Here is a 144,179-nt window from a genome sequence, read left to right on the forward strand (position 1 = left end):
CAATTCAATATTCTCAATTGAGATTTTAGTAAATTTCATTTTCTTCATTTTGTTTTTATTTTTTCTTTTTCATCCCATTTTATTTTACTCATTCTTCCTCTCTTTCCTATATTTTAATATTCAAGTTTATTCGATATGAAAATGTTATTGAAAGCTTTCAATTTTTAAAAATCCTTTTATTCTTTTTAATTTTTTTTTTGTTTTTTTATTCAAATGGTTTCAGGATATAAGAAAAGAAATTGATATTTTCTACGAGATAAATATTCCAATTTTTCTGCATTTAACAGCCCCGACATAAAAGTTATGTTTAGAAAAAAATTTTTTCCAAATTGTTGTTTTTTGGTCATAACACTTTTCATCTATCTGGTATGTTTATGTTTGCATGGATGTGACATAGAAAAGCGTTCATTTTGTTAAATTTTAAGAAAAAAAAAATGTTTGTGTTTCAGAGTATCAAGATTATAAGTGATTTTTTTTTAGTTGTTATTGACTTTGATCTAGTATGTATTGTGTAGCATAAGTGGTAACTAAATAGAAAAAATAATAAAAACAGAAAATGGGGAAAAAAAACTGTAATACATACATAAAACATTTTACCTTGAATAATGCATTTAGTTCCTCTGTTAAGTGAATATAGTTTACTTTTTCGGTTCAACTAACTATTTACATAAAATTTAAAATACAATTTGTATATGTACATATGTATATCGCTACCCACAAGGCAAAACATCTTAATTTTAAGTATGACGAAAATAAGGTTCAATTCAATGTCGCGTAAATTATATGAGGGTTATAGAAGTTCTGAATACAGTTTAAGAAAGCAAATTGAGGACTGCTTTTATGGTTCAATAAGCCAAAGTTCCTTCAACAAATAGAAGATTTCATAAAGTATGTTTCAAATAGAAGATTGCATCTAGCATTTTATGTAAACAATATTTGATAATCATGTGAATTAAAGTATAAAGCAATATGAAGAACAATGTGTTGACAATTTCTTCATACCTCTGTAGTTCAGTTGGTAGAGCGTGTGCCTAGAAAGCGGTAGGTCACTTGTTCGAGTTCACTTCGAAGAGAAAAATTTTTTAATTTTTCTGTTTTTAACTCGTTTTTTTTTATTTTGTCCTCCATCTGCTAGGCAGCTTTATGAAGAAATTTCCTTTAGTTATACTTATAAAAATTAGTAATAGAATTATAAAAAAAATAAACAGCTATTGATTCCCTAACTTTGTTGATTCTTGCTGAATTGAAGATTTAAAGTCTAAAATTTTAAAATTGTTTTTTTTAAATTGTTTAGATTTTGTATTCTAGACTTCAAAAATGTTCCACAAGGCAAAACGTCATAAGTCGATTTAATACGTTTTGCCATGTGGGTAGCGATATAGTAAGTGAGTGTTTGTGTCAAAAAATATTGTAAATTTTTGTTGTAATATCCTTGGAATTTTCACTTATATTGTAATTTGTATATATGTACATGCATTTAATATACAATGACATGTTTTACATGCATATAAGGTCGATTTGCTTTTCTCTAATATTTATTTTTTGTTAATTTTTTATTATTTTTTCTTGTTATTTTATTGGAATACTTATACATTTTTTATAGAGGACCTACTTATTAGATGTTAAAAAAATTAAAAATTTATCACTTTCATAGCTGTTATGCAAGGGTTATAATTCTTGTAATTTTTTTGGCAATTTCTCATAAATGGAAATTTTTTTGCAAGTTAAATGGAACAACAGGTGAAGGTGAGAGTAGTTAAAAATGTTACTGTTATTATTGTTAATTGTAACTTTTATAATATTATTTAACATAGTCATATTGTATACCTGAATTCACTACTGTCCAGATACAACTTCTTATAGTAGAAATACGTGTATGTTAAAAATGACTTGAGTTACTAAGACTATACAAATTTATTGACTACATTAAGAAATTATGAGTTTGGTTACCAATATAACAAGGTATTCAGCTGTGATATAAGTAACTTACGAGTATATTACCGTAAGTTTTACATTTCTGAGCTGATATACAATTAATTTCAGGTAAATGTAGTACATAAAATTTTTGTCAGGTTTATTTGGCTTAATCTCAAACAAATAAAATAATATAGAACCATTTACAGGCTAAAAACTTTTGAATATAACGTACTAAATTGTAGATCTTCGTTAGTAAAAACACAGGCATTTAGGTCCCTATCCCAACCGTTTTAAGAGATAGGGACTCTTAAGCAACTGTCTGACTTTTTCGAGGGTCTCTATAAGTTTGGTTGTGTCTGATATATCAGAACTTGTCTTAGGTTCCAGAATTGTGTTTTAATTAGCAGAATTGAAATTTAATTTCCTTGTACTAGAAGGTTGACTCAATAGATTATTTAACGATCATATACATATGTCTCCATTGTGTCGTATCGCAAGTAGGATGTATACTTTCGAGTATTGGATTTAGGCGCTCTACTCGTATTATGCATTACTCGTTCTCTACTCGTTCTTGCACTTATATTGTTTCAGCCAGTTTTGTTTAGAAAAAAACCCGACAAGTTTTAAGAAACAGATCTTCACGAATTTTTTACTATAGATAGTATAGAAGGAAGAAAATAAAGAAAACGAATGTAAAGTATATAATATTAATTTTAATTCTCAATATCCTGCTGCAAATATTAAAAACGACAATATGAGGAGAGAATCAATGGACTCTCTACTTATAAAATTGGGTTTTCGTGACCTGAATTTCTTTTTCCGTTATGCCCAATATCGTATCGTATTGAATATCCGACGAATAAGCAATAATGAATATGTACGAATGTGAAGAAATTAACTTGATGCATAAATAACAAAAAAAAACCTCTCAGCTATTGCTTAATTTCCAATATTAAAACAATAATTTTTATTAAATTTCATCTGGATGCTCTTTATTTTAATGTGTACATCTAACCCTTTCATGTATTTCATGTAAAATATTATTAAAAAATTGGATATGTCTACATTTAAAGTGAATTAAGAAATACTTAAATTAATATCATCGATTAAAATGTCAATTTCTGATTTATTTTCCCTTCAACTTTTTCTTAAAGAAAACCATATTATAATTTTTCTGATAAAATTTGAACACAATACATAAATATATAAGGGGATAAGAGATGATCATAAAGTGATGTTTTTTAAGAAAATATTTGTTTGCATGGAAGAGCACAGAGAGCGCACTTGCTTTATAAAAACAATATCGAAACCATGGCACTTAAAAATTCAAAGAAAAAAAGAAAAACTTCTTAAAATTACAACCAATTTTTTCGATAAAAATTTTTTTTTAAGATTAAAAATTAAGTGATCGCATAGCCGAGTGACAGAGTAAAAATTATTTTATGCTGTTTTTTTTTTTTTTTGGTATATTTTTCTTTTTCCTCTAATTCAATTTGAAAGATGAAAATTTGTATATAACACGGATAATTTATGCTGCTAATGGAGTTTTCAATTCATTTTTGGTTCAGTGTTTTTTTTTTATTTTTTTTGATGAAAGAGTAAAAAAGAAGTTTCTATTGAAAAAAAAAAAAAAGAATAATTTTTATTTTATCATCTTCATTTCAACATTATACCAAGCAACTTATTATAATTCAATGACATGAAAGAAAGCAAGCATACAACACAAGAAATCAGCAGTAACATGCAACGATAGGGTTAAAAAATTTTTGGCTCAAGTAAACTGGACACAACGGATTGATTAATATTCGGAAAAATATGGCGGTAATGAGAGTAAATGGATATAAGATTACTGTAATAAAATTTTTTTAAGAATAGTGCCATAAATTTATCAAATTAGTGAAGATTGGAGAATTAGTTTAGATTGGATTTCTTAAAATTAATTTAATTTCAAATTTCAGCTGCACATGCACGGCCGCTCGAACTTATATCTGTTTCTGTAAATGCTGAATAAATGTAAAGGTTTAAAAGAGTGCCACAAAGGGACAGTTAGAGAAATTTTCTAGACCTCGACTAAATTTAAATATGAATAGCTCTTCTTTCTTGTTATAGACGAACCTTTTGACACACAAGATTTTTATAAAAAATTTATCAGAATTTATTAGCAATAAATCAAATTATTAAATTACAAAAATTAAAGAATCGAACACAAGTAAGGGTTATTTATTTATTAAAATTTAAAATGATAAAATCAAATATTTTGTATCTCTTACCACAAAACCATTAATTAAAGTCTTCATTATTATAATCGAATAATTATAAGAAAATCTAATTCATTATAAACGGATATTGAAATTTAATTATTTATTACAAAAAAAAAAAACACCATACTTAAAAAAATATTCAATTAATTGTGTATAAAAAGGGAAAAACCAAAATTTTTCATTTTAAGTTTTGCTATACACTTATCCAATTATAAGAAAAATTTGAAAATTCAAAGAAAAAAACAAAAAAATAAAGTAAAAAAAAAAACAATATTTTTCGATATCAAGAGTTTCAAGTCAAAATTTTCTCATTCTTGCGTTTTTATAAGAAAAAATCAAAATCCAAAGTGCACAAAGTTGAACAGAAATTTTGCAGTTTATTTGAACACAAAGAATTAAGAGGAAATTGGAAATCTTAAAATGTAAAGTAAATTTAACAAAAATGGTTAGAGATGCTAAAGAAAATACGAGTATGGACCAATGTTTCATTTAAGTCTAATAAGGGAGAAATTCGATTTATGTACAAAATATATAATCATTGTGCTGTATTGACGCACTTACAAATTCTTTTTCAAAATCTAGTTTAAGGTTTTGAGTGCATTTTTTTCGCAAAATAAAATATAACGTTTCGAGGTTAGAGACAAGATTCTTGCCTTTTGTAGTACTCACTCATTTAATCAAATTCATTGTAATTTTTGTCATTTCAAACCAAATTCATTATTTCGAAAACCAGTTTCGATTAACTTAGTCATTAGGAATTAGGTAAAAACCTGCCGTAACAAAGCGGACCTGCAAATGGTGGGGCAAATATTTGCAAAATCACGTAAAATGATGCTTAAATTATTGGAAAGACACTTCAATAGATTGAAAATTAGAATTGATAAAAAATGTCTTTGAATAGCAGAGCCTTAGATATTAGAATCTCTTTTGCGTAGTACTCAAATTACACAAATTATTACATAGTAGAATACAAATTTAACAATGGCGACTTTACATTTCAAACTAAAACAAATCTTATAACAACATCTCATCAAGCCCGTCATAGATGTGCACGCACTGGGTCACTGGCTTTTATTAAAATATTCAAATTTAAGAAAATAAAAAGAAAAATTTGATACTCGTAATAAAAAAAAATCTATAGAGGAGCAATTAATTTAAATGAATTTCTCCGGTTGCCTGCAGTAAAAATAATAAAGACATAAAAATAACAAAAATATTTTTTAATATTGAAAAAAGGGTTTTCCTTAATTTTTTTTTATTTTCTCTGTTGATGGTTTTAAAAAGTTTTTCAGATTTTTCAAAAAAAAAAACCTCCCCCCTCTTTTTTTTTTGTTGAAATTAATTAATTAACTTTTTCTGTCGTCACTCATTTCATTTATATGTGGAGTTTTAAGACTGTTTTTTTTTTGTTGTTCTTTCTCTTTTATTTTGAGATGAACGATTTTCCATCTTTTCTTCTTAAGATATTTTTCAAGGATGGTGTCAAAATATAAATGAAAAATTCAAAATGGTTAATGATAATACCACTTGTCTTTTTAGATATAAAAAAAAAATTTTAATTTTTATAATCAATTATTATATAAGCGGTGTGGTGTGTAGGTGGATATAGATACGCTCAACAGGAATTATTATAATTAAGCTAAATAGCCGTTTTTTTTCGTAAAAAGAAAGGTCCCTAGAGCTGTTTATGATGATTTTAAGACAATATGTAGAAAGAAGTTGGGGTTAACCTCTTATATACGAGGTGAAAGATATACAACAATATAGGCCGTTAGTTAGAGGATCCAAAATGGTTAAAACTTTTGTTCCGGACTAAGTGCAGATTTCTTAAAATTCTACATTTTATGAAGGCTTTTAAAATCTTGACAAAGAAATGGTTTTTTTGCTATATCCCCTGTAAAAAAAAATAAAAGATTTTTTAGCGTTTGAGGACTTTAATTAAAGCTTAAGCAGCTAGGCAAAATTCTGCAAAAAAAATTCAAAAGAAAAATTCCCAATTTCATGAAAATTCCTTAAAATCCCTTCCTATAACTCGGAAATCCTTGAAATTTAGCACCTAGGTTGGAACAAAAGTTTTACCCATTTTCGATTCTATAACAAATGGTATTATGTTGTTATATATTTTTTTGAATCACAGCGTATATGCAATTTTTATAATTTTCGAGGAAAAAAAATTTAAAAATCCGTCCTTCAATCCTTCATTCAGAAGTCCTAGCCGAATTTCTGTTTGTGGTTGTTCTGTGATACCATCATTTTACAAGATATTTTTGTTCCAGGTTTTTATCAATATAAAATTAAAATTTAGGTAATACGATATTCAAAATACAAGACTTTTGATTACCATTTTAATGATTAATTTGGAAACAATATAAATAGGCTATAAAAGGGTTAAAGTAGAAATATTTAGTATTGAGATTCAGTGAAATTTTAATGTGGAAAAAATGTATCCAATACCCTAATCACACTACAACGAATTACATTTTATTCTCCAATAAAATATTTCAAAATTCTTCTATTGTGAATGGATTATTTTTGGGATCTTCGACAAGTGGAAAAAAATTTTGAAAGAAACAAAAAATTTAAAAAAAATTTTAATTCGTAATAATTTTTAGTACATAAATTGAAATCCAAAAATATTTCAAAGTACAAAAATATTTTTTATAAATTTTTTTTTTTAATGAACAAAATGTCAATCAAAAGAAGTTTACTATGTCAAATGAAACAGTATTGTTATTGTGTCAAATAATCGAGCAGTATTGTTATTGTGTTGTAGTCTGTAATTGGGTATCATTTTAAAATCGAGTTAATGTACCACAAGTAATTTGAGGTAGGAAACTAATGACTTCTACGAATGCAAATTCCCTCTAGATTTCTTATAAAAATTTAAAAAATTTCAATACAAAGTGTTTATTTTAACCATTTCCCACCTGAAGAAAGAATTGAAAAAAGTTATTTAAAAATTCATTTTAGGCATAAACTTAGTTCAGTTCCCGAAATTCAAAATTTAGGATAAAAGTAGAAATAAACATTTAGAAAGTTATTTGTTAACAAAATTTTCGAAAATCATATGCTTTGCATCATTATATGACACAAAAAGGGTTAATATTAAAAAATAACCGAAACGGTTTGGTAATTTTTGATTTTCTTTTTATAAAAAACATCTGGGGCAAAATAAGAAAAATCGTGAATATTTTTCTTACAGGAACAGTTTCTGTATTTTATTAATATTGAAATTTTGTATACAATGAAATCGAAAAACAAGAAAAACGGAAATTAAAGGGTACTGTTACGGCCACCTTTTCAAATAATTTCCTCTGAATCCTATTTCACAAATGAAAGCAAAACAATATTTTATTTTAATTTTTTTTTTTGAGATTTTTTCCTATTTTGGTTTTCTTTTTTTTGTTTTGTTTTTTGCTGCTGCTGCTGGTTTGTTAAAATATTTTTATTCTTTTGTTTTTATTGTTATTGTAATGACGCCTGCTATATTCTTATTTCAAAGAGACAAAATGGAAATTAAAATTAGATAAATTACTTTTCGCTCATTTTTCTTTCTGCTCTCTTACAATATATTCTCATATGTATATCTACTGTTGTTACACTGACAATTTTGCTGCCCTCCCTATAACATCACATTTCCTATAATAATTTACGAATACCATCTATAATATTTTGAATTTGTACGCCACCAAAAGTTTATTTCGTTCTGGTTTGTTTTTTTTTGTTTTGCTTCTTCTTTCGCTTTTAACATTACAAGAATTCGAAAATTTTGTTTTCATTCCTTGATGAGGATTATGTGGTTACCCGCATCGTTATCGTTATCGTGATATATTATTATTATTATAGATTGTGAACAGAAGTTTTGTAATGTTCTGTGGTTTTAGTACTTAGGTTAGTACCAAAAATAAAAAAATAAAAATACGAAATAATATAACATTAAAAATAGTGAAAAGTAATAACAAAACATGAGGGATCTGCCGAAAAATACAAAAATAGGAAGAATAACCGAAGTATGAGCAAAAAAAAGGAAAACTACAATAAAATTTGTGACATACGAGTATAATAAGCTGAAGGAAAAAAAAAAAGACAACATAAAGCCGAAAAGTAATGACAAACTAAACAAAAAAAAAAAAAAATTTTATGATGATTAAAAAAGTTTTTCTGTCGTCCCAATATTTTTTTTTCAACAGGAAAGTAGAGAAAATTACGCCCACACCCACGATTTAGCCTGGTATTTAACTTGTAATTTTCTATATTATTCTTACTGTTAGTAAAAAGCAAACACAATATTCAAAGAAGAAAAATCTGTTTTATTATTAACAAAGCACAATTGCAAAAGACAAGCAAAATTTCTTGTAACTTTTTTTTTGTTATTTCGCCCCATATTTGGTTTTCAAAAACTTTGAAGATTATTTTTATTTGAAATAATTTCAAGTATATCTTTAATGTGATATGAATGCGAATTTCTATAAAAGAAAGAATCCTTGAAACAATTTTTCCATACTAGATTTTTTTTTTTGTTTTTAAAATTTTTTTTGCTTGTGAAAATTCTACCACTTCGTTAATTACAAACCTAATGTTAATTATAAAAAATAAGCCGAGCAAAAAGATACACAAACGCAATATAAACATCAAGAACTATTTTCTTAGCCCTCTTATACTTTGCAAATTACTTTTGAAATAAAATGAGAACAAAATTTTAATTTATCCAAAGTTTTAATCTATCATTTTGTCATTGATAGTTTGTATATAATTATATTACGATATTTGGATGATGAAAAGGTCATCTAAATTTCCCCTTCAAAATTTCTATATAAATTATCGTAATTTAAAAAAAGAAACGAAAATAATTTTATTATAAGCACATGTGACGTTGGAGAAAAAAATTTTATCTAAAAGTTAGTTTTGAAATTATTTTTATAGAATAAAAGTTTTAATGAATTCACAAATCAGAGCACAGAAAATATTGATACAGAAGGGAGAGAGCTAAGGGACGGAGGATCAAATAATTTGATTTACGAATTTGCCTTAGGTGACTATAGAAAAAAATCAAAAAGAAGCGAAATTTATTTTAATTTTTGAAATTTTTTTAATTAAAAATTTGTTTATGTAATCTATAAATTTGTAACCATATTTACAAATTTTTTTATAGAAATTGCAACTGTTACTGTTAAGTTAGAAGAAAATGTTATGAGATAAAAAATAAATGTTTAAGTAAAAAGTACTGTGTATAATATGAATAGCTTAACCGAATGACTGCAATAATCGAAAAAAAGTGTGATGTGAGCAGCACATAACCGACCGCAAGAAGTATTTCTTAATGATAATGTAAAACTGTTGAACAAGACTATGAAAATAACATCTAAACACTTCTTCTAATCTAAATTTTAAAGACTCTAGTAAGGTTTCAGTTAACACAGCTAGAAATACGTAAATTTGGCTCTCAGTAGATATTTACCTCATGCTATCCCAAAACTCTGAAAAGTATGTTAGATACTTTCTGTAAAAAACCGAACTCAAATATTAAATTTCAATAAATTCCGTCAATTAGTTCCTCAGATATGATTAACAATGTGAAATCGATACCTAGTTCGATTTTAAAGCTCTGATCCACGCTCTGAATTTCAGTATTAAATTTCAAAGAAATTGGAAAAATATAAGTTTGACGGGTAGTGAAAGTTCGGCTGCTGACATCTGATTTATTGCAAATTTTAGGTGATTTTTGGTACAGCCAATTGTAGCTTGCATATAAAATTTCAACCTGTTGAATATAATAATAACAACTAATAGTCAACCTGTAGAACTAATAATAACAAGCCCATACTATGTATGTATATTTCCTTTACAAATTTTCACAAATCATTGTAAAATTTAAATATTTCGAACAAAATTTAAAGAAAGAATTATAATAATATTAATGAAAATATTAATCAAGCTCATTATGCATAATTACCATAGTAATTTGTAAAATTAAATTTATAGAAATTAATTAAAACTACTCATAATATGACAGATTAACATTATTACTCGTAACTATCAATTTGTGACAAGCTATATATACGATAAGCAAATTAAAATACTAGCCATTTGCTGGTAAAATTTTGCTCATACAATTTTATTAATCATTAATTAAATCAGATTTCTAGTCACTTTAATATTTTATAAATATTTTATTATTTAAAATATACAACATTTTCCTGCATTATAATATGTACACTTGTATTAATGTCTATGGAAATGAGAAGCAACTTGTATAAAATGAAAGTTTATCACATTAATTTGCATAATGATATTTTTAAATTTTGCATTTATGATTTACACTCCTTGTTTTTCTCTTAATCTTCTAGTATTAAACTGGTTTTGTTCTTTTATATTATTATAATTATAAAAAAATTCAAGTTCAAAGTGTTTTATCTAAGAATAAAGTGTAAGATCCAAAGTGTAAGAACATTAAGTAACATTTATGTATTCACAAATTTTAAAATAGTAGAAAAATTCTTGTATAAATTGAATTTTGAACACCTGCACTTGGTAATGTCAATACTTTCACTTAGAATATACCATGTTATAGATAGAGCAATTGACGTTCGTATAACATAATTTGCATTAGCAACACCGAAAAATGCATCAGCATTAGTAAGAATTAAATACCATTTCTTAAAATAATTATAATCACAAAATCTACTTATAAAATCAAAATCGATTAAACTGAACTTGAGATATACGCGTGAACATAAAAACCAACAAACCGACAGACCGGTATCTCTCTAAAAAAAATTTGTTTACGCTTCTCTACCATGGAGAAACACATTTCCGCCGAAAACTTAAAATTTGAAATTTGATGCCATCACATCGCCTCCCTTATTATATGCAATCGGTAAAATTTACAAATGTATGTTGATTGAAATTGCATACTTTTGGGCGACAAAAATTTTTTCATTTCACGTAGCTAATATTGAACATATACAGATTGACAAACACATTAAAATCGACACATTTCAGATCTTTAAAATTTCCTGTTCCTCATCAATTATTTGAAAATTAATAAATTTTTTTCTCTTCGAAATTGCTATTGACTTACATAAGTTTTATTGAACCCAGCTTATTGCTAATACATTCTATATAGACTTTCATTTGATATTTTCCAGAAAATTCAATTAAATATTTATGAATTGTGTTTTTTTGTTTATAAAGCATGTGAGATTCAATCATAATGTGAAAAATATTTTCTGATTTATTAAAAATTTATTCTTTTGATGTTGAAATTTTTCCTTTGTTTTTTTTTTTTTTTTGTTTTGAAAATTAACAATATTTAATAACAAAATGATCATAAATTTAATGAATAAAAACAGGAATTGTTTTTAAATCTTCTTTCTTTTCAAATCGTGTCATTCATTAATTTTATAAATAAAACATAAATTACCCTCTTAAAATACTTTTTTTGTTTGTTTTTTAAAAGGAGAGCATTGTATAATTTTATTTTTCACAATTTAATAAATATTAATGATTGATTAATGAACTCGAATATGTTTTGATATCTCAATTTCAAAAAAAAAAAAAGACAAAGGCAAAAAGAGAAAAATATTTGAAAAAAAAAAAAAATATCATGAAAAATAAATTTAGAAAATATCAACCCTCCTTTTATATAAACCCAGAGGACCAGAAAAAATTACATATACACATACCAGCATGAGCATCGCAAGAGAAAAACAAAGAGAAACGAAAAAAACAAATCAAAATGGTACTTTTGTATAAAATAAGGTTTTGGTAACAAGTAGTATACATGAAAATTAATGTGAAAACTCTGGGGCAACAATATTTATTACATAATTATAAAAAAATAAGAAAAATTTAGCGTTTTTGAAGCAAATTTCCCTTATATATGTGTGGTTTTGTGGTTTTGCACCGATTTTGAAATTCAGAATTCGCATGGTTCTGAAAAAGATGAACAAATCTGAAATCAAAACTAAAATACCAAAAATAAAATGAAAATAGCTTCAAGCATGCATTTACAGGATTCTTGAACTTGCATACTTCGCCATATACATTTTGAATATTTCAAAATCCTAAAAACCCCTTTTTGTACTCAGCAATTAATGAATAAATTGGTGTGAGCCAGACCATACCTTTGGAGTTGCGCTAAACATTTTTTCAACTAATTGTAAATTTAAAAATAAGTTATTGAAACAAATATAATAATTTTTTTCGGAAAATGTTTCCCCATTTTTTGTAAAACACTTTTGCTTAATTAATAATTCTATTCCTTAATAAGAGAATGCTTTGCATTTTGGTATACTGATTTGAGTAATTTTACACAAATTAAGTAATTTTTAATTCAATAAAATATTGAATGAATACAAAATTGTACTAGGAAGCATAATGAATGTCAAAAGGAATACTAAAAGATGCCTGATATTTTAATAAAATACAGGTTGCTTATAAACTACATAGTGGTTCTTCTCACTTCTCATTTAAAGAGTACAATTTATGTGCACCTCCTTATAATTCTTATAGCATTTTAAGCGAAAATCCGTTTTAGTAATGACCTCTATAAAACAAAATGTGTACAAAATTTTAAAAAGAATTGAATTTATTTCGTTCAATTTACATATATGAATATTATAGCAAATATGATATAAATGAGAATATTAATAAAAATGTACGGTTAAATAAATATATACCTATACATAATGTACAATAAAATATATAAATACAAATATATATTATTATGGAGGTGTACACGTATGTATGTTTTATGTAGAAATGCGGGATTTCTTTTGATACCATACTTATGGCACGTGCTATTCATTCAAGCCTCCTAAATCATATCCAATATAAAAAGATGTAACTCGCAGAACAAATACACATATCTGTTATATTTACCTTCACATATTTGTATATCTATAATGTAAGAGTATGTATATATAATGTATGAACATATATCTATATATTGTGTATATATATATCCGTGTGATATATATGTTCAAAATTTTTTATTTCTTTTCTTTGTTTTTTTTCGAAATGACGCACCGTAATTATTCAACCATGGCGACACATGCTGAGTTTCTGATTCCTTTTTTTTTTCTCTTTAATACATAGTTATAGGCACTCCATGTTTACATAACATTTGGATTTTTATGCTATTTAATATAATTCAAAATATCATATATTTTTTCATGTATGTATATATGTACATATATATTTTCTTATATATACAAATATATCGCTCTACAATATTGTAGATGTTTCACATATTGATATTCTGAATTATTTTCATCATATTTCTTATTTATATCCGCAAAAAAGAATAAAAATAAAGAGAAAAATTGTTTTTTAAAACAATCCCTGAAATTTCAAAAAGCGATTCATATAATTTTTCCTTCACATCGTCACGTAATATTCGCAACAACGCGGATCTCATAAGGTAAAAGTCTCAAAATACGGAGAGAGCATAATTCTTATGCTTTCGACAGGCTATGAATGCACATGAGGAGCGCCTGATTTAAACGACGTCACGAAATAAAGGTTAACATGCCTTGTTTCCTGACATTGCTACGTTAGAAAAAAAAACCTTGAAACCTGCACAAATACCAGAACGAACCACAACGCTACGGAACATTGTGAAAATAATGTTGAAAAGAAAACAACGATCAATAAAATAAGAATTTAAAGTTTTAATTTAAAGATTTCTAATTTTCTGATCAAAGGAAATCGTGAGGAGAGAAAAGAAGGTAAGGAGCAACTCCGATAGAAAAGACATGCGCAAAAGTTCTTTGAAAAACATTTTTGATGAGAAAAGAGATTTCATACAACATGTTTAATTCAACATTTTACCATTTAAGTAACTAAAACTTTTTGAAAAAATTTGACTTTAAGATGGAACTACATTTTTTGAATACGATAATATTCTTATGCAGATGAAAAAAAAAAACTAAAAAAAAATATGCATGAAAATTCGTTAAGAGATTGTTTTGTTTTTAAAAACCAAAAAAGAGAACAAAAAAAAAAATTGGCTCATTAGTTGAAAACATATTTTTTCACACTTCTTTTTTAAACTGATGACTGTGGTTGTGGAATCCTCGAATCTACTGAATAAACTATTAATTTTCGTTGACAAATTCAGAAAAACTTTTAAATTTTAAAATACAATAAAATATTGTGTACGTATGTATGTTTTATATAGATAATTGCATTTTTGTGTATAGCTTTCATTAAAATACACAAAAAATGTTTTTATTTTAATAAATGAGTTTCAGTTCTATATTTGAACAGCCGTTTTAACAAATTTTTAATTTAATTAAAAATTTTTTATGAGCAATTAATAAAATTATGGGTAAAAATGAGTTTGTTTCCTTTTTTTTTGGGAATCATTTTAAATTGAATTATCTCACGAAATAGATACGTAAAATAAAGTTGTGTGACTGCACCAAAGTACTATGTTTAAGCTCATAAACTTTCCCAGTTTTGTGTAGAACATGTAGGGGAAAAATCTAAATTTCGTACAGAATTTGAGCCTGCAATACTTTAAGAAAATAAAATGTTTAAGAAACCTTGACTTCCAAAATGCAGTAATACGGTCTTAATACACAATTCAGCTTATAAGTGTTAATTGCTGAATTGCGCATTAATGTTGTATTATCGCATTTTGGAGGTCGAGCAAATTAAATATTGAAAACATTACGTCTTAGCTATTGAAGAAAAACATACAGCCTTTTGTAAGTTTTTAGAAAAAATTCCTCCTAAAGTGGAATTTCCTTTGCAAAATTTTGAACAATTTTTATAAAATACAGAGCTCGAATTTTTTTTGAGTTATGTTTGCGGATAATACTAATTTTCGGCAACACCTTATAAATAAAAAACTCGAATTATTAGCAAAAAATATTTAAAATTCTAAAAATACTACTCATATTTCATGTCAAGTTTTAACATATTGTAAAATTTGTATGTATTGTTAAAAATAATAATGTCCTAATTTGTTTTAAAGAAAATTTATGTCAGATTTTAATTATAAAAAATCTTAAAATAAAATATTTGATGTGGGTGCTTGTTAATTTAGTGTCATATCAATTTTTAGCAACTTTTTATGGAATAATAGCTTTTATATCTTAATATAGCTATATACTTTTGTATGTACATACTATTTTTGTTTATATTTAATTAATAAATTAATTGGTTTGCGAAACAAAGTTAAAGAAAAATCTTATTAGTCAAACATATAAACAAATTCATAAATAAGTATAGAAACATTGGTTTGAAAGTATAGTGAGGGAAGTGGAAAGTGGCTAAAATAGGAACCAAACTTCTACGAGTAAAAATTTTAAAATTACGCCCTCAGCAACATTTATTACTCACTTGAAATTTTTTGGCGAGTACTTGTAAAATTTTGGATCATGATTGAGGGGCTCAGACGGAAAGTGATCTAACCTTCATTACCATAATGTAAGCTGCTTTGTTAGAAATGTATACATATCGAAAATTAGGTCCCAAATTCAATTTTATAGATAAAAAAGTCAAATATTTCCTATATTCTGGGCAAAATTCAAAATTTAATTTTTTTCCAGTGCAAAAGTGTTCTAATCCGCATATTCTGACAAAAATTTTGGGAGTGAAGGTTAGACCATTTTTCTTCTGAATCCAGGAATTATTTTAGCGATCATCACATCACAAGTTAGAAAATCTTACTTTAAAATTTCTGATATTAGATCAAAGAATGCAAGAAACTGGTTATTAACGAAAATAATTACATACAAATTGTTGCATCAAACAATGTTTGATTAAACTACAAATTGACAATACTAAATTTTTATAACGATTTGCGTTTTATATTGGAGCAGTCTACTTATTATATCGCTTAAAACTCAAAAATTTTAATAAATTCCAGAATTTATTTGAAGAGCCAACAGTTGAGAACATTAAAAATTTTTGTTAAATTTAAAGAATTAAATTTTTTTGAAGTATTTTAAATCATAAAATAAAACCAGAAAACAAAAAAACAAACATTTAAAATTACAATCCGATGAAGACCCTAATGTTTATACTTATTCCCGAATCGTCACCACTGTCAAAAAACGAAACTAGTCATATATCATCATAAGGAAAATGTCAAAACAATGAAATAATATTTAATGAATCGTATAAAAAGTATAGACACGCTTAACAATGAGATGATTATTAACAAAAAAACAATTTAAAAGCAAAATTGGCATAAATCATTATTTTTATTCCTTCGGGAATTTTTGTACAGGATCTGAATTATTCAATAATTTAAAGGAAATATCGTAATAAAAAAAAATAATGAAATATTATTGTATAATTTTTTTTAAGGACCAAATAAATTTTTTTTTTTTTTGAAAATCTTATGGTTCAAATATTTTGTTTTATTTTATAGAGAATATTTAAACATAATCATTATTCGCCTTAATTTTAGGGAGTCAAAAATTATTGGAATTTAAAAATTTTGGAATATTGATTTGAGACAAAAAAAAAATTCTCATAAATATTTCAAATCAGAATTTTATCTTTTGTTTTATTGATTACTCTCGAAATGGGGGAACTTGAAAGCAAGAGGAAAAAAAAAAACTGAATTTTTTTATGTCACAATTGAACGATGATGACAATCACAGTGACATAAATAAGAAAAAGGAATTGTTTCTTTGGGAAAATTCTGTTTTTTATAATTTGTTTTTTATTTTCATATTTCAAAATGAACTCATCAGTGAAATTCTTAAGGTTTATAAGTTATGGTGAAATATTTATGTACGTACCATTGCCCGTTGCATTCATTAATTTATATAAAAAACAATTGTTTTCAGCCCGTAGTTCTTAACTTATAGATTGTATAATAAAGAAATTAATTACTTTTTGTATACATCAACTGCTTCAATTTCGAATCCAAGTAATTACATTAAATACGAAATGAATGCTGAGTTCATAAAACCAAAAATTTTCTCACGGGCTCTTTTATAAATTTAAATTTCAACTCACTAGACTTCTTAATACGTTGGCTTTTAGTTGCTCAATGTGACTTTTATTTGTGAGATTTTGATCGGTCACCTTTATTACAGCCATTCTCATACTGTTGCTTAGGGGTTAGTGGTCACAAAAACTTGAAATTAAATTGCAATGATGACTTTATTGAAAATTTTTTTTATATTCAAAGATATTTGATACAGAAGAGGCTAAAAACATGAAATATACTACCAATTAAAGATGAACTAATTAATCTTTAAGGCGATCGAAATAGGAGCCAGTTTTTTCAATTTTCCTACTTGGTTGAAATGTTGCAGACTGGAAGATAAAGCCAAGTATTCAAACCTAAACAAAATTAATAAAACTCAAATAAAACACGAACGGTTCAAAACCGATTCCCTCTATGTTAAATATACTTTCTTTTCGGTTCAACGTTCATACTGTGAAAATCGCTCTCAGCCTCAGTTTTATAATGATTTGCGATATTCAAGATTCATTGTCATCTATTCTTTCTCATCTATTATGGAAATTATACATTTTATAGGTATTACGATAAAAAGCATGTAATTTCATATTTTTTAGAAACAATTCTATAGAATGAAGTTGGATCATTTGTTAACCAATGAATAATGTTTTTTTTCCTAACAGTTTTACAAAGGATTAAGCATTTTACATGCAATACCATAAACAGAATATTACTATTAAAGAATTAACATATAAATTATAAAAGTCTATTCGAATCAAACCACAATCTATTACAAATTACGTCCCCTATATATTATATGCTTACTTAATAATGTAAATTTGAAATGAACATGGTTCACTGCTAAACTGTTAATAAATTTTTATCTTTTGCATATTTTCCATTTTACAATAATTGAATTTTAAATTTGTTGTAAGTAGATTAAAAATAATATAATAAAATATTTTACAAGTTCTAAACATTTTCTCCATAATTAAATCGTTATTTTATTAATATGCAAATGAGTTTGATTGCCATTTTCATACCATTTGTTTTAAATCTATTAAGTCGTACATATGTGCGTATTAATATTTGAGTGGGAATGAAAAAGCAAGAAAGTAATCTTGCTTATTCTAGGATATTAATAGAAAAAATTTTGAAATATAAAATTATCTCCCATTATTAATTTAAAATTTAGCTTAAACTAAGGAGTCGGGCATTAATAAGATAACGACTGCATTGTATAATTCTACTGTAACGCGAAATATTAAAACTGCAATTAAGTTGCTTAAATATTATACGGTCGATCGAATTAGGCTATCTGTATTGAAAAAAATCATCAATAAACTCTTAGTTTTAGAAGAAGAAGTGTTTAAACCGAAAATTTGCTACAAGTACAAATGTTTAAAAATTAAGTTTAATGTCATTAAAAAATTATAGGTTTTCATTCTATTATTCCATTTCTTTGGTACTAAACTGACTAAAATTTTCCAGAAAAAGCATAGAGAGTTTGCTTGTATCAAAGAGATAGGCTACAATTTGTAGTTACTTACAGCACAAACATAATATTTTTTTAAACATGTTGAAACCCTCGCATACTCAACATAAACTAACTCAATTATCAAAGTGGTTGTTTTGAGATTTCTGCCCTAAAAAAGTCCTGTAATTTAAAAATTGTTCATAAAAGGACAAAATTCAATTGAATTTATTTCAGGCATCAATTCCAATTATTGAAGCTACACAATTTTATGTATTCAAATATTTATTTTCTATAAAAAAGTAACTATTTATATTTTATTTATTTGAAAAATTAAAAATATTGAATTCTTTTGGTACACATTTCAAATCAAATTCATGACCCTTTGCGAAATTTCAAAAACACGTCCAATTATGAACGTTGCCATCATTTTTTTTTTCCTTTTTAAATTTCCTACAGGCATTACAATAACCATCATTCCAATTCTTTTTGTGCCTAACCAAATAATTTCTCTTTTTTCAATATAAACTTCATAAATATTTATACTTGTATGCACTTTCTCATTCCATGTACCCTTGGAATTGCTTTCAAAATTCTATAATGTATCTAAATAAAATAAAAAACCCCTTCCAAATAAAAAAATTTTCTCTTCCTTACAAAAATGTTTGTATATACTTGTTGGACAAGTATCGGACATTTACATCAACACAAACCGAAGAAGGAACAACCATTTTGCAAAAATAAAAATAAAAAAAAGCAATAATATTAAAAATAAATAAATATAAAAATGAGTAAACGAACCCACATTTAAAGTTAATGTTACTTGTCAAATATGTTTTTAACAACTTTAACAACCTTTGAAGTTTTAATTTTCCCAATTCTCTTCTTTTTTTTTCGAGCACAAAATAAAAATATCTTTGATAATTCCCAAAGAGAGAAAAAAGAGGGGTTATACTCGTATACACTACGTTACACGAAAATTCCACCACTCTTTTTAAAATAACATTTATATTTATTTTACAGGGTGGTTAACATTTTAGTAATGGCAGCGGTTCGAATAACATAATTATGTACCTTCACATAAAATTTATACCTAACATTTCTTTTTCTCATACTTAGATATTAGGACGTCGTAAATTTGTTCTTAATTTGCTCTACAACTATTTGAAAGTGTTTTTTGACAAAATTGTTGAAATTTCGCCGAAATTCTTGAAAATTCGTTGACTTAAATTGTAAAATTATTTCGTACATTATATTTTTGAATAATTATAGCTTGGAGTGAAATTCGAAAACGAGTTAAAAATTCGGTAATTTTGATGTCCTTAAAATTTGAACATCCATTGAATTTGGGCGACCATTTTAATTGTGATTTGACTAGAGTTGATCAAACTATAATCGCCATAAGTGTATTTCATTTGTAAGCAGAAATTTAAAATCGAATTTTGAAAATGTTTGTCTGCGGTTCATTTTCTTGATAATTTTTATGACCCCTTCATTATAAAAGGTAAAATAATAATTTGCAAAAATATTCCGTTCACCATTTTATGTATGTAGGCAAAGATGATAAAAATTTTCTTAAATTTTTAAATTGTTGTGTCCTGTGTGTATAAAAAAAATTTTGTTGGTACTTTCAAATAATTTCATTTTTTTTTTTTTGAGTTTTAGAATTTCAAATAAAAAAAATCATCAAAAAAATTATGCTCATTGCATGAAAAGGAAAAAAGATTATCAGTTAAATAAGGTAAGCGAAAAGGTTATCGAAAAATGGTTTTTAAGCTAAAAAAAAAGAAAGAAATACGAGTACCAAGGAAGCGAATTGCTATTTTTGAGAATTTTTGCCAAAAACAATTTGTTTAGTACCATTAGGTATTCTTTTTCCCAAACGAACAAAATGTATGTATAACAGTGTTGGAATTCTTATGGTATTTACAGAGCATTAAAAATTAATGAAAAGTTTATTTAATTTGGTGAGTTTATAAAAGTGAAATCTAAGGAGAATCTAATAAGTTTTTCGATTGATTTTGATTTTTAATAACATCAAAATGCATTCATTGAAAAAAAATACTTTCGCCACTTTCATTTTTGCTCACTCTTAACCTGCAGCAATTGCAGATTTTTACTTTCAGAATGGTTGCAATACAATTAAAATGGATGGATGCTATTCTTGAAATTTAAATATTTACTAGGGTTTATATAATTAATATTATTATTGCAGTACTTACCTCAGGACAAAGAGTCTAAGCGTGATTGATTTTCAGAAATTATTTATTTAAAATTATTACCTGAAACGAAATAGAAAATTATAATTAATAATTTATTTTAAATTATTCTAAATAATATTTAATTTTTAAAATGTATAATAGGGAAATTCTTAGTTTTGCAAAATTTGGATTACAAGGTCTGACAAGTTTTTTTTCTAAATTTTGAAAAGGAAACTTCTGTAATAGAAATCCTTTGAAACATAACATATTTAATGCGAAACTCTCATATTATACATAGCACTATGGTATAAAAAACAGCTCAAAAGCCAGCTCGTCTTTAACATAATGAAAAGTAACACTATATAACCTAGACTTTGTATGCAAATAGTTTAGATCTCATTTTAAAATCAGAACTAACAACAAAACAATTTTCATTTTTTACATGTTTGTAAATATGGGCTTGAAATACGGCTATAATGTTATATTATAGAGCTCGTATTATAAAGAGATTTCAATTTAAAAGACAATTTCCGAACTTAATGTTGAATTATTGTATAACAGTTTTCTTTTACCGCAAATATAATAGTAATATGTTACAGAACTGTGCTATCTTCGGAATAAAGTAAAAATTATAATAATGATAAAATGTCCTTTAGGAAGTGAAGAAAAAGGAATTTATGATTCCAAAAGACCGAAATGCTTCCGAAATATTTTGCGTGTATTGAATAGCATAATAGTTGCAAATCCTTTTCAATAGAATACTGCATAATACTATGATAATTATGGTTTCTCTTTTCTCTCATTTTAAAACATTCAATATGATTCTTTTTTAAATTGAATAAATTATTTTTTAAAACTATGAAGGAGAAATAGTTTAAATTGTACTGGTGGACTGCATTGGTTCGTAGAAGGAATCGTCGTCATATTTAACAGTTAGAATTTGTTAAATCATTTGTTCAACCATTAGTGTTTGGTTAAGTGATAAGTTGATAAAAATCAAGTGATAATTTGTGAATTTGACAGAATCGAAACTCTTATTTTGTATTTGGATTTTGAAGTCTATGGTTTTTTCAACTTTATTATATGACGCTCTCCGAATATGTATAAGTGATATTTTTCTATTTGTCTGTATCAACTTAAAGTTTTGTACAATGGCGGCTCAAAGGGGTATATTCTGTGAAGCGGACCACCAAATTTTAGCGATTTTTTTACAGTAAGAAAATTTAGATCTTATTTCAGTTAGAGTGTTGGAATAATTCATTAAAATAAATTAAGCGAATAAAGTTTTAAAAATAATTATTACTGAAATGGTATCTAAGTTAGTATTAGTCCCAATGTAAGTCTCACCCCTAAAATTTTTTTTTCTTGAATATAAATGCATTTTGCATGAACACAAAAAAAACAAATCTGATTACGCGTTTAAAAAATCTTTAATATGCTTTTTATATAATTTTAAAAACTATTCTTTGACTATGACTATTTTCAGACTGCCTAACTCCCACATCTCCTTTCCCTCTCAACTGTTGTCATATTCAAATAATTTTTGTTTATTTTTTTTTATTTTTTTTTTAACAAATATAACAATAGTTGGAATAGTATAATAGAATATTTTATAAAATGATATAAATTTAATTTGTTCATACAATACAATAATGTACAAAACACATATGCAGACATATTATGCATAATGGCAATAAAGAATTAGAAAAAAAAATGTTAATAATATTCTATAGTTATAAAAATACTAAAAAAGTTTGCTTGATCAGGCAATTTTCTTTTAATATCACTTTGCTCCAAAGAGAAGAAAATATAATTTTATTTTAACATAACCACATAATGCCATCATAGAAATATTCTAAAAACATTTTTATTGTTGAAATTTCTATTCTATTGTCAAAGAGGACGTGATTTTTAAAGTAAAAAAAAAATAAATAATAAAAAAAAAATTGAATTTATTCTAAAATGCATTAGATAGAGAGAGCGGAAAAAAAGAGTTGAATCTAAAAGGAACAGATGAAACAATAACGGTATGCTTGCGCGCATAATATAAAAATATTATTTTGCCTCTTTCCCTGTTTTTTTTAATGAGAGCCATCAGCTTAAAAATAAATAAAAAATTTAATATTAATAAAATAATTGAATCTTGTATATGTCAATGAATCAAGTCTTAATTGAGCACATTATAGAGGACTATACGGAAAAAGGAAGAATTAATTATTATTTTACCTCTGGCCCTAGCTGTAAATACCTTAGAATAGCAAATCGGGAGGATACTGCATTCTTAATTAAGAAGTATACTATTAGAAGATTTTAAGTACCTAACCGTCAACCACCATACATAGCTATAACATTGCATTTAAATCTATTCTTCGTATAAGTCAAAGAATTTTGCGAGAATCGAGCAATTCTTCTGACACAAGCTGCTTTTCTCTTGCGTAAAAATGTTCCTCATTGTCTTAGATATTCCGAATTTAATATGAATAAACTTCGTAGTCGATTTGTTTTTTTTTTTTCTTCCAGAATTCCTTAAATTTTTTATTTTAATGATATACTCATTTACTGTTCGGCCATTCAACTATGTTTTATTTATTGAAGCTTTTCTAAAATGCAGATATAGAAAACATTCTATTCTTCTTCTTGGCTAATAGTTCATTCATTTAAGGAATGAGCTTGAGATCATTGCAATTCAACTTCAAAATCTTTATTATTACACTTCAAAATTTTTACAACGCTGATAATATCAACTGGAAGTTCTAATGCTCCATATAATTAAATTAAACTTTATTTCTGTATTAACTCATATTATGTGGTATATATAATATAAGCACCCACATGCCCATATCAGGCGATGTATATTGAAAAATAAATCTATTTTGTCACATTTTAGTCTTATATGCTGTATGTAAAATTAAAAATACTTTGGTTATTTTTAGAATTTTCTTTTATAATTTAATTTACAAACAAATGCTGTAATAATAAAATTTTGTAATAAATTATAAATTTTAAAAATGATAATTTTAAAATTTTACCAAAAGGATAAATTTTATTTGGAATTTGACACTTTAACAAAATGCACAAGATAATTTTATTTTAAATGGTCATAAAACAATTTCTCAGTTGGATGTAAAAATAAAAACTTTTATAATTGAATTAAATTTGTAGTTTTTTTTCTACTTTTTCGTCAAATTTCTAATTTTTAATTTAATTTTTAAAAATATTTAAGGAACAAAATTTATATGAAAATCTCAAATTTCATATTATTTTTACACGCCTTTGAGTCATGGAATTTTGTACGGAAAACTATTCTAGTTTTAGTAATAAAAATAAAATAAAATTAATTAGAAAAAATTATTCATAATCCTCTTTAGTTGCAGATTGAGAATAAAATTAAAAAAAATAATGTCTAAAATAAAATAATAAAGCTTAAAATAGCTTCATTTAAAATAACTTAAATACCTAGACTTCAGGAAAATTTCTTCGATATTCAGTTGCCAGGGTAAAATTACAAGGGTAAAATTACAAGGTTAAAATTACACAGTTTTAATGTTGTATATTTCACGATAAGCTGGCTTCTCTTTGAATATTATGCTTTGAATTAAATAGTTGCAAAAGTAATAATTGTATTTTAACTTTCTTTGAAATTAATTTGGTATCTTCATTTTTTAACAGGCTGTAATTCAAAAACGATTATATCCGAACCACCCCACGCCCTCCCCCTCCTTCCTCATACAATTTTTTGCCAGAAATTTATGAGAAAATCATCCCTGAAATTACTTGCCACCTTATGCAAAATTTTGTGTACATATGTATATGCTATTACTCTTTAAATGGGGATTTAACAAATCCATTTAATCTGTACAAAAATTTTTTATTGAATAATTTAATCCACACTAGATCTAGGCAAACTCTATTGTTAACAGTTTTATAACTATGAAATAATAATATAATGTTCTCTTTTTAAAATAAACGAAGCTTCAACAAATAAGTTCAACAAATACTATTTATACAATAAGTACCTACTTAAATTTTGAAATTTTAATTTTTATGTTACCTCACCATACTTTTACAATAATAACTATTTAATTCAAATATTATGTGTAAGTACATTCTGGAGGCATACATAACCAAAGTCTTTCCAAAATTACTTCAGTCGTATACAATTATAATACCTTCAATTCAATGTTATATAAGTATACTTGTACATAATACTTACAACATCACGCAAAAATTGCAATTGTGGGTTGCTTTTGCGGACATAATTTTCAACTACTTTCTTTATAGTAAATTATACACATAAAAGTTGTAAACAGATGTGCTAAAATCGATTACCAAATTAAGAACGATAGAAAAACGAAATAACCAGCGTAGAAAACTTGAAGATTTATTGTGTATGATGATGTAATATTTATGGCACTACAATTGAGTGAGTGTATATATAAATGTATATGACAAAACCAAGTTCCAGTTTTTTATATAGTAAAGTTGTTAAAAATTACCTAATATGTAATTAGCAATAGCTCCCCACTCGGAAATTTTTAATAATAAAATAATATTCTTTTTACACTTTCTTTTAACACGTTTTGTCATTTTTTAACATAATTAATATGCATTTAAGGTAATATAAAAAGATGTAATAAGAATATAGACCTAGGTATTAACAAGTGGAACGAATTTAAATTAAAAATTCTATAAAACGTAGGTTAGTATAGCCAACATTTTATTAATGTTTTAGAAAACTGGTAGAAAGCAATAATTTCACATTATGTAATATTGTTAATGAATAAATGAAGAGGAAATTATTGATACTTGAGACATTTTAATAGTGTTCATTTTAGAGAAATTCTATCAGGTATAAAATACTAAATTGGAATTGCAATTAAATAACGAGAATAATGACATTAGTCTTAATATTTTATAAGGTATTTAATAAATTGCGATAAAAATAATTTTATAAGGTGTTTAATAAAAAAATTACGATAAGATAAAACATTTCGACATATACTTATGGTTTATAACCATGTTCGAAACAAGAGGTTTCACTGTTAATTCGCAACACTCACGTCAAACTCTTTCTGAGCTTATTTCACTTAAGGCTCTGCCAGACATGCAATTTTTAGTTTGAGAACTAAATTCCATAGTTTCATATTGAAGATGGCACACATGCAACTGTATGATGGTCACAGTTAAGCAATCAAACAATTTGTAATTTTTTACATACTGGTTGCAATTTAGAAAATTCAAAGAGTTTTAGTTGCTTAAGTGTGTGTGCAATTAATTTGCAATCAAACTGGAATTGCAAGACTAATAATTAAACGTCTGTCTGAGTCCTTAAACTTTTTGAACCGGTTAAAAGATAGTAACCATAACTTTGAGCCAAAACCATTAATTCATGTTTCAGGAAAAGCTATCATAATTATATACAATATGTCCTTTTATATGCATGTAGCTATAATTCTGTTGCAACATGTATTACATGCATACATAATGTTTTAAAATAGTTCACGTCCCTGCGATTTACCTCTTTGAATATACCTGTAATATTTATATTTGTTATTTGTACTGCAATATTTAAAATGCATAAATTTTTGTCTCTTTATTCATTATTCTTTTCACTTTTTATATTGTATGTACCCCTTTTTGTTATTTTTAACATCTTTATTCGAAAGCATGTACGATTATTTTGGTTTTTTTTTATTGAGGTTATGTAGGGTTACCGTAGTAGCTGATGATCCTATACATACATATGTACATAAAACAAAGTATTCAGTTTGGTTTTGAATACATTCATGTAAGACTGAAAATTCACCCGAAAATAATAAAAAAAATTCATAAAAACTAAGAGCAGAGAAGAGAAAAGAGTAAAATATAAAATGTATAATCAAAAACCTTAAAATAACAAAAAAACGAGAAAAAATTGTCATTCGTTTTGTCTGGTCTGGTGATATTTTATTTGATTGTGATATGCTTTCTCTGGAATATTATTGTTTCAGAGAGGGACGAATGACATTACATTTTGTTGCAGCAGCAGTAAAAAGAAAAAAAATTGAATCAATGGTTTCAATTGCACTTTTTCATACACGTATGGTTCTATGTACAGGAAGATGAATATATGTTGTGTGCATGAGGATATAGACATTATCCAAACGAATAATATGGCATCTAAAATGTACATTGTATGTAAAATGGAAATTGGATTTTTTTTTTTTACTTTACTTTTATTGTAATAATAAAACGACGAAATGATATATCAAGTTAACCCCGAAACACATCATTCATTGTACATTTTAAATTTGATAATCTATCTACTAATCTTAATTGTTAAAATGTAGGTATGTAAGTATGAATGTGCATGTACATATCGTGTTTTTTGAGTGCATAATATCAACGTTTATGTGTAAAATTTTATTGATAAAAACAATTTTAAAATATAAAGGTGTGCTTCGAATGCGTTTTCTTTTTTTTATTTTTATGGTTAGTTTTATATTTCATCTCAATTTCAAATGAGATTATGCATTTTTTTTTCGTTTTTGTATAGTCGAAATGAAAATTTTTTATTTTTAAACAGAGCCGTAGTTCAATTAAAATTTTTATTTTATTCTGGATATTTTGCTGGTAGGTCAAAAATTTAGTGTCTTAAAGTTTTATTGCCTAATAACGAAAGCCAGAGTGGCCAACTCAAAAAAAAAACTTGAAGGAACAAACTTAAGAAAGTAATGAGCTGAGAACGTATTTTACATTTTGAGAATATCTACTCGAATCCGAAACGTCATTACTTCGAGTTATGACGGTATACTTCACAAATATCAAAAACATGTAAAGTCTGTTTTCCAAAAATTTGAAAAAGATATGCAAAATGTTAAACTTGAAAGAATATGAGAGAAATAATTAAAACTTTCTTCGGATACTCACAGGAGAATTTAAAAAACGAAAGTTAATTTTTCTCAATTTCAGAGTTAATTATTCCCAATTTCTGTCCTTTTTAAATGACACTCAAATTATCACGTATACAACCCCTTTTTTGGCAAAGTTTATATGAATTTTTACAATGTTTTAAATTTAAAAACATTTAATTATAAGTCTCATAACAAAATATGCCGAAACATTACGTAACTTCAAAAATCCAATAATACCGTCTTGCTGCACAATTCAGCAATTGCAACTTAATAACTGAATTATCTGTTAAAACCGAATTGCTGCAATTTGGATATTCATCAATTCATCAAAAGTTATAATGCCCTTTAAAATTTTCATACCTGAGAATTTAATTACTTACTCTCATCCTCAATTACTGACTCCTACATACTATCAAGAATAAAATATCACCGTCAATTCAAAGTATAGATAAAAATTTTCTATGAAACGAACTGATAACTCAATTATTACCAGACCTACATAAATTTACTATAAAAAATTTTTTTCTTTCCAAATCATAAACTAAAATTTCATGTTCATTCAAAAATTACTGATTTTATTAGAATCGTATCTGCTAGATTATTTCCTACCTTTGAAATAAAATGCATAATATTATAAAACAAAAAAAGTGTTAAAAAAAATAAGAGCAATAAATTCTAACAGTGAAACGCTGTGTGAATTTGGTGAGTGGAAAATTTTAAACATGTTACGAGAAAGTATACGTATAGAAAAAAAAATGAAAGAAATAAAAGAGAATGAGCAGCATGTCAACAGATATTTAATCTAGATAAGCGTCCACTATGTAGAGGGAACTATTTTTTTTTTTTAGTTTTTCAATTTTTATGAATAATTCGTGAAAAATTAGAATGACTGCACTAAATTTATATATTAGGTTTTTTTATTTGAAATTTAACATTAAAAAAAATAAAAATGCAGTACTTATTAAGTTTCTTTGTAATTTTGTGTGTGCGTTTAAACTTTACATAGAATTTTTTTTTTTGTGAAATGATGTGAGAACGGGTAGAACGTATTGTAGTGTTCAATAAATACTTACTTAAAAATAAATAATTAACAGCTATCCTTTTTGTAATTTGGTCACGAAATTGTTGATTTCCTAGATAACTAGAGCTGTAAAAATGATTAAACTGCAAAATATACGTTAACTATAGTCTGAAACCAAAACTCTCACAAATATTTTCTCGATTTCAATTATACATGAATAGAACTATCCAGTAGCTTTATTTAACCACATAGGATCAGAAATATCTTCACACTATCCATTATAAGAGTCTGAGGCGCAAGGCAGAACATTTCCGAATTTTCCCTTTGAATGCTTAATTGTACAGAATTTGAATGGAACACTGGCGGTAATATTTATATTCTATCCAAATCATGACATTGTAACGCAAATAATTTTTGATTAGATAATTTTAATTTGTTATCTAGGTTTGAGAAAATTAAATTTTTATATGTAAAATATAACGTGAATACTATATTCTTATATTACCATATAAAAAATATATAAAATTGCAAATATAAAAATAAGGGTTACCAATTGCTATTAAAATAAATTAAAATTTAATATTGACATTAAATTAATTATAGAAAGTAATTTCAGATTATATAGGGAAGATTTTTATGAGAATTTAGCACTTAAATTTTGATTATGACACAAAATATTTAATTGTAAGTAAGTATGTGTATTAAAATTAAAATCACACTCAGAAAAATATTATGTGTCAATTAAACATTGTGTTTAAAATAACTGGCATTTTTGTTCTGTTCGTTTATTTTACTAATTCAATTTCAGAGTCAAAATGTTAATCTGATTTCTCTTGGTATTCATACAAATCTTTTCTCATATATACGCTCATGAACGCTTTATATAAGAAGTTATTGCAATTAACACGAAATTTGAAGGAAATATTAAAAAGTTCGCTTATAGATGTGATGCTTTATTGTAAGAATTTTTAAAATTTCAGCTAGAAAACGAACAAAAGTAGTTGTAGCATGATGGGTTAATGTTGAAGAATGTAACTTAACGTAATTGAAAAATTCTTCGGTTCAACTGCATAATTAATTGTACCCGTAAATTTAAGCTCTATAACTCATCTAATTCATTTCCACTGTTCTTAAATTGGTGAGACATCAGGAAAAATTTTCTCTTAGAATCTTAAGTTCTAAAATTTAAATTATCTTACCTAGCACTTAAGATTTCTACGGTTACCCAAAATAAAATTAATTTCATTTTACTATTATTCATCAGTTTGGTTGATTATAATTCCATTCTTATAGTAATTTTTCAATAAATTAGATAAAAGGAGTGAAAATTATATATTATCCAAGTTTTAAATATTTTTTACTACATTACATGTAAATGGAAATGGGAAGTCAAATTAATCGAAAGACACTAATTTAAAATGACTGTATTATTATTGTCATGGGTGTACGAGTACAATTGTTTAAAATTTTAATATTCATATTATTTGAAAAATAAATGTAATTTTATAACATAAAAACTGATATAAGTATACACACATGCATGTATGTAGGTATATCGTCATAAATATTATGCACTTCTTTGATATTTATATATTTATTTTGTAATAGTAATAGCAATAATAACAATAATGGCAACAAAATAATAAAAGAGAGAGAGAAGGTGGGATGTTAAATGGTATAATAATAATATTATATTGAATTCAAAGAGATGGGAACACTAATTTATGTATAGTAAAATTTTATTGTTATATACAGAGGTTTAGACTCTGTGTATATTTAAAATGAAAATGTAAGTAGGTATATATAATATTTTTGTATTGTAACATGAATGCATAATTTATTCATAGAATTTTCACGTTTTTCTTTTTATAATTTTGAATGAAAAATTATTTTTTATTTTCAATTTTATTTTTAAAATTTTTTTTTTTCTTGTTATACCCATACTACCACTCTTCTTTTCTATTCATTCATGAATAAAATTATGGATGATAATTTAATAATGACAATTTTGATATGATGCAAATGATGATGACTCATTGATCATTTTCAAATTTTCCAGTGGGTGAATTTTATATGATGTGTTTGTATATATACCTTTTTGTATTATATATTTTATTGTACTTGAAGTCTATACTTTAAAGATATAAAAATGTAATTTTGAATTGGTCATTTAGTGCCACTTTTAACTTTATTAACTAAATAATTTTAAATTTATTTTCTTCAAAAAAAATTTTCTTAAAATATATCAGAAAATCAACGATATCTGAAATATGAGACTGGATATAGACTGTATACATGTATAGGGTTAAATAACAATAAATTTTCCATTTAATGTTAATGTTGATGGTTTTATAAATGGGCGCCATTTAAATCTGCATTTTATACTTATCTATTTTCAATATCATAATCATATAATTTTATTATTTTTAGTCCATGGGTACACGAAAATCTTAAGATATTTTTGAATTAAAACAAATTTTATTTTTTTTTATTAACAAATTTATTATTGTTTGGCCATTTTTGTTTCTTTATTTTCAAGTTTTATATGGCAATAAAGCAATTTTTTTATTTCAATCATACACACAACATACAATGAAAATGTCGCCACAAATTTCCTTAAATTACACAAAATATTTTATAATTATATTTTATATATGGCCGGGTCGTGACTAGCTTGATAAAATGCTAAAAAAAATTTATTTCCGAAATAAAATTCTATTCATGCACATAATATGTACATTTTATGGATTTTAATTTGTAAAATCACTTTTAAAACGCGAGATTTTTCAAAAAAAAAAGTAAATAAAATAAAATCTTCCTATTTTTTGTAAGAAAAATGTGGGATTTGATGTTTTTGATGAGTAGAGAGAATGAAGTGTTAAAAGATTTTATCTTTCTACCACGAAATTTAATCTTTATTATAAATGAAATGATAATTGTACGGTGACGTTTTAGATGTCATGTATTTATGTGTCAGCATTTTTCAAAAATTTTTTTTTATAAGAGTAACAACAACATCTGCCCTTTTCATGTCAACGAATTTAAAAATATTAAATTTGTCTTTTTTTTTTAATTTCAACCAATCTAATAATATGCATAGATTTCGAAATTTTTAAATTAATATTTTTAATAAGGGGGTTCAACTCGTTTTACGTCAAACTGTAGTTAATTTTTTTAAATTAAAATTAATGTACAGAAAACAAAAGAAAACAAGAAGAATTTTTCGAAGGAATTTAGTCAATGCCCTCACTTTCAAATTCAATTCTAATTTTTATACCTCTCTGCTTTGTATATACCCATTTTTTCAATTATAGAAAAAGTATGTAATTTAATTGCTTACGACATATACTTTTGTGATTCTAAGTAGAAGTATACATTATGCACATATATCAGACCCAATACAATAAATAAACAAGTAAAAACGTTTCAGTCGGTATGAACCGATTGAATTATACCCTGCACCTTTCATTGTTGTATAGCAATTACTCAAACCAGTGAAACCATTCTATAGAAACTTCACCGATATGTTTGACCTATAATTGGACACACAACTGCCAAGTTTCATGAATCTAATTTTATTACTTTTCCAAATATTTAAAATAAGCTTTTGGACTTGTATGGGAGCTACTCGAACCTGTCAAGCAATTCCACCAAAACTTCAGAAATATCTTTGACCTATAATTGGACACACAACTGCCAAGTTTTATGAATCTGTCTTTATTATTTTTCCAAATATCTAAAATTAGCTTTTGGAGTTGTATGGCAGGTACCCGAACCTGCCAAGCAATTCCACTAAAACTTCGCAGGTATATCTGATCTATAATTGGACACACAACTGCCAAGTTTCATGAATCTAACTTCTTTATTTTTTTAAATATTTAAAGTAAGCTTTTGGACTTGTATGGGAGCTACTCGAACCTGTCATGCAATTCTACCAAAACTTCAGAAATATCTTTGACCTATAATTGGACACACAACTGCCAAGTTTCATGAATCTGACTTTATTATTTTTCCAAATATTTAAATTAAGCTTTTGGACTTGTATGGGAGCCACTCGAACCTGCCAAGCAATTCCACTAAAACTTCAGAAATATATTTGACCTATAATTGGACACATGACTGCCAAGTTTCATGAATCTGACTTTATTATTTTTCCGAATATAAAAAATTTGCTGTTAGGGTTGTATGGCAGCCACCCGAACCGGTGCAGCTATCCCATTATAATTTTTAGGGCATATGTAGAATATAATTGGACACACGTATACAAAATTTTAAATTTATAGCTTTATTAGTTTTTGAAATATTTAAAATAAACTCTTTGAGTTGTATGGCAGCTACCCGAACCCGTTGTCCGAATTAGTCCAATAACAATAGGGTTCGTCCTTGGCACAAAAGAAGCAACTTGTGAAAGTTTGGTGTCGATTGCATTATTCGTTTTTGAGTTATCGTGCGATCGGACGGACGGACGGACGGACGGACGGACGGACGGACGGACGGACGGACGGACGGACGGACGGACGGACGGACGGACATGTCTAAATCAACGCAGAATTTTACGCTGAGCAAGAATATATATATATGTCCATACCGCAGGTGACTCCTTCAAGTAGTTACAAACTCCATACCAAAGTTAATATACCCTTCACGAAGTGCAGGGTATAAAAAATCATGCTCCGTATCTAATTTTTATAGTCATTTGTCTGCCAAAAACCGAAAATTTTAGCGGCTTGAAACAAGGCACATAGGTACTTGTTTCATCCAGATTAATATTGGCAAAGAGCATAAAAGGGGAGGTTTGAAGGGTTTTCCTATAATATTACTACCCTCAAAAAACAAATGTTAAAAAAAATTCAGTTTATAATAGCTCAGTAAATATTGTCATGCAACATAGCTTGGTTCGAGAGTTCTTTTCAGAAGACAGCGATTTTATAAGCTTAATCTAACTCCAATACAGCCTATAGCAACAATTTACTGAAAAAACGTAGCATATATTAGTACCTTACTTAGTTTTATGTCAACAATAAATAAAATACAATACTGACCAAAAATAGCATGCCATTATACTATCAAAGAAAACATGAATAAAAAGATAAGCTACTTTAAAATTTACTACAATAAATTTTCTATAAATAAATAAAAATTCTCTTTTTCAATAATCCAAAAACGTTCTTATGTATTTATTTTTTTTTTGAAATTATGACATAAAAATCCATTAATTTTTATTACAATAACCAAATACATAATTTTTTATTTTTATTATTTTGCTTTGCATTATACTGTAGCACACACCCTGCCTATCATTATTACAAAAAATAAATAAATTTCATAAATATTCAAAAAATTATGCAAAAAGATTACAATGAAAATGAATGGTTTTGCAAAAACGATTGACCTTTGTCCTTCAAAAAAAACTTCACTTTTCATTATTACTATACAATTTTCAATAGACCAGACATTTTTAAGTTCAAAACATTTTCAAAAGACGAAAATAAGAAAAACAACGACTTTTATTTAGTTCTGGATTTGTCATCGCATACAATAATTGTGTTGCTTAAATTTAGTCAAGTCATACAAGAGCCAAAATTAAAAATATGATAAAAATTTAAATTTATTTTAATGACTTAAATTTCGGAGAGGACTGCAGGCGAGGAGGAAATAAAGTAGTCGTAGATTTTGTACACAATGGAACATTTTCCATTTTCTGTTTGCCTCAAAAAATATTTTCTTAAATAAAAAATAAAATATTTCTTTTATCCTTTGACATTTTAAGCTCTTGTATTATATTATTTATTTTTTTTGCTGTTTCAAAGTTCTTAACCTATTTTAATGAAACTCATTATTAATATTATCGTTGACAATGAATAACATTGTACTTTCGAGACTCGAAGCCAAAATAGTCTTTTAAATTTAAATTTGTATTGTTATTTTATTTCAGAAACATTTAAAATTTTTATATTTATTTTATATTCTTCGACAATACCCAATATTCTTTCAAAGATAAGCTGAATATAAAATTGTTTTAATTATTTTCTGTACATAATTATTTTTACCCACAAGCAATTTTAATTAAGAATTTATGAATAATGAACGTAGTGTGTTCATTTTAAAAAAAATTTATTAATTTATTTTTTATTACTTTATTTTTTTTATAATCCCATTTAATTGAAAAATATCAAAAATTTATTTATTTTTCATTTTTTTCAAACAATTTTCCAAAATGAGTCAACATTTTTTTTTTAATAAATAATTAATTTTCTATTTTAGTTTTGTTTTTAATTTATTGACGATTTTATGATTTTTGATGAGAAAAACAATATGTTTTTTATTCTCTGAATAATTTGAGAAGACAAACAATTTGAATTAGAGTTATAAAAATTATTTTTGTATAGATAAGAAATGTCTTTGGTACCCTATAAAAATTATTTGCGTATTAATAAAAACTTATGGAATAAATTAGAATCGGAATAAAAATGAATTCGGATCATACCAATGGTTTATAAAGAAGCCCTTTTCACTAGAACAAGAGAAAATACTGCTTCTAAAAGCAACGTACAACATTTAAGCTATTGTCATTTGTATACCAAAATATGTCTATTAAATTATTGCATACATTTAGGATCAACAAATGAAAAAATTTAAAGAACATTCAGAAAATGATTGAATTCGACGGTTAAGTGACTTAAAAAAAATTATCAAATTTTTTTATTGGCATAGAATTTACCGCTAGCCTTTTGCTATTAATATAACAAAATAAATTATTTACTAGTACCCAAAAATTTAAAAAATTTCAGACTTCTACAATTTATGGTCGAAAAGAAAAACGATATTAAAAATTTGAAAAAAAACTTGTTTTGGATTACGATAAGGGTTAATTTTAACGGTCATTTTGTCATTTCAACGTGAAACTATGCATTTCTATGGTGCAAGAAGAATGTCGAATAATTGTGAGATTCTAATTAATAAAACTGCTATTTTTCCAATTTTATTTTTGGAAAAATTTTAAGCATTATGATCGTTAGCTCTTGTTTGTAAAAATTTTTTCAATACTTTAATGTCATTTTAAAGGTCTGAAACATTTCAATTGTAATTCACATAATATGCACTCACATACATGGCATATTGATGCTATGCTAGAATAAATAATGTTAAAGAAGCGTACAGGAAACAACATTAATCCAACAAGCATTAAATTTTTAAATTGCAATCTTTCGTACAAGAACTCTCATGGTGTTGAATGAACACAAAAATTTCATAAAATTGTTTGACTTCAGATGTACTAGATTCTTAATGTTAATTTTAATAGAAAATTTTATGCATAAAGTAAGTCCGGTGTTACGCATTAATTCAACATATTAGTTTTGATTTCCCAACTTTTCAATGGGGTTTTATTATAATGCTTTAACTCAAAATATATCTATAGTTTTCCGGGAACAGAAGCTTGGCTTTACTCCAACTATTTTTTGTTCATTAAAAATTCTGAATTTAATACCAATTGCTCTAAAATTCGACAAAATCATTGTTATTTATTCTTCATTTGCTATATTGCTGAATTTAAAAATAAAATTTGCAATAGTACTTACTTCTTCAAAATATTGCTCTATGTTCTGTCTGAAATATAGACAGATTCAACTTCCATATTATCCAAATATTTAGAAAAACAAAAATCTTTTACATGAAATAAAAAATATATTTATCCATTTTTGACATTTAATCTTATTAAACAATTTCATTCAATTTATTTTAGTTTATATAAGTATACAAAAAGAATTTTACATATTTTTTAGTAAATAATAAGAAGGATCATATTAACATTAAAATAAGAGAGAATAAATATTTATATTAAATCTTGAAATCATTTTTAATATCATCATATAAAATATTTGTAATTTATCAAGTAGAAAAATATCGATCTGAAATTATTTTGCTATTTTGTTAATAAAAAGAAAAATTTTTAAAATTCATAGAGTCATTAAAATAAACATTGAAAAATTTTTTGCTATGACTTCGTAGAACAGGATGTTCCAGTCAGAATAATATATTATTAATAGACTTAAGAAATTTATTTCATTTTGCATTATTCTTCATATTGAATATTATAGATAGTAAGTGAAATTAATTATAGTCAAACTTTTCTTACTCTAAACCGAGTATAACAGTTTGAACTTCTCCTTAAATTGAACTTGATTCCATTAATTTAATTCTTAAAATTGTTATTTCATTGTGTTATTTACTTGTCCGAATCTTCTCGTAAGTAATGCAAGTGTTGTAAGTCCTATTCGCCTCTGAATTCTTTAAAGCATTTAACATCATCCGGTTCTATATTACTCCTGTTTTACATTTAAGTATATATTTTACAATTATTTTATAAACACAGTTTCTATCCAGCAGTGTCTTTTAATACTTGTTTACTATAATAATTATTATCAAATAATTAAAATGACATTTTATTATAACAAATTAAAAAACTCATACTTATAACAGTTGAACCTGGATAAGGGGAATTTCAAGGGACCGAACATATTGTTTCAATTATAGAGGATAGATAGATAAACTTATCATTTATACAGGTTTTCTTCAAAATTTTCCCGCTAAAAAAGGTCTGAAGTCCAATACAGTTTCTTGTTTTCTTGTTTTGACATTTTTTATGTTACGCGTGAGTCAAACTGGGTATTTACATGATCACCAAAACTAAAAAAAGAAAAATTTATTCTTAGTTTTGTAGTTTTTACATCTCTTTTCACCAACATTCTTTTCAAAACATCCCTCCCTTAGGGAGGGAGGTGAAAATATACTGAAAAAATTTTGTTGCGCTTGCAGAGTACTTGGAAGAATTTGTTAGAAAATTTAAGTTACCCGAAAAATAATTTCATTTTAAGAGGTTTTCCTCTTATCTAGGTTCAACTGTATATAATTATATAAATAAATAATGTATGTATGTTATTAATGTACATGTTATATAAATCTTTATTATTTGTTTAATTTTTTTTCAAAATATTTAATAAGTTTTTGATTTCTGTGTGCACATTTATTTGCATTAGATTTATTAGATAATTTTAAAATTACAAAATTTCAAGTTTAAATTACCCTTGATAATGTAAATTGTTTTAAATATTTATTATAAATAATTATTCTACAATAAAAATTTAATGGCAAGGATATAAAACACATACATATATATGTATATTGTCATAAGATCGACAGCATTTTGATTTTAAATGAATAGCAAAGAAAAATTTCTTGTAAAAATAATTACAAATGAAGAGAAATTTTGCAGATGCTACAAAATTTTTTTAATTTAATTTATGATTTTTGTGCAGATTATATAGGTGTAAGATTTTGTTATATTTTAGATTTATTTTTTAAATATTATGATTAATTACTCAATTTACAAGTGTAAATTTTATGAAATTGAAAATTAAAATCTGTCAGAAATACAAAGATGCATTGAATATGTGTGCCTGTATGGTAAAAACCGAAAAATGAGAGGTTCTTCAATTTAAATAATTTAGTGATGAGCTCTTAGTAGAGGCTCACTTAATGACACCAAAGTCCCTGAAAAGTTCGCCATAGCTAGTTGCGGTACCAAACAGAACTCAAATATTAATTTTCGTCAAATAGTTCCATAAATATGATAAAAAAATGTAAATCCAACTACTGGTTTGGTTTCCAAGCCCTGATATCCTTAAAGAATTTATAAGTTCTTTGTTTTAACATCCTGAATTCAAATATTAAATTTCGAAGCATTTTGTAGATTTTTTTTGATTTATTGACCGACCGACAGACATCTCTCTAATAATAATTTATTTACGCTTCCTTACCACAGAGAAGTTCCACCGAAAACTCGATATGCTAAATTTGGCGTAATCAGATAACCACCCTTATATAATGCGGTCGGTAAAAATGATTGCAAAAATTACTCTAAAAATAATTTTGTTAATTATATTATCATTCATATCTAAACCTACGTTATATAACATATGTATGTAGTGATATAAATGAAGTGGTATGCGTGCAATATATTGAAATTTTATGTAAATTCATTTTGGTATGCCATGTATATATGGTAAATTCATTCTTGCACAACAAAATATTATTATTAAACGCCGGATATTAACCCACTGATTTTATTCAATTTAACAAATTCAGAAGAAAAGGTTGTGGGTGTTAAAACAAATTTGTCGTACGTGATAAAACAATTATACCCCTTCAATTATGAATATTTTTAAATAGTTAAATGTGTATTGAATTGCCAAGATTTATATTAAAAAAAATACTAAGTTCAAAGATTATGAAAATATTAGTTTTTTCTAATTTTATTTGTGTTTTGCAAATTGAGTGAATAAAGTATTTCTATATGAAATAGGAAAATGTATGAGAATAAAATGGAAAATATATTATTAGATGAGTACCTACTTAAATAATTTACTTATACTATTTTTTCCGAAATCATATAATTATAGCAGGACATATATGAGTTTAAGCACGGTTTCGATTTGTTCGACGCCCTACTTGGTTGCCAAAAACTGCTCCCTCCCGCTTTCGAAGCAATGAACAATATACAATTAACATTGTACATAGCATGTAATAATTGCGCCCCTTTTTTCAGCGTCCATTGCATATGCTTACTTTACATTTATGATAGATCCGGCGCTGGATATGTTGAACTTAGATTATACTGTAAATATGTAAAATTTTGAAACCAGGAATGGCCGTAAAACATAATCTTTTGATTAATTTGCAAAATTGTTGAAGCAATTAGATTATATCTAAGAAACATATTATGTTTCTTTAGTCCTATTTACCAAATACTTTTATGGCCATAAGGCAATTTTAAACATTCAAACATTTAAAATATTTTTAACCTTAATTAAAACTTAATTCTGAGTAATATCTTCAAAATAATTGAATATTTTGTTCGACCTAGCATTTACAATATATTAAAAATTTATGTCAATTTATTATTCTTAGATTTATGGGTTATATAACTAATATGAGAATAACCTAAAATATACTCGTACTATATTATTTATAAGCAACTTTATTGTATAAAATTGTTGGGACATAATGTGCTTATAATTAATATTTATACACAAAAATAATACTTATAATTAATTACACAAAATAAAATATCAGCATTGTATTTAAACATAACGAATTGACTTTCTATACAGAATGTAGTGGATAAGTAAATTTTAACTTAAATTGAGCTCTCTAATATTTTATATAAAATCAAACCAAAACTTATTTAGCTACGTATGTACATACGTAAATTGTGATTTCATTTGGAATAATTAACATTTTTCTCAATGAATTCATTAAATGACAAGCATGTACATAATAATGTAGATTTCTGTAATTATTATAGCTATTCGCAAGTCATAATTCAAATAAGAGGCAATATTCAAAAAAAAAAATTATATGTACGTATGTATTGTATAACATACGTAAGTGCACTTAATTGTTTTCAATTGTTCTATACTCAAAATGTGTCTAACAATAATATTATTAGAACATGACATACCGTTTTAATAATTTTTATAATAGTTGAACAATAGAGATCATTCTACTGAACAACAACAATAGTACCAATTTAATATTATTGAAATGGATCGTTATTTTACTAAATTAAAGAGAAAGAAAATAGTGGATATCCCCTATATCAATTATTATGGCCAGGATAAAATAACCGTGTATACACACTTACCAACATACCGTTGTAGTGCACTTTTAAAAAAATCAAAAATATTCAAAACAATAAAAACCCGCATTTTAAACAAAACGGTAAAAAATACCTGGTTAATTATTTTGTATCCCCAACAGTTATACATGTACGTCATTATTTTGAAAGTTAAAATTTTCTTGTCAAATTGAAAAATTTTGTTTTGTTGTACTTATACTTCAATTATAAATTGAATTTCAAAATTTATGTGATTTTATTATAGCGTTGGTAAGTGTGTATATAATATTATGAACAAACATTTTGAATCTCTTAATTTTTCCCTCTATAGGTAGGTATATAAAATGTATGTTATATATACTTAAAGGTAGCCAATACAGTTGTTTAAATAATCTTAAACATTTTATAGTTAACAACCTATTAAAGGCTAACAAAAGCACAGGAAGAAAAACAACACACAAACAAGAATGTATTATTTCTTTAATTTCAAATAAACAAAATCAAATAAACAAACCCAAAACAAGCAAACTAACAAACAAAAAAATCATTTTGCTTATTTTTGAAAAAAAATATTATTGACCCAACAGTATTGTTATTCATTGTAAAAAATACTTCATTATTTTCAACATTATTTTAAGAGCAAGAAAAAACTTATAAAAAAAATCAAAAGCACAAACAAAAGAAAATTCAACAACATTTTAACGAAACAAGCTACACAAAATTCCACCGCAGAAACAACAACAACAACAAAACCACTTTGGTACTAAAAAAAAAAAAACATTTTTAGTACATTTAAGATTTCAAATGGTCGTGATGTTTATTTGGATAATATTGTAATTGCTTATACTCAAAGAAGTAATCATAATGCCAATGACCCGAACAAAGAACAGCAACAACAACTCACTGATCACATGAGCAATGAGTTTTGATTTCTTCGCTCTTATGTGCACACGAACGTATGCATGCATGCACATTATTTATACGTCATTATGTTCTGCTTATTTTTGTATACCTACCGACCTTTTTGGTAAAAATTTCAAAAAAAAAAAAAAAATAAAAAAAAATAATTATGAAAATCTTAAGTGTCCAGGTGAGTGTTATGGACTTTATTCGATTGATTTTGATTTTCAATTCTCTCTCTCTCTCTCTCTTCAACTGACACTAACTCCCTTTCCTTCTTTCTCATTAAATAACATTATTTGTTCATTAAATAAACACATTCTTTAAAGATTTATTTGTGGATCGGAGTTTGTTCTTTGTTCAACAAGTATACATTAGTACAATTAACACATGCATACATAAATATGCTATATATGTATATGTACCTGCATTGACTCATATAGAAATAGAGTTGTGAGTGCCCATATACCTACAATTGTTCAAAAACATATTAAAAGAAACAAAAAATAGAAGAAGAAGACGAAAAACAAAAGAAAAACCAAATGAAAATATTTGATTTATTTTTTGTTAGTTTTCTTTTCTCTTTTATTATTTTTCTCTTTTTTTTAAAGAAAAAGTGTTAAAACATACCATAAGCCATCAATCAAAGTACAACATTTTATATATATTTTTTGTCTCTTTCATTTTGACATTTAAAATGAGATAGGTCATGTCTAGTCTCTTACTTAACCATTATTATTATGGCTTGGCTAAAATGTTGACGAATGAAGAGAAACAAAGAAAAATAAAACAAAAACGGTTCTCCTAACTTTTATTTTGTTTTAAATTATTTTACATCCATACATACATACATACTTTCTATTTTGTACGCAAATATGGATCCTCATTACGGTTACATAATATTATTTTACTTGATGCTTGTGCAATCCATACAGTAAAAGATTTTCTACAGAAGAACTATTATAATGCACTTAACAATTTTTAAGAAGGGCATTTAATTTTATTTCAACATAAAAAATTTTTCAACTATTTTTTAATGATAGGTAGTGTTGCCAACTTTTTACTACACATATAATTAATTTTTAATACGTTTTCGTGACGAAGTATTTTGCCTCCTAGCAATCATATTTAAAATGTAATCAATAATCATTAAACAAGTAGGCATCTAGAATTTTAGAATTATGTATATAGATGTCGCACTTTTATAAAATTGTTATTAACAGCCTACTCGTGTTCCTCGCTTTTTTACTCACTTTTTATTCACTTTCAAATCTGAATTCTCTGCTTTTCTAATGGACATTTCATTTATGCTATAAGAATAATCATTTTTCTGACTGAACGTCCAACTTTCAAAAACGATGTGAATAAATTATGTATACATTTTAGATAAAAAGAAAATCGAGAATACCGAATAATTTTTCTCAATCGAAAATTACATTACATACATAAATATATGATAATTACTCACTTTCTTCTCATTTGCTGAGAAAAATAGCGAGATAGGATGATCAGGCCAATATTTTTTCGGGTTGAGGCTCACGCGAATATAAATAAAATCAAAATTTTACTCTAACTAGCCTCGATTTTTCAAATATTTTACTAATATAAAATGCGATATAGAGTATTATTTATAAATTAGTATTATTTATAATTCATAATTGTTATTAAATTGAATAAGAATTATCGGGCGTGTCTCCCTATATTCAAAGTTCTCTTAAATTTGAGTTTTAACTATATGAATTGCAATGTTTCATTGCAATAGTATTGATTTTCAAATTTTGCAACACATACTTGTCATTATTGTTTTCAAATATTTGACTTAGTTTATAATATCAGTGACATGATATACGAGATCTGAAACATTTGAAGCAACTACAGGGTTCAAAGGATTTCATAAAATCAAAAACTCAATACAATGTAGCTCAACAACAAAACTATAAATGAAAAACACTCTTGTAAAAGAAAGATTAATATTCTCTACCAATTGGCAATATCTTTCAATTTTTATAAATTTAATCTTAAATAGAAAGAATTTTTTTTTTGGGATTGAAAAAATAAAATGAGAAACAAAAAAAAAATGACCACACGAATCATTATTGGCGGCAACATTTTAATTTTCTTTTTCTTTATTAATATTGTATAGGGGGGGATAAAGAAGGTAAAAAAATTTTTAAATTATATTTAATAATAGTCTGCGGTTTTTAAATTAAACCAGTAATTTATCGCACGCTCTTGATTGAGAAATAAATTATATGTAGCCATTTGATGGCATTTATGGATTCTTACAATATTTTGGAATAAAAATATTTTTCAAAATTAAAGAAATTATCGAACAGTTAAATTCCTGTATAAAATTTAATTACCTAAGTTTCTTTGCACGTACCTAATCTGATTAAACTTTCGATTTTCAAATAAAAAGTAATTTAAGAGGAAAGTCCCACAATTTTTACGGATAACTTCAATTTTTTTAAATGTACTGTTTTAAAGTTTGGTTACAATTTCAGACTGTAAATTATTTTATAGCGGATATAGTGGTTTTGGATATTTGAAGAAATATAATTAAATTCGAATTGAAAAATGCTGTACATACATAAAAATCAAATCTCCTTTGTATCATCTGCAAGAGTACTGTAATGTCTTTGTTACCGTATAGTAATCATGTATGGTATGTAATGTAACGTAGAGAGAATAATAAAAATAAAGTCATAAAAAAAAGTAGTTAAAATACCACGATAAACTTTGGTCACCCTTATATGGTCCATCTTCTAAATCTCCTTATTACATATAAACGTTCCCTTTTATATTTTCTCTATTCTTTTTGTAATGATGTATAGACCACAGAATATAGAATATTCCAGACATATTGTAATGTGCACATATAGGTAGGTAATAATAGAATGTAAGTTTTTAAGTAAGTATATGTGAGTATTCATATACATACTGTGCTCTTATTCGTTCTTTTGTTACAAATTTAGTCAGGTTATTTGGTCATATTCTTAGAATTTATGTTAATATTATTTTAAGCTCTCTAATGCTTTTTATAAGAACAAAAATTTTGTTGAATTATGCATTCACAGTATTATTTAAGAAAGTAAGCAGAAGCGAGAAATTCTTAAAATTAAACTTTTTTACAAAAGTTTTATCATTAGACTCATCTTGTATAAAGATAAAATTATTCAAGAAATTTTCGAAAGTTTTAACGAATATGAGAATGGAAAACAATGAGTAATAGAAATTGTAAAGAATGTGAAAGAAATGCGAAAAGTGAAAGATATGAAAGAAAAATGAGAATTTTTTAAGAATTTATATTTAAGAATGACCGAATTTTGATAGAAATTCGAAACTTTAAGTAATTTTTTCGAAAAACGATCCTTACATCCCAGTCTATAGGGGTGTTCCTCACTCACAATACGAAATAACTTTAAAATCAAAATATTGAACCGCTAACATTTACATACGACATACGTACATCTCCATTAGCAGAGAAACTACTATTCCTAAAGAACAAAATTAAAACAAAATAATTGATAATTGAATTTTTAAATCTACTGTATGTGAATTTCTTAAATAATATCCAAAAAGTCTGTGTGATACCGGCTCCCTTGATATTAAAGTAAAAATATAATAATTTTCATATTTTATTTCTCAAGGTGGTTATAATGAAGGTACATACCTTAAAAGTAGATTTTAAGTTGTTCTTACGTTCCTTTTAATAATCTTCCCGTTCTCTAATATTTTATTCTCTCTCTCCCTTTTTCCCCATGTGTTTAAAAAATAAAATTGACCAAAGCACAGGCGGTCGTTTAAACAAAAAACAAACAAACATAAATGAAATATAAGAATGATTTTATAAGAATGCTATTAAAACACACAAACGCTGTTGGAAGCCAAAAATTTTTAAAATTGGTTCACAAAATCAAAACAAATCAAAAATTGGTACCTACACACTCGATTCCACTCGGTACTGCACTCTTATATGCTTATTATATGAATGGATAGGTTGGAGGATAAAGAATATAATACATATTATTAGTTAGGTAGATGCGGTATAGTGGCAGTGGATATCCATAAGATATGGTATAAATAAGTATAAGTATGTACACATGTAAATGATCCCAATTGTTTAGGGAGCGTCACTAATTTGTCTTTTTGGTTTTTATAGTTTATTGTGCCGAAGGGAATTTTATCGTTTTATGTTCTGTTTTTCTCTCTTTTTTTGTTTTTGTTCTTCTCCATTTTAATATGTACAGCGCAAGAAGTGGAGACCCATAAAATAATATAAGTATGTACATTTATGTATTAAGAGAAAAGTTATTTAAGAAAACAAAAGGAAAAAGCGCTGACTATAAATTGTGGTTTTTGTTTTTGTTTTTTTTCTTTCTTGCTCTCACTTTAATTGCCTTATTAATTAATTATTTTGATTTTGAAAATTAATTATTTTCAAATTTTTATGATACCATCCATTCGTGCCTTTTAATCATAATTGGAATTTTATTTTTAAATGATAGCGATAAAATATATAAAAAAAAAAACAAAAAAAGGATAACAAATTTACGATAAAATAATGAAGTTGAATAAAATATTATTAAATTTTTATTTGTTTAAGATTATTAATTGAATTTTTGGGGAAATTTTAAAGCGCGTTGAATAAAAAATAAAATTAGAATTGAAATTGTTGAAAATTATTAAAAAAATCATTTTAAAAATTCATCAATTAAATGTTGTTGAAAAAGATCTATGTGGCCTTGCTTCTGGCTATTACAATTTACACATTGGTCGCTTTTATCAAATACAAGAAAAGAGAGAAATCCTCCTTCGAAATCCCCTAATTTTCATTAAATTTTTATGCAGTCGAAATTTTGTAAGAAAAACCCCCTATGGTATAATTTATAAATTCGGCAAAAATGATCTACTATCTTAAAAAGCCTTATCAGTACAGTTGAATTAGGACTCTTTATATTAATTACTACCTTGAATGGGGGTTTCTTTAATTATTTTTGTATAGTAATTTCCTCTCTTCATATTAAATTGGTTAAAAGAGTCCTAAATTTTAGCAATATTTATACAACCACTCTAAAAATTTTAAAATTGTATGCTTGTGTATTATTGGTATTTTAATTAAATCAAGCGGCTTAAATGCATCCAAATTATAAGGTGCTAATGTGAATCCGTAATTTATAATCTAAATTTTATTAAAGATATTTTATTTCAACTACAGTTTTAAAAGTAAAACTATACCGTTAACAAATAAAATTTTATTATTTTAACAACATTTAAACAAACCTTTACCAATAAATTTATGGCAATAAAATTGGATTTTCCTAAAAACTATATTACTCGTCTTAAACCTATTCCATTTTAATAAATGTGTGGACGTTTTAAGAAGCAAAAACATGAGTGTTTTAAAGTTATTTCAAAATTTTATAATAAAAAAATATTATTCAAAACTACATAGAAACTTTAAACGTAGGTTTTATTGAAATTTTTAATATATGTATACAAATTTTAAAGTAATGCTGATGAATAGTCATAATAAAAGTCTCGTTTACAGTAGCAAAACAACATCTTCTCGATCATGAAATGATGAAAATATCTTTTGATTTCTATCTCATCAAAAATAACATTATCAAAAAATAATAATTTTTTATTGAAGGTGATGTGCATTTTGAAAAAATAAAAAAGTTATGATGTTGTTTTACCTATGTATGCAGGGTGTTTTCAATGGTATGGCAAATAATATCGGGAATGATTCTTTAACCAATTTCCAGTTTGAAATGTATGAACAATGCATTTTTCGCATGTTTTTAAACAAATTTAACACTTTTAATTGACAAAACTATTTTAGTTAACTTCTAGCTCTCGAAAACAAGAACGAAAAAAATTTCGAGTTTTTTTCGAAGATTTTGCAGAGCTTTATCTTGAAAATAATGTCTCAAATCAAATTAATTTTCAGATTAAAATTAAAAAGAGCAACCAATTGCCTGTAAAATAAGCTCCCGATAATAATTCTATGTTGTATAGTTTCCAAATTACAAGCAATTATTTAAATATGCAGAAAAAATCTAGTAAGTACCAGTTTTTTAATAGGCTGTAGGACGAAAACGAGTATATCTGCACCCCCTCCCACACCCATTCAATTTTTGCTATTAATTGATCAAAGAATCATTTCTGAAATTATTTGCTACCTTATGCGAAACACCCTGTATAAGTATGTATGAAATATTATGTACAACTAAAATTTATTTCAAACATGAAAGTTATACAAATATACAAGTAAAAATAAAAATTTCAAAATGAATCTTATCAATATTTTTAATCAAGTTTCAGATATTCTATCAAAACTAAATCGTGCAAGAAATAATTTAAATCGTGTAAAATTTTTGATTTTATTTATTTAAAAAACATGTTTTTAGTAAAATAGAAAACATGTATAGAAGATGTAATAAAAAATTTTAAAAATTAAAAAAACAGCATTATTGTAGGTTTGTATTGCTTATTTAGGTGACCTACTATAGATAAGAGTTTACCTGGAAGTTAATTTTTTTTTTATTTATTTATAATGTAGAGTTTTTCATCAAACTGGTAGAAATCATGCTTTAGTATCCTGCTTGTTACTTATAAATTTTAAAGAAAGTTATAGCAAATATATTGTCATAAAAAGTAAATCGTGAAAACAGTTCCTCAATAAGAGTTACACCCTTCAAAAAGGGGCACTATATTTTCAGTTTTCTTTTTGACTATCAATTGAACTTAAAATTCGTTAAATTTCAAGGTATTGAAAAGTCTTTGAGAAACTACATCCATATGAGATTAAATTTTTCATATTTCAGGTATTATAAACAAGCCCGGTTCTGCTTTGTTTGTTTCTAATAAGTATGTCGTCCCGCTTTCAAACAAATTGTAACGGTGGCGCATAATAATTGCGCCCTTGTTTACAAGCGCTCATTGCATATGCTTACTTTTCATATATGAAAGATAATTTCAAACCACACATGTACTTACAATATTATTTCGACATACAAATTTCAAATAAATTTTTATTCAAAAATAAAATTCATAAATTTACCACATTACATGTATAGGAACTACGTTTGAGCTCTTACAAATCGTATACAAGTAGTATAAAAATATAAAAAATTTAAGATGGCTACAAATGTATATATGTGCGTATGTATCATAATATAATATAGAGTTTCAATACAACCACTTTAAAACATCAATTTTATATCATTAAAAGTTCATAAAATAAAATATTCTCCTTCATCACCAGAACTTTTCCTGCAGTATTAAAAAAAAAAATCTTTTTCAAATTCTACCATAAAACCACATACTGTCACATAAATTTTTAAAAAGTTCTCGTACACCTTTTATAATTTGTTCTTGTTTCTTCGCAAAATATACCATAAGTATATAAATTATTTATATAATATGTACACATACATACATACATATATACATAGGTAACTAAAACTTTTATATATCAAAGTAATTTTTGATTTCTCTATGGATAGACCTACATATACCTCTTCTTCATGTCTTTTTACATTTTAGTACTTATATATATCTGATTAAATATCCTTGAATGTATTCAAGGATATTTCATATTTTCAAAAATAAAATATGTCAAAAAGACAAAAAAAAAGAAGGAGGAAAAACGAAGAGAAATACCACTAAAACTGCTAAAGTATAACTTTGATTTTTGTTATGTGTAAAGTGTAATATTAGAAGAGTATAACAGAATGAAGAAAAAAAAAATACAGATAAATCCCACCAGGGCATTCATTTGTTTTCAGACTCAATTTTATTACAACAGAAAACGAAAAAAAAAAAAAAAATAATCAGAAAATTTTCATAAAAATCAGTCTGGACGAAAAATTTAACTTTAGCTATGTATGTGTGCTGTTAGGTATAATTTTCTTCTTCAAACCATTAAGACTTTAATACAAAATAATAAATTTATTAAAGAAAGTTTGCTATTATAATGCCAACCTTATTGTGTTCTCACAATATATAAAAACTGAACTGAACATAAATTTAACTTTTGGGAAACAAGAGGAGACCAACACAAAAAAAAAACAAAAATGAAAAATCTCAAAGATTTTATCAGGCATGACATTGGTACAAAAGTAAAGTCTGGGTAGGCATTAGATGTCATTTTGATTTCTTTAAGTACACAAGAGTAGCATTACATAAAAGAAGCATCTTTAATCTACAGGTTTGAGTGTTGTTATATTGGTAGCCTAAATGTAATAATAAGTTTTTGGAATTTGTGGTTATAAAAATTATTGCGTTATTTTAATTTTAATATTGTTTTTCTAGCACATTTCGAAAATTATGATCTTTTGTCTGTCCATAAAAACCTTTACAAAACTACTAAATATTTTAAGATAGATGGTGCGACTTATGAGCAAACATATATGAAAACTTTAAATACACCGATCACAGGTTAATTGAAGAGGCTACACCTTTCAGCTACACTGAAAGGTGTAGCCTCTTCAATTATGTATTTTGATAATTTTCCTTTTTTTGTTGTCCCTTAAAAAATATGCAGTAAAAGTAGACATAATAAGGTGACATTAAGAGAACAAACACCTCAAAGAAACAGCGTCGTTTTTTTAAAGAATTGTTTTTATTTTTTATTAATCATAAATTATTTGAAGGAACTTTGCTGCTTTACAAATCCACTAGTTTGATCCGAAAATATTTTTAGTCTTTTTTAATATCTCCTTATTGTTATTTTAAAAAATCAGTCTCTCCTTCAATAAAATATATGTATAATAAAAGAAAAAAATTAAAACATAAAAAATAATCTATAAATTTTTTTTTGAAAATTGCTTTTATCATATTTATTAAATATTATTTCAATATTATTTTCGTTGAGTTGGTCAGTGATTTTAATGCGGAGATTAATAAAATAATGTTATCGATTCCTATATAGCTATAATAAAATATAGATATTGCAGACGACAGTAAATCATGTTGCTGAGAGTCATAATTTTGAATATAAATTTAATATAAATAGATTGAAACTCAAGAAGCAATAAATTATATTTTGATGTTCCATTCGTAATCAGTTGTTTGCTTGGCTTAAAACATTGATATCAGCCAATCTACAATAATTTTAATATATAATAGCACCATTTTCCAAAATTTTCATACACTAACAAATTTATATTAGAATAATTAGATCACTTGATGAAAAAAACCGATAGTCCTCAAAAAGGGTAGTCAGAGAACTGTCTGATATAAAAGTATGTATTGCCTCGTTATAAATTCATGAATCGACTCTTTTGTCGTAAAAGATGTTACTCTAATTACCATGAATATGATCGTATTCCATTATAATTTCCTTCTTTACTTGAACATAGTATAGTAACAATTTTTCTTTTTTTGGGGAAATAAATAATCGTCCCCGCTAGACTCATCACTAGAACAGACATCGCTTTCTGAAATGTCACTAAAAATTAAATTGAAACCAAAAAACAAAGTATTAAAATTTCTTTGCATAAGGTAAATGGTCTGTTGGTAATGATAAACTGAAAATAGAATCGTGTGTGCATTTAATAGGCAGTATATTTCAGCATGATCCAACTTCCCATCTCACACGTGTCATACGACCGCTGCAGAAAACTAATGTTATCACGTCAGAGTTAACTTACGGCTGATAAGTGATTAATTTTTCTCACCGTTCAAGTAATTAAATGGGGAAATTTCATAACGCATGCTCGAGCCCTCCATACCATAAAAAAATATATTTAATGGAATCATTGACACTGACAAAATTCTATTTTAAAAATTATTTTCATTTTAAATTCATTTAATTAATTAGTTTAATTTAAAATAGAAAAAAAAATTCTTGCTTTTTTCCATATTTTAATTTTTATTTTGCAAAATTTTTATACCGCCATCTAACAAATTTAATGCTCGTAATAATTTGACTTGCTTAATGCTTGTATGTATGTATGTGTGTATATTAAAATAATTTATAACTTTAAATTAAAAAAAATAATAATAAGAAATATTAAAATATAAATTTAAAAATTGTTTTATTAATTTTTATTAAATTTTATTATCTAGTTGACAAAATAATTTTTGTGAATAAGAAATGGATACAAAGATACTCTTATACTCTCATATATCATACAATAACTATTTAATATAATTTCATTTCATTATAGATTCGAACACATGTTGTAAGTTGTGATACATGTTGTACAAAGTGAATGTTAGATGCTAAAGAGTGTAGTTCTGTATACCTACGTACTTTACATACGAGTATATAACAATATAATTTAAATGTATATAATATACTATATGTATTACGGATAATATCATTAAATTTAATAAATCATTGTCACTATATTTTGTTAGTGAATAAGTATTTTAACTCGTAATATATTAAAACATTTAATATACCGCACCGCATATTAAATCAATACCTCCGAATAGAATTTCTGTATAAAAAAATTTTAAAATTTAAATATAAAATTATTTTCATATTTTATGAAAAATCTTTAAATTCAAGACTTGGTCTCAGTGTAAAGACCAAATTTATTTCTCTCATATACTTCATTAGTAATCAAAATATTTTCTTATACAAATGCGAATCTATATTATTAAAGTGATTTTAAGAAAAATGTTGATTGCATGTCGAATTATTCTAGAACTTCTATAATTTAATTTGCTTTTCAATTCATTAAACTCGAATGCTTATTAAAATTTAGAGACGAAACACAATTTAGAATACCAAATAGATAATTTAGAATAGAAATTCAGTTTTTAATTAAAAATATTAACGAAAAATTTAATGAAATTTCACCTTGTTTTCTAAGAATTTCGAATGAAAAATCATTGTTCCAGAATTAAATAGAATCTATTAATTAAACAAATTTGATAATAGCAAGCTATTTTTAATGAAATTATTATTTTTCTTTGTTTTTTTGTTAATTCTGATTTTAGTGCATAAAAAAAAACGTTGTTTAAAATGTGAATTCAACTGAACTAAAAATTTAATTAAATGAAATTTTTTTTTTAATTGAAATTTAATGTGGAAGATATTTTTCATTAAGATTTTTATTTCTTTTTTTTTATATTTTGGTTACGAATTGGGTAAGTAAGCCAACGAAATTTGATAAGAATGAATCGGACAAGTAAAGTGATGAGTGATTCCAGATATTCGTCCTGCTTAATTGAGTTTGAATAAAAGATTGAAATTTGCAATACAAAATATGTTTGAAAACTGAATAAAAAATTGAATATTATTTTAGAGGTACTTTGTTATTAATGTATAACTGTTATACAAACGCAATCATTGACATCTTTTAAAATACAAGTATATTACATGATATGAAAAGTCAAGAGGGAAATGGATTCCAAGTCTTTAAATTTAGCCATAAATTTGAGATTATGGTTAAACAAATTTCACAGATAAAGAAGAATTTGACAGATTCATTTTTTGCTTTTTATAAAATTTATTTTAATTTTGTTATAGCCTCAATTTCTCTTTTAATTCTGGTTTTTGTTATTTGTATTTGCTAGCAAAATTTTTAATGTTCGATTAATGAAACTTGATATGCTGAATTATTTTTGAAATATACCAATAGAAATTGTTTTCCTTAATGACAGTCTATCCTAAAATAAGTGCCTCTCTTTTATACGAAAAGAATAAATCGGCCATTCTTACTAAATACAATAGCATACGACTAGTTTCCCTTAAATTCCCGTGGGTTAATAAAATTTAATTTATTCTCTTGATTAAGAATTGTTTGTTTTGAGTTTAATGTATAACACATAATGTAACTGAGGTAACTTACATAGTAATTTACTCATTAATATTTGATCGTAAGTATAACAGTAAGCATATTTTGTTCGGCAATTCTAAAATTTCTGAAATTCTGAAAATTGGGTATAATTCTGAAAAATGCTTATATAATTCACTCCAATGAAATAAAGCAAAAATTATAATCAGAAATTATATTAGATTCCATGTAAATATGATCCTCTTTGGGGGAATCGATTTAGTATCCAATACGTACTATAAAATTTATAAACTTTCGGGTCATAGAAATCATAGAAATATATATTGTGTTCAAACTAATATAATATTTTTCTAAATTAATAAAATATATTTTTATTGCATACTATACTTTGTATTTTTAATAAATTTGAACTCAAAACAATTTTCGTTAATTCTAAGTGTACTTCCTGTTTTTAGTATCGGAGATTTTTGTTTTAATGTTCTGCCGGTTCTAAAATATTACCATGGTAGAAAAGTCAACATTTTATTTTAATTTTTTTTTTTTATTATTTTTTGTTTGAGTTCAAAATACTTACATTGAACTATTAGGGTACTCTACTCTAATATTCTTTTTTCTAAATCAGATACATAATATTGTATAAATGTATATTGTGTGATCCCAAAAATAAATTTATTACTTATTTTTTTTTCTATATTTTTTTTTTTTGTAATATTCCTTTTTTTTTTTGTTACTTATTCAGTACATTTTCAATTGAGACATTAAGCAATTTTTACTTCATATTCTAATTTAAAAAAAAAAGATGAAAAAGGAATGCAAACAGTACGAGTATAACAGTATACAGTGTGTGTTGAGTGTTGTGTACTTAAAAAAGAATGTAATGCGCTGCAATGTTGTTGCACGATTTGAAGATGTGTTAATGTTGATAAACTTTGGACGGCAATTAAAAGCCTTGGTTGTTCCTCTAAATTAAATTTTTCTTAATCTTAGCCATTCATAGAAATATAAGCAACATGTTTATACGTATGTATGTATAAGTATGTATAAGCCCACAAAAAAATGTTAATACGAAAAGTGCTGTAGAGTTTTGTATATAAAATTTTTAATTTAAGAAAAAACAATTGACAAATTAATAAAGTACATTTTCCAGAAGTACATATTGTGTATAGGACGTGGGTGAAATTCAACTGAAGTTGAAAGCAGAACAAGAAAGATTTTCTGCGGCGAATTCATGTGGAATATACATGTTTAAATGGGACTCAAGTGAAATTACTAGCAGAGGTGAAGGAGCATGAGTTCAAACTACAATATTTTATGAAGATATATGGTTTGAGAGAAAAATGAAATTGTCAATTTCTGTGATCCTAAACGATCATTGATTATACTCGTCGTGCATATCGAATTGTTCCTGGGCTTCATATCGAATTGTTTTTTTTCATCGAGATATTTGCAGTAGATTTTCACTCTGCGGTTATGTAAAGAAAAAAGAAACTTAATGTGCATTTTTATACTTATGCGTTTATAATTCTTGATGGCTATTTTTGCCAAAACTTCGAAATATTTTTATATGTTATTGAGTATTGTTCCTGGTAAATATTAAAAATCCTATAAAATTTGAAAATATTTAACAGAATGAGCAGAAAAAAAAACTATTTTGTCAAATCCTTCTAAACACTCGTTTTACAAATTAAAATCTCATGCACACTATATTACTCTCAGCCTGTATTTAAGTTCATGTTGTATTCATACTTTAATACAGACATTACATCTTGTTTTTCTCTCTTTGGTTTTTTTTTTTTGCTTTTCATTATTGTTGAAATATTTTTTAAATCGTAGAAATATCAACAACATAATGCAATATCAGATAGAGAATATTATTTTGTACATAAAAGAGATATTGTTATTATTCATACTCTATTATATTTTACTTAAACATAAATAAGTATATACTCATATAATAAGAATTATTGTAAGAATAAATGTATAATATTTGCGTATACAAATATTTTTGTACGTGAATTTTAATATCCAGAACAGAAGAATATAGGATAGGCTTTTCAACACAATAGAATTACTTTAAATTATCTTTGATCATAAATACTTTTGACTCTGGGTGATATTCTTTCTATTCTTTTCGTTATAGGCTCTTTTCTCTTTTAATATGCACAATATTTTATTTTATATTTTTGTTTATTTATTTATTTATTTTGAATACTTTTTGTATAATATTATAAGATATTCTATATTAATATTAACGTCTTGTCAGTCAAACATCAAAAATTTTCCATATTTTAAACGATGAATTAAAATGGAAATTATTAAGAAAAATTAAGAAAAAAAAATTATTGTTGAACATAATGAACGTGACGACAACAAAAGGGTAAAGAATCAAATCAAAGTCTAATATAAATTAAATGTAAATCAATTCAATTGAATAATTCGATTATATTATAATATTTATGTATAGATATAGTATAATAATTAATAATAAATCTATGTAAATTAGAAGAAAATGATTGAATTTGAACTCAACATTGACTTGTTTTTCTTTTTTCATGAAAAGTTGACTTGACACCGATGATATTCATAAAAAAAACAGAAAGGAATTAGAAGTAAATCATTTTTAAATGATCTTAGACAACATTCTTTTATTATTATATTTTTTTTTTCCTTATTTTGTTAAGAGATACAAGTCAAGGTTTATTTTAATCGATCACGATCGATTTTCTATTTTTAATTGTCTAAAATGAATAAATTACATGTTATTGATGATTTAAAATAGTGTAGATTTTTCTGGTTTTATTAATGACTAGAATATTAAATATGGTGACAATAATTATTTTTATTGAAGAATGAAGACAAATAAGACGATTATATAAAATAAATTATGAATGCGTGCGTTTTATGAATACATTGGTTTGACAATATAAAACATAATGTAAAATTTGAAAAACCGTATTGTCATGGATCATGGAAGATATATGTGAGTATAATTATTCAATATTAATTACTGTCGTTAAGTTTTTCATTCATAAAAATCCACTATTTTACACTTATCAACATGTTGAAACCCTTATATATTATTTTTCCTATAAAAATATTACATTCCTTCTATTTGAAATTATTACTCATTATTTGGCTTCTGGGTTGTTATTTTAAAAAATTCGGAATTATTAATCGTGATATTGAAAATAAGACGCGCAGCAATATCAATTTAATGTTATAAATGTGTAAAATTGGTATTTGTATAAAATAATTTGTTAGTTTTAACACAGGACGCTTGAAATTTCGTATATGGCTCGATTGTCGTTAATCGTATCTTGAATATCGTGTATAGTTAATATTAAATATTAAATATGTAAAATTGCATTTGTCATATATATCATTGCGTAATTGTAAATATGAAAATAAGAATCGAAAAGAATCTACTGTTATCCTGTAAACGGTAAAAAAAAACGTACCCATATATTGTTTTAATATTCAATATTCATATATAACTCTCATCAAATTATTATCCAGCATTACACTACAATGGATTTATAGGTAAAATTGTACAATATATTAGAAAACAAGCAGTAAGTATACCCATGCGCGTATATAAACACACCTATATACATACTTTCATATATTATTATACAAACATAATATTTTAATATTAACAACAGTAAACACAAAAAAAAAGCATAATATAGTCATAAAAAATATTTGTATATTTACACACTTGCTTATATACAAATAAACATTATTATAGAAAATTTAAAGAATGACTGCAAGTGTATTTAGAAGACAAAAAAAGATACAAAAATCATAGAGCAGCATGGATTTTTTTTTATGATCCTTCTTATAAGAGAATGAATAAGGGGGAAAACACAAAATTTTCGTTACAAGAAACACAAAAAGATGAACATGTAAAGATAACAAGACAACAAAAAAAAAAAGTCGCGTATTTAAACGTCTACAAGAATATTAAACCATAAAACAGTGGAATAAAGAACAAAAAGAACCAAAAAAAAAAACAGCAACCAAAACTCAAAGAAATATTTATGAAAGAGGCAAGGAAAACAAATACTGAATATAGAAAAATTGCATAAGCCTTCGATACAAAACAAAAACATAGAAACAAAAGAAAAAAGTATAACCATAATGTTATTTATAACAAACAAATCTGAAAATTTCAATAATATCAGGCGTATTGTACCCCAGCGATTTTGTATTGCTCACATTTTTCAATGCGAGCCCCTTCAATAGAAAGTCTTGTAACAATACGAAATGCTCATCAGGTCTTTTCTATTTATAATTTTGTAAGTTATTTTAAAAGTATTGTAAATAAGAAATTATTGTGAATAAGAAAATATGTCTATTGTGAATGAATAGAGGAACTCCCTTTTGTTTTTTTAAAAATCTTATAGGTAATATTTTTTAATTTGTTAAAATGTCTTTTCAAAGTTTTTGTTATTTGAAAATATTTGCAGTAGCATTTTAAAAAGTCAAAAAAATATTATTTTTGTGAATGTGTTATAATTTAATAATATTGTGAATTTTTAGGGGGAATTCGGTAAAATCTGTGTGAATATTTATTTTGATTTATAAATTTAGCTAAGTATAATTAAATGAAATTTTAGATATCTGCTATGTCCAGAGCTGAACCTATTAAATGAATAAGAGGTTATTGGTATACGTTCGAAAATTTCGACCCTTGTTTAGAATTATGGTGAAAATCAAAATTTGAATTGGTTCTTCTTCCTTTTGTTACATTCACAGAAGCATAACTACGTAAGGAAATGAACTTTTTACTAAATCCTATTTTTCTTAAAGAAGAAACATTATTATTTATCATTTTATAAGATCAAGCACCGTTTTGCCTTATTTTCACTTTTATGTTTTATACTCTGGTTATTTGCTTCTATATACATAGCTTCTCTAGCTGATTCTAAGATTAGGTACTTAGGTACTTATATTGTATGTTTATGAAGTTGTGTACGTGTTTTTCTTCTTGAACACTTTAACATTATAATATATTTATAGGTATTTTTATGTAATTTTTGGTTTTGCATATACACTACTTATTTGAGTCTAACAATTTTTGTGTTTTGTATGAATAATATTATTAATGTTTAAAGTTTATGTATGAAAATAATAATATACACGTCATATATTATTAAGTATTTGAGAATTGCATTAAATGAAGAAAAAAATTTTGGTATTTAATGACCTAAAAGAAAATATAAAGGAAAAAATTTACCAAATATAGAATGAAAATTCTTTGGGACAATCTCTATTTAAACTTAGTATTTTCTTCAGTATAAATAAATTCAGATAAATTCAAATAAATTTAGGACGTCTTTCGGTATTGCACTTTTTTACTCACTTGAGTATGAAGAAATGAGAATATTAATATCCTAGTAGAACTGATCAAAAAGGTTCCCGGAAAAGTGGGATAAAGAAACATTTACGAATTAGAGAGACTCTTAATTTATTATGTTATCTATTAATCTGTTAAGATTTTGAGGGATAACATAATAGAGCTTTCGATAGTGAAAAATTTTCAAAGAGGTCTCCTATCCACGGTCTTTTACAAATTTGATTATTTCTATACATTTTTCAGATTGATTGATTAAAATTGAAATAATTTTTCTTCAAAATATGGAAAACCCTTTCCTATTTAATTTGATTAGTAAATTTCATCGTAAAAATTTTTTGCCCAAATATTTCATAAATTATTTTACTGCATACCATTTATATTACAGTTTTATGCATAATTTACTATTTTTAGAATTTTCAGAATTCTAAATTTTAGCTGACAGTATAACGCAGTGGTTCTTGACAAAAAAAATTGCATTATTTTAAAATTTAATAATGCAATTAAGCGATTTATGTTAAAACTATAAAATGTGACAAGATTCATTCCTTTTTGCCAGATGCTTAATTAGATTATACATTTTCTAATAATTTATTTACTTATTTTTTATATACATACATAAATATATCGAATACCCTTTTGTGTATAACACTTTTCAAAGAATATTGCAAATTTAATGAGCTTCTGTAATAATTCTAGCACAATTGTAACGGTCGCAATAAATTTTTATTTTTATTTAACTTTCCAGAAGATTTATTTCTTGTATGCGAATTTGTTCAGGGCTATAACCATATGCTATATAGGACTGGATTTCTATACAGTGATAATCCAGCTTCCTATGACGATGCAATAACTATAGCTGACTTATACTTAAAAGGTGCGTTGGTGTGAGAAATTGCCACTGTTTTTCGAATTTTCATAGGTTATTCGGTTGTAATTTGATATTCCTCATTTAAGTAATTTAAATCGTAAATGAATCCAAAATTTAAATTTTAGAACGCTAAGATTTAAAATAAAAAAAAATTTAAAAAAAAATCTTTTAGGCCCAAGAAAATTCTATAAATGTAGGCGATTTTGATAATTTTAAAATCTAAAAGGTTAAAAAAGCATAAGAATTCCTGAGAAAACAATTTTCAATTCAAAAAAAAAAAAGCTAAAAAGTTTCTGTAATAATTTTCGTTCTTATTTTGTTATTGAGTTCATTTTTTTTATCAAAAATCTTATTGGTTAAGTTTGTTTTTGAATACCTGTGAAACAAAATAAGAACCCTGATCTTATCATTTGAAAAGGCAAAAATCCAAAGAAACCACTTAAAAAAAACACATTGGTTTCTTTAGAATAACTTAATTTTTTTGCTCTTATAATCTAGATTACAAATAAAATATGAATAAATAAATAATATACGAAATATTATACATATACAATATTTTTTTCTTGAGAACAAGATTTTGTGAGAAAAATTGAGATAACCTTTAATTTTTACTTAATTTCTGATCAGATCTCCTTTCTGATTACAGCGAAACTCCTTTAAATAAATACATGTAAAATTTTTGCTGAAATTATTTTGTGCTTATTCTGATTTTTGTTTTTTGAATCATACTAAGTAAATGAAATTGGAAAATACATTAAAATATTTCATTACGTTTGTAACACAATTTCCATAATAATAATTCAAGGTTGTTGGTTATCCTACTCTTCTAATAGAGTAAGTGTGTCTATAGATTTCGTAGAAGATTTCAGAAAAGATTTCGTAGAAGTAGAAAGTTGTCTTAGAACTCCAAAATGCATTTTTAATAATATTTTACAATTTTTCTCAGAAGATAATAAATTATTCTTAAAATTTCTCTTGGTTTTTTTGAAATTTCTCTTAATTACTTGGTATTCGCTTGTAAAGCGAATTTATTTATGTGAAGATTTCTAATAAATTAATTTGTTTACTAGTTATACTTAATATAATTATGTAGTATATAATATGTATATCTTGCGTTATTTTCAAGTACTAAACATAAGCAAGTATTATGACAGAAAATGTGATAACATTCATTAGATTCTAGTTAAATTTGGAGTGAATTTTTTGAGTAAAATCTGAATATTTTCACATAAATTAAAAATATTTTTTTGAGTTAATAACATTAATTTAAGGTATATACTCATCAGCTGACATTAGACTCTTAATGTTCATTGAATTAAAAGAGTCTCTATTTTAAGAGTAATCTAAGATTTAAACTGAGTCTGATGAAATTTTATATTCAAACACTGTTCGGCACATTGCGGTCTTTGCCTGTACGATTTACAGTCAGATTTTTTAAAAATAAAATGGTAACAGTTAATGTTTTGCTAGGGTTTGGAATAGCAACCACCTGATTTTAATTTTAATTACAATTTTCATAGCAAAATAATATTATTCAATTAAATAACAAGTAAAATTTTGTAACAAAATTATTAAAGTTTGCGCTCCATCAGATAATTCTACTCTTGCTCTTGGGTACCGTTTAGATCAGTAGCGCAAGTATATAATATGGAATGGTGAATAGATTTAAAAACAGATCTTTAAAATATATCTATTGATTATTTTATATTTTACACTCGTTTATACCTATTAAATTAAATATCCTATATACTGGCCGTCGACAAAGTGCGGCCATTTCAACTTTAAAATGCGGCTTGCATCATTCTGCTTTCAACAAAAAAATTTATTAGATTACGACTATCAAAATTTTTCAGAAAAATTTTAAGAACTCGATAACAGATAATGTGAATATAGGTATACATAAAACTTCAAACAAATTTATTATTTGTCAAAACAAGGCGATTAATTCAGTTGAAAATTACATTACTTCTTGTAAGTAGGTAATGTAAGAATATCAAGCGGTCTATACTTATTCTTATATAGCACATATTTGCCAATGATCCATAACAGCCGTAAATGTTAATTTTGTCAAATAAGCTAGCAAATATCAAATATTTTTTAATATCACTACAATATTAAATTACAAAACGGCAACACTTAATAATGCATTTTTTCACGTTTTCTATCGAATGAATGCATTTATTTGTAGAACTAATTTCCAATTTCATTGAACAACACAAAATTGTTCAATTAGCAACTTATAGTTCAAAGGAACTCTAATATTGCCAGACTATACTTTTGGTTTTTTTGGTTTTCTCTTATTTTCAACAGTAGTTTTAATATTATATAAATAAAATTAAAGTAAACTTGTTTTATTAATATCAGATTTTATATTATGCAAAAAGTATATTATACTTTATTTAAAATCCCATATAATTTAACAAGTTAATTTATCTTTTTTACGTACGGGTATACACGCCACGAATATGTATGTACATAATAATCATAGACTTACGCAGAATATATTCGCTATGTACTCAAATAAAAATCAGAAGAATGCTATATTAAATTCCATTTTCCTTTAAAATTAATATACTTTATATAAGTATGTAATGTATGTATGTACGTATAATAACATTAAGCATATGTTGAATGTATAAGCATATTTTAAAAGATAATTTAAGATAGCATAAATTATAATTAACACGATGTAAATACATAAATATTATGTATCGATAATTCATTAAAATCTTTTATCAGTATATATACAAATATAATATACTTATGGTATATAAAGTATTATAATTCGTATATAGATAATAATAATATGATAAATAATTTATTTAAGAAGAAAAAAAGAAAGAGATTTAAACTCTTAGTTATTTAAAACCAACTTTTAATTCATAAATTGAGATAAATTTTATTATTCATATAGATAGGTTTGAAGTATAACAAATAAAACAAGAGCGTGTAATATTTTAATGTATGCATGTATCTAAGTACATAGAACGCGATATAAAATCTTTTGCATTAAATTACAAAACAAAATTAATAGGTTTCCTTTTTTTTCACTTAAAATACTTTTATATACATACGCTTAGGGTATTTGCGACTCGAACACACAAATTACTTCTAATACTTGTATACGAGTATAAAATAAAAGTTGAATTTTTAATGAAACGTGAAATTTGAACTAAAATTTTATGAAGAAACGGAAAACCCACGTTCAATACATTTTATATACGCTACGTTTCTAATAAGTATGTAAGAATGAATGAATAAAGTTAGAAGAGTAAATAATTTGATAATGATTAATAGTAGGTGTTTTATTTAAATTTAGATAGAAGTTTTTTCTTGTGCTTTTTTTTTTCCCAATATATATTAATTTAATAAAAAAAAAAAATAAACACCAAATAATTAAAATACATATATTCCAATTTTATAGTCTTATACATCAATCATATTTTATTAGTTTGATTAATGTGTTATATAGGAATGTATATATGGTGTTTTATATACGCATATTTTAGATATAAAAGTAATTAAGACCTATGCCTATATATAAAAAAAATTTTAAAAAATATATACATAAGTATAATAAATTAGAATCAGGCATTGTAAGCACATAAATCAGATTTGACAATTGTACTAAAGGTCATGCAGTACATTATTAAGTCAATAAAATCCTAGAACGTCATTTACCAAATTATCACAAGCATGTTTTAGTACTATACATTCAAATAAGCATACTTATAAGCAATACGTTTAAAAGCAATGCACACTTAACAGAAACTATTGTAATCCGGTTTTTTATGCTAATAAATGCAAAGTTACATTTAAATGCAATTCGTCTACAGTTTACTTAACAATATTACTGACCTTTGAATTCTATTTAACAATATTACTGACCAAAAAAAAAAAAGCAAACCACAATGAAAGCTTGCAGTAATAAGTGTTAAAATTGAAATATATAATTATTTGAACGTGTATGTGTAGTTCATATGCGTGTACTATATAGTTGCCATTAATATTGTATAAAAAGTGGAGTAAATATGTACATTTTTATCAACGCCAAATACAATTTACGCCAAATAAATAAATAAATCAAACAATAAGTAAAAAAATAAGTCAGTATGCACTGATTACTGAAAATGCTTGAATAACTAAAAATATCAAATACTTACTTGACATATAAACAAACTCATTTTGCAGAAAATCGAACCACGGCTGAAGTTTTTTATAATAAAGACCGTTAAGTATTTGGTAAACCTCGCATTTATTCATTATTATACATGTGATTTCATACAGTATATCATATAATCAAACTTGTATGATTTGCCAAAATGTCAGAATATAATATGTATGTTATATAACGCATCAAAAACTTTTAAAATTTTTAAAGAGCCACTAAGAGTAACAAGTTCTTAAAATTTTCTCTATTTTGCTATAAAATTTACTACTAAATATTTTCAAAATTTCAAAAACAGTACTATTAATCACACAAATATTTAGTACTTTTTCCTTATTTAAAACAGTAACACTGCAATATTTTCTTACATATTCTAATTTCCGTGGGTTGTCATTTCAAAAATCATTGACTTTTTTTTTCTAATAGGTGCGTTAAATAAAAGTCAACGTACGTTATGTAATGTTATATATTTCGTAATATTTTCAAATAAGTATAAAAATAATTTATCATAAAATAATAGGGCTTGATAAATTTTCTTATTCTACACGTATATGTACATAATATTATGACAAAATTTGAATATACATAATATTCAAATTTTGTCATATCATAATAGAAGATAATATGTTGACACTTAAATGTTCAGAAATGTCAAGCTTTGAAAATTTTATACATATTATATATGGTAACTAACTTGAACGCTGTGAATAATTAATTATTAAAATAAAATATGGTATGTATGTACGTACTAAATGAAAGTTCGCCTTGCGTGTTGAATTGATTTGGTTTATTAAACTAATAATAAAGAAAAATTAATTTTTATTTAGATGCCTATATTAATATATGTAGGTTAAGTTCTTCGGATATGTTTTTAAAAGAGCTGTCAGCGACGACATTTAATAAAAGACAATATTAAAAGAAAAAAATTAGAAAATAATATTTCAGATATTTTTGATCATACATGTTTGATTGTAGATAATTGAATATCATAAATGTATGATTAAACGAATTTTTTAAGTAGGCCATAGACATAACCATAAATTTTAGTTAATTTAATTAAATTAAAGGTTATCGTTTTGGTACAAATATATTTAATAAAATCTTAACCCCAGGTGACCAAATCGATATGATGTTCAATTGGATTCCGCGGAAAGTTTTAAATATACCCAACAAGGAAAATATTAGTTTAATTTTATTCAAATGAAAATTACTACTTATGAGTTTTTGGAGCATTAAATATCTTCGAAGAAATTGATTAAAAATTTCCATGTAAAAATGTTTGAAATGATCGAAAATTGTTCGATACGCCTTAAATTAATACAGAAAATTCTAAGCTAGGACGACTGAATAAAAAAGCGAATTTATACTCATAGAACAAACAAAATGTGATGTAATGTAAGTATGTATGTATATTAATGTTATTCTAATAACATGTAGCTAATTCTTAAATATAATACGAGTATTACCTAAAAACGTAGCTATTTATGCCATTCATATTTTTTTATATCTATTTGAATGAAAATTTATGCTTAATCGAAATTCAGAATTTGCGTATACAACATCATCAAGGACAAATACCATATTTTCTGAAAAACGATAAAAGTATGAACAAAATAATTTTCTAATAAATCCATTAATGTTTTTTTCTTTTTTATTACCATCTCAGTCTGTTTTGTGTTAAAATATCTATAATGGAGGTGGAACCAATAAAATCCACCCAAAATCGTTAAGAATTTCAATTACGATTAAATTCTTTTTGTTTTTTCTTTTCTTTTACAATTTTATTGCTGTTGCTTCTTTCATTTATGCTTTCAATATTATATTTTATAGAGTAAATCAATAAAATTATGAAAAATAACACTTATTTCACATTTATAAAATGCTTAAAAATATGAAAATAGAACAATAAAATCGCGAATCAAGGGCATACTTATCAAAAAAATAAAGTGAGAGAAATGTTTTTTTTGGTTCTTTCTTTCAAGTGTAAAAACAAATCATAAGGAACAAAATTTACTATAAAAAAATATGCCACTCTACAACCAAACACCTAGCAATCTTTCATATATTTTAATAGCATCGCATAACGTTGAAAAAATCTAAAAAAAAGGGATGAAATATTGAATTGCTACAAAATATTTTCTAATGTATAAAGAAGACGCGAGAAATATAAAACCTTCTTTTTTCTAATCTTATATATTTTAAGGGAAAAAGCAACAAAAATCAAAAATGTAACAAAAAGAAAAACCAAAGTAACGCAAGTTTTTTTTTTCCTTTTGGAGCAGAGACAATATTTTTTCTTTTTTTGGAATATCTTCATTGTGGATTCAGTGAACCAAACTTCATTCATATACAAAATATGTATAACACACACAGGTATTCTGTAAAATACAAAAGAATACAAAATGAATTAAGGGACAAAAAAAAAGAGAATAAAAACCCGAAAGGAACATAAAATACATACAGAAATAATAAGGATGAAAACAATATTTTAATGTAAATACGCACCCTAAGGATATAAACGTGAGCTGAGAACAATTTTCAATTTTTTTTTTGCAGTATTGTTATACTTACTTATTTTGTGTCGATGGTGTTTTCAAACACATAATAACCATTATAAAATTGCAATACACATCGCAAACCATCTATATCAATTTATCTTTTAAATATAAAAATATATTTACGAACAAACAATCTTTTGGTTGTATAATTTTTATTTACAGAGTGTCTTAATAAATTCGGCCAGAAAAAGTTTTTCATAAATTAGAGGTTAACATTTTCAACTCGGTGAAACGTTTCCAATAACCGAATTTGTCGTCAAATTAATATAATCGACATTGAATGGAAAAACTTCTAAATGTTGCAATTCTTATAGAATGCCACAAAATATTATTATAAAGCAGAATTCCTTATCAAAAATCTTAAGACTTGTTAAGAAATTACAATTTTGAGGAAATCGAACAGATTTACATAGAATTATTTCTCAATTTCAGTCTCTTTCCTATTTTATATTCAGAATCCTGAAACATATACGGGATGAACCAGAAATTAGGGCCGTACTTAGATAATTTTCAGAACATACTTAACTATTAATATCAGAACGTTTGTTGGGAAACTAAGTATTGTCTTGGTTTATCAAACTTAGAACCGATTTAATTGTCTAATTTTCTAAATTAGACAATTTTTCGCAAAACTTCTAAAATTCATAAATTTTAGTTGATTTTTATTCTTCTCAGTTCTCAAAAAGTAGTTGTAAGCTGTAACTTAATCACTTATTTTCTTACATGCCTTGCAGACTTAATTTATGCTAATGGAGCAGCTGGTATCGTACTTTGAAACCAAACCAAAAAATTTCATATTTTGCTTAGAAAATATTAAAAAATAAGAAGAAAGAAAATTAAAGCAAAAATACCGTATGTGTACGGTGAGCATAAACAAAACGATAATAACGGTGTGAACGGAGATTTCTTTTATTGTTTTTTTCGTACTTTTTTTTTTTCATATATTTTCCTTATTTTTATTTCTTTTACCGTTATTTTCTTTTGTTTTTAAGTTCCTGTTTCCTTGTAATTTTTCAGATTTTTGTTTTGTTTCATATTGTTATCCTTTCTTAAGAATTTTATTCATTTCTCTCTTATGTATCCTAAAATGTTTTGTAAAAAGAATTAGGATATTAACGTAATATTGTATAAAAAGTACATATGTACGTGTACATTTCCGTTCCTTGTACGTATTCTTCATATATTATTCAAATACACACATCCCATTTATGTACAAAGCATATATGTATATAAAAATGGAAAGGATGCAGGCATATGGCACTAATGACCAATAAGATTTTGCAAAATATTTCTTTTAACAGATTTTCGCTTCATTTCCACATCCAAGTATTATACTAGAATATGAATTTTTTTTTTTTTATCATAAAGATTGTAAAGTTATATTGGCAATTTAATAATCAGGGAATCAAAAAACAAAAAAAAAACATAAAAAAAATTATGTAATAATAATTTTTATATTTTAGCCAAAAGTACTTGAAAAGCATAGAATGCCAATTCCAACAACATACACAATGTTTGAAAGCATATGTTGTTGTTGCACATAAATTTATACGTTTTATTGATAATCGAAAATTAGTTATAAAAAAATTTCAAAAAAATGCCAAAACACATATGTTCGCATTATATTGATTTCATGTTATATTATGTGAGGAGATCCATGTGTGGAATAAAAAAAAATGGAATCAATACTGTTAATATAGCAATCCTTGTATGAAGCAAGAATTTGTTAAGAATTTCATATGAGACATCTATGAAAATGAAATAATTTCTCGAGAAATTCATTATTATAATTATGCCTTTTTATTGAATTCCAAGATCAATATATAATTTTCATTATCATTTTGAATACAATTTAATTAATTAGATTTCTGAATTCCCAGAAGTCCGTATATATATATGATTATTACTGCATATATATTTTTATGTCCTTGAAGCTCCTTGGAAATCAGAAAATTATTTTTCTTAATAAATTCATCTTTATGAATTTCCTTTTCAAATATTTACTCAATAGTTATTGAAAATACTTCATTCGTATTCAGATTTGAATTATGGTGTTTTTGGCTTGAAATTAATTTCAATTTTTTAGAACAGGGTAACAAAGCATTGAATTCTGAGAGTAGGATAAGAATATCATTGAATTCTAAGAGTAGGATAAGAATTTATGAAATCGGGGCAATACTAAAATTTCTCAGAATTTTTAAGCTTCGATATTTTGAAATTATTAAAAAATAATAATTATTTTAATATATTATGTAATTATACCACACTAAGAGCATGTTATGGGCGCGCCACCAAAAAAACAAAGATTTCACGTCAAGTTGAATTTTTTCAAATTTCGTACAATCTGTCGAGAGTAAAATTAATTTTAAGTATTGGTTCTCAGAACAAATTTTTAGTATGTTCTTAGGCTGGAGGAACAAAATTATGTTGAATTTTCCAAAAAAAAAAATATTATGTACATACTTATGTGTATATAGAATATAAAATTTGAGGTCAGAAAAAATATTATATTTGGCCTTATATCACTAGTAATATTGTCATATTTTAAAATTGCAAAATCTTATTATTACACTGTGACTTATAATTACTGTTACTTACTTATTATTAAAGTATGTATATGGAGATACAAAGACTAATTACAATAATTATTAAAAAAATAAGGTAAAGTCTGTTTTCAATTCGCAACAAATACTGATTCCATAACAAAGCAATAAGTAATTGAATAAATTATTTCGTAGAACAAAAGGCTTTCATAATCATGCGTTTTGCAGTCAGCACTACTACATTATTTCAATTTTACAATCTATGCTATGCCATGATTATAGCAGAAATTTCTAATAAAATTGTTGAGAAATTTAAAATATTTTCAAAATTCTGATTTGATTTCGGTAGTTTTTCTTTTAAAAACTCAATATAAGACACTAAATATTACAAAGGAATGTAGAATATAGGTTCTATATAATATTATCTGAGTTTTACTTATAAATCTGCATTATTCTAATTGCTGTATACTTTCTAATTGTAATTAAGAATACTTAAAGTAAGAAAAAATTTATTAAAAACTATTACATCAATTATTGTTCTAACAGCCCATTCTTTTAATAATAAATACACGTCATTTATTTAAGAGGATATTTTAAAGGATAATTAAGGATAATTTAAAGAAAAACTTACAAAATGTACCATAATTATTATAGATTTTCTTTGCTTATAGTAAAATTACTTAAAATATGAGTAAATATGTTGCATAATGTGAAGTAAATATACTTTATACATACTTACATAAATAAGTATATTATTAAGTAAAATTAGTCAAAATTTAATTGTAAAATTTTCATTTAATCTCTTAAAATTGGTTCAATATTTTGTAAAATAAAATATTCAAATTTTTCATTTAAAATAATTGAAAATTAAATTTTTTCTTTATTTTAATAAAAATTTTTCCATTATAAGTTGCTTCTTATTTTAAAACCAAAAAAAAATATTTCTTTTTTTAATTAGCTTGTATGCAAACAGGATAATAAATAATTCATCTTGATTTAAATATGCAAATATAATTTATGCAAGAGTATGCAAATGTAATTAAAAAAAAAAAGTTGATTTAGAAATTTCAAATTTCCTATTTTTTTTGGATTTAGTCAAATTTTTTTTTTACATTTTATTACTAATACTATGAATATAAATAATCCAATATAAATATACAAGCACCTATAACTGTTATACATACGTATATGTTTACTAATTTAATTATTTTGGAAAAAAAAACATGATAACTATAGATAGCAGTAATTTAAAATGAAAAATTTAATTTTAAAGTAATAAATGTGAACACGGTTTTTTTTTATGTGTAGAAAAATAAATTGCAATTTTTTAATATTTTTAATTATATAATATAGAAAAATAGTGTTATATATACAAAAACAAAAATTATTACAATTTTAAATAAATGAAAATCTAATTAATTTAAAATTATTTGTAAGTACATAAGTGTTATATAGAAACAAACATCTATGTGTGTACATAACGAGGTAAAATTATTATAGATTAGATCGCAATTTGTTTATTTTTCTGATTCTGTGGTAACAAGTCATAATAGTTTATTTATCCGGCTTTTTTTTTCCTTTTTCCACGTGGGAGTATTAGAAGCTCCTACTTGACTTTAGAATCAAGCATCAGTTTTACAGGTCATAGCAGTTAACTAGGTGACCAGTCTACCGTAACTTTTCTTCGTACTAAATATTGAAGGTTTTTGATATTTATTGTTTACTTTTGTTGATAAACAATATCAAGTATTAGAGATGCATGAGCAATTAATTGTATATTAATATTTTATGTTATAATATTGTATATATTAAGCTTTATATTATTAACTATAACTATTATAGTAATCTGACCATGGTTTGAACCCGAGACACCATTGGCCAGATATATATCTAGCATACGTGTTTCAAGTGAATTGATTATTCAATTATTATAATTGTGATTTGGAAATCGGATTGAATTCGTGTTTACAGTTCTTTTTTTAGTTTGCTGCAAACAGTGTGTTGGTTTGCGTTTGTGTTGGTAGAACTTGAAAAGATTTTCTATCATATCGGTAGCAAAAAATTTTTTGTTGCTCTTAATACAGAATTTCATTAATGAAGGGTACTAATTAAATTTAATTTTTGACAGCGTCCAGAGTTTTTGTTTGGCAGAATTGCTCTGGTAAGTAGTTCTATTACTTTAATTACTAAGATCTCTCGCAGTAAGAACTGTAAACGTAAATTCAATCAAGGTCTGCAGTAATTTAATAAACCAGAATCATATTACAAGGAACAGGGTTTGTTAAAATAAAAATTAAGTAAAAAGCAGTTTCAAAAAGGCTGTTAAAATAAAAGTAAAAATCACCTGACATATACTACAAATTTCTTGCTAAATAATGAATTTAAATACACTTATTAAGTATACGAAATAAAAATTTTATTTTAATTGATTTGCAGCAGCATCTCTAATTTTATAAGAAAGCATCAATTAAGCACAACAATTATACAAACCACTGAATAGGAAATAATGCATGCATACGCATAATATAAAATAAGCACTAAATTTATCTATGTATTTGTTTGGGGATTCGACAATTTGGAAAAACATATACATAGATAACTTTAATAAAATTACATAAAATTATTTGTAAAATTAAATGCGTATTTTTCATTTTCGAAAATTTCATAAATGCAACATAATGTATAAATACATATTTTGTACACATAAATGTATTATGTATACTTATATACAATAAATATTAAAGTACGTGTAAATTTTCAAAATCATAAACCAAGAGTATACTTAATAATCTAATAAAACATTATTAACTAAACAAATTGAACGTTATTGTACCGCATTTTATTATAATTTGTTGAAAAATTTATAGATAAACCAAAATATAATGATTATGCATAGAAATATAGACACTATATTATGTACAGAGATCAGAACCAAAAAAAAATAAACAAATTTTAAATTATGTGAAAATTTTTGAATTTAACATTATACTTTAAAATAAATAGGTACTTGTATTGTATGTATTTGAATAATTCTTCATTATACAAACACAAAAGTGTACAATATGTAGGTACTTATGAAAATCTATTGGAAACATAAATACCATATTTCAAATATAACTTATACATATGTACATACATACATATACCCAATACAATAATACAATTAGAAATTTCCATTCCAATTTAATTTAAAAGAAGGAAAATAAAAATACAAAATAAAACAAAATAAAATTGGTTATAGAAATTTATTGGACAGAATGTTAATTTAAATGTAATTAACTTTTTGAATTAAAAGTTTATTTTTGGGAAAATTTAATCTCATATAACAAAAACACATAATATAACAAAATTATTATAGGTATTATTGGCATTTTATAATACTATATAAAATAATAATAATTTTAAGTTGAAAGGATATTATTTTCAAGGACAATTCTTTGGTTTATTTTAAATTAGAAAATATATGTATAAGTATTACAGAAATATGTGTAGCTATACAGAGATAAGTAAGTTATACAGTTAAAATTATATTTAACAACTTTTTCAAATACTTCAATTGTAATTGTAATTAAAATTTATTTGATTTAAATTTTTAATAGAATTATATAAAAATTTTAAATATTATTGAAAAATAAAATTAAATTGTTGGTTAATTATGAGTTAACAAGTTTTTTATTTTAGAAAGCCTGTTGAATCTGTATTGTGAATTGAACCATTATTATACGAAAATTATTGTGAACAAGTAAAATATTGTTAAAAATTTTATTAAAATTTGTTGCATTATTTTAAAAATTAAATAGAATTGAATTTTATTTTCCATGATTATATTCCATGAATGGGATGATTTTCATTGAGTACTTAGTCCTATGGAATAATGTTTGAATTATATTTACAAGAAAACAAGTTACAATTGAGAATAATTGAGAATAGTTATGCAATGATATTTTACTCTTTTCGGTATATGGAAAAATTTTTATTAAAGTGCTTAAAAAACTAAGCAATAAATTCAAACAGAAAGCCATCTATCGGAATAAAAATGGCTTTAATTTTTAAACCATCTATGGCTTTAATTTTTGGTAGTGTAATTCGCGTGTTATAGTATAATTTTCACAAAATATGTAAATTCAAATATTAAAATAAGAATGAAATATTAGGATTCTCTACTAAAAAGTTTGAAAATTTACATTTAGCAAATAAGCCATTGATGCTAGAAGGTAATACTTGAAAGCATTAATTTATCTTGACATTTTTATTTTATAATAATCCTGAATTTCATTATGAATTTTCTTAATTTTTATGTCTAAATTTCAGGAATGAAAATAATTACTTAAAAACTTCAATTGCATAACGTTTATAGACTAGAATTTTGCTTATATTGTTAGAATTAAAATGAGATCGTTTAATTCGAAGGGTATACTAAATTTACCTTAGCGCTTGTAACACTATGAAATAATGGTGTGAGATATAGACATAAGGTTCTGTTTTTGATCAACGTTGTTATTTTGAGTCGGTTTATCCAAATATCTGCCAGTCTGTTCGACCGTCCCTGCTATAAATCAAAAAGGAATTGAGTTTATCATTTCAAAAAGTAAATAATTTATAATAAGTAGTAAACACCTGAACCCCATTTAAATTGAATATGATTGAGGTACTGACTCGAATAGTTAAATAGCTGATTCGAAAGCTTTTTGGTTAAATCTCAGAAATTTCGCACAAGAAAATACTATTGACAAAAACACAATGTTATTGGGACTGTTTAATGTTGCAAATTCTGCACATCGTATGCCCAATAATTCAAGACTTTCATTGAAGTAATCTCGGTATAGTGTATACTAGCTCTTAAATTACTTTTCTTCGAATTAATATAAGTAGTAGTTAACAAAACTTTAATATTTTAACACTAAATCCTAAAATACTTTAATTTTTAATCTGTTTTTCAATTTTCAAATTTCTAGTTCTCAAATTTTATAAGTACACCTACTCTAAAAAAACCTTTAATTCCGTATATTTTATAATATAGGAAAAATAATTTTCTTCTAAGAGAACTTTATATTTTTTTTAATAAATTTATTTTAAGTATTTTTATGTATAATAATGAATTTAATTATCGAAATAATTTCTTACTTTTAAAACAGAATTAGTAAATTAAATCTTCCATTAAATTAAATTTACGAAAAATTAATGAACTGGAGTGTCAGATTCTAACACTTTTTCAAGTTTATATAAAAGTTATACAGGTACATAAATAATTTATAGTATAGATAATAGCAATTATTATCTACCTGTACAACAATATTGAATAGCATGAAAATTCACTTTAAATTTTTCTATCATTAAAAATATTTTTCTTAGAAAAATGAAAATACTTTGTAAATTTTTAAAAATATTTTCTCTAATTTATCAATAAATTTTATTTTTCAAGTACAAGTGCAGAAGAAAATTTAATTGAAAATTTTTTTTAAAAATTCTGTAAATGAATTAATTGTGAAAATTTGATTGTAACTGTTTTTAAAGTCTTCATATAAAATTAATTAGATTTTTTTTTTTGTATTTTCATTTTAATTGCCAAATGAAGAATTAAAGAAATTAAAATATTGGAAATTTTAAAATGAAATGAAAATTTTAAGAACGCAGGTATTTTACTACAAAAACAAAATTTTATTTTTTTTCCAAGGATACACAATTTGCATTTAAAAACTTACTGAAAACAAGTTAAAAACTGGAGTAGGAATAGAGTTGATCATGTCAACTTTGTGATACACGTACGAATGAATGATTATAAAAGTTGTATTAGAATTGCTACACTGTTTCATGGGACCTTCTTTCTTTAAATACATAGCGCTATTTTATACATATGCATATGGCAGTTGCCACATAAACTCATACAATTTAAGAGATATTTTCTGAAAATAATGGTCATATTACCTACATATATGATTTGTCTAAATTTTCAGCAACGTAATCTCTAAGATCGGGCCAAATAACTACTGAAGTTGTATGGCGGCTACCACCGGAAATCATGAAATTTCATCGACTTTTGTTACACATAACAGCCCAAGTAATATATTTTGTGCCAAATTTTGATATTAATAATGTATGTAATTTCAATCATTTCTGAGATACTCAACTGTTCCAACCATCTACAATTTAAATAGAGTCACGGAATTAATAGAAATTATAAGACAGTCGTACCAACATCGTAAAATCGACTCAAAATTCAGGGCATGTCAAAAACATACACTTATCTTTATATTTCAGGTCATTATCTTCTTTATTCTATTCTTTAGCATTAGAAACGGTAAGCCAAATTTAAAATACCTTTCAAAAATACGTTCGTACGAGTATAAAAAAAAACATTTTTTTCCCTCGTGCTGCATTCTTTTTCTTTTCAACAGCTCGAAAACAGCTCAGTTCATTATTGAAGGAAAAAAAAAACTAGCAATAAAATTAAAATATTTTCAAAAAACAAGAAAATAAGAACGGAAAAATAAATTGCTAAGGATATTATTTTGATTAATTGAGTACGCTTTTATAAAATAGAGAAGAGTAAAAAAAAAAAGAAAATTGTTAAAAAAAAAAGTAAAAAGCATAAAATAAAAAATTCTTTCTACTTTTAGTGAAAATTTTTTGTCTATCATTTTTCGATGAATTATTTACATATTTGCCTTGTTTCTCACATAACATATACAATATACCCTAATTTTATGCAATACACTTCACCTTATAGTCGAGTTTTATTAAATATAATATGATGTAGTTCAAATTAGAGCTTAGACACTATCTTCCGTTTGCGTACAAGGTACCATCATTGAGGAGTTATCCGAATTCAAATACCTGGATACGACAATAACAAAAGATTAAACAATGACATACCACAAATGATTTGCATAAGGAACGGTGTGCATTTATAGTAGATTATTAGCAATCTGGAAAGTACCAAATTAAGAATAAATTTAATAGTATGTATATTAAGTCGGTGCTGCTTTACAGAAGCAAAATATTCTTGGTGTCCAGAGCTAACATGCTCTGATACAGATACAGGTATTCGCTAAAAAATGTCTCAAAATTATATACGAAATATTCTGGCCAGATAGAATTATGAGCCGGAAGCTATGGACAAAAACGAAACAAGATCCAATAGAAATTCAAATAAGAAGAAGATGGAAAATAATTCGACACATATTAAGGCGATTGGTGAATGTACTAACCCTAGAATGGAATCCACAAGGGTAAAGAAGTGTGGGAAAATCAAAGGAGACATGGGAAAGAAGTATGCAGAAAAAGAGTTACAGCTAACTAGTAAAATATTTGCAGGAATAAAAACAAGTTTGTTTTTTCATTTGTAAGTTGAATTGAAATAAACTTTTATGTATAACGAATACAAGAAAATGAGAACATTTTTTTGGACCCTGATTAATATTTGGAAATAATATGCATATCGGTAAAGCTGTAAACTTATGAATGAGGAAAAAAAAGCAACAACAGTTGCAACTAAATCCAAATTAATGTTTAATGGTATGCAAATCTCTCAAAATATTAAAAAAGCACTTGCATATTGAAAATTTTCGACATTTATTCATGTATGTGTTTGTATATATGGTTACACTTTCATCTAAGTAAACATTGTATATTGCATAATACCTTTAAAAAAATAAATATTGTCAAAGGATTTAATATAAACTTTATGATTTTAATAATAATTTCCTTCTTGTTATTAATTTTCTTTAAATTTTTGTTATTATTATTAAAAAAAATTTATTCAAATTTTCAACTCACATACTTTCATGTGTATGGAACTTTTATTTTCATCTCATAGCTTAAAATTTTACAAAGATGCTATAATGAGCCAAAAAAAAAAATTTAAAAATAAATACAAAATACTCACGTTACACTTGCATATATGTTCGTATGTTTGTATTTGTAGGGAATTTGATTAAAATATGAAAAAAAAAACCGAAATGTAAATGAATTAAGGATAAAAGAGAAAATTATATATTTACATTAATATACATAAACAGGCACACACACACAGGTGTATAGATAATACGTACTATATAAAATGATCATATATATAGGGTGAATATATTAAAATTGAAATAAAATTAAAATTGATATTAAGTTTACAATATGAAACCTCAATTTTATTCAAATTATTTATTCAAAAATTTGATTATAAGAAAAATGATATTATATAGCAAAATGACAGGGTGACGGCAAATTTGATTATTTTTTAATTTCTCAGCTTTAATACGAAAATTTATAACTTTATAAGATTTTGTAAGTTTTAATGCCTAAAACAAAATCTAAAAGAAAATGTTTTGCCACTATAGAAATAATTTTTAAATAAAGAAAATTTTGAAGAGCTAAAAATTAAGTTTTCAAAAGAAATTCTCATATTTTAAGGAAACTTAACAAATCCTACGATTATTGCCATTAATTTTAAAACATTAAAAAAAAGTCATGCTGAAAGTAAACGAAACTTAAAAGTAAATTTTTCAAAAGAGAATTGTAAAAGAAACATAAAACCCTACTTAAGAGGCCCCGAAAGTTTATATTTATTTTTCATTGTAGATTATTGCTACCGGTTATGGCTTATTGTAGCCCTCTCATATCCAGCCTTTATGACCCGGTTTCAAGGAAATACTCGGCGATATCCTTCAGAGATTTTGATGTGAACTCCCCAACGCTGAGAAAACCCCGCCAGAACCGTCTATGCCTCCTGTCGGCCAGAGCAGCACAGTCATACCAGAATATGTATGATCATCTCCTCACCATCCCAGCAGGATATACACAAAATTCAGTCCGATTTGCCCAGTTTGTGAAGGTAATATTTCACCAGATAATGCCAAGTGAAAAAGCCAGTAATTGTTATAGCGTGAGTAGAAGAGAAAATTTTTTAATGAACAAAAATTCATTTAATTTGCTATTTTCAATGACAATATTAAATTGAAAACCAATCTATCGAAATCACCGAATATTTCGCTATTTGTAATTTAAAATGTCGAGGTTTTTCTTTTTTTTGTTGTCAAAACCAATTTTTTAAATAAAAATAAAGGGAAATTAAGCATACGGACATATATACAACCACTTATACATAACATGTATAACATAAAAGTTATGCTTTTAATTAAAATATAAAATGAAAAAATTATTTAATTATTTTCAAAATAAAAAAGAAAATTATAATTTTATTTAATTTTATGGTTTTTCTTTATATAATTTTTCCCATATAGTATTTTACTATATTAATGAACTCTAATTACCTTCATTTTATAAATATACGAGTATATAAAATTACAATAACATAAATAAAAATAATAATGTTATATACATACTTATATACGGGTTAAGTTTAATAAAGAAAAAATGCCGGTTATTTTATGGTGACATAATTAACTTTTAAAATTGAGTGAACGTGTGTAATAAGAGTAAGAATAAAGAAAACGTTATGTACACACCGTGTCACATATTATATACATATTATTTATGTTAATTATACAAAATAAATTCGATATTATATTTCTCAAATATTTTCATTTTTATTAAAAATCCTTAATCTCTATATATATGCATGATCTTATTTAAAGAAAATAAAAAATACTGAAAAAAAAAATTTCAATTAATTCACATTTCCTGAGAAAAAATATCGAAAATAATTGAAAAATATTAATTTACATTTATACATTCGAAAAAAAAAATAACAAATATTAATACGAATATTGAAATTAAATAAAAATGTTTTTATAGTGAATTTAATTATTATTAAAATGTTCTTAATAATTCATAAGCTTAAGTGTCAACAGAATACAATTATTACGGAAAAATTAAGCCCGAATGGCAACAATACCAAATACGGTCGATTTTAATGTGAAAATAACATCTGCGTTTGCCAGTGAATATTTGAAAGAAAAATACAGAGTGAAAAAGACGCCCCTCGACCTCCAAGTTTGAAATTCCATATACTTAAATGAGGGAACAGATTCTTCAATATAAATGAAAATAGATTTGTAAAATTCTGGAATGAAGAACGAATTTCGAGTTCAAGCTTTTTGTGGAAATTCTGTACTTTATTAATAGAATTTTGAAAACAAGTGAACTTCAAAAACGTTGCGAAAACAGTGGATTACGATGATAAATAACACTTTCCGTACTGAATATTGCAAATTGAACTATTTCGATCGTTCGTATTAAGATTTTTTCTTAACAAAAATAAGACGATTGAACATATTTTTTCTTTTACATACAACATATTTCTCGTTATTCTCTTACTCACTGTTAAGAAACCCTCAACAGGCATTGTTCTGACAATCTGACTTTTGTGGAAAATAAAGATTTGTTCAACTATTTTAAAATAAACTTTCAAAGTTTACTTTCTCACGGAATTTTTAAACAAAATGTTGATAACTAATAAATTTATAAATAAAACAATTTACAATTTCGACTAGAAAATTCCGAACCAGTTCTCAAAGCAGTTCTTTTAAAAACCTGTAATAATTAGTGAAAACTTCCCTTAATAATTCTGATTTGTGCAATAAGTAAAATCCACTGTACTTACGTTTTTAAAATATTGTATGTATAAGATTGCAAATTAAAGAGATTTCTTTAATAAATGCTTTCATTTCTTATTGACTTTAATGTGTCCTATAAGTTTATTCCTTTTTCCGTTATACGAGTATTAAAGTTTGGCATAATAATGGTAAAATGTTTTAAATTTTTTGACCTACTTAAATTTTAAAAATTCTTTGATTTTTTCGTGACATTTTTTAAATACTCTTGTCAAATGTTATTTTTTACTCTACTTTAATTTTTTTTTATCGTTATCTCTATCTTTTTTCTACTTGTACTATTTTGTATTTCAATAGAATAATGTACATATGTGCTTTTCTTAAAGAATGTAATAATAATCTAAACAAAAAATTGTTTCTTCTTTTTTGCTTTGTGAAAATTTTCCTCATTTTCCTCTTGTTTATTTTTTTTTTGTAAAAAAAAAAAAAAACTTTTCAAAAGCATGCATATATTTGCATTTATTAGAAGAAAATAGACAATTTTACTTGCAAACACACATAATGTGTGTGTGTTTGTACATATTAAAGCTATACAGATAATAAATATGTGTATGTATGTATGTATATCGAATTAAAGTTTATCTTTTTCAGTTCTTTATTCTTTATTATAGAAATTGTTTCATTTCCACTTTTCCTAAAAAAAAAGGAAAACTAAAAAGGAAGTTTTCCAACAGAATGTTGCAAAATGTGCTCTACTCTTGTGGTATGTACATATATACATATAATATATGTATAACGTAGTATAAAAATGTAAGGCATTTATGTGACATTCAACTATATATTTAAATAAAAACACAATTTAGGAAAATCTAAAACTTTATGACTTATAAATCCAAATGGAAAAATAAGTACATTTACACAATGTTCAAGTGCCGAATGCAATGCAGTTGTTTGTATATTACGTAATATAGTTATACATATCTAACAGTATAACAATATTTATATATATTACTTAAATAAACTTTTCTGAATTAAAAATGTTCTATATTATAACCATAAAACTGAGATTTACTTTTGAAGTTCTGTTCCAAACAGAAGATTAACTTAAACAAAATTTTTGCTTAATGATTTAGATTGTCATATTTTATTTAAAACATATTCGGAATAGCTTTTAATTTAGCAGAATCTTAGGTTGATAATGTTGAATTAAGCCTTAAATTTTAAAGAATTTAGTATTATGGAGTAAGTTTTCGACGATTACTGATACTTTTAAAGAATTTACTGTAAGTGTGAACAAAATATCAAATTTTTGCTTTGGGTTAGAAATTCTAATAGGAAACTTGTATGAAGATCTTAATATAACCCTTAAAGAAAATTTATAAATATTGACGATTACCATTACTTTCTGTATATATTTATTATTAGGTAAGCTCATGTTCTCCTGCTCTAACAAGATTTTACTAAGATTCCAAAAGAACTGCAGCTCATGGAAGCTTTAAATTTCGTTTGTTCTTTAAAAATATTGTAAGTACTTACATCTGTTTAAATATTTTTACAAGTGGACATTTGCTTAATTTTAGTTATGTAACTTACGTAACTTAATATACAAATGAAAGTCTTCTTCCCACTTCCTTTTCCAAATTATGCATAACTTATTATGCTCACATAATATATCTAAGATTGATGTGAAAATGCGCTCTTTGTCTATTTCATGGAAGAGCAAAGCTATACCGTTGTTGAATCCGATTCAGTGTTGAAGCGCTATTAACAGTTAAGAGGTTGAGCCCAATTCAAGTTCATCCCTGTTTGTAATACAATTTTAACTAAAAATTTCTGTTTTAAACTTGTAAAGCTAAACTGAAATTTGAACATTTTTCACTGAATAAAATTTCACGCTTACCCTCTTGCAACACTTGTGTAGATAAACCTTTAATTATACAATATGCACCTATCTCTTAATTTTTAGAGAGATACGTTAGCTATTTGTGTGCTATATTTTCAACAATGCTGAAATGCTTGCATGTGACAAAACTTATATAAAAGGAAAATCTTGTAAATGAAATAGAAAATTAGAAAAAGAGAAAAACTAAAGTAGTGCAATTTTTATCTTGATTTAAACATATAGAAAAACTGAAAATTGTGGTAGAAGAAAACTCGAAAAAAATCTCAAGTAATTTTTAACAATTTTGGAATTGCATAAAACCTTTGCACATACGTTATTACCAATAATTTTTGTACAGGTAGATAGAATTAGAAATGTTAGAAAGGTAAAAATAAAGTTGAAAGGTTAACCACTTTTTTTTGTATTTGTAATGGAAATGAAATTTTATCACACGAACACTTTAAGGAATTTATTACGTAATAAAAATTTTGGATAATTGGAAAATAATTGTATTTAATTTAAAATAATTATTTTTGATTTAGTTATGTAATAAATTATTCAACTTTCCTGTTTTGACAGAATTTAAGACATTTGCCAGATTGCGATAAAATTCATGCCTAAGTCAATAAGTCTTCATATGTTCTTCAATTCAGGAGTAATACATAAGAGACTTGTGATACAGACACAAAGATTTTATTTAAATAATAAAGATATTTCAATATTATTTAATTAAATTAAATAAATTGAATTTAAATAAGAAAAAATTACACTAACCTGGTGGGCACATGCATTCTTGTGAAGATTGTACAGCTGTTTGTCTTTGTTGACGTCTTGTTAACTGTAAATGTGATACATCCCTTCTTAAACGTTGTATACCTTGAACTTCAACTGATAATTTTCTAACAACATTTGCTACATTTGTAAAATCAGCTAATGGATCATCATTATCATCTGTTACAGATGATGATTGTTGTATACTATTATTTTCATCATTAACAACATCAACAATACCATTTTCAAATATATTTTTATTTTTTAATGAAGATGTTGAAGATGATGATGATGATACTAATCCACCACCAGATGATGATGAAGATGTTGATTTAGAATTTCGACGATATTTTAAAAATGGTAGAAAATTATCAATTTTTGTTTCCAATATTGTTATTCTATCATCTAGATGTCGTAAATGTCGTAGCCTATCTTCATAATGTGTTTGACGTATATTTGCATATAAGGAGAAACCAACTGAACTAATGCACATCACATAAAATATTAAATTGAATAAAGACACTGTTGGTGGTGGAACAGGAGAATGTGATGATGACGATGTATGTTGTGTTGTTGATGATGATGTTGGATGTTGTTGTGTTGTATTAACAAAAAATGATGTAGGATCAAAAAAATTTGAAAATGCTGATGTTGTTTTGCTTCCATTACAACTATTATTTGTATTTCCACCAAATAATTTATAATTTCTATTCATATTGCATTGATGTGTATTATTACCGTATCCAATACCATTAACATCATTATTACTATTAATACTACCGCCACCATCACAACTTCCACCACCACCACCTTCATCATCTCCATGATTTTCAGGACATTTTATATGTGTGTCTGTGATATGTTTTTCATTTAATTGTTGTCTACCTTCAGGCATATTGAATCCAGTTGATGTTTCTCTTGTATTTAATAAATGTTGATGCAGCTGATTCTGTTGTTGTTTCTCATTTTTTATATTATTATATTTCATTTTTGTATTATATATAGCAAAGGATATTTTTTTTTATTTCTTGTTTTTAATTAATATTTGTTTGAATTATTGTAATTTTATTTTATTTACTTTGTTTTTAATTGGTAGGCTAATTTGTACTCAGACTTTATCTGTAATGATTTCAAATTAAAATAAAGAAAATTTTTTATTAGTTAACATGTTTACTTATATGTAAAATATTTATGTTTAAGTCAGATTGATATGTGAATCTGTGAAATAATTTTTTTTAAAATATAATATAAACTGTTATACAGTCAAATTTAATGGCAATAATTAAATATGATCTTTGATAGAGCAACTTAAAATAAGTATATTTTCGTTGATAATATGCCTTTGTAAGTTTTAAGGTTATAGGAACATTTAAGCATATTTTGCAACTAATAGTTAGTAAAACAAAATATAAATTTTAGTAACTTTGACAATGACAGACCGATTTTTCAATTAAAAATTGAATTTGTACTTGCAAAATTTGTAGAAGCGGCAAATATATTGGAAATTTTTTATGGTCTAACAAAATTTTATATTAAGGCGGAAGTGGCTTAATAAAACATGTGGTATAACAGCAGTTTGGTGTAGTATAACATAAAATGTATGCATTATAACACAGATTGCAACAAAAACGACGAGAAGGCTATATAGAGACTCTCTGTTATGATATTACTCAAGAGCGATTTAGAAATTTATGAGAATTTCGGCAGGGGCACTATGCTCCAACGTTTACGGTATGATTTCTTTATAACACAATATCACACATTATTTTAGTTGTAATAAGACGAAATCAAATTTATATTCAATTAAAACTCCATTAAAAATTATACAAAAATTTCATATAACATTATATTCACATACAGCAATCATACGTTATACACGAGATAATAAACGTACAAATGCTTAAACAGGTTAATACGTTTAGGAATATAGAAGCAATTTTAAAATAAATGATGAAACGTTGCGTCACTTATCCTTCTTTACTACTCTATATTATATTTACTATTTTTTAATGAAAATTTAAATCTAAAATTTTTTGATCCTTAAACTTCCATATTATAGTTTAAGTCACAGATTTGTAAATAATTACATTATAATTATTGTAAAGAATTTTATGAAAATTTTATTTTGAAATTTTACAAAAATTTAAAATTGAAAATATTATATAAAATAATAATGATTATGTAATATCTGTATACGTAAAGAGAAAATTATGTAAATGTTCTTTATATCTATAACCTTAGGGTTATTAAAAAACCAAAAATAATTTGAATATTATGTAACTAAATATGCATATGTGCGTATACGATTATAATTAAAATTATATATATGTATATATTAATAAATGTTATATGAGTTCAAAATTGAATTGAAAATTATTTTATACAATATAAAATGGATTTTAGTCCAGATTATATTTTTAAAAAATTTTTCTTATTCAGAAATTCATATATTATGTTGTATACAATATTAACAGAGAAAAATTTTTTTAAAATAAAAGTTTAAAAAAATGTAAAAATTAGGAGCTAGATAAATTTCTAATAATTTTGAATAGAAATAAAAATTTCCCATGAATACAAGCTTTTGTAGTACACTTTTCATTATTATATTAAGCAATATAGTGTATAGTAAATTTCTAATAAATAAATACTTATAGTTGTATGAATGTGAATTTAAATTTTGTGTTTACGTTATGTGTGTGTAAATATATGGAATAGCTTTTGAAATGAAATTTAAAACCACACAATTAATCATTTATACAAAGAAAGGATTTTGGTCATGTTATTAAATACGCATATATACCTACACAATATGTATTATATATAAGCATAAATATTAATGTATGTATGTATGAATTATGTTGTTTATATTAATATAAAACTCGTAGATATGTACGTATCTACTACAATATATGTAGTACACGTGTGTACTAATATATTCTGTTATATATGAGAATGTAGAAATTTCATATTAAAAGGATATTTATTTTTTCTTAATTAATTCTGCGTATTATTGTTTCTAAAATTTTGTTCTCTTTCTATGCTCTTCGTTAAATATGTGATAACAACAAAAAAAAATAAAAACAAAAAAAAAGCAAATAAACTTTTTAATAAATTTAATTAAAAAATAGAAATTGAGAAATAAATTTTTCTACTAAATTTTCATTATATAAGAGAAAAATCTCTTATACTTATATTTAAAAATTAGTTTTCTAAATGAAATTTATTTTCCTTTTTTTTGTATTTTAAATAAGTAAGTATTATTTATTATTTTGCATATTGTTATTTAATTAAAATTTAATTACATTGAAAACTTATAAGTTTTTTTTTTATTAAAATAATATTTCCTTATTTTTTAAAATTTAAAATTTTACGTACATGTTTTAAAAAATTGCATAATTTTCGGTAACTTTTAATGATTTTTCTATTCTTTTAATTTAAAGTCAAATTATTCACAAGTTTTAGACAATTCGGCCAATAAACTGATCAAATCGATTTAAACTTATATTTATAATTCCAATAATTCAAAACGTATCAAGGATTTTTCCTATAAGAAGTTTTGAAAAAGTGCTACCTTACTTCTACTTAGAACATATTTTCAGGAAAACATCTAAGTACTTATATAACAACGAACAATGGTATAATATGACAGTGGTAAATACAAATTTTCCCACATTAATAAATTTTAAAATCCTTTCGATTTATGCAAATGGAATTTATTTTTTTACAAAGAATTCAATTTAGATTTTCATTTTGAAGCTTATTTGCAGGGCCGTAGTTTCGGCTCCTAATGTAAAAAGTTAATAACAAAAATAAAAAGCTCCGATTTGTAAATTAAAACATATTCTTAATCTTATATATACAATCTTAAGTGAATCTTTTTTTGATTTTTAGTATTTATTTTGTGTTATGAATAAAATTTAGTATAGAAAAATCAACACTTTTTGCGATATGCAGTAAAAAATTTGTAATCCAGTACATTGAAGAAGTGTAAATTCGAAAGAAAACTGAGCTGGAAAAATGTTTGTCTTTGGGTTTGCAGTGGAATGCCTACTTTGAAAGAAATTTCAAATGAATTAAGTAGCAGTATCAGAACATTAATAAGCATAGAGAATGTTTTATAGTATTAGAATGTCGGGCTCCCTTATAATCACAAAAGCTTTGTTTTTTTGCAAAAATACCTACTTTTTGAAATTTTGAAACGGCAGCCGTGCTTATTTTAAGGGTAGAAAAGGAGAGATCCGGCGGTATGATAACGGGTCCAGGTGGCCTAAGCGGCTTTTGTGTACTCTTTGGAGACCACGTTAACCTGATCTATTTGTTTTTTTTTTTTAATAAGCGAAAAAAATTTCATTCAAACTCGCCTTCTGTTTTGTATCAAATCTTGAAAAGAAATTATCCGATAGCAGTTGCTCTGAAGTTGAACGGAAGACAATTATTTTATCCATTTCTTATTATTATAATTAATTTTTATAAACTGTATAAGAAATCTTTGAATTTAACAATTTTTTTTTTCAAGATAAATTTTAAACTATTTATTCCAAATTAAGAATTTTGATATGATAAATTAATGTGTTTAGTCACAAAGTTGAAAATTTTATTAAAAGATCAATTTCAAAAGTTTTTGATAAAATTATTTTCATTAGAATATTTTTAGCTCAACAAGTCAACTTCATTAATAAAATTATTTTAAAAGTATTTAAAAAATCTAAGACTTGAAAGCAATTTTTTTTTTGTGGAAATATTTTTTAAACTTAATTTAACATTAAATTGTTATTTGGAGGAGTGATAAAGGGAGTGCAGCATGTGTTTATCAATTTTGCTGATTAAAATAGTTTAACAAACGATAAATGTGTGTAGAACTCGTCATAATACAACAAAACTACAGTGCTATGCGTTGAAAGCACAATTTTTAAATGTTATTTAAAAAAAAAAAATGTGCAACAATTTCTCTACTTATTCCTTTTGAAAATTTGGAAAATTTTCTAAATCCTATCATTAACGTATTCTGTCGAAATTGTGTTTTCTTTTTTGTTTTGACCTAATTACAAAATACAGTTTGATAACTAAAACCAAGACCTACTAAATACAAAATGTTTTTAAGTTAAAGGGGGGAAAATACGGTAGTTAAATTTTCAACTATCTACATAAGGATGTGTGTGAAAATTTTTATGTTTATATGGTCGTATGTGTGGCATATGTGTATATACATATAGTAAAAGCAATTGAATATTTTAATATCATGGAATATTTTAATCTCTGTGAATGATACGAAAACGAACTTATTTAACTTATCTATATATGTATCTATATATGAGATATATTACACCTATTCATTTACAGAATAAAATTTTGAATCTTGATGATGAACATCAATGTTACAATAACAATGAGAATACAAAGGGAAATTTTTAATGGGATTAAATTGGGTTTTTTTTATTGCTTTCAAATTTTCTAAAAGAGAAAAAGAATAAATTCGTTTTTATTCTTGCATTTTAAGCTCAGAATATTGAATGTAGTACTAAGTATAATAAATTCGAGAAGGGGACTAAATTTTCGGCTTGTAAGAAAGTGGGATCCAAATGAAGGGCTGCCATACTTACATCTAGTTATTATGTTGTAAAAAGGGGTTATATTTTTCTGCTCCTGAAGGGAGGAAATTTATTTTTTTCCTATGTAACAAGCCTCGGGAAGGCCACAAACTTCAATTCATAACTAAATTTTGCACAAAAATTTTTGATTATAATCACTTCATAGAGCCAGCCCCGGAAATAATAAACTACCTATTGAAATAATTTGCTAAATCTAAAATTGCAAAATTAAAAGTGGTTATGCAATTTTTGTGTAAGCTTAAAAAATTAGTCAAAAATAAGTACTTATATGAGAAAATGAAATATTTTAGTTGAAATCTTGACAAAAATATTGAAGGAAATATGAACTACTCATACACATATATTTTTCGACGCCTACGAAATGAAGTACTTTAAACTCTTTCCAAAATATTAAAACATTTCTTGATATCGAGAGATGGCGATTTAAAAAACTTAAATTTTGAAAGATGCTCTTCTTAGCGAGATCCTAAACGCGGAAACTTTAAATTTATAATAATAAGCATATATACCTATACGTATATATCCATATTCATCGGTTATTTGGAATTAAAAATTGAGGGTTTGTATATATACAACCACATAACAGAACATGTACAATACCAGAACTAATTCCTGTATGTAGCTCTAATTAATCTATCTGTAATCGAATCTTTTTTAATTCAAATGTAAATTTATACAAAAAATACATTCATTTACATACCTTACACACAAGTATACTCATAGTGTATGTACTTATAGTGTATGGACCTCGATATATCAGTTGAGTAAAAAATAATTTTACATTGAATAAATATTTTCTCTCTATAAATTTGATTTAATTTTAATTTTTCAAACAAAAAAAAGTTCATTAATATTTTGAACAAAATTTTAATCAACTCCGACACAATGCTAAATTCATTACAAAAATAATGATAATTTTATCCTACAGCATACAAGGTACTCGTATACATACAAATATTTCCAATATTCATATAAATTATATTTAAAATGGTAGAAAAAAAAAATCCTTGAAAAATTAAATTATAATTGATTAATTTTGTTGTTAAAACCATAAAGTTTAATAGCGATCATTTTTTAAATGATTTTATATAAGAAAAAAAATTTAAAACATAATATGCAAGTATAATTTTTGCAAAGTCGATAGGTAATCCTTTTAAAGTATTCACCTGTTTGGAATAATATTGTGGATCAGATAACCATTACACAAGACAAGGTATTTATAATTTATGGTCGTATAGGTATTAAGTATAATATTGTGTAAATTTGTATTTTGTACTCTATGAGCAATGAAACAAGCCTCATTACTGAGTATTTTGTGGAGAATTTCGAAGATTTCTCATTGATTTTTTGGCTTTGTTGCAACAAAACATTATTGCAAAAGTATTACCTCTGTTAGTTTTACTTAAAGTTAACCCAAATCTGCGACTTTTTTTAATAAAAGTTATATATTTCCTTCTTAATTCCTTAAATCAAAGAATGCTGTCCCTATGTTAAAATATTGTAAATTCTGGAAACATGTAGCTTAAAAAGGTAATTTAACATATTTTATTGAATTAATCATTGAGTTAGCATTGTTATTTGTGAGGACTGAACAAGCTATTTTCTAAATTTGCAATTATCAAGATTCGTAGCTCAACGTAAGTTTGCCACTCAATTTCCAATTATATAATTAATTATGATGTGGTAATGAATTACATTATAATAAAGAAAGCAACTGAATATGATTAAAGACTTAAAGACTAGACCCTTATCCAGCAAATATTAAAAAGGTAATTTTTCTTAACAAGCATGAAAAATTTTTAAAAAATTGATGACACCTTGTATAATCCCTATATATTTTATTTTACTTAATAAAAAATTAAAATCATTTTAAAGAACACGTACACATAAAAAAAAATTTCCATTTTCAAAAATTGCGTCTGGCATTAAAAAAATATTCAATTTTCAAGTTTCATAATTAGATTTTATCTGTTAGCATTAATTAAAACCAAAAAAATTTCCAAACTGAAAATGAGAACTCGTTGTTTAATTTCCAAGACTCATTAAAGAATATTTTTATATTTTTCTTTTTTATATTTTTTGTATTTTAATTTAAATTAATGCAACTTTTCCGAAAAAAAATAATAAAAAAATAAAAATTTGAAAATTTTAATGAAAAGCAAGAGAATCATTTTAAGAGACCATAAGCTTTTCTTCATTTAATAAAATAATACTGCTAAAAAAATTTTCATTTAAATGAATCGTGTTCATTTAAAAAAAAAAAATTTTCATCCTTCTTCATAATCTTCTTAAAATTAGTAAGTATTTCTCGCATGGCTGCAACATATTTTTTATATTTTTTGGTATATTGTATTAGAATCAAGGATTCTGTACTCTATACTTTATATTTGGAATGAGATATCAAAATATCCTTTAGAATTATAAGTTGCATAGACTATAATGTACTTATATATACTAATAAGTCAAAATGTCATAAGTTGATTGAGTGAATTCTCTTGTTTGACAAAGAAATGTGAATGCGATTAATAAAATATGAAAGAGAGGAAAATGCAAGATTTTCACGTTATTTAATGATTTTAAAATTTTTTTATTTAGTTTTCACACATTTAGTGTTTAAGTGTATTGACACATATTTAAGGATTAAGGACAAGGACAAATATTTAAGGATTTTAGACTTCAAATATGGTTCGATGAGTTTAAATTTTTTTTTTTACAATAGGTATGACGATTTCTATAAGTAAGGACTAAAGTTATATTTTAATAGAGTTTTCAATACATCCTAGATAAGCTGGAACTAAATAAAATAAACATAATTGGTATTAAATTTGTTTCCGTCAATACGTTATCTATATCGATAGAAAGCTCTGTCTACATTCGGGTCTGTAAGAAAAATGTTGCAAAAATACAATCTTAAGAAATTGGATCGGTCTCCTATAGAATACACATATTTAAGTGAGGCTGCCCAGAATCAAACGAAATTAACGCAGCGAATTTCAAAGGCGGGTTAGCAACGGGAATTGTTCGCCATTGCCGTTCACACTTTTGGATATATTTTTATAATGACGGCAGTCTACACGAGACGTTGTCCGTTGGCGGAGCATGCGGCTTCCAGGAGACAGAGCAAGTGTGAGGGTTGTTGGTCAACTACTCAAACCAAGTATTAAATAAAATACAACACATAATTTTGGCATTAAATTACGATTACACTCAAAAAAAAATTTAAAATGAATAATGTTGCTTTTTTCAAATATATTTCGATTTTATAAAACACCATTTTCGGCTTCTATTCAAGTGATCTGGTATAGCAACAGAAATAAGCGACAATTTAGTCTATATCCAACATATTATACGTGTACTTATATGTTTGTTTTAAACATTATTAAAAATTGTCTAGTAATTTTAAATTTTATTTTATATGACAGTTTAGCTGATATTGCATCAAAACATTTTAAAATTTAAATTAACTAGATATTTATGAAATAAATAAAAATGGCGTTTAAAAGAAAACAGAAATTATAAATTAAATGTCAATATAAGTAAAATTTCATTTCTCAAAAACGAATGATCCAAAAACTAAACAAAAAATTTCTCTACTAAAAATATTTTCATTTTAATGTTGAAGAAAAACGATCAATAATAATTGCATTCCAACTTTAAAATATGATGCTATTGAACTTATAATGAAGCAACAGTTGTAGCCGTAGATACCAAAAAATTTATTTTTCAATTTTTTTGTTACAATTTTTTTTTTTTTGGCTTTTGGTGAAATTATTTTGTTTTGACTCGTGGGATAATCTTGCACTAGTTTTCTTTTTCTTGTTTCTTTTTTTTTCGAAAAATTTAATATTAAAATTTTCTTTACCAACCAGATGTTATTTTGCAATTTATTTTAAAATAAAAAAAAAAAAAACAAAAAAAAATTTCTTCTATGATTTGAAATTATTTTCAATTTTCTTTTAATAAAATAAACAAAAAATTTATTTTTAAAGAAAAATAAAATTGATTTAAATTTTTTGAGAAAAAAACATTTTATTATTGGAATCATAACTAACATGCAAGAAAACGAAGATGTACAAGACATTTAAAATTTTTTTGAATAAATTTACTAATTTTCTAAATGAAAAAAATTTAAAATTTGAAAAAAATAGTCTAGGGAAATCTGGCAGTGCTTCATACATACATATTTTAATTAATACTACGCTCACTCTTAGCTCTAGTTGAGAATATGTATTTTGACAATATTCTCTAGAAATGATTCTTGTTGTACATAATTCATAGAACGATGAAAACTATATTATTTTAGTTGTCATAATTTTAAGTCAAAACCTTTAAAATTAAGTTAACGACTCCGTAGTCAGTAATATTAAATGCCAATTAACTGTTTAGAAGGTGACAATGAGATGGTGAGAAATTAATTGAACAACATTGCACACATTGTTATAAATTGTTATAATGTACATTGATGCTTTTACAATTCAAATTAATTATTTTTTTAAAAATTAGAATGATACTCACTTAAAGGCGATGCTTAAATTATGAGAGTATAATTAGATGTTTCACATTTTAATATTCTTGTTAAACTCAGGATATCGGGCTGGTTCTCAACTAAAACTGTTATATAGAAAATTGTAATTATTGCTGTAATATGTTAAATATTTGTAGAATTTTAGTGTTAACAATGAAAGTTTCCTATGATCTACAATAACCCGTGCACATATTAAGACGAACTTAATAAATTTACAATTAAACTAGTTTATTACAAATTTACTCTCACCGGACGTGCCGAATATCCGCTCTGTTCTTTCCTAGTTTCCGATAATTTTTCAGGAGAATTAAATAAACATTAATATATAAATTTAAATTGTTGAAGTTACAATACGTTGTAAGAATAACAAGCAGATAATGTAATAACTAATGGCACCAAGGAGAAATAACACAATTTGCGCAAAATAAAAAAACTAACGCAACGTAAGTACTTACCTAAAATTCAACAAAAAACGTAAATCTACGTGGCTCGTCCCAGGATGTCAGAATAAAAATATGTAAATCTACGGGTCCCTTCGGTAGGTTAGCATACAAATTCATTTCTGTTAAAATTAATTCAGAATAAACTTAAATGCTTTACTGTAACTTCAGTTTTGTAGAACACTGCGGTCAATAACCTAAATCGCCGATTCGAAATTATTTCTAAATTTTTTGTTTAGACTTTTCAAGACTTGATTTCTTTCAAAAATAGTTAACGATTTTTCTTTAAATTAACTTCACCAGATCAATAAAAGTAGATTCATATCAACATTATTTGATATACATTATGTATAACAACAATTTAAGCGTGTTTATTAATGTGAGAGTTATTTGAGAGATAAGTATATAAATCTATTTGTTTATCTACTGATCACATCAAAGTTAAACGTTCTATGTGAACGACAAATTTTTCGATCCTTCTTTATACCCGTACGAACGTATGTTCAAAGGGTATACTAAATTTGCCTTACCGTTTGTAACGCTAAGAAATAACGGTGTTAGATATAGACTCAAGTGTATGTTTTTGATCAGCGTCAAATTCTGAGTTGATTTAGCTTTGTCTGTCCGTCCGTCCGTCCCAACGATAACTCAAAAACTAATTGAGCTAAGTTCACCAAATTTTCACAAATGATTTATTGTAGTAAGTGCCAGAACCCTATTTAAATTGGACATGATCGGGGTACCGGTTCGGGTAGCTGCCATACAACTTCAAAATTTATTTGGCTATATCTCAGAAACTATAAAAGTTTGGTATTGAAATTTCACACAAACGAATATATTAGTAAGGCCAATATGTCCAATAAAAGTCGTTGAAATTACTTGGCTCCTTCTGGTACCTGCCATACAACTTTTAAAGTTATTTGACTATATTTCAGAAACTATTAAAGCTATGGTATTGAAATTTCACACAAACGAATATATTAGTAGGGCCAATGTGTCTCATAAAAGTCGTTGAAATTACTTGGCTCCTTCTGGTACCTGCCATACAACTTCAAAACTTATTTGGCTATATCTCAGAAACTATAAAAGCTGTGATATTGAGATTTCACACAAGTGAATATATTAGTAGGGCGATGTGCTTGATAAAATTCGCTAAAATTTCTTGGCTCTTTCTGGTAGCTGCCATACAACTTCAATAGTAGTTTGGCACAACCAGTATTTTGAAAAACACATAGTACTGAAATTTTGCATAAATTAATATGGTAATACGGCAACTTAAAGTCATAGTCTGCCCCATAGTTAGTTATGGCACATTAGTTATTCGCGCATAGGATAACAAATTCGTACGGGTATCACAGAGTTGACAAGGTCAACTCTATTTTTTTCTCGTTTTAGATATCATTAACTTCAATATATGAACTGTAATAACTTTAGTGTAAGCGGAAGAGCAGTTAATAATCATTAAGTAGCTGAAAAGACCGCAAACATTACCTCATTTTCAATCACATGCTTATAAATAGTGCATTTCATGAGTTCATCGCAGTTTATTACTATAAAAATTTACTAATATTTTACTCTATTTTAAGTTATAAAGTAATAAGTAGTATATTATAGTCAGACAACTTAAAAATTTTTTCAAAATAATTTTTTGGTTCAGAAAATTTCATATTATGTAGATTGTCAAACAAATTCTTTTCAAATTATTATTCATTGCATTTATATTGTATAAAAATATTTTATAAATGCTGTGTAATCTACTATACCAACTATATATAAGTACAAAAAATAACTAAAAATCAAAGCTATATATTTATTATATGTATATGTAACTAAGTGAAAAACTTCACATTAAATTAATGACGGAAAATGAATTAAGTTCATGTGTCATGTTGTGCAAAACGGAAGAGAATGAATTGGTATATATATACAAGAGTATTGAGAGTGTCTCTATTTTTATAATATATTACTAGTCAGCACGAACAGCTACGAGTAGGTACTATGTATACTTATATACAGGTCATACCAATTGAGTTGAATTTAATTTTAAAATTGTTTTTTAAAAAAAAAAATACTAAGCATCTAAGTATCGACCTACTAAATAATTGAAAATATATGCAGGTGTTGCATAAAATAATGTTTCCATGTATATCACAATAATAACAAGGAAATAGTTTTATAGTTGTATGTAAGTAATATGAAAATTATTCCAACAGTTTGTAATTTATGATGTTCACATTGGGATATAATCAGATTTTTAGGTGGAAATTTTTTTTTTTTGTTTTCTATTTCTTCTATTAAATTATAATTATATTATCTATGCAGTTAACCATATTAGAGATTAAAACTGTACATGACCTACGAAGAGCTTGAAAATTGCTCTTTGCTTTTATTACATATACATAGACCTATGACACTATCAGTACCTACATTATTTGGGGATAAATTTTAGTAATTATTTAGAGAACATATACACCTATAAATATACTTATATAATTTTCAAATTAATATTCACTTAAATTTAGAAGTGAAGGTTATAGTATAAAAACTTTAAAAAAATTTTCTGCTCTATACTTACATTACATGCAAGGACATTATTTTTAATAAAAACCCTTCATAATTTTTTGGTTTTCAATATTAATTTAAACTAAATTTCGGTGTCTAAAACTTTTTAATTTTTTTTTTTAATGAAATAAATGCTTTTTTATATAGTTTTATCCTTGTTATAAAGATGTACCGAAATATGTATATAAAATGTAGTTTGTAAATGTGTCGCAATTTAATGAAATTTGCAGAGGGACTCTGAATATTTTGTCAAGTAAAAATGTAGAGTTATTTTAAAAAGAAATTGCCATGAATGTTATTGCATTCTGCATATAATAGTCTCGATTCTTGTTAAGTTGAATAAAAATAGGTAAGTAATATCTGTGTATAATCTGTTAATGCATAAGTACATATAGAGTATAGCATAAAGGGTGTAAATAATAATGCTTTATTAAGTCCATGTACTTACCGGTTATAGTACAGAAGTGAAAATTTGTTGAGTTCTATGGTAAGTAAGTCATTTTATTATGAAAAAAGTTGAAAATAATTAAAAACATACATTTTGTAGAAAAATGTTGCCATTGTGCCAAGTGTTGCCATAGGTCGGAAACTCTCTTTATCTATTGTATCTAGGGACTCTTAATTAAATGTATTATACTCATCTTATTATGTTTAAATGAATTTAATTAAATTTGTATGCTAGTAACAATTGATGTTAAAACTGTTTCACGGAAACTAAATATCCAATCCCGGGTATTTTCTGCAAAAAATTTAAATTCCTTAGTTATTATTGGGTCATATATGCGTTTCCATTAAAAATGCATCAAAAAACTAGGCAATTTTCAGAATCAGCGATCAGGGATACTTCAGAAGGGGGACAAAAAAAAATTATTATAATATGGTCTAATGATAGAGAGTCTTAAAAAACCTCTTCAAATTTTGCATTGTAACTTTTTCAAAAAATAACCGGAAGCAGTTTTCGAAATTTCAAAGATGACTTGGAATCATTTCAGACTTATTGTCTGGAAATGTAATAAATAATTCAGTATTTAGTACTGGTTGTAGTTATAGTATACAGATTTAGTAATAATTAGTGTACTAAGCTACTTTAAAGCTTACACAGCACAATTAAGTTAAGATTGTCGACTCAAATAACTCTAAATGTTTAAAATAAGTTCTAAATTAGTAAGTATAGAAAAATTGAATATTTAATAAACAAGTTGGCCTTTAAAGTTTGTTTAAGCTAAAGCAGCATAGAGAAGGTAGGTAAAGTGAGCTTGACTTCGTAATTTATTAAAGAGCAAAATATTTAATTTTTAAATAATTTTGTTATGTTTATAAAAATTTCTTGTATTATAGTTAACAAAAATTGTTATACTTACATTTAATTTTATTCTAATATAATTCTTATTTTTTTGTTTTGTTTATTCCTCTCTTTTGTTTTTCTCTTTAATTGATTTTGTATTTTGTTTTTTTTTTGTTATATTTAAAAATACATATACAAATTTTGATTTTGAACACAAAATTATTATTATATTGTAGCAAAAAAAATTTCTCGATTTGTTATACGTAAATGCAACAATAAAATTATAAAATAAGAGGAAAAATATTAAAAAACAAAAAAAGAGAGAAAACTCTTTTGAAATTAACAAAGGAAAATTTCGATTTTTTTTACTTAAATATTTTTTCTATTTACTTTTTAATTTTGTAAAAAAGAACACAAAATTTATTTTTATTATTATTTTTATTTTTATTATCTATTATTTTTCAAGCTTCATGTATTTTTCATGTAAATTTTTTTTTTGTTTTTCGCTTAAAAGAAGCATCACTTCCACTTGAAAATTTCCCATCAAAAGAACATGATTATCACTCAATTAATTTTTATGCCGTCTTTTTTAGAAAATGTTTTTTTTGTTATTTTTTTCTATTTTTTTTTATAATTTTATTATTCTCTATTTTATATTTTCTTTGAATTTTCTTGAAAAATTTTCTTTTTACATTTTCTTTGGGCAGAGCATTTATTTTTTTTTTTTGTTTAATTTTTATTTTATTTTAAACAAATTCGAATTTCTTTTTTATTTTATTTAAAATTATATATTTATATATTTATATATTTATAATTTTCCACTAACTATTACAGAAATGAAGAACAAACAAAATGAAATTTGTAGAAACATCATCCAATTTTCGGACTTGAATTCGCCCTATAAATTAAAGTACCCAACATTTTGTTTTCTGTTTTGGCATTAAAAAAAGAGAGTAGGAAAAAATAAAAGTTAAAATTTTTTTTTTTTGAAAAACAAGTAAAAGTTATATATACATATATACATATATATAAAATAGAAAAAATTTCTAGAATTTTGTATAAGAGCTACATTATTTATTTTATTTTTGTAAACTTTTAGAAAATTAAATTTACACAGAAAGTGAGTCAAAACTTTTACTTAGAAAAAAAAAGTACAAGAGCGAATTTAAAAAACAAAAACAACAAACTTTTTAAAAAAGTAAATTTTGATATTATTCTGTTGCAATACAGTTATCATTGCGGTACTTTATCCAACTTAAATTTCAGTTCAATTAAGCTTCAATGAAACGTCATTATTATATAATATACATATGTATATGTATATAAATTTTAAGAAGCTGCGAGATGACGGTAAAATCATGAAACGAAGGAAAAAATCACGTAAATGCAGGTCAATGATCTTATATGAAGATATAAGTAATGTAAAAATACGGTGGTCGAAAATAGTATAAGGATGGAATTAAAACAATTTTGATGTTAATGTAACGAATACATAAATGGAATTTTATGATGAACGCGTTAAATGTGATGCTGATACATTCAAGCTTTAAGGTCAAATTGTTATGTCATCTTCTGTAAGGTTAAAAGATGTGCAATAGTAAAACACATTACCCAATTCGAAAATTTTTTCATGAGAGATTCTGACTTATATACTACATAATGATCACAACAATTACTTTTAGGAAGATTAATCAATATGGAATATGTACTTAGAAATCGGAATTAACAAAATATTTGTTCGTAGCAATAACTATTAAAAAGGAATTTATACATATTTATACCTAATCAGGACATTCAAAATGGTATACCTGCTGATCAAAACTTTTCATATTTTTTCAACTTTGACACTGATTTCCAACTCAGTTGAATCTGCAGAACTACTCATTTCAATTATTAAACAAAAAAAAAAAACAAAACAACTTGAAAAATCCAAAACTAATCCAAAAAACGTGATTCTGGCATCTTATTTTTATGAAATGGTTTGGCCAAGTAATGAAGCAAGTATGTTTATTTCAACTACTTATAAGGAATTTAGGAACTATTTGTGAGGAAGCAGAAATTCTAAATATTTTTGGGGTTTCCATGAAGTAATATGCCAATTCCATTTGTACTCATGTCATTCGCCTTGGATTTAAAGATTTATTTTTTACTTTTCATCTTTTTTAAGAGGAGGAGGAGGAGGAGGAAGAAAACTAAAATTTTTTCGAATTAGAACTTATTTTAAGGTTACTAAACATTTTCTTTTCTAATTTATTATAAGAATATTTCAACAAGGACCATTCTCGCCGAATTTTTGTATGATCACAATCATTCCGTCAATATTAGCCCTTTGTAGATCACCCCATACAGTATAGCCTGCCGCAAATTTGCCATTAATTATTTTAATTATAGTCGTTATTTATACTATGTGTGACTCCAATATTCTCATCATTAATTTTATTTATAAATGTATTCGAAAAAAAAATTATAATGAATTGCTCAAAATTTGTTTTTGAATAACAAATACAAATTACGTGCATATTTTTCTTTATTTTTAATTTCAAAAATGTGATCCCATTTAATTGAAATTATTATTTTTTTTTTTTTTTTGTTGCAAAATTATTCCAATTTTTATTTTGTGTCTCAATTATTACTATTGTCACTCGTTAATCTTATGCGATGATGATTCTTAAATAATAAATAATAAAAGAAAAGAAAAATAAGAAAAATTCAGACGCCAAAATATGCTCCTCATTATAATGAAGAAAATTATTGTAACGTCTAACTAAATCAAAAGTCAATAAACTTAAATTTTTGACTCATAGCAATTTTTTTTTTTTTATTTACGATTTTTATGACCCACTTAATATAGAACGTGGCGGCATTGAATATGGCGATTTTTTAGTAAAAAATATATAGCGAATTATTATTTTTACCGAGAGCATTGTATACAATAAGGGAGGAAATGTGATGGTACCAAATTTTTTAAATCGAGTTTTCGGTGGGACCGCGCTTCCATGGAAGGAAGCGTAAATAAACTATTTTAAGAGAGATGTCGGTAAGTTGGTCTATCTGCCGGTCCGTTTGTGTTGGCAGCGTGTATCTCAAGTTCGGCTGAAACAATTTGAATGAAATTTTACATGTGAGTTTATTTTGGTTATATTACATATTGATCAACTTTTTAGATTTATCAGACTCGGACAGAAAGGGAAATAATTACTCAATTTTTTTTTAATTTAATATTTGAATTGAGGGCCTTAAATAATGAATTTATAACTTTTTGGAACGACAAGACCTCGGAAACTGAGCTAGGGGCCAAATTTACGTTTTTTATCATATCTATAGAACTAATTGCCGAAATTCTTTGAAATTTAATATTTGAGTTCTGGTTATGACTGAAACTAACTGACAACCTTTTCATTGAACTTGGATGACACAAATGAAACTCTATCAAGAGTCAAATTTACATTTTTCTAGGTACGTTAACCCAAATCTTACAAACGTTTAACATTTGCATAATATTCTGTTACACTTTCGTCAAACTAGACAATACACTTTGCGATTGGTTATGTGCTGACCACATCAGATCTTTTTTTATTATAAAATGAGAACATTTAAAAAAAATAAAAAAATACAGAAACAATATTATTTATTTGACATTTTTATTACAAGAACACAAGAGAGCATAAGAAAAAAAACAATGTTAGAGGATTAAAAAATTTTTATAAGCACATAATTGTATTTTGAAATTCTGCTCAATATAAAAATTAATTATCATAATGTAAGTACATATGTAGCTATTATATAATTAAATTGATTGAAAATTAAAATTAACTTAATTGAATTTGACAGAGATTATTCAATAATTTCTGTAGCGGTATTAAGATTTCGCTAAAGCAACAATAATTATTTGGTACATTGGAGAAATAATTTATTGGAAAACATGATTGAATAATTATAATTTACATAAATTATTGAATAAGAATAAATTGTGAATAAGGTGCAACACGCATATATATGAATACGTAAGTAGAACGCTGTAAGAACGCCGTCAGAACGCCGTAAGAACACCGTAAGAACGCCGTAGGAACGCCCGAGACCAATCTGATGCAGACACAGATTTTGGGGCGAAAAAAAGATTTAAATAGATTTAAAAGCCTTCAGTGCAAAAATGCCGGAATATTTTTAACAATTTATGCAGTTATTTCATTCCACAGTTCATTATATAAGATTAATTTTAGAAAAGGTCAAAATTTCTTTAAGATAAGTATTCTAACAGATAAGCATCCGTTTTTTAATGATAAAATTATTGTTGTATTCAGGGATTATTTCAATTCTTATGCGTAAATATTTTATTTATGGTATTTTTGCAATACTATCTATAGTAATTGCAACATTTTATTTTACTTATGGATTAAGTGTCTACAATGAAATGAGAAAAAACCGTGAGTCAAGTAAATAAAAATATTAATGATAAACGAAAAAACTGAAATCCTAAATAAACAAAATTATTAAGTATTAAGTAACAAGAAAATGAATTGCATTTTTTTTTGAAATTTTCATAAAATATAGAAACTGATGCAAATTCATATACATATGCACATATATGTACGAATACATAATACTTAGTATACAGTAGAATCTTGTCTGGGCTAAAAACTTTTCTTGAACTTTTTGTACATTAACCAATGACCATTAATTATTCTATTGAAAATATTATGCAAAATTTTAATTTCCATCTTAAAACGAGTATTTATACATACCATAAGATAGAGTATGTATAAATACTGAGTGTATGGGAAAGAGATTTAGTAACAATTTGAGATTCTTGACACAAAATCATTTTATAATTAGAATGCTATTATGAAGAAAACAAACTAATTTTGCAAAATAATTTTCTTTTCTATACAAGTACAATATTGCCATTAAATTCTGCATAATATTAATAATTACATTATGATTTTTAAATATTCTAAATTTAAATTACTTTGCTACTAAATTCATATTTAAAATTTTCTTAAATTCCAATAGCATGGAGCAGATTAAACGACACACAAATTATTTGAATTTACACACAGGAAGAAATACCTTACGGTACACCTATTTATTATAAGTAATATTAAAATATATAGGATATCAATATTTGAAGGCTTAAAATGTCATCAACAAAATAAATTTAATAGCTTCATCAGTATAAAGTAAAAGTACATGTTCTATGAATTAATTCAAAGAATCTATATACCATAATATTTAGGCGCAGTTCTCTGTTCTATTGTATGTATATAGGCGTTTTACGTGAAAATATTAACATAAATACATATTTTTCAATTTAACATTGCCTATGGATTTACCCATATCGCCCATTTATGTATAATCTATAAGTATGTATTACAAACAACTAAGTAGGCTACATATACATTATTAATAGTTAAAGGAAAACTCAAATCTTTTTATCTAATTTACATTTACATAGAAGCAACAAAAAAAAATCTATGTAAAGCTCCTAATATTTTATGAAATCCTATTGTAATTTTTTTTTTTTTTTTGGTATCGATAGGTGCTATCTATCTATTTTGTATTTAAGAAAAAAAAAATTAAGAAGAAAAGGAAGAGGAAAAAAAATTTTTTTTTCTTGTTATGCTTTTATTGTATTTGTTTTTTTTTTGTTCAATGGCACATCACGAAATATAGACACACCATCATATTTGATAATGATGATAAAGGAAACAAAAACAAAATCAAAAACAAAAATATTTGCACTTTAATCCAATTCAATTTTTTTTTTTTATATTTGGCTTTTTGTGCTCATGCTTTTCGTATGGTTTCTTATAAAAAAATTTTTTTTCATATTGTTGCCTTTAAAATTTCCACTAAAGAATGAAAATCGTCCTTGAACAGTAAGTATGTATGTATATGTACATATCTACTGATTGTGTATTTCTACAAAAGTATAAGAATTTTTTTTTAGGTAGATAACATGAGTAACTTCATATATCACAAAATGTGTAGGTGTATGTTGAAATATACAGAGTCAATGTTATATAGATCTATCACTTCTTAAACAAAATATAATAATATACAAATAAACATACACGTACAAAATATTTGTGTTGTGAAAATTAAATGGAAAAAAAAGGAATTTTTTTTTTTTTATAATTTAATTTAATATCCTTTTTATTTTTATTTATATTTTTCCTTGTTTTTTTTTTCTTTAAAATTTAATATGTACTTATTTTTTTTTTTGTTTCCTTGCTGCTGTTGTTGTTGTTTTTGTATATATTTCCTTTTCTTTTTATTTACCATTGAATCATACTAGTATAAACGTAAGTAAGCAAGTAGTGAGGAATGGGAATTTCTCTGTTTCTCTTTATAATTTTATTTTTCTTAAAAAAAAAAAACAAATATTCTAAAAGATAGTCATCAAAAAAAAATATAAAGTTTTCTTTTAAGTTTTTCCTTTGCAAAAAAAAAAAAACAAGACTTGTAACATTTATGATTTTTATTAGATTTTGTTTTGAGTGAGTTCGCAAAGGCAAATACATATATGTATACGTAAATATCCATACACATGAGTGAATTTTGCAAGGACACATTATTATTATTATTATGTAAATAATATGATAGTTAAAAAATGATAAGATTAAATATATATGATATAATAAGGATAATAACAGCAAAATAATTTTGTTAAGAGCAAAAAACAAAACTGGGTTAGATTTCAAATTCCGTATACGTATTATGTAGTGGCGATGGATTATTGAAATTATCCTAAGTATGTCTATTCGAAGAATTTTTGATTTTATAAAAAGGAAACTGGAATTTTATAACGGTTATAATAGATATATTTATTATAAAAAAAAAAAAAATTGGTTTGGAGTATTATATGGTGTGTAAATAATGTGTTGTTATTACATATACTGGTATGTGTAGCTAGATTAAACAGCTTGTTATCAGTACCCTAGAGTCGAAATATCAAAGAAAAGAGACAAGATATACAATTGAATAATAGGCAACACACATAATATCAAAATATTTGATTTTATTTTTTTTTTTTTACAAAGAATTTTCCACCATTAGAATTTTTTCTTTTCGATTCTTTATAACGGTATCAATGCTTTTTTTTTTGCTTTTTAATTTAAGATTTTCATTCTGATAACAGGTTTTCATTTTCTTTTATATATATTTTCTTTTTACTTGTTTTTCTTTTTTTTTTTTCTGATATTTTCATGCGTTAGAAGATTTTATGTTTAATTTTCTATTTTTTCTATTTTAGTTGTGTTTTTTTCTTTTGTTATTTTCAATTTTCTTTTGAAAAATTTTAAATTTATTCAAATTAGAAAAAAAAATAATTTTTTTTTTTTATTTATTTTTTTAATATTCAAATTAAAATATGAAGAAAAGAAACCCACTTGTATAAATCAAATTCTCTATTTTTATATTTTTTTTTTCCTTTATAATTTTTAAGAAATTTTATTGTGTATGATTTGTTTGTGTGTTTAAATCAAGAAAAACAAAAATCTTGACAAATTTATTTAATTTAATTTTATTTTGTTTTTTTTTTTGAATTTTCCACAATTTTTTTTTTTTTATTTTATTTTATCGGTAATAAAAATATTTCGGTTCGAATTTAATTTCACTTTAATTCAAAAATTTTTCATATTATTTATTTTATTATGAGAAAAATCCAACCATAAAAACAATTTCAAAAAAAAAAAAATATAAATATAAACAAAGACACCCGTACACCCGTTTTTGTAGCGTACAAAAAATGAAACACGATTAGCACGATTCAAGAGCCACGAAGATACTGAAATAAAAAATCATAAAAAAAAATTAAATATCTACATGAAATTCTGTAGATATTATTTTTATTATTTTTTTGTTTTTTCTTTTTAATTTTAAGAGATACGTATGATACGAACAAAATATAAACAGCAGCAGCAGCAGCAACAACAACAGAAAAACATCCAATTCATCTATCCAGAACCCTCTGCCTGTATGATTGCTCTGCTTTGATTTAACTACATAAAATATATCATATAAAAATATTATACATACATACATGCAAAAATAATTGATAATGTAGTTATATTGTAATGTACATCTGTTGCTAATATGTTATGTTGTTTGTGTATTATTGTCGTTAATATTGTCGTTGTAGTTAGTGTCGTTGCCGTCGTCGTAGTGATTTTCTGATATCCCATTTTTCCCAGCTACATAATATTATTCTAAATAAAAAAAAGATATTGCTATTTGGAAGAAAGAAAAAAATTGTTGTTTTTAGGGATTGGTATGTTCGTCTGTTTTTTTTTATCATTTTGTCCATTTATTTTCCACTTTGCACTTGAAATTTTCTTTTTTTTTTAATAATAAACCGTAAAAACATAAATTTGACCGTATTATACTTTTGTGTTATCTGTAAAGAAAATTTTTAATTTTGTACAAGGCAACTAAACAAGGATTCATATATCTGTTTGTGTTTCATCCATAAAATGTTAATAGTGAGTTATGGTTGTTGGCCCTCTTATTAAATATGTTTCATAATATTTGAACAGTGAATTATGAATTATGTTTTGAGATAATTTTGATAAAATCATTCTTGAAAGAATAAAGAAACACAATCACAGTATTAATAATCAATATTTTGTAATTAAGTGCGGTGAGTACTTGAAAATATAAAACCGAATCAAGTCTAAAGAAAGTTTGCCCCAAATAATGTGTATTCTAAAAATTCAATAAGTCTAGACAAACGCATTTTCAATTATCATAGGGACTTCATTATTATTAAACGCCGCTGAAAAGGAGCAATATATAAAATACACTTCTATTTCAAGTACCGTGACATTTTATATTATATTCTAATCTTCTGTTACAAATGGAATGGTGAATATATTATTAAGTTCTAATCACTAGCATTACAAACGGAATGGTGATTTAAAGAATTACAAATGTAATAATTCGAACAGGCATAATGACGATTAAAAAGATAAGAAAATAAAAAGTAAAACAAGTAAAAACGTTTCAGTCGGTATGAACCGATTGAATTATACCCTGCACCTTTCATTGTTGTATAGCAATTACTCAAACCTGTGAAACCTATCTATAGAAACTTCAGGGATATGTCTGACCTATAACTGAACACACAACTAACAAGTTTCATGAATCTGACTTTATTATTTTTCCAAATATTTAAATTAGCTTTTTAAATTCTATGGCAGGTACCTGAACCTGCCAAGGAATTCCACTAAAACTTCGCTAATATATCTGATCTATAATTGGACACACAACTGCCAAGTTTCATGAATCTAACTTTATTACTTTTCCAAATATTTAAAATAAGCTTTTGGACTTGTATGGGAGCCACTCGAACCTGCCAAGCAATTCCACCAAAACTTCAGAAATATCTTTAACCTATAATTGGACACACAACTGCCAAGTTTCATGAATCTGTCTTTATTATTTTTCCAAATATTTAAAATTAGATTTTGGAGTTGTATGGCAGGTACCCGAACCTGCCAAGCAATTCCACTAAAACTTCAGAAATATCTTTGACCTATAATTGGACACACAACTGCCAAGTTTCATGAATCTGACTTTATTATTTTTCCAAATATTTAAAATAAGCTTTTGGACTTGTATGGTAGCCACTCGAACCTGTCAAGCAATTCCACCAAAACTTCAGAAATGTCTTTGACCTATAATTGGACACACGACTGCCAAGTTTCATGAATCTGACTTTATTATTTTGTCGAATATAAAAAATTTGCTTTTGGAGTTGTATGGCAGTCACCCGAACCGGTGCAGCTATCTCATTAAAATTTTTAGAACATATGTAGAATATAATTGGACACATGTATACAAAATTTTATAATTGTATCTTTATTAGTTTTTGAAATAATTAAAATAAACTCTTTGAGTTGTATGGAAGCTACCCGAACCCGTTGTCCGAATTGGTCCAATAACAATAGGGTTCGTCCTTGGCACAAAAGAAAAAACTTGTGAAAGTTTGGTGTCGATTGCATTATTCGTTTTTGAGTTATCGTGCGATCGGACGGACGGACGGACGGACGGACGGACGGACGGACGGACGGACGGACGGACGGACGGACGGACGGACGGGCGGACGGACGGACGGACGGACGGGCGGACGGACGGACATGTCTAAATCAACGCAGTATTTTACGCTGAGCAAGAATATATATATATGTCCATACCGCAGATGACTCCTTCAAGTAGTTACAAACTCCATACCAAAGTTAATATACCCTTCACGAAGTGCAGGGTATAAAAATGAAGGAAATTCATTCATTTGAATATGTTCATTTTTATAACAGATGAATTTCTATAAAATGTTATTTCGAATTCGAATTTCATTTTGAAAAAAAAAATTATAAGAAAACAATTTAATAATTATTATCCATTTTTCTTCATACTCAAAAAATATGAGTATCTTACTCATAAAATGTTATCTGTTATGTTAAAATGGTTGTCATGTTATGTTAATATTATTGTGGTACAATATAAGGAATCTCAAATGTTATTCTTTGCGCTAGCATAATGAATGAATAAACAGCAAATGTTATTTCATAAGAAAAAAAATTTACGTCTATCCTTGTTAAGAGCAACTGTTTGATTTATTCCATACAAAAATTCCTTCATAATGTATGAAATCAACAATTTAGAATTCTGATCATACAAACTGTATGGTATACTATTTTATTATTATTTTATTTACGAATGTTATGTAATGTTATAGACATAAGAATAGTATGGAGAAAGTGTAATGTTATGACAGAATTTCGAAATTTTATTCTCATAACAGTTGCATGACAGCATAATTATTATGAAGAGAAAATATAAAAGTCTATTAAAATTATAACAGAACTACAATCTACAAGTACTGAATAACTACATATAGAAAGCCACAACAGCTATAATAATATTACTGTTGTCAAAAAAACGGAAGCATTTTAAGTACTTATTTTATTCCTTAACATTAATTTTTCTATATAAGGATATTGGAGAAAAATGAATTTCAAAATTGTAGTTTTTAAAATTCGAAAAGCTATTGTACTAAATTTTAAAAAAATTAAATTTTTTCTGTTATTTAAATGACCAATTGAAGCAACTAATGGTGCTCTTAGTAATTTTAATTTTTCACACCTGTTATTAGCCAAATAGTCCATTTTTTTTGCATGCACGGCAATTAACGACAGGCAATATTATAACACATTTCGAAACTTACTTTAACATTTTATTACTACAGAGAACCCAACGTGATACCATTAGATTCAATTGGACTGTACCGCTAATAATTAAACTTGCATCCTTTTCTATCAATTTGTTTAAGTTCCATTGTTCCGCTATGTCCGCTGAATGTTCTGCCAAAGATATTACATTAGACGACACATTAATTCGCAAATATTACATGTAATTTACTTGTGTCGGGTTGAAATGGAAAATTTTTAGCATTCTTCTCCTGTTGATGATTACTATTATTCTATTTAAGTTGCCATCGGTTCAAATCCATTATTAATTACCGATACTTTAATTGAATTCATAGTCTTATTATTCAAAGCATATCGAAGTGAAAATGAAATAAGTTCGATTTGGTACGTATTTTTGCAGGAAGTGAAAACAAACACGCGGAATTCAAATTTGCACAGATTAAACAAAAAATTAAAAACCTTAATATCGCCACTACTTAATAATTCCCTGTTCGCAAAAAACATTTTTTTGTTTATTTTGAAAATAATTTATGTCTACACAAAAGTTAAAAGGCATTATCCATTATCACCTTCAAAATTTTATCATGCGGGCAAATATACAAAATTTCCATACATGATCATTCCTTTAACGTGTTATACATAATACATCAACGTGCAAGCAAAATGGAAATACAAACGTTATAACAATTTTCTTGATCCAAGTTGACACCTAAGTTACACCTATGGAATCTCCTTCGTTTGTATAAGAATAATATTGCAGTATTAATAACCTAATTCTTTGAAATGCGTGAAAATATTATTCACAATGCGACATATTCTATTTTAAACGAATTTCTTATGTTGCGGTACATTCAATGTACGCCTGTCAATTTTATTTTTCACACTTACATGCAAATTAGATATCTAACAGGACTTATTATTTAAAAGAAAAACACACATTAACACGAATAACATAAATTTTTTGAATTTAGTTCATTGATTTTACATTTTTAATTTTAATGAATAGGTCCATTTTAAATAGGACAAAAATTTAAATAAAGAAATAAAAAATACAACAAGGAAACCCGTAATAAAAAATTATTTTGACTTAAGTAGGTAGATAGATCATAATGAAATGATAAAATTTAATAAAAGAAGATACAAAAGTATATTGGAAATATCAGAGCCAGAAAGCGATGTCATGTTTTGGAGCGGTTTATTACAATATTCCGTCAGTAAAAGTGTCATGTTTGTGTCATGCAATCGTTTTTTTTTTCTTCATTCATTGTTAATTAAAGGTAACAGAAAAGTTGTAAATCAAGTTTTGTAATTTTGATTTTGTAAAGGAGAATGAAATACAAAATACACACGTGGATTTTTTTCTAGATTTGTACTTACATACAAATATGTAGTTAGATAATAATATTATGTAAAATAAAGTTCCAGATCAATACAGGAAATTATGACAATGAAAAAATATAATTCAAAAGGATTAATGCTTTAAAATTTTATGGGATACAGATTTATTAGTTCTACCCTACAATTATTATCAAATATTTGAAGTTCTTAAAGTGTTATTTTCAGCCAACTCACTGTAGTTGAGGTGCTACAGAATTATGAAAAAGTTATCGTCAAAGTGCTCCCTCCAGGGAATTGATTATTTAATTTGTGCTAGGAGTCTGTCCTTATCACCGACTATCAGATTATCTCTTGCAAAGTTTCTAAATTTTAAAAATCAACTTTTACGGGGTGGAATTCCAGGGATACACTTATTTTGTATTAGATGCTTGATAGTGTTTACACTGCTCGGCTCATCATTATTGCTTATTATTTGCAATAAAAATTACGAAACAGATTTGACTTTAATAACAAAATATTTGGTTCTGTAACAATTTCACAGTGTTTACAATAGTTTAATCAATAGTATAAGTTGTGATGAAAATACACACACGCTCACATGAATAGACTAAAGTGCTCAATATTGAATAATTATAATGTTACCAGTGTTCTATTTACTATTTAATCTCTCATAATCAAAAAAAAAAAATAACATTACATTCTTTGTACACATTTTTTGTAACTGTTCTTATTGAAATCGATAAAATCAACTTGTTGCTTCTAATAATAATTAGGAAAAATAAATTGAACCAGTGTTACCGTTTTACTACAATTTTTTTTTTAAATTTTGTTGTTATCGATATTACTGCTAAATTATATTTTATAGTGAAATTTAAAAATTCTTTTAAATTAATTTTGTTAATAAATGCCATATTGTAAGGCCTAAAAATGTATGAATATACGAGAAAATAAATAACAGACACGTCAATCAAATTGTAAATAAATTTTTCGTTTACGATTGACATAAAATGATGAAGTACAATGTATGCACTTACAATAACAGGTATTGCATTAAAATTGTCAACTTGCATACAATTAAAATATACTCATTTACTTGTTTAATATTTAGGTACATAATTCATACAAGCTAGAATTATTCGTTAAAAAGTATTGTAAAGAAATGGAACGTTTACTGAATTTTAATTATAATAAAATTAATTTTTTTTTTTGTTTTATTTAAAGTATATCAGGGAAGACCCATTTCTGATTGATGTATGAAATTTATAATTAGCAAATTTATTTTTAAATAATTTAGGCAAAAAATTAAGCTAAGAACTACCTAAGATACTTTTTTATTGTACGTACGTGTTGGTATACTTGGATTTATTTTCCATAACCATGCGGTTGATCGACATTTTTTTTATTGTTTGAATATTTTTCGATGTTATCTGTTGTGTAGGTTGTTTCTTAAGTTGTTATGCATATTGCATGTTAATAATAAATTAAAAATTCTGTTAAAGATTATTTTCACTTTTAATGCATAAATTATATTATTGCCATTTTTCTTTATATGCTACATACACACACACACACATACATATGAAAAGCGTGTTATTTTTAATTTTTCTTAATTAATATTGTTTTTGTTTTATGTAAACAGCTATAATTCAACAAGTGTTTAGTTGTATTTTAAATTTAAAATTATTTTATTTTCATTAATCATGTAAATTAAATGTTAAAATATTTACACAATATTTATAAAATACACAAGTGTAAATATTACCCACTTACATTTTGCATTTAAATATTACGTATGTGTGTGTGTGTAACACTCTAAGTGAATTCATACAAGTTGGTATATTATATGCGTTTGGTGAGGTGTCAATAGGCGTTCCTTATATTATTTTTGACAGCATAAAATAAAATTTATTCTTTAAAGAAAACTCTTATAATATTTTAGCATAAAAGTAAAAAAAAAAGTGAAATAAATTGTTTTCCATAATAAATTGTAAGTTGATATTTTTAATGTTTCCGAACGTTTTGTTTCATTCTTGAATTAATTTTTTACATTGTGTTTTATTGAATTGATTTCTAGACTTGATGTACGAATAATAAAAATTAAATTTAAAATTATAAAATTTAAAAAATAAATATTCTTTAGATTTAAAAAAAAATTCTACCTACATGCACACGATTTTTATAATTCTGCTTTTGTAGTGCAAATTAGAGTTGATGACGAGAGCAATTTCATAGCTGTAATTAATTGTATGTGAATTTTCTTGTATAGGAAAATTAAGAGTTAAAAATTTTGAATTGAAAAAATTTCAGATTTATACAATAATAGAAGATGTTAAACCAATGAGTACGAGTTGTTAAACCAACGAAATACTTTTCTCTCAAGAGAATATTACCTACTCTCTGAACGGTTGAATGGGCATTTGAAAGTGATTTTTCAACTTTTTGCCAAGGAATAATTTTTTGATTATGTGGAGGTTGTCAGATGTGAATTTGAGGATTGCCGATGTTTCTTGTTGACCTACTGCACATGGGTTTCGTGTGGGTGGCCCCGCTCTCTTGCTGCTACTATTGCTACTAATTTTCGAATAAGTTACAGGGCATGCAATAATCATTTTGTTATATTTATATGTTGAGCTATAATATACGTTCTAGAATTTTATCGGAAACGCAAATAGCATTGATTTCTTATATTATGTATGTAGATAAGTCCCAAACCAATTTAATTTTTTCGGTCAAGTTTTGGATTATAACTTTGAAAAATTTTAATTGGAATTTTTTAACAGTCTATTTTTACTTGAACTTATTTCTTCCATTTTTTTTTAAATATTTTATTCAAACTGATAATTAATTACAAATAAATTCCATAAAATGTTTTACTTTTACTTCTTTCTTTCATTTAATTTTATTTTTTTTTTTAATATTAATTCAATTTAAATAATATGAATTATTAATCTAATTAAACTACATAATATTATATTGTGAAAAAAATGCCTTATAGCAATTTTGTTTTACATTTATTTTTTACCTCTTTAAATATAAACGTATAATAAACTATTAAAAGGTATAAGAATAAAGGTATAAGAATACGTAAATAAATAAATTCATTATATTTTTCTTTTTTTTTTATGAAACGACCAAGTTAGACATCATAAATTGATATAAAAAAGCCCCCATATTTCGCATTAATTTCGTTCTTTCAGTTTTATCGCAAAAAGAAACGAATAAAAAACAAAAACAAAGAGTAAAAAATGCAACACTAAAGTAGAAACAGAGAATAATGACAACAATGGTTTTAAATGGAACGCATCATACCTTACATCCTTTGTAAATAAGCGTCAGTAACGCGAAATTTTCAATCATAATGTAAAAAATTAAAAAAAAAATGCAAAGAATAAGTCGGAGCAAGAAAGCTTTATCGGACTTGGCGATCATTGAGCTTGATTTTCGTTAAATAATCATTTCGTAAAACATATTATTTTCGTTTCAATTCATTTTCCGTCATTTGATTTAAAGGAGACTGTTGGCCAGTGGTGCAATTTTTTTTTGTCATATAACTTCTTTGTTTTCAAATAAATTTTTTTAGATCCGGTATTTTGCATTTCAAAGATACGTATTTAAGCTATTCATAACAATAAACATCGATGAAAAAGTAACATTATCTCCATTAAGCCACTGTGAAACAACCTTTAAATGCAGTGGCTTATAACAATTTTCATAAGTGGTAACTTATAATTAGTAAATATTAAGTAAATTGAGATCCACAGAAAATGACGGATATGTCAGTTGTCGGCTATGTCTCTGCAGTGTCTCAGTTTTCTGATTGTCAAATTCTTTTCGGTAATAACTAGTGCACTGCGCCGCTATTCAACGTGCCACTGGTAATTTAGATAACCTTGCATAATAAATCGCAAAAATTCACAATATTTGCTTTGAAAGTAAGAAATGTATATTCAAATGAAAATATGAAAAAGAAAGATCGACACCTCGTCGCTAGAGAGCACTCAAACACATTCGCAACCGTAGAAACAGTCTCCCAACTCTTAGCCCAATAAATTTAATTGTTACACATACATAGGTTTATCATTTTCAACTGGATGCAAAAATTCGCAACGTAAACATTTTGTGATTTTGCACTAATTTGCTTATTATATGGGGAATTTAAATTAAAAATTTGGAACTAAAATTTGTATTTTGTGAAAAATTTCAATTTAATAACCGCTCTCAACATCATTGTACTTGTATTAGCCAAAAAAGAATAAAATCCTAGATGAAAATTGAAATAATTCTGCGAATAGAAATAACATTTAGTCAAACCTATTAAATCAGGGATTGAAATAAGTGCTTAAGGCATTGCTTTTTGTTTTGCACTGATTTAAAAATTATAATTTAATTTACCGCAATCGTTACAAACATCTGCGCAATATGAATCTACTCCTTCATGGTATTTCAGAAAATTGTTTTAATACCTGTTAAAAAAATTTGCTTTTTTACGGTGAAAATTGTTCAATCATAACATTAAAAACCTCTAGGGCATTATTTAAATTTTCATTCTGTTTTAATTTGCGTATTTTTTTTTCATTTTTGCTTTTAGGTTTTTAATAGTCTGCTTTAAATATCACTTTAAAAAATGTCGACTTCTTTATAAAAAAAAAAATACAAAAACAACAAAAGAAACCTCAGTGGATAAAAGAAGAAAACAACAAATTATCTACCACTATTTAACCTCTATTTATGGTGGTATTTTAACTAACTTATTATCATCTTCCCGCTTCTTTTCTTCTTTTCTTTAACTAAAACACGATCAAAGTGCAACACCATTTTTGTATCAATTTAAAATTTGCAAAATGTAAAATTTTACTTTCCATAAATTTGGTTTCTTATTCATTGTCAAAGATTACAGAAAAAAAAAAAAAAATTATAAAAAAAAATTTAAGTAAATATAATAAGATTGTGGGCGATCTTGAAATTTAGAATATTAAAAAGAACTATAACTCAAAAATCTTAACTATAAGAAATTACAAATCCTACTTTAAAATTATTTGGCTTTATATGAATAAACTTATGTACATAGATCAATGACAAATAGTTCAAATACTTCTTAAAAACTTTAAAATTTTTCCTTAATGCTTAGATTAATATATGGCACGTAACTGGAATGACTAATGTATAGAACAAATTGTAAGTATAAACATATAATATTGTAGAACACAATAAAATACAATATTTTTAATGCGAATGAAAAAAATTGTGTGTACGTTACATGAAATGTCATTATATGCGTGATCTAATCCTGTGTGTTGGAAAATGTATATTGCGTCTTCGTTCAATTACATCTTCGCTGGATTTAGCCGACATCTGTTACAGTTTGCGGCAATAGGCTCAAAATAAAATCTAAAACTGCGGTGCATTATTTGTATAAGGCGCTAAATACTAATTCTATGTCGAATTACCAGCAAATTACAAACAAATTACAAGCAATACCAACACAGTTTTCACTTATAATAAATTTACCCTAAATTTTCATTTATGTTGATAAGGCCTCAGGCCTCATGATTAAGCTCACAACAATATTTTGAAGAAAATAAAGCTTAAGAATATTATTAATTAAAATTTTTTTGATTTATGACTTGGAATTGGAAAAATGGAACAAATTTTACTTCAAATGATTGCCCTACAAGTAACACGATAACTATGTTCTCTTCATTGTAAAATGGTAAGATGATGGCGCATATAAAAAGTAACTACGATATACTCGTAATAGAAAAATATTTTACTTAAATGGAAATTATTTTTATTCAGAATTTTTGCTTTTTATTTTTATTATTTAATTCAAAAGCATCATGAATCCTTTATTTTTTTGTTGTCTTATTTTTTTTTCGTCTCATTATTGCAATTCTCGTAATTGAACATTGGCATTTTTTCGTATTTTTATTTTATGCAATTTGAAATACTTTTGGAGGCTTCTTTTATGTTTGCTTATTCAAAGAAAAATACATGAAAATGAATTTTAATGATTAATTTTTAAACAAGGGCTTTCCGGTTGTTATTCATTTTTTTGATTAATCGAACACATTGAATATCGCATAAATAGTCATATTTCAGGTAAGTTTCAAAGAACAATGTTTTTTATCGTTTTTGTTAAAATGTCTTGGTAAATAGATTAACAGAAACTTTATTGTGAACTACAAATGAAATTCAGTGATTTTAAAATGTAAGAAATCAAATATTTATTTTTTGAAAATATTGTTGGCCGATTGCAATTTTTTGTTTAATATCACAAAAAATTTGAATTTTAATTTATAATATTCTGTTGTGCCTAAATTAAATGAATAATAATCGTATTTAAATATGATTTTTTGTTATTTGAATAAAATTAAGCATTAAATTTAATGGTTTGATTAGTTAACCAATGCGAATACGATATCAAATAAAACTATAATTAGAAATAGTAAAAATTAGTCTGCTATTCTCATTTTAATATTAAGATTTGAAATCGTCCATAAATTAAGAGCTAGGTTATACAAAACTATTTATCTAACACAATATATAATTTCTAATTTTATGAATATTTTAATAGTTCATGAAGTAGTTTCTTCAATCAGGACGTTCCATTAGACCCAACCCGCTAGCGTACTTTTGGGAAAGCACCCTGTGAAGACGCGCGCTGCTGGAGAGTTCATCAATGCCCTTGCAGAACGCCCTCCACGAGATTCTCTTCGCTTTCCTAATTTCTTTATTGTATTTTGTGAGTGAGTCTTTATACTCTTCCCACGAACCCGACGCCTTGGCCTTATTGAATAGCTTTCTGGTCTTTAGTCTAAGCCTTGAAAGCTCTTCATTCCACCACGGCACTTCCTATTGCTCCGCCTCGGCTTAGCGCGGCAGCTCCCGTGGTAGGCATTAGTAATAGCCGCCGTCAGGGCCTCGCTGGCCAGTTATATATTCATCACCGTTCTGATAGAAGCAGGAACGGATCCCATCCCATCCATGAGGAGCGTTTCGAATTGACTCCAATCTGTGGATTGGGGTACTCGGTATATTTCTTCTGCCAGGCCCCCGGAGACCATGATATCAAACCTAATCTGCCTATGATCGGACATGGATGTCTCATTTGAGACATGCCATCCACCAACCCTACTGCCGATAAATTCAGTGCAAAGGGTGATGTCAAGGACCTCTTCCCTAACTGCATTTATGAATGTCGGCGTATTTCCCTCATTCATAACCATTAATTTATTGCTATATATAAATTCAAGTAGGCACTCACCTCTTTTGTTTATATTACTGCTTTCTCAGACGGTGTGGTGGGCATTGGCATCAATTCCTATTATAAGTTGGAAGTTCCTCCTTCCACAAAAGTCCACTAGATCCTTCAGTTGCTCGTCCGGGTGGGCACAGTCCCCCGGGAGGTAGGATGAGCGCAAAATGAACTCTGTCCAGCCCCCCGAGGACTTCACCTTCACCAACGCAGCTACTTGATCCTTAGAACAGTAATCTGGAATGGGAAAATACGTTAGCCTTTTACTAAAGAAAATGCAAGCCCTAGGTCTGCCCCCAATTGTATTATCATACAATAGCTCACCTGTTAGGCCCTTAACCTGATCCTTCACTATGTAAGGCTCTTGGATAAGGGCAATATCGAGGTGATCCTTCATAAATCTATGAGCTAGAACATCAGTAGATGCCCTAGCATGCTGTAGATTTATTTGGATGCACCTCACAGCCATATCATTTCCCCCGGCTCTTGTCTATGGGCTTTGGCCCTTTAGACAAAGGCTTTACATGAGCCTTACCTCCCATTGCCGCCCTTTTACACATCTTGGTGGGCGCCTGCCCTGCCACAGCCTCTTTTGCCGTCCCAGGTACCACGCTAGCCCCTCCAACAGCAAATACCGAAGCAGTTCCGTGCTTCCCAATGGGCTTGAACCCTTTTGGTTCACCCGGGACGTTTTTATTTGGCGTGCTGGTGGATGGTCCTTCCGTTTCCCTTTCCGCCATTTTCGGAGCGACTTCAGATTTTCCAATGAGTTTTGGCTCTTTTGGTTAGCCTGAAGTGCTCGTCGTTGTCGCGGTGGACATTTGTTTTTTATTTTGTCCTGCCCTGCCGCCAGCACCTTGAGAGGATTTTCTTGCTTTAACCCGAACGGTAACACGGAAGAAATTCAGGAAAAGTCGGAACTCCGCTTTTCGTAGATGTACCAATCCGGAATCATCCACGCAAAAGGTGATGGAGCAGTCCCCGTCCTTTGCCTTATCCATCCTCAGCTCCCTCCAGTAACTTATCTTGAGGCTGGGATTTTGCTTTCATATCCTACTTAGAAATTTGTCCCTGGAGAGACTGACGGTTGTCTCGTTCTTTGGTACGTAGGTGACGCAGACATGCTGTTTGGGCATGTCGTCGCCATCCAGTCCAACGACGTTGCAACCGTCCCAAGGCTTTATCTTCCTGCAGACACTGGTTATCCACTCCCTGGTGTTTTGATTGTTGCATGTTACGGATATCCATCCGTCCTTTTGCAACGCTGCAGTGAATTGTGGATGAGAGTCCACAACTTTATCCATTTCATCCATGATGGCTACTTTGATTTTCCCCATCTAAACTTCGGATAGCCTTTCCTGTGGATGCAGTCTATGAGTGATGGCCACTTTGACCTGTGCTACTGCATCCCGATAAGAAGTCATTTTCGGGTTTTGTTAAGGAATGTTCCCAGGGACCTTTTCTTCAACATTGCCCTTCATCTTGACCTCTTTTTTGAGGGAACTGCATCAGGGATGTTGCTTTCCGACCTTTCCCTCTTCTGGGGATGGTCGGCCACAACACCCGATCCGCAGGCCTTCAGCTTTTCCAGCCTTTCCTTCTCATATCTGCGAGTTTCCTCTGGGGATATGCCATCCCTGATATAAGCCGCGATGGACGCTTGGGACGCCTGTCGTCAGCTGACGTATAGATATAGGGCTGAAACTCACAAAGTAAGAAGCTCGCCGCGAGATATGACCACGACACGAACGAAACTTTGATCGTTTTAATCACCCCTTTATCCTCCGCCATTACCGGGGCCCACCATTAGGAGGTGACAGTGCGGTTTTGGGCCCCGTATACGGGTAACTACGATTAATTGGTTTTTTCTGCCAACTAATTGCTAAGAAGTTGTTGCACCAAGTCTCTTTAACGCCTTTTTAATGCAAATTATTTTAAATAATTTAGGAGAAATCTAATATTTTGAGCTTATGGTAGAGGTTTTTAATGCTTGGTACTGCAATACGGCGAAATATATGAAAGAAATGCATGAGAATGAATAGATTTTCGTCAGATCAAAGTTGTATGTTTGATTATTTGCTTTAATTGGATGCATATTATGTTTCTACTCTGTAGTCATACCGTATAATAAAGAATGAGATCAATACATTACTTGTATTTGAAATAAACTATTATAAAAAACTTAACTGGCGCAAAAAACTATAAATGTTATTGTTCTGAAACCGAAATACACTGCTCACTGCGTTTGAAAGAAAAGTTTAAATCTGTAATACTCCGTTTGAAGAAACTTTATTAATTTCAATTATGTGTCATACGCAATATGTGATGTAAAGTAAATACATTTTTTAACAATATGAGAATACAAAATGAGAATATGACAACTCTATAATGAGTTATAATGTAAAGCTTGTCAAATAAAATTTTTCACTTATTTATTTAACATCCAATTTTCTCCATTTATACAGACACGAAATTTTTAATTTGCAATATTCATAACTCATCAGAAGCTTGTTAAAACACTCTTCTTTATCTCATTTGAAATAAAATATATTTTAAATCAACATAATAAATAATGAAAAACAAAAACGTTCCTTTAAAAAGATTGTGATGTGAAAAATAATAAACAATAATAGACACATACATTTTTACATGTATTCATAAAAAAAACTTACCAAATACACAATTTTGCCCTATAGTCACCCTATATTGCACATAGCAACAAAATACTTGTCTTATACCGCAGTACAATAACAATATTATTACCTACAATACAAAAATCATTTTGTATACAAATGTCAGACAGAGAAACTCAACGTCAAAAATTGCATTGCACTTAATTGAGTTATTTCATCATGATTTTCCTCAAAGTACCTCAATTAACGCATCCAGAAATGATTTAATGTGATGTACTGAATTAAAATTATATTTTGTAATATATGTAGTTATTTTATACGTGTATTATTATTTTATTAGCACCCTATGTTGTAGAATACGAGAATAAATTTTTTTTTTCATATACGAAATTCGAGAATATAATTAAGATTTTGGAGTATGTTGTCGATGTTTCAATTATTATCTTAAAAGAATCCTATGTATTGTACAGTTGAAATTTTGGCCAACACAGTATCTTTAATATTTTATTTTGAATTTAATATCATATTAATTGTTTAACCCGAGAAATATTACGTAAATTATTGTGACTTTTCAGTTCCTCCAAATTTTTCTAAAATATTATTATCCGAAATAGTGAAATGGTAACATTGGGTCTTAAAATTTTAATCTAAAACAATGTCGCGTCCCAAATGATAAAATTTGAAATTTTCTGTAAAAATTCAAATCGTACCAAATGATTTTCGAATGCTCAAACATGTATTACAAAATTTTCCTCTAGATTTTTGTATGATTTTCTTAAAAATTGTATTGTGTTTCAAAAACTGCAAGCAACTGTCATTGGAATTATTTTTGGTAGATCAAAAAATAATTAACAACTTTCTGTATGACGGAAAATATGATAATAAAACATGAAAACCGCAAAATTTGCTTTGGTACATGGAAAATTTTTCGCCTGATTCAATTTACCCTACTTTTTTTTTTGAAATTGCCATACCTACGATATCTTAATTTTGAATTTCTTTTTTATTCAATATTTTAATTTGCTGTAAGGTTTACATTTGCGTGTGCGAAATTATAAATATGTCGGTATTGGCCTATGTTTTGTACTTTTACTCCGTGATAACAACATTTTCCTTCTTTTTATATTTTTATGTTTGTAGGCAATTACAACCTATTTAACATTTTGTAAAATCTTCATCTTAATTTCTTTTTCTTTTTTCTTACATTCTTTAATTGGATAAGTGAACATAATATTAAAGATAATTCTAAATTATTCTTTTATGTATATATTTTTGTTCTATTCAATCGGAAATTTAGTTAGAGCCTCCCGAGAGGATTTTAAAATAATATTTTAATCTAATATAATAACTTCATACTTAAATACATTGTATGCTTGCTAATACTCGTACATAGGTACATCTATATTAAAACAACGTGTATAAAACCCGTATTACAATTCTTAAACACCGTATAGATACGTGATGAACTCAAAATGTATTATATACATATATATTCCAATTACAGTCTTAAACTATATGAGGAATTAATGTAGTATAATAAAATTATTGCAATCAAATTATTATTTCAGGTTCAATGTAATATTTTATACAGCGAAATGGTATGCAATTATTTACATTACATACGAAACATGTATCCTACACATTGAGTCTGGAAACATGATTCAATTAAGATTTTATATTTTAAAAAAGAATATTTATAAATTATTTGATTTTACTTTGTATTTAATCAATAACATCATTATATGATTTTATTCCTAGTTAATTAAGCTTAATTATAGTATCCGTATAGATGATATTCACGGTATACATACAAATAATACCTTAATGGTATAAGTATAAGTTAATAGAGATTCCGTTAAAATAAAAGTAAGTGAACCACATTGGCTTAAATATTATTACCAATATCAATTAGTAAAATATGATTAAATTTTAATAAAGTTTATATTAAAAATAGTTTGGTTTGCTAAAATATTCAAGTTCAGCAATTTTGGGAGGTTTTACGAAAAAAGGTATGAGATATGAGTGCAAGAATCAAAAATAAAACAATTATTAAAATTTCATTATTTTTCACTTAAAATAGCAAACATTTCTAATTTAAAATCGTCAAAAATATTCCTGCGTTATGCATAAATTGTTATACTGATTGGTCAGGAACTAGTATAAAGCTTTCGTGGGGTGTTTTTGGAGTTTTTAAGAATAATATTTGTGTGAAGCAAGCATAAATGTCCAGGAGTAGTTTTACAGGGTTAAATCTGATTTAATCAATTCTGTCTGGGAAATATCCAATACAGCTTCGTAACTGTTAAAGCTAGAACAATGCATTGTTAGCAATTTTCGCTGAATTAACAGACCTACACAACGTCTGCAGCTTTCAGAATGAACCAGCCTGCATAAGAATTGAAAATTTCTTTTATTTATAATTATTATGTTATTAAAAATAATGTTTTTGCATGAAAAATAGCCTATGCGTAAATGAATAGTACCAAAATATTCGTAAGGAAGAATTTTAATTTTATTTGTTGAAATTTTTTACACTGACAATTTAAATCTAAATTAAATTTTATTATTAAATGTATAACATTTAAAGTTTTAAATTTATATTTAAGTTGAATAACCCTAAACCTAACATTTCTTAAATAATTTTTAGCTACAACTTTGAAAATCTGTTGAATTTTCCACATTTTTTCAGCATTAAGTGAAAACTAAAATTATCTGTTACACTTTTAATTCATAATTATCCGTAGATTGTCGTATAGCTATTGGAAAAATACAAAAAAGTATCTAAAATTTCATGTCTGAGGTTTTCATCTTAATGTCACCAAATTGAGAGGAAAACCTCAGGATATAGAAGAAAACATAAAAAAATTTTAATTTTAAACAATAAATTTATTTTAATAATATTGAATAGAATTTTTTCCAGACATTTTATGGAAAAGTTTCATTTCAAATTTTCTCGCTCTTTTATTGTAATAGTGTGGGTAGTAAAGCTTGTTTTTAAAAATGAAATGGTGCCAAATTTATTTAACTATATATTAATAAAGCGTATACAAATATTTGTTATTTACTTTTAATTCAAGAAAAAAAGAACAAAGAAAATTTCGGCATAGAAATTTTAATTCAAATGTGTAACCATAATTTTTCCAACATTCAAAAATATTTTCATCTTAAGTTTGTCAATTTCAAGTCAGTCTATGCTGTGGTTTTTATATTTTCCCATGAGGCCACTTTAGCAAAACTTTTAAATTTCAAGTTGTTTTCTTAAAATTATATATGCGAACTGTACATAATAAAAAATATAATATGTCTGTATGTAGTTTTAATAAAATTAGTATAGTTTGTAACTACTTTATATAACACTATGTTTTTTTTATTTTGATTTTTGTTTCTCTTATATTCAAATAATGATTCTCTTATACATGCATGTTATGTGTAGTTAAAATAATAATGTTATATAGAATAGCATTGTTTCTTTCCTATTGTTTGTAAAAGTTCTTATGTTACACAAACTTATTGAAAACTTTCTTTTCCTTATTATACACAATATATAAAAGTATATAAAGTTATACTCGATATAACATTATATTATTATAATTTTATACAGGGTTTACAAGAATTTTGGTGGTCATTTTGTCGCAATTTTTCAAACACGGATTCCTTTCAAGCTTTGGATTAAGAGGAAATTTGCAAAAATTTTATGATAAACGTGGGCCACTACATATGAGAGTATGATAATGATGACGAAAAAATTGAGTGAAATTAATAATTGAGAATTATATTAATGTTTGTATACAGTAGCGCATAAATTTCAATTTTTGAGAAATAATTGCTAATAAAATTACCAAATTTGGAGAGAGCAAGTCACAACCCACATGAAATTGTCAATTTCCCATAAATAATAATACTAGAACAACAATAATGCAAAATTATTTTTTAAAAAAATTTTAAAGAATGTAAAATAGTCAAGATTATAAAATATGGTGCAAATTGGCTCAACACGAAAATATTAGTGCAAAGTGCAAAATTGTTTTACCATAACACTCTATCCAATTCAAAACAGTTGATGCATCCTGTTTTTATGAAATACGTACTTTAAAAAAATAAGAATAATGAAAAAAAAATTTTTGTATTCTTTCCGTAAGTAAATTAGCTGTGTATTTGTTCTTTTAATAACACGAAATTGTAAAGATGAAAAAACAACACCGAAAAAAGGCAACAACAAAATATTTGCACATCACCGCATTTTATATCCTTTTATTATTTTTACAAAACAAAAAAAAAGAAAGTTTTTTTTTAGTTTCATTATAAAGAGTAGAATTAAAGTCATAATTCCAAACAAAAACCTCGAATATAACTCTTATACAAAATTTATTAATCTATAGCATTGCTAAGATATTTTGGATAATACGAAAGCATCTATCCTTTTTTGAAAATTTCTAGAATTTGAAAATAAATAAGTGAATGTAATGAGCTCAATAATAATTGTGATGAGCAATAAATAATTTTGCTCCGCAATAATTACTCGTAATTATTAAAATTCCCAATTGTCTTAACTTTTGTTCGGATCAAATACTCCGAATTTTAAGTTAAATTCAGTTTAGAAATGAATTGCCGATATTAGCTCAAACATATGTAAATAAAATGATGAATTGGACTTAAAATGGAAGGATTTTCATACAGGATTTCCAAAATTTTAATCACACTTTCTTAAGTTTTTTAATGTTTGCATACTTATACAACAAAAATTCCAATACTCAAGTTTCCAATTGAACAGTTTCTCCTTTAATTGAATTTATTTTTATTGACTTCAAATTCTAAAAAATTGGCCAATAGTTTTATAATTTGTACGTTGCCTAAACAGGAATATGCCACCATATAAACTTCTACAGCCTACTTGGGGATTAATTGTAATAAGCAGTAACAATAAACCATAATTTATACATATTTTAAAACGGTTAGTTGAAATTTATTTTCGATATAAAAGTTCAAACCTTAAAAAATATACAAGACGACTCTTCTAAATTACCCATATTTAGAATTCTACACGTTTAATGCCTTCCACTGTTTTAAACTAAGCCAGCGTTTATACGCATACACCACACATTGTCCCTGAATTTGAACAAAATCCATTAATAATGTTTAAGGTTTTAGCGATATAGTCTGCCTAAGAAAATATACCAAATTTCGCAAGCTATAATAGGTACTAAGCACGTCAATTTTATAAGGGATCTTATGAGCGTTCAATTGAATGACAAAAAGTATTCTTATTCATAATATTGTCGCACTAATATGAATGACGTACAATATTATAAACGTTAAGACAAATTCACAATTGTTGAATAAAAAAAAATTGAAGAGTAAACTAACAAAAATAACCCTTTTTTATGTGTTGTTTATACTGTATGACGTTAAAAAAAAGGCAATATAAAATACAAATATGACACATACGTACACACGTATATACTTTATTATATCTCGTCTATATACCGTTATGGAATTATTTTATTAATCTCGCAATTTGTAAAGAAAACTAAACGTAATATTTACTTCTTTTAATAACGGAACAGTTGTAACAGTTCTGCTTAATTAAAGGGCTGTTTTTTTTTTATTTTAACCCTTAATATTTTGTTTTATTCTTCTATCTTGTTCTTGTTTTTGTTTTTTTTTAAATCTTTATAATAGTCCTTATAATAGAAGAGGAATTAGAGTATAAAAATTTAAAAAAAAAGGAAATTTTCCTTTTTTTTTTTAGAAAAAAATAATTTTGTACTTAATGCCTTTTTAAAATAATGTGAATTGTTTTATTTGTACCATGAAAATGTTACGCCATTCCTTTAATCTTAAATGAAACATTTTTAATGTTATAGATGTTATTATCATGAAGGTATAATAAGTAGGTACCTACATTATCATATTATGCATGAATTCATGTGTGAGACTTTAATTTTAACACAATTTTTTCCATTGTGCACTTAATTTACCGTGTTAATGGATTTCATAAGGAGGGCAAAATTTTTAAGAGTTTCAACAATAACTAGGCTATGAGCAACAGAATGTCGAAATGTTTTATTAGCACTTATTGGTTTTACGTTAAAAGTTCTAAAATTATAGAATAAATTGAGCAATGTACGCACATACTACACATACATACGTTCGAATTCAATCGAAACTTTGCACTCTTAACGTAGCTTTTTTGTTTATGGTTTTAATATTATTTCACTTATAACGCGCTACACACACACCCATGTGCATATACATATAACAATATTATTCATATGTATGTACATAAATAAATATAAGATGCATACACAAACATACATTCATCTTAAAATAACAAACAATGTACACATTCTAAAACATTAAAGAATAAAAGAGCAAGGGGTCATAAAATTTTCATTAATATTTTAACACTTTACATAAAATTGCATTAAACGTTTATCTTTTAAACAGAAGAAAAACCACACGCTCATAAAAAAAAAATTTAATTACAAAAACAAAAAAAACAATAAAAGAATTTTTTTTTTTATGAGCGCTCATAATTGGTTTGATGTACCCAATTTGTAGACTCACATAAATGAAAAATTCTTTCCAAAGAATAAAAATCATAATCCAAAACGAACATGTATGGTTAATAAAAAAAAAAACCAAACAAGTGTTCTACCATCATTCCAATCAAAACCTTTAGCAGACACATCGTTCTAGCTCTCATCATCAGTAAAAATTCCTTAAGTAAGTAAATTATTAGTATAATATAATAAAGCGCTGTTAATATGACAAAAAAATGAATTCCAATACATAAAAATTAAAAAATATTACTTTCGCGCTTAAACGCAGCTATAAAATTTAAAACATGAAGAACACAATAATCAGGGACTAAAATAGCTACATACTTACATAATATTCAATGTTAACAGTCAAAGGAACACTGTAATTGGAAAATGACATTAGATATGTCATTGATGTCATTTCATGATGTGCATTGAAAATTCTAATAATTTAATGACAAAAAGTGTAAGACGGTAGCAATTACTGTTATTAAACATTTCTTTTGATAGAAATTGAGACTAATTTGAAAAGAAATAAAAAAATCAGAGTGTAACTTGAAATAGAAGCAACTTATTACTAAAAATATTAGTTATGTACGAGTACAGTAGACTCGCATTTATATGAGTACTCAAATGCTTATTAACATGCCCAATTGAATTAACGAAGAAAGTAATGGCTCCAAACCTCCTTCATATGAGTGTACGATTTTTTTCGAACGAGTAATGCAGTAGATGGCGTAGTTTATGTTAAAATTTGTAAATATTTGGAAAAATAGAATTTCTTCTATAATAACCGGCTCATGCCAGTATGGTACTGCCGATATTTTGTGGTGTAAACTATACAAAAATAATTTCTTCTTAATTAGCAGCTTTGAGTTTTTACTTTTATTGAGCCTATTTAAACGATTTTTTGCTTGTTAATTGGCATTTATATCCAGAAGAAATCCGAGTGCTCCCACAGTTTCCTGAAATGTGTTACATTAGATTACAACAACATATTTGTTTTCAGATCAATTGAAGATTGATTTTTTCGTTCATGCAAGCCTGAATCTACTGTATATATAATACTTACATATATGCAAGTTGCAATACGTACGAGTATAATAATTATAATCTGCAAATTAAATATCTTAATTTATATTATGTTGAAAACTTGACTTAAAATCAACGTCTTAATAGTTTAATTGAATATGAAAGTTTTTCTGAATTCTATAATGTAGTAATACGGTTTTCAAATTCAATTTTTTTTGAAACCAAGAGCCTCATTATAAATCCAGTTTTTCTCTCATTATATAGTGAGAAAAAAGCAAGTAAGTATCACTATGATAAAAACTTACACTTTCAAATGAGAACTGAGGTCGACTTAATGTATTTCGGATTTAATGAAAAATGTTAAAAGAATATGAGTCAAAGAGCTAGCGATGTGAAAATAATTAAGTTTTTTAAGAAGACGACAAAATTCAGGCAATATTTTATAATTTTTTCACTATGGACGAATAGAGCATATTCTGATCCTAATAGATTAAAAAAACAAAAATTTATGAATAGGTTGCCATGTATGCAATTGAATTTCATAGATTGTTTCAAGAATAGTTCAGTTTCATGAAGAACAAGAGATTTTCAATATTATGCATATACCAAGTTCGATATTTGATATTTTAAGAAAAAACAATGTTAACACGCCAAAGAATGCGACCTCATACAAAATATTTCTCTAGTTTATATTTCTTCAATATTATTTTATTTGCAGATTCATTCTTTCAATACTATTATTTTCCTTTCATTCATTATGGCAAAAGGTGCTTATTAATGGGTGCCATTAAAAGTGAATTTTAAGTATGTACAAGACGTCTAAGATAAAATAAAATTTATTTATAATTTAGAGTTATACGCATAGGTAGATAGTAATAGTGTGGTAATATACATATACATACATAATATATTATTATAATAAATTACCAACATAAGGACACATGTTTGGAAACAAGTGGATACTATGCAACGAATTAAGGAGCATGGTGTATAATGTGAATATTGTGTAGAAAATAATTTCATAAACAGCATGTCGTATCCCTTGGTGATCATGGATTCTCAGGGCATTCAAGTAAGTTTAGGTTATTCATTAGAGTAATTTTTCATCTTTTATTTTGCAATCTTGAAATTTTACAATACAAATTGTTTTTTCTTGTTTTGACATGGTGCGAGATATTATTGGCATTATTATATAAAAATAAAAGGTGATAAATTTTAACATCTATGACATTTTTAAAGTGTGTAGCTTATCTATAATAATGTGAAATGTTTAAATATTAGTAAAATAAATTTTGAATCCCAAGAAGTGTTGGTTTTCTTTGTAGGATCTTCTACTCCAAGGGTATTGGATAAATGTGTAAGAAAAATCAGTGTCGAACAATTATGTCATTATCTCAATTGAAGCTCTTCCCGCTCATTTTACAAAAATTATTTTGATTCAAATTAAAACACGATTTTTAAGACTTGAGCACCTGCATTATAAATTTTCTATCTTAAAATTTTAATTTAGATTATTTTGATAATATCTTGTTCCATTTTCATAAAATTTATAAAAAAAAAACCAAAACTAAAAGGTGAGTCAGGTGAACTTAAGAAATGAAAACAAACAAAAATCTTATAAGAGAGTGATTTCTTTTATACACTCTTAACTTCTTTTTCTAAATATTGCTGTGAATGAATTATTAAAAAAGCACAAGTATAAAATAAATTTAATAGTCATCATTGTTGCAAAAATTATCAAATATTAAAAAAAATAAGTCTGAGAATTTAGCAAAAAAAAAAAGCAAATTTAAGAATTCCATTAAAAATGTAGAGAGTTCATTGAGATTTTGCACTTAAATTTGAAATGTATAAAAATAACTAAGGTAAATATTATTGAAATTCTAAAGTTGGAAAATAAAAGTGAAAGAATTTAATATTGCTATTGACTTGTTGAAAGAATTTTTGAATGAAATTTTTTGTTGAATCATTGATTTATCGCAGTTACTCGTATTCTTGCATTATTGCAATTTAAAATATTTCTCATCACAATAATTATTATTAATATTGCTGAGTTATGTACAGTCACTTTAATGACATTTTGAAATTTTATGTTTTATTTAGAATTTGTCTCTTTTTTTATGTTTATACAGAAATTAGGTTATTTTGGAATTTGTTACGATCCCATATATTAATTGCTTCAATGACAACCACTACGTAATAAAAACACTTTGATTTGCTAACCTGAACAGTGCTTTTAGTGATTTTAACTCTTGGTTGTTAAAATATTTTATAATTTTTCTAGGTGTTTTTTTATGAAATTTGAAGTGAAAACTTTAGTTAAATAAAGCTGCTTAAAAGCTCCAAAAATTGACTTGTGCGTTCATTATAGGTATTCTGAAAACATTCTATTTAATGTTCATGATAAAAGCGGTTCTCAATTTCTCACTTTTGTAGGAAAGCAATCCAAGGATTTATACAAGTATCTTTCAGGCAGAAATAAACGTTAGAAAAGTATGTTCAATTTAACCTGGACATGGCTGCTACGGTTGATATAGTAATAATGTCGAAAATATAGATATAATGCCGGTTAGTTCAAAATATTCGTATTAATTAGTATTGGGTGCTGGGGAGCTTCTGCGTATAATAATAAATTCTAGCTCACGTTTATTACTCCAGACATTCTTTGTATAATTTTTATAAGAATCTTTAATATTTTTACTAAAAGAAATTTATTTGCTTAATATGCTATATAAACTGAAGTATTTATATAAATCAAAATTATAACACAAAATATTGCTTTCGCATTCGTCTCGTCTTATTCTGAATTACAATATCATTCTGTGTATACTTACGCCGTCGTTTACTACCCATATATTACAGAAATAAATAATAAATTCATGTACCAATTTAAATTCTCATTTCTACCCATATGATATACAAATCTACATAATACATATGTGAAATACAAAAATTATAATTAATGACATTGAAAATATTTTATTATACTAACATTCTTTTTATTAATGTAACGATAAGAAATCATTAATTTTTATGTTAATGACCTGCATTACATAAAATTTTTTTTTTCCATTACATGTTTATTATTTCTTTCGTTATTGTGTGTAAATCATTATCATGTGGAGGCTTATAAGGAAAGAAGCCTCTACATATAATAAAAATTGAACAGAAAATAAACATTTTAAATATTGAACCATTATTAAAATTAAATCAACACATCAATATTATTGAATAATATGAAAAATTTCCTTTTTATTCATAATTATTGCATCTGATAGACTTTAAATTCAATGTAATTATTTTTGTATTTATATATAAAGACCTCACCTATAACCCACATAGAAATGACATCGTATTTATTAAGGTCTCGATGTACATACATTATATGAACACACATGTATTCAATGAATTCTTTCCGGTTTCCTTCTTTTGAGTTAATTCAGAAATTTATTTTTTAATTCATATAACATTAAAATTTGTACAAACTACATGCGTTTATGTATGTGTATAGAATGTGGTGATTTAAGAGTGTTTATGAAATTGTAAAAGATAATCTCGGTATACAATATTGTATACATATATGATTTTCGTATTCCTGAATAATATAAAATTAAATAAATTTTTTTGCTGTTATTTTAATTTTATTATTCGGTATTTCATTTTTAATACATAAGAATCTTTTTAATCCTGATAAATGATCCAACATTTTCCTATATCCCCATTACTCAATAAAATATCATGGTATATGTCTTCTGTATAAACGTACATACTTATGGTATAATATACAACATTAAAATATATTTTAAAGTAAAGTAAGTAATAATATCGCTTAAATATATTGGTAATAAATCATTTATCATTAAATTTGCCTCCATTTTCACTTCCCAATCTAAGATATTTGAGTAATTTTTTTTCTTTTTTGATTTTCTCTTATTCATTCTATATTATTTTGTTTTGTATCGCATAGTACGTCTGGTTCTTCTTATTACATTTTATTATTTATTTCATTTTTGTTTCTCCTTTTGTTTTTATTTAAGAAAAAATAATGGCTCGTAATTCATTTTCGATTTAACAGCCTGCAACCAATAGCTTACTATGATACGCGCGCCATACCATCATACACAATATTTTAATTTTTTTTTTTTTAGTCGAAACTCCAAAGAAATAATAAAATTGAATAATAAAAATAAATAAAATTATTATAAGAAAATAACAAAATTAAATAAAGAAATAAAAATAGAAAGATAAATAGAAAAACAAATAGATCTCTCTTTGACTATAATAAATGAAAAAAAAAACCAAAGACCAAAGGGGGAAAAAAAAAGTAAAAGAGTATAGAGGACCTGAAATTATTGTAGTGCGTTTTTCTTTTTTCGAGGAATCTTAGTTTTTATTGTAGGAGCGAGCTAAATAATAATGTTTTATAATCTTCTATGGTTATTTCTAACCACAAACAGTAATAAAAAAGAAGACCATAAATTTGTATAGAAAATAAAAAACTAAAATAAATAATGATGTAGCAGTATTAGTGCAACTCTAGGATAATTTGGGTGCAAAGTACAGCACACGTATTATATCATATTTATTGGATAATTAATTAGTGTAACTGTTTTATTTTATTATGGTAATTTGAAATTTTTGTTTTATTTCTACTTAGGTAACTAGGCATTTCTGCAGGTTGGAAAGGCATAACAGTGGAGCTAATTCATAGATACAATACATAGCACGAGCATGAATTGAAGAAAAAATTGCGCGGTCATGAAAAAAGGCTTTATCATCAAACTATCAAAGAAACACTATTAAAAATGATCAACAACAAAGTTTTGGTAACAATCATCTAGAACCGCTAGCAAGAAAATACACTTTTAATTCAAAAGAACAAGAAAATACACCTTATATTTGACTCAAAGTCAATTGAGTCGACAAATAGCCCTTAAAAAAGTAATTCGCCTAATCCAAGTACTATATGAGAAAACCGAACTCGCACTAATACATAAAGTAATGCTAATAAAATCGTTGCTCTTTACGATCATGCTAGATTACATACTATGTCGGATAGCCGGGCTGCGATCGGAGCGCTGAACTCGTTTTCAGTATCCTCCGCGGCAGTGGAGTGTGGGCGTGGAAGGAAATGAGGCCGCTGATGTGCTTGCGAGAAAGGGGGCAAACACACCCCTTCTTGGGCCGGAGCCCTTCTGCGGGATCGGACCACATACTATTCGTTGGGAATTAAGGAAGGAATCAGAAAGAAGGCGGTCGGAGTGCTGGAGAAGTCTTCCGGGGCTGGGGCAAGCCAAAGGGCTCTGGGAGATTATGACCAGAAGCGATTTAAGAAAATTATAGGGATGGGCAAGAACCAGGTGAGAGTCCTCACCGGCATTTTGACGGGTAACTGCAGGCTTAGGGGACATCTCAGTCGGCTGGGCCTGAAAAATGAGGATACTTGCAGATTCTGTGGGGAGTATGGAGACACCACAGTGCACCTCCTGGGGGATCACTCTTGCTCGTAGGAGGGGGGGAGGTGCTGGGAGGCTTTGCTCTAACGGTGGCAGAGTTACAGTCTTCTGGTCCTCACAAGTTGCTTGAGTTCATCAGGAGGGTGGGTCTCGAGCGTGTGTTGTAGGGCATGCCCCGCACTCGGGTGGGGGCGCACAATAGATCCTTATACGTGGTCGCGGTGCATTGTTGCCCCCGTTGCACAAATCTACAAATCTACAATCTAGATTACATAATACAATTCGCACAAGGATCAAGAAAGCCCGTTCGACCAAAAAATGCTTGACGCAGATCTATAAGAGCGGAACTAGAAAACGCAACTTTCACATGAAATCAAGTTAAGAAAATAGCTAACAATTAAACCAGATGGAGATGTCAAGTGGAAGCCCTATGCCCTCAAGAGGAGTAAGGGAAATTCTTCAACTATAAATAAAAGTACATTATGAAAATAGTACAATCTAGTGAAAATGAGGAATCTATAGTCGACAAGCACATAGAGATAGAGTTACATAGATATGTGGTGACTAAAATAACATCGTCCGTTCTATAAAAATAGGCACACAGACTGGATTCAAAATTACATAAGAGCAAAAAGGTAATAGATTACTGAAAAATTTCAATAGCAATTGATTAGGATTTTTCCGAAGCAAAGGCTTGTATTTGCAAAAGTACATACCTTAGGCAGGGTATTTCGTTACTCATTTATTTATTAAATTAATTTATACGTGATACTCAAAATTTCGACTGAATTATAATGCAGTCAGTTTTTTGTACATTATAGTTAGACGTATTAAAAAAGGTAAGAGGAATACGCAATAGCAATTTTTCAACAACATGCATAAAGTTAATAAAAAACACAGACGAATTAGAAAAAGAAAAATGATCCGATAATGTTCAAAAAAAAAAAATAAAATATTTGACCTTTTAATTTAATCTCCTATTTTTTATGAATCAGTTCTTATATTTTTTCTTCAGCTGTCTTAAAATCTTTTGTATTAATGGAATTCCAATAAATAACATATTAGATCTAAATATCCGTGTTCATGTAAGAGACTAAAATGATATCGAAGGTAAAATGGAATTGATCACATAATCATAATAGTAAGAATTACTCTTAGGCACTAAATGTATCCTAATTTTCATTTCATTCCGCAGGAGGTCTCCTATATTTAAAATATTGATATCATTGTTTATATTCAGTAATAAAATGTCCTACGAAAAAGAGAAGGAGAATTTACAAAAAAAAAAAAAAGAGTAAATTCTCTGAAATTTGATATTTTTATGATCCATTATTCATTCTCAATATGAATTTTGTTCTATATGGGAGCATTATATTTTTTGATTTCTAATATTATAAAATTATATAATAATGACAATGTTATTGTTATAAAAATTATTGTAGAATCCTGTAGTAATATATACTCCTACATATAATATGTTATATATGTGCGAGATTCTTAGGCGAAAAACAGAAACGAGTACCAAAAGTAATATTTTTAAAATCAATTGCATAACATTTGCAGCACAGTTTTCCAATTTTAGAGTGATATACACAAATTATATTAGAACAGATTTTTAGTAATTTTTCTTTTATACTAAAATCAAGTATAAAAAAAATATTTTAAAAGCTGGTCATTATTTCAATAGGCCTGGATTATTTTGAATAATTTATATATCTTATTTGCTTTCTAAGTTACTAACTCATAACCTGGCTCCTTTGGTATTAATTTAACAAAGCTAATATTTGTGTTCGCATAATTCTAAGTAAATACCTCAGCTATAATATCAAAGCAAAAGGATAATACTCGTAATAACCACGAATATTAAAAAGAGAAAAAAATTATTCAAAGTTCCTATTACTTGAATACAAATAATATGAACTAATGGCAACGTGAAACCGAAAATTTTCTAAAGGATAAATAATGGGAAATGTAGCCTAGGTATACCTTATATATTAAAATGATATTACCACGGACAAAATGTATCAGATTATCTATTTCATCTATTTATTTTAACAATATTCTTGATAATAATTATTATTTTCTCTAGCTCTAGTCATAGTTATATAAACATATTTACATTATTTTATACTATAGCATAAATATCCATGAATAACCAACATCATAAAAATTATTCTCAGCATGAATTCTCACGATACGATATATATTATGATGATCTACATATTTTAATACCGATACTATCAACTGTATGATTGTATACAAATTTAAAACATATTATAGGAAAATAACACTCTAAATAAACCTTGTTACCAGCCCCTATATATTATAATAATAACTCGTTTACTTAATCAATATATATACATACATATCATTACATGCTCATTTACCTACTTTATATTACATCTTATAATATAAATAAAATTTGTATGTATATATACGAGAATAATTACACTATATATTATTATAATGTAAACAAAACCACACGCACATAATAAAGTAATAAATTGATACCCTTTGGTATTGTATTCTATAGTTGGTAACCTTTATTCAGATATTTTACCTGTTTGAATACCTACACACATACTATATAAAATTCCCTATACCATATCAATGCACCACATAATATGTACTTGTAATAATATATATTGGATTATCATTTATTGATTGTTGAACGCGATGAAATTTTGATCTCATTTCCAGTGTGGATCAAAAAAAAAAAAAAATTTAATTGGCCTTTCTGGAAAAAAATGTGCATACCATATGTAAATGTATGAAACCGGGTATATACGATGTAGTTGCATGTAATGTTCTCATCATTATTATATGAATATCATGAATTTAATTTCACAGGTAAAAATATCAGAGGGTTCAACAAAAACATGTTAAATATGATACTTTGTGTAGGATGAAGATAAGATATTGATTTCATTTTAGTTAACTGTCACAAAATAAAAAAGAAAACAACAAAAGTGAAGAGTTCCTATATAGTTGCGTTGAAAATGAAAGATTTATTTAATATCTAAAATAGCATAATAAATTTTTAATCAGGCTTTAAATTTCATAGGTGGTATATGAACATTAAAATGGTATTAATAAAACAAACAAAAAAACCAACAATTTCAAAAGAATTTTTAAAGAAGAAAGAGGATTTCGATGATAAAATAATATTATTTTTGGAAATTAGAGATTTCTTTGCAAACTCCTATAAGCTCATTAAAAATATCTTAGATATTATATTTGATTACCGAACTAAGTTTTAATGGCATATTTGAAAATATTCTTTGGAATTGCTTCTAAATAAACACAAAAAAAAAGATTTGGTAGATTTTAGATTTCTGAAGTGAAATAGGGGCAAAAGATCATCTGCTCTCAGACCATAGCAGTTCCATATAAGGTCTTTATTATCTCTAGCCTGCCGCAGCCAGTCCAATATTATGCCTATATATTATCTCTTTTCCGAATACCCGAAGGCATATCTTCGGGTATTCGGAAAAGAAATTGTATACTTCGAAATATTGAGGATATAATGAATATTAAGGAAAAGTCATTCGAACTATCTGTGCTCTCTGGCGGATAGAGCAGAACAGTCACATCGCTGTATAGATATGTATCGCCGTCTCTAAGAGGAAAATAACTGAAAATTTTTAAAAAGTTTATGGCTCCTTCGAGTTCTTGCACGCAAATTTCTAATTATAAGCAGGGTTTGCAAATCAAATATTGCTCTTGAACTGATGGAAATTTGATGTAGTTTTGTTTTTTCAATTAAGAAAAATTTGAGGAGTTTTAAATATGCAACATAACTCATGTCGGAATTTTCCAAGTTTTCATTTTAAATTTAGTTCTAAGTATCTAAGCATTTAAGACTGTAGGGGCTTGTTCATTTATATTATCCACTGTTTTACATAATTTGTTTGTATTACACCGTGTTTAAAAAATGGAGTACAATTTCAATTACTTAATTTGAACTAAAAAGTGAAACCGTATTATTAATATTTAAAAAAATTACAGAAACAAGAGAAAAATGTCGCATTAGATCTGAAACATTTTTAAAAATAAAAAACTATTCTCAAAATAAAAAGTTTATCTTTATTTTTCACTAAAAAACAGAAAATAAATTAGATTTTCTTTAATAATTTTCAATGAAAAGTAGAAGAGAAAACTTTTTTGAAGTAGAATTTTTATTTTGTTGGGCAAAGAAGTTAAGAATAAATAATGTTCAACACTTTCTTTTTCAGTTTTGTATAGCAAATTAAATTCCTTTCGTTTCTTTACTTTGATACTATTACAACTATTTGCGAGGAATGTTTCAATCAGCATGGAGAGGAAAATTTTTCTTATCAATATTGTTTTTCCTTTTTTTTTTGTTTTACAATAGTTTGCATGTTTCATTGAAAAATTGTTGCCAAAAGTTAAAAATTCTTATGTGTTTATCAAACAATCGACGATATTTTGTAATCTGGATGACGTTTACAAATTTAAATTCTCCTTATCTAACCGAAAGTGGCATAAGATCGTGAAACAAGCTTTCAGTTTATATTTTCCAGGAACTAGTTTTATAAATTATGATTAGTTTTATAAATCTAACTCAAATATTGTAGATTTTTTGATATTTCGCCAATTAAATTTCTTTTGCGGAAGAAATTATCGGAAGTATGAAATCGAACCCATGCTGAAAACGTAATTACTGGGTTTCGATCACTATCAAATTTTGTTCTTTATACATCGTAACAATTTCAAGTAATTTTGTAAAAGCTCGGGAATTGGTAGTAGATCCTCGAAAAAATTCCTCATAATTACATAAAATTTGATCTTAAGCGTTTGTTTTACTCTATAGAACTTTTGCTTAGCCTGGTAACAATTTAACAAACTTTGCAACTAATGTACATAGATTTTTTTTAAACAAAAAAAAAATTAATCTTTGTAAAAAGTTTTGTTTTTTATTTTACCCCTTCTTTTCCCTCCACCTTATTGTAAACTAAGTTTCACTTGTTTTAGTATAACAATTATACCAATACACTTTTTTTTTTGTTCTTGTTTCATGAAAGTGGAAAGAAAACTTTAACAATTGCGTTTAAGTGTAAGGAAAGAGAAAAATTGTTTTATCATAAGTATTAGAAGTTTAATTAAAAATAGGCGGTTAATGTACTAAATGTATAAGGAGTAACGAATACAGTGAGCTTAATAAAGGTTTTCGATATTGGAAAGAATTACATAGGTAATTCTTGTCTTAATCTTGAAAATAGTCTTGAGAACAATTAAAAATACAAACTACGTATAATAGTGCAAGAAATTGAGGCGGCTCAAGAATCCGTAAAATTTGTATTTTGTGCGCTGGCATACCATATAGCGTTATTTGAAAAGAGACTCAAGAAGTTAGAATGTAATAAGGAAGCGGGAGAAATTTATCGATGATGTTAATTTCAAAATGTGAGATACTCTTTTCTAATTTTGATTGCAAAATCGCATAAGCGTAATCAATTTTAAATTATCCACATGTTTTTTTTTAGAAATTAATAACACTGCATTAAAGTAACAATAACGCTACCATTATACGTGGAAATTAGTACTGTTATACAAAATCAAATTAAATTCCACCAAATAATTACAAATGAAAATTTCATTCTAAGTAATTACAACCTTTTTCTATTGTTATTATACTTCTAAATTAAATATATTTATTTACAAAGTTGAAAACTTGTACTATTAAATAGTGAAAATCAGAGGAATTACAAATTTTCATTCTTTTGTAGAAACGCACAGCAAAAGTAAAACAAAAGCAAAAAAAAATTACTAATTTTTTTCATCCTTTAGCTTTCTTTCTTATAGTAGGTTTCTTTTGATAATACAAATATACTAATGTAACAATATAATAAATCACTTTGAACAGAAAAAATTACCTACAAATAGTTTGTATAAATACTATCAGTATTGAATCTGAAGAAGAGAAAAGAAAAAAAAAAACTTAAGAAATTAGTCATAAAGAAAAAAAGTCCTTTTCTATTTTATCCTTTAAGGAGAAACAAAGAAAAGAAAAATTTCCTGGAATTTTTCATTATAATTTAATAAGGAAATTCAATGCGTCTTACTTTTTTGTTTTACACAAAGAATATTATGGGACCGTACATACGTACAACTGGAAATCGCAAAAGATCATTTGACAATTAAATTGGCATTCATAGAACGAAAGGTATTTCGAAAAGTTCTCGTACTTTCAATGATTAATAAGGAGTGTTTTACTCTTAATTTCATTCCTTAATTACTCTTTTACAATATAAAGTTAGAGAGAAAGTAAAATGCTTCATTTACTACTAACCCTTTGACTGTATGTGTGAGAGAGAAAAATTAATGAATAGTAACAATGTTCTTTATAGGAAGTGGGCTATAAGAATCAGTAAATTACTTGGACTAAAATATCAAGAGAGAGATATGTTCTAAGAAAGGAATTTCGAAAAAATATTTTCTTAGAACATTTCTCTCATGTATCAAAAAATGCAGTGAAAGCGAACCAACAGACTTGCAAAACGAGAATTTAAAATAGCTGAAGAAAAATGATAATTTTTGTAAATTTTTAGGAAATAGTTATGAAAATTTTTAGACCTCGAAAAATTTCGAGAAGGGTATGAAAGGTATGAAAAATAGTTATAGTGCGGCTTCAAGAGCTTTACAATTTTTGTTTAAAAATTTTTTGAAAATGGTTTTCGAGCACTGAAATATTGCAAGCTTCGAAATATGGTTCCGAGAAGGAACAGAAAAGAAGAGATTGAATAAGAGAATACTACGGTCCTGTTTGGTCTAAGGTTCTGAAATGCCGAACATATTAATTTGAAACAATCTTGTTTAAATTACGTAAACGGATCCTGTCCAACAAACGAAAAAGTCTCGGTTTACTCACATTCTCCCAATTTCTCACTTGTCTCCAAGAACGACAGATTAAAGCTAATTTCAATTTTAGATTTTAAAGCTGACGATTATTCCGAACATTAGGAATATTTTTTTTGCTCCACCTTATGTTAAAAATTTAAATCAATGTTATCAAATTGATTTATGCCAATGGAGAGTTATTTATTGGAAAGCCGACTCTTAAATGTAAGTTTTATTCCTTTACGTATTGTATTTGTATTAGAATTATAAGACTTTAACAGTTGATTTTTGCTTATACTATAATAGTTCTTATAAGGAGATTAGATTCTTTAATATAACATCTTAAATTATAACTTTTATTAATTAAATTTAGGTTATCTGAGTATAACGGGAAAAAATTAACTAATACAAATATTCCTTGGAGACTTTAACTAAAAATGAAAGTTTATAGAGTAATAAACTTAGTCTGAAATTTATTTCTTATATCTTTCTTATAAGAATTTCTCCTATATGATTTACGATACACATAATATACATATGTTTTTGAAAAAGTATGAAGAGTCACATTCATATTGAAACTAAATTTCTAATTCTAATTTTGTATTCCAAAGGCGATCCAATTCATTTTTCATTATACAATATATGTATATGTGTGTAGTTATATTGATTTAATAACAATTAAATATTTTCATATACGAAAATATAGATCTAATTTACTGTGGGTAAAATATTATTAAAATTATTCAAAAAGGAAATTAATATACGATACACAGTTAAATACAGAATTGTAATAGGAAAATGCTTATGTCTATACAATATTGATATAAGCGTACTAGAATATGTAGAAATTTTCTATTAGAAAGATTTGTAAGAATATTGAGAACAAACAATACTTAATTATTAAAATGTCATAATGTGAAAATCAATAATATATTGGAATAGATGAAAAATTATCAGCGGGATCATAAATGATTCGAATGTAAATCCTGAACATGCTGCGGTTAGAATTAATATTATTTTTTCATTAATATTTTGATTGTTGTTATAAATTATCAAATAAATAATAAATTTTCTTATAAGAATTCAAAGTAATTTTAATCAATAAAGAGATTCCATATGTATAATTAGTGTTGAACCATTGGTGATGAAGCAATGTATTGGTACAGGTTTAATAAACCGAATAAACATAAAATTATGATAAATCGTTCGTTAAAATTCTTAAAGATTTTTTCTTCATTTATATAGTTAAGGCAAGCACTTGACGATATTGAATACTTTACATTTTAGAAATTTTACTAATTTGAATCGATCACAATCATTGCGGGAAGTGAGAATCACAAGTAATACTTTAAGGCTATACACTACAAAATTTTCGCAATATGGGTTATTTAAACGGCCATTTTGTTTTTCTAAAGTTTAACTATAGTATACCGCGGTAGGGGAAGCAAGCCACTGCCTTTCTACGTTTGCAAAATTTCAAAAATGCTTATGGTTTCATTGCAACAAATAGTTAAAATAGGCCATTTTTAGTGCTTTGGGGGGTATAACTTCTAGAGGGGGGGAGATAGGTAAAAATTTTGTTCTACAAAAATAAGTTTCTAGTAAAGATCTATATACGTATTAAATTTCAGCTTTCTATCTTTAAGAATGTAGAAGCTTTGTAAACAGACACACGGACAGACGGACAGACGGACGAACGGACGGACGGACGGACAGACGGACGGACGGACGGACAGAGTGAAACTAATAAGCAATTTTTTTCAAAAAATTTTTGGAAAAGTGCTAAAAAAGGAAGGGGTGGTAGAATATTTTGACGATTAAGTTAGTGAGTGAAATAATAATATAATTATTTTTGATATCGTGCAATATACCGCTAGATATCTTGATTTTTTGGAAAGAAATTTGGAAAAGAAATTTGGAAAAGCTTGCAGTTTTCGAACAATAAGGCGACAAAAATTCTAAATCTACAAAAATTCAAAGGCGATAGTTTGAGATGGAATAGAAATATATTTTCTAAGCTTTCTATAATTTTCAGAGTGGGTGAATAGATAAAAATTGCCTCCTACGAAAAAAAATTTCTAGCAAAGATCTATTCGTACACATACATCCAGATTTCTATCTTAAAGGGTGTAGAAATTTTGTAAACAGATACTCGGTTAGACGGTCTGGAAATTAAGAAAGATTTTTGTTGGATTTTTGTTTTTGGAAAAGTGCCAAAATTTCTCTTCGTATTTAATTGATGGCACATATTGCTTAAAACAAAAGGTGACAAATTAATTTGTTAAGCATAAAACAAGAAAAATTAATTCAGTTTCAGGTGATTTGGTCTCCAATAGGCAATTTACAATAATTTTTAATAAAATAAGATGACAAAAAATATGCAGAAGAAAATAATTTAAATAATTTTTTATTAAAAATATTGAATGTCATAAGCATTCTGGACAAAAAATTTTCATTACTTTGATGCATTTTATATACATAGATACTCGATTGAAAAATAGTTTCTCTATCAAAGGATTCAAATGTGTAATCAAATTTACAAAGAAAAAGAAATTTTTTTTTTGTGATCCCTTATTTTCTAATCTATTCTAAAGATGTTATCTTTTTAAGATATTTATTGCTTTATTAAATGACTTTGAACCATGTTAAAAGAAAAAAGATTATTCTGTTTCCATATAATGTTTGTAAGAATTTCTGATATCCTTGACTAGAATATTATATATATATATATTCATAAAATATGATTATGCATTTTGTAGTTTTAACATTTCATATATTAATAATAATAAGAACATCATCGATTCTTATATATAAGAAAATCGAAAACATAATGAATGCAATCAAGGAGATTAAATGATAAAAAGTAAAATATTTTCGATTTATAGCTATGTATATAAGGATAAATAGCATTTGGAATGAAAAATATGTATTGAAATATGAAAAGGAAATTTATGATTACTGGGAATTTTCGATTATGAATAAAAATTTTAATAATTTTAATATAAAATATTTTACATAAATCAATATTTGTACATGATAATCATTTAATTTTTAATGTCCTTAATGTATTTGCAGAAAATTTCAAGTCCTTTTTTGAATATATTAGTAAATTTTTGGCTTTAAACTGTGTCTGACTATTTCATTTAACTTTTGTGGAAAGCATCTAAATAACTCCGTGTAATGCATACTTAATATTCTTATCATATTAGTAGAGCTTATCCAGCATATAAAGGTCATAGTGCTAAAAGTGATAATGCCAGAATTCAGCGTTTGAGTTCCGTTCAATTGCTGTATAATAAAGTTAGGATCTTAATTATATACGTAAATATCTCGCATTAAATATCATTAGTTTGACCTGTAAAATATTATAGAATCGGAATTCTTACCCTTAAAAATAATTTCAATAAAATTTTCAATTTTCATCAAAAAATTATATAAAAAATTTAAAATGTACGATAAACTTTCAGTAAAAAATGATTAAATGAGATTTAAACCGGTTTGTAAAAGACTCGTGCTGGTTTATGAGAGAATGTGGGTATGGAGATTCAGCCGAATCACAACAGGACTACCTGACCTAAGTGTATTTTCTGATAGCCACGTGAACCTAACATTAAAAAAAAATATATAGAAAATGACAGGGCATAAAATATTCTTTATAAGGGATTGCATATTTTCTTATAATGTTTCTAATACACAAGTTCGAATTTTTATAATAGCACGAAGGAATGTTTGAATTTTATTACAATTCTAGTATTCTGTTTCTAACTTTAAATCTGTTAAAAATTTAAGCTTTAAATTTTATATTGATTAAGCTAGGCCCGTCTGTCCTCCATTTGTCTCCTAGTCTTTCTATTTGAGCCATATTTTTACCAATTACAAAAATTTGTTACTGAACAAACTCAATTTAATTTGCAGTTGTTCGACTAGCTGTACAACTTAAAAAACAAATTTTCGAGATATTAAAATTTTATTGTTGGGATTAATTCGTGCAATAGCTCCTATACAACTCTATAAATAATTTGGAAAAATAACTTGGAAATGAGAAAATCGCCAGTTCTCAAGCTTTGCATAAATAATGCAGGCCATACAAATGGCAATATGTATGTAAATGTTATAGGATCATTGAAATACATAAAAAGTTTTATCCTTTTGTCGCAACTGTCATACAGATTTTAAAAAGCATTCATACATGTATCAAAGAGTTCACACAGTCAACTCTATTTCTTCTGGTTTTTTTACAAAAATAAAATTGTCTGAAGAGCTTCACTTACAAAATAAATTTAAGTCTAAAAATGTACAACATTTTTTTTTTACATTTTCACGTAAATTACTTTGTGCTTTTTAAAACTTGTAAATATTTTTTGCTTTTTTTTTGGAATATCTTGACAGCACTCTATTTAACATATAATACAATCCTGAGTGGATGAACACATCCTTTATATTATTGTAAGTTATTCTTTAGAGAAAAAGTTTTTAAATATCTTCTCTTTGAAGTTAATGGTTCCTACATATTTTTATACAATTTTATGCATTACCATCTCCTTCATATGAATATGTTTTACAATATAAAATCCATTATTCGCTTCTGAATGTTCTCTGCCAAATTCGAAATTCCAATATCTATAACATATCGAATAAAATTTTTTGACAAAACAAATTTTATCCTTTCCTCTTGATTTATTTTATTATTTTTTCACTTTTCTAAAATTAAAGAGTTTATTGATAGTTATGATAAAACTAATCTAATAAAAAGAAAATGCTGAAGTTTTGAATTTCAAAAGATGAAAAAGAAAAAAAAAAAATGAAAAATCTTTCAAAAATAAATTTCATAAATAAATACATGGAGCATAACATTTTATCAAAAAAATATTGTGTATAGATAATAAATAGAAAAAAAATCTAAAAATAAAAATGGAAACTTTCTTACTAAAATGATCCTTAAGAATTTTTTCATAACAAGTCTTGTACACTTATCAGAAAAGTTACTGCATTTTTTCTAAAGGAGAAAAGTACTTTTTTTGTTTTGCCTTTTTTTTTTATTTTTTTAGTTTTACTGTCCCTTTTTACTCCTTAAAATTGCAGCAAAGATGGCATTTTGTAAATATTAATGATAATATGAGAAAAATTTCAAACTGTAAGAAATTGTTATGTAAATTTTGTAATATGAGATTATAAGCCGTTCGAACTAGAGGGTCTCTGTACTAGAAGGTCTCTGAAGAAGTTTTAGAAAAACTGTAATAACTGTAATGGCAGTAGACTACCGAAGCTGAGAAATTTTACTGTAGATAACATTTACTTTATATTTTAATTAAAAAATTTCAAAAGCGGCAATGAAGGAAGAATACGTAAGCAAAGTCTAGTGTTCGAGCTATTGAAAATATACCGTTTACTTCTAGTTTAACGCTAACAAGATTAAAAAAGGGTTTTGTTTGAAATAGAGCTGAATAATAGGCGCCGTCTCCTTTCGCAACCCAAAGCCTTATAAGAAGGGTTTATATTAAGAGGAGTGTATAATTTTGCGATTTATTCAAAATCAAATAAAGTTATAGTAGACATGGGTTAGTATAAAATTATAAACTGTTTTAGAGTCGAGTTTTTAAAATTTATTGGTTTGCTGTAGCGGGCGGACGCACATAGATGCGTATTAAATTAAGCATTAAAAATTTCTTTAAAGCAGTTATGGCGGGCTATATCTTATTTCGCACACGGCCACAGGGCAACCATCCGATGTATGAACTGTATG

General features: G+C 25.9%; 1 protein-coding gene across 1 annotated transcript; it reads right to left on the reverse strand.

Annotated features, from left to right (window-relative positions):
* Nucleotides 1-20,649: 20,649 nt before the first annotated feature.
* LOC129611959 (collagen alpha chain CG42342-like) lies at nt 20,650-82,535 on the reverse strand. Its single transcript, XM_055525389.1, has 2 exons — nt 81,695-82,535; nt 20,650-20,868 (listed from the first exon to the last, which is right to left on the reverse strand). The coding sequence occupies exons 1-2, from the start codon at nt 82,404-82,406 to the stop codon at nt 20,852-20,854; spliced, it is 729 nt and encodes a 242-aa protein (XP_055381364.1). The 5' UTR covers nt 82,407-82,535; the 3' UTR covers nt 20,650-20,851.
* Nucleotides 82,536-144,179: the final 61,644 nt, after the last annotated feature.

Source organism: Condylostylus longicornis, unplaced genomic scaffold, assembly GCF_029603195.1.
Source record: "Condylostylus longicornis isolate FDR11 unplaced genomic scaffold, ASM2960319v2 ptg000055l, whole genome shotgun sequence".
NCBI classification, from domain to species: Eukaryota; Metazoa; Arthropoda; class Insecta; order Diptera; family Dolichopodidae; genus Condylostylus; species Condylostylus longicornis.

Bases quoted from the DNA above. Each gene is read 5' to 3' on its own strand.
- LOC129611959 (XM_055525389.1), bottom strand. From the start codon at position 82,406: ATGAATAGAAATTATAAATTATTTGGTGGAAATACAAATAATAGTTGT.